General features: G+C 34.7%; 7 protein-coding genes and 3 long non-coding RNA genes across 10 annotated transcripts; 8 read left to right on the top strand and 2 right to left on the bottom strand.

Annotated features, from left to right (window-relative positions):
* The first annotated feature begins 1,616 nt into the window (after positions 1 to 1,616).
* Positions 1,617 to 4,021, top strand: LOC133876881 (receptor-like protein 6). Its single transcript, XM_062315118.1, has 2 exons — positions 1,617 to 3,869; positions 3,968 to 4,021. Exons 1-2 carry the CDS (start codon positions 1,617 to 1,619, stop codon positions 4,019 to 4,021), a joined length of 2,307 nt encoding a protein of 768 aa, XP_062171102.1.
* An 18,426-nt stretch (positions 4,022 to 22,447) lies between these two features.
* On the top strand, positions 22,448 to 25,109 carry LOC133876879 (receptor-like protein 9DC3). The gene is made up of 5 exons (XM_062315117.1): positions 22,448 to 22,916; positions 22,962 to 23,122; positions 23,359 to 23,502; positions 23,853 to 24,255; positions 24,481 to 25,109. The coding sequence occupies exons 1-5, from the start codon at positions 22,448 to 22,450 to the stop codon at positions 25,107 to 25,109; spliced, it is 1,806 nt and encodes a 601-aa protein (XP_062171101.1).
* A 39,994-nt stretch (positions 25,110 to 65,103) lies between these two features.
* Positions 65,104 to 68,012, top strand: LOC133876878 (receptor-like protein 6). The gene is made up of 2 exons (XM_062315116.1): positions 65,104 to 65,133; positions 65,190 to 68,012. The coding sequence occupies exons 1-2, from the start codon at positions 65,104 to 65,106 to the stop codon at positions 68,010 to 68,012; spliced, it is 2,853 nt and encodes a 950-aa protein (XP_062171100.1).
* Positions 68,013 to 78,404: 10,392 nt separating this feature from the next.
* LOC133878540 (receptor-like protein 6) lies at positions 78,405 to 82,038 on the top strand. The gene is made up of 2 exons (XM_062317100.1): positions 78,405 to 79,247; positions 79,410 to 82,038. Exons 1-2 carry the CDS (start codon positions 78,506 to 78,508, stop codon positions 81,653 to 81,655), a joined length of 2,988 nt encoding a protein of 995 aa, XP_062173084.1. The 5' UTR covers positions 78,405 to 78,505; the 3' UTR covers positions 81,656 to 82,038.
* Positions 82,039 to 95,638: 13,600 nt separating this feature from the next.
* Positions 95,639 to 97,282, top strand: LOC133876877 (receptor-like protein 50). Its single transcript, XM_062315115.1, has one exon. The coding sequence runs from the start codon at positions 95,639 to 95,641 to the stop codon at positions 97,280 to 97,282; it is 1,644 nt and encodes a 547-aa protein (XP_062171099.1).
* Positions 97,283 to 109,454: 12,172 nt separating this feature from the next.
* Positions 109,455 to 113,146, top strand: LOC133878506 (receptor-like protein 49). The gene is made up of 2 exons (XM_062317060.1): positions 109,455 to 112,515; positions 112,906 to 113,146. The coding sequence occupies exon 1, from the start codon at positions 109,768 to 109,770 to the stop codon at positions 112,483 to 112,485; it is 2,718 nt and encodes a 905-aa protein (XP_062173044.1). The 5' UTR covers positions 109,455 to 109,767; the 3' UTR covers positions 112,486 to 112,515; positions 112,906 to 113,146.
* A 1,510-nt stretch (positions 113,147 to 114,656) lies between these two features.
* LOC133877832 (uncharacterized) lies at positions 114,657 to 115,652 on the bottom strand. Its single transcript, XR_009901795.1, has 2 exons — positions 115,335 to 115,652; positions 114,657 to 115,261 (listed from the first exon to the last, which is right to left on the bottom strand). It is a non-coding gene; the product is annotated as an uncharacterized LOC133877832 (long non-coding RNA).
* A 4,089-nt stretch (positions 115,653 to 119,741) lies between these two features.
* LOC133877831 (uncharacterized) lies at positions 119,742 to 121,808 on the bottom strand. Its single transcript, XR_009901794.1, has 2 exons — positions 121,290 to 121,808; positions 119,742 to 120,691 (listed from the first exon to the last, which is right to left on the bottom strand). It is a non-coding gene; the product is annotated as an uncharacterized LOC133877831 (long non-coding RNA).
* A 7,763-nt stretch (positions 121,809 to 129,571) lies between these two features.
* LOC133878243 (uncharacterized) lies at positions 129,572 to 131,259 on the top strand. Its single transcript, XR_009901860.1, has 2 exons — positions 129,572 to 129,708; positions 130,984 to 131,259. It is a non-coding gene; the product is annotated as an uncharacterized LOC133878243 (long non-coding RNA).
* Positions 131,260 to 131,763: 504 nt separating this feature from the next.
* Positions 131,764 to 134,253, top strand: LOC133876876 (receptor-like protein 19). Its single transcript, XM_062315114.1, has 3 exons — positions 131,764 to 132,406; positions 132,449 to 133,090; positions 133,343 to 134,253. Exons 1-3 carry the CDS (start codon positions 131,764 to 131,766, stop codon positions 134,251 to 134,253), a joined length of 2,196 nt encoding a protein of 731 aa, XP_062171098.1.
* The last annotated feature ends 9,926 nt before the right edge of the window (positions 134,254 to 144,179 follow it).

Here is a 144,179-nt window from a genome sequence, read left to right as displayed (position 1 = left end):
ACCTTCCATGTAATAGTTTAAGTTCTGGAGTTTTTGAGATGTTGTGTGATCGATCACTAGAGGAAACAGAGCAGTTGTGGAAAGCACTTGGGAGTCTTGATCATTATCGTTGAGCAGAGTGCATATCATTTGCTGTAGTGGCATGCATGTTTATCTACTTGATCAGACACACCAACAGATATATTGGGTGATTCTAATAGGCCAAGTGCTCAACCACCTCTCCTTTGGGCATGACGATATTTTTTTATTTTGTTTTTATTTTTTATTTATTAAAGGACAATGACAAGCTAAAGCCCAACCACATCCAATCCATAAGATAGGCATTCCCAATAGGTCGGCCACTTGGGTCGTTGAGACCCCAAATGAAAAAAAAGGAAATCAAGAGGAAGGCGATCCTAAATATTAGCCCAGGAAAATTATAAGTACATTTTGTCTCTTCTTGTGTGGGAGTTTCGACACTTCCTAGCCTATGTATTCTCTCTCCGTAACAATTTTATATTTTGACCGTTCATTTCTACTTGCGTGAGAAATCTTGAGATTATAACAATATAATCAAATAAAAACTTAATTTATAATTTTACCTCCCATAAAATGAGAAGAATGATATTTATAGATTTGGAATAGCTCTTGATTGTATTCTGTTTTCTGTCTTTGTTTGTAATTCTTGCCTAGTTTATTAGAAACGGTACTTCAATTTCTAGAATGTCATTTTCTTATTATGAGTTTGTAAATGATTAAGTTTCGGAAATATTTGTTTACATTTCTTTGAGTATGAGTGATTTGGTAATTAATTAGCTATTAAAAACGTTAGCAGCAGCTTCCCTAAATTTCATTTTCGCATTCCCTACATGTAGGGAAAACTTTTTAAAAATCACTTGAATCAAATTCCTTGTTGTTCTATAAACTAATGAAACATCAAAGGAACTAAAAGTTATACCTTACATCTAGGGAAACAAAAGTGGTTCCTCCCTTAATTAGCATTATTTTAGTATAAAAAATCTTATATTTCATCTCTCATTCCTCTAATTTTTATTTAAAATAATATTTAAATAATTTATCTTTTATCTCTCTTTGTTTTAGCATTTAATTTAAACAAACGGAGCCATATTTTCTGAAATGTTAAATTCATGGTCCGTTTAATTAATCAGACAAAAAAGAGGTTGGGCAATAAATATTGCAGTGGCGATAAATAAAGGTTACGTACGTACCAATTGCTTTAATTTTTTTTTTTTTTTTTGATAAACCAATTGCTTTAATTTGATATATGGTGGTTGGCGTTTGAGGCCATTATTATATATATATATATGTCACATTAATTTCCTGACTTTTCTTCTTCTTCCAAACATATGACAGGAGCTAATTAATTAAGTAAAAGGTCTCTCTTCTCTTACTTCATCTTCTTCCTCTCGGTCGGCCCCGTACGACGACTCAGAGTCACTGGTCAAAAAAGTCGTGTTCGCGGAACTTTACTTGCCTGATCCCACCATTATATTTTCAGCTTATTTCGCGGCCACAACCACCAGCCATCTATATATTTAATCACACACAAAACAAATCAATACCATCCTGAATCCACCATATATTAAGTAATATCACCACCTCTTCCATTCGATGCAATGAGATCACTTGCGGTTTTTTCGTGGCTTTTCTTGATGCCCATTTACTCACTTTTCCTAATTAGCATTTGTGTCTTTGGCGTGTCTGGCCAATGTCTCGGCAATCAACAGTCGTTGTTGCTGCAATTGAAGAACAACCTTACATTCGATCCTGCTATGTCCAACAAACTTGTTAATTGGAATCAAAGTGTTGATTGCTGTTCATGGGAAGGCGTAACCTGCCATGAGGGATGTGTTATTGGTCTCGACCTGACCAATGAATTCATCTCGGGTGGACTAGACGATTCAAGTAGCCTCTTCAGACTTCAGCATCTTCAGAACTTGAGTTTGGCTTTTAACAAATTCAAATCTACTCAGATTCCATCACAGTTTGACAAGCTAACAGATTTGAGTTATTTGAATCTAGCAAATGCTGGCTTTGCGGGGCAGATTCCTATTGCAATTTCACGTTTGACAAGGTTGGTTACTCTTGATTTATCTATCAGTATTCCTGACTTCTTCGAAATTGCTCCTTTCCTGACACTTGAGAATCCAAATTTAAATATGCTCGTAAAGAACCTTTCGGAGCTTATCGAACTTAATCTTGATGGTGTAGTTATATCAGCGCAAGGTAAGGAGTGGTGTCACGCCTTATCATCTTCGTTGCCAAATCTGAGAGTGTTGAGCTTGTCATACTGCAACCTTTCAGGCCCTATTGATTCATCGTTACGGAACCTTAAGTCCCTCTCAATTATTAATTTGAATCGTAACAACTTTTCTTCTCCAGTTCCAAATTTTTTTGCGGATTTCAAAAATCTGTCATCTTTGGAAGTCTTCTCCTCTGGGTTGAATGGAAAATTTCCAAAAAAGATCTTTCAGGTTCCAACGCTACAAATGCTTCTTTTATCAAACAATGATTTGCGGGGCTCTTTGCCAGAATTTCCTCCAAATGGATCTCTTCGAACCATGGAGCTTAGCGGAACCAATTTTTCTGGGACATTGCCACATTCTATTGGCAATCTTAAAATGTTGTCAATAATAGATCTTTCAAATTGCAATTTCAGTGGATCAATTCCAAACTCATTGGCGAGCCTCACACAATTGGTCTTTTTGGACATGTCCTCGAACATGTTTAATGGATCAATTCCAATATTTAGCATGGCCAAGAATCTAACTAAACTTTACCTTTCTTCCAATAATCTTACTGGTCATATTACTTCCACTCAGTGGGAAGAACTTTTGAAATTGGAATCTCTTGTCTTGTATGGAAATTCACTGAATGGGAATATTCCAGTTTCTTTATTTTCCCTTCCATCATTGCGAGTGTTAAAACTCGAGTCCAACCAATTTTCTGGTCAACTCAAAGAATTTTCCAATGTTTCTTCTTGCATACTAGAACGTATTTATTTGGATAACAACCAGTTGGAAGGGCCAATACCCATGTCTATCTTTGAACTTCGAGGTCTTCTAGGCCTATCACTTGGTTCAAACAAATTTAACAACTCCTTGGACCTTCGTGTGATTCAGCTATTAAAAAATCTTTCATACCTTGATCTTTCTCACATCAACTTGTTGACTGAATATAATGATTTTAACCTTTCATTATCCTCAGTTCAGCTTGAAACAATAATTCTCGCTTCTTGCAAGTTGAAATTTTTTCCAGATTTCGTGAGAAACCAAGCTAATTTATTCATTCTAGACCTTTCAAACAACCAAATCTATGGAGAGCTGCCAACAAGCATCGGTCAATCCCTTGCCTTTACGAAACTTTTGTCTCTTTCAAGTAATAAATTCTATGGGACCATCCCCAAATCAATATGCAATGCTCCATATCTTGAACTTTTAGATTTGTCAAATAATTCCTTCAGTGGCAGAATTCCCCAATGCTTGATTGGGATGAGTGGTACAAAACTTGAGGTGCTGAATCTAAGGAAAAACAAACTCAACGACACAATTCCTGATGCATTTCCAGATAATTGTGGTTTACAAACTTTAGCTCTCAATAAAAACCAACTAGAAGGAGGGTTACCAAAATCTTTGGCCAATTGCTCTAGGTTGGAGTTCATGGACATTGGGAACAACCACATTGGGGGTACCTTCCCGTTTTACTTGAACAACACATCATTGAGGGTCCTTGTTTTGCGATCTAACAAATTCTATGGGCCCATTTCTCATCCAAAGCTTAATGCCCCCTGGCCGATGCTTCAAATTGTTGACGTTGCTTCAAATAATTTTACTGGTAACCTTCCAATAATGCTTCTTTCGCCTTGCCTGGCAATGATGGATCGTGCACATGAGGCGCACTCAAGGCTCAGTTACCTCCAGATTAGTCTTCATAGTTTTTACTATCAAGATCCGTTGACAATTACTAGCAAGGGTTTACAGATGGAGCTGGTGAAGATCCCAACTATGTTTACGAACCTTGACTTCTCTTGCAACAACTTTGACGGTCCTATACCGGAAGAAATCGGAGAACTCACACTCTTGTATACTCTTAACCTGTCGCACAATGCTTTAATGGGCCAAATCCCAGCATCTCTGGGAAATTTGAGTCAACTTGAGTCTCTGGACCTGTCAAATAACAAGCTTACTGGTAAGATTCCTGAACAAGTCGCCAATGGTCTTATTTTCCTGTCGGTCCTAAACCTTTCATTCAACGAATTGGCGGGACAAATTCCATTAATCAAGCAATTCACTACATTTTCGGAAAATTCCTTCAAAGGAAACGAAAGATTATGTGGTATGCCTTTGAAGTCACTGTGCTCACATGAGAAGCCACGATTGCCATCTCCAACATATGAAGAAAGTCATGGGAGTATGATTGAATGGAATTACATAAGTGCTGAACTGGGATTTGTTTTTGCGTTTGGATTTGTAATTGGGCCCCTTATGTTCTGGAAGAGATGGAGGATATGGTATTACAAACATGTTGATGACATTCTTTTCAAGATCTTCCCTCAACTGTATCTTGGAAAAGAACATCGTCGAAGACAACCATTCAGAAATCAATGGTTGAGGCACTAGTTATAGTTATGATCAGACGCAACACTTCCAGGTTTGTCACGATAAACTCTTCCTTTTCTAGTTCCAATTCCTTCTATGTATGTGTTTCTACTTTCGAAGAGTGTTTTTTGAAATTCATTTTGCTTAAAAATTCACAAAAATTATAAAAGCAATAGCTGTATTTAATTTTTACGCATTATAAACATTATTCTAATCCCCATAAGATCAGTTGTTCTTCTCCCTGTGCAATTATATTGGAATATGCGACCTTTTGATTATTGTGATAGACCTTTTAGGAACGTAGCCTTTGTCAGATTGATTAGGTGAATATATATATATATAGTCTTAATTAGTAGCGCAAATCTTTCATGCATGTGTTTGTTGGAGTAGAGGTTCTGTTTTCGTGTGCCATTATATAATTTTTGTAGCGGTGCATAATTTTATTAAGGGTAAAGTCTATATATCTTCTTCAAATTACCATTCAATTGTTAATGTTCCTCCAATGATGAAAATACCCTTAATAAAATAATAATAATAATAATTTTTTTTTTTAAAAAAAAACATAAAAACCAAGGGTGATCAAATTTAAAAATGAAAGGAAAAATTAAAAAAAGTTTTGTTTTTTTCTTTAAAAAATAAAAAATATTTTTTTTGGAATTTATACTAGTATTTTTATTTTATTAAAAAAATTGTAAGGTCATTTTTGTCTTTTTGTAGCCTTTGGGGGGAGGGTACATTAACAATGTTTTGGTAGTTTTTTATTTTTTATTTTTTCTTTTGGAGGGGGTGATATTGTCCCAAATAAAAGTTTGGGGGAGACATTGTCAATTGGGTGGTAGTTTGAGAGGGGTATGTGGATTTTTCCCTAATTAGTATTGCCCCAGTCTCGTGTTAGAGTCCAATAAGGGATTTGATTCCTATTCTTCTTAGTATAGTTAGAGTCCTAGTCTAGAGTTAATTAAGTCAGTCTTAATCCTAGTCGGTCAATTGATAATACATTTTACTGTGTTTCTAAAGATCACGGTTCTCTTAAAGTAGCCATTAGAAGTTACAACACCCTTCAACGAGCCCATTTATCATTTCATGTGTTTTGTACTAGTTAGTGTGCATCAAGTTCATTGTGCAATTATTAAATTAGATCGTGTAAAAAAACTTTTAGTTGATACTGACTTACATCAATATTGTACGTCTGATCACTTGCAGAGATATGTTGCTCCAAGTTTACTCTAGAGGAAGTTTGCAGAAGTCTGTAAGGCCTCTCCAGTGGCAGTTATGCTCAGTTACTGATGTACACATTTATGTGTAATAATTTGCACTACTTTTGTCATGTTGTCTAAATTCTAATTATTTTCTCAGTTTTTTATTGCTATGTTTTAGTGTTGCTTGTGCTTGAAAAGCATGTGGACTGAATCCTACTCAATAAATAATTAATCAAGAATATCTCTTCTAACTCTAATGAAGCACCAACAACAGCATACAGATATAAATATTTGATATGATATCTACAACTCTTCTCTTTGACTGATTGAATAAAAATTGTTTCTGGCTCCACTAATCTTTTGGTCTTTATTTAGTTCAAATCAGACCATTGTGTGATGACCCTTTTTTTTATTTTTTATATAAAACGTAAAACGAGTCATCGCAGTGGCACAACTACGTGTCGCTCAGCCAACATAGGCACATGCTCATAACATGCACCTGAGCAGTCATGTATCCATGTACTTTCAAGTTTAATGTATGAAATCTTAACACATGCGACCATCCGATAGAAATATACATAAGCACTTTCCATTTAAGACACTTATGCATATCAACACGTCTAATAAAAGCTACTAATAATATAAAAACATCACTCATAAAACAATGCTATACATGATATGCATGAACTGGGGATACTGATACTGCTGATACTGATATGCTGCTGACACTGATATACTGATACGGATATACTGACACCGATATGCTGCTGATACTACTGGTATGTATGCTCTATACTACATGCTCTATGTTCTGTGCTTGACCAGTATATATGTCACTACTGTATCATGCTATAAAATCATGTAGTTACTAAATTACGTTCTCTTAAAACTAAACAATTCCAACATTTTATCAAATACTTCGAAATCATTCGAACCATAGTTTCTTCATAAAATCTAAACAGTTTCAACATGATATATTCTAAAACAATTTTGCATAATTTAAATCACAACCGCAACACACTCAAACACTTTAAATCAATTTAACACATTTCACTCATGCATCATTTCTTAAACATCATTGATATAATTGAACATATTCGAAACTAATCAATTATCTCAAAACATATATATTTTATCATACGGTCGGTTCAAATTCATAAACAATATATATATATATTTTTATCAATCTATTACATATGAAAACATATTTTCTCAGTGAGTAGAATACTCACCTCAGGTCGCTTGTAGGGACGGAGCCAGAAGTTTTTATGGGCAGGGGCCGATGGCCAAAAAATTTTTTTTGGTAGGGGCCAAATAAGCTAAATTTTGATTTTTACCTAATATTTTTTTAATTTTTTAGAGTTTTTTTTTTTTTTTTTTTTTTTTTTTTTTTTTTTTTTTTCTATCTAAGAAATTTTTTTTTTTTTTAAGGAAATTGTGGGGAGGGGGGGCCATGGCCCCTGCCAGCCCCCCCCTCCCTCCGTCCCTGCTTGTACTCCCAAATATCCAAACGACTCTAAGCTCAACCGTAAAGTGCCGCTAAAAATACAATACATTGCATTAGTTAATTTTAACTAATAATCACATTAGGTAGCTTTTTGAATCGCTCACAAAGCCACATTGCTAATTTACTCATAAAACCTTAAAAATCCTAAATATTTATCCAAAATTTCTAATCACTTAATTAAACCCACTATTGCAAACCGATAAGCATTACTTATGGTTAATCACAATAATATAGCATTTTAACAAAATACCAAAAAACTAATGTCTATGGAAAACTTAACAAAAATTCACCAAGCAAAGACCAAATGCCCGGGAAGCTCCTAGCAACCCCAAACCACACCGAACCTAGAGAAAATGCCAAGTTAAACTCATTTTTACAAAATTTATTGAAAATCTCCAAAAATGCGAGTTTAACGATTTACCTCAAAACATTCGGTCAAAACGTAGATTAGGCTTCGATGATTACGTTATCGAAGTTGGATCTAAGATTAGACGGCTGGATTTCAAGATATCACCGTTTTTAGGTGAAAAACTGTAGAAAATAGGGAGGAAAATTGAGCTACCGAGAAGAAAAAGGGCGTTCTGTCCTCTTTGATTCGGACCCCGTCCGGACGGGCATCACAAACCGTCCGGACGCACGCCATTTAAGCACACCATCCAGATGGGTACTAACCACCGTCCGGATGCGCAACATTTAAGTAGGCGTGCGCCACTCGTTGCAAGCCGTCCGGACGCACTAAGCCAGGCGTCTGGACACGTGTGAAATGAGGCGTCCGCCTCGTACAGATGAAGTACCGTTCAGAAGAGCCTTTTGAGTCGTCCGGACGCGCCACATTAATTTTATTTATTTAATCAAATTTTCGCATTTATTCTATTTCTCATTCATTCTCTCATATTTTCTCCTTGTATAACTTATTCCTTTGGTCCATAAAATATTTTCTGCCCGACCCATTGTATTTTTCACTCGTTTAATTAATTTTTGTTGTTTATCCCATTAAGTTTTATTCTTTAAAATGACAAATAATATTCGGGACATCACATATTGGATTGGGAAAGTATTGCATCTGGGGCTTTTCACCTCCTCAGGTAGTCTTGTTTCCTGTCTATTCTAGTTTGGCAGCCTTAAATTAAATTAGAAATGCGGCGCCTATTCCTATAATCTCAAACATTGTCAATTCATTTCTCTCTATGCTTCAAAAATTTTCCCTGCTATTTTTTCTAAGCAGTTTCTTGCTCAAAAGTGTTTCTATGTCTTTCTACTGCCCCTCGATCTTGTCTCACACCATCAATTTGGTTGCAGAGAGGTAGGGACAGAACTAAAAATTTAAGAAGGTGTAAAAAAATAAATAAATAAATAAATAAAAATAAAAATAAAATTTAGGGATAAAAATTAATTTTGGGAGGTCAATTTCATAAAAATACTAATTTTTTTTTTAAAAAAAATAATAAAAGAAAATCAAAATTTTGTGACATTTTTTCTATTTCAAAGGGGCCTGAAACCTTCCAAAGCTAGGGGTAGTCCGTAGTTCCACCTCTTATTGTAATTGTGTTTTTTTAGAACCTATAAGCCTATATATAACATTGCTTCCTTGTTTTGGTCTGAGTACTAGTAGAATGTTGAAACCATTTTGGGTGAAAAGTTAATTTTGATAAGGCCATGCTATAGAAAACAGTACTTTTATAGAGATTATATAAAGGAAAAAATATATATTAGCCCCCCAAACTACCATCATTTCTCCGGATGGCACTCCGAACTACCAACACTTGCACTCTGACCCCCCAAACTACCACTTTCTGATTTTTTGGCCCCATCCGTCTATTTATACCGTTAATTCTAACAGAAATTGGCCAAAAACCCGAAAATACCCTTCCTTTAACCATGAGAATTTCAAAGTGTAGGAGGGGTATTTTCGGAATTTTGTTTAAAATTAACGGCATAAATGGACGGATGGGGCCAAAAAATCAGAAAGTGGTAGTTTGGGGGGCCAGAATCTAAGCATTGGTAGTTTGGGGGGCCATCCGGAGAAAGGGTGGTAGTTTGGGGGGCTAATATATATTTTTCCCTTATATAAAAAGAAAAGAAAAAAAAAGTGGGTTGCCAAAGACCCCCAACAATCTACCTAGGTCTGCCCCTTAGTTTTTCTTCCATATCTTTTTTTGTTTAATTTTTAAATAATTTTGTATCAAACAGCCTTAGAGAATCTCTAGCAAGCTAGTAAAATGCTTCAAACTAATCAGATTTGACTATTATCGAGTTATTTATTTATTTATTTTTCAATCTAGCAGATGAGGCAAAGTAGCTATTTTCTTCATAGAATGAATTGTGAATAGGTTGTAGAGCCTATTCACTATTCATTCTATAACTAATAAAATATTGAGAAAAATTGAAACTAAAACAATATGATATTCATGTATCCCACTATTTCTCCCACTCACTTTTCATTATAAAAGCGTGCATAACAATACATAACATGATTATTGAAGATGAACGAAATACTGATGATGCTAGTGACATTGAATATGAACAAATCGATAAAATTCTATACGTACAAATTTCTCACGAGCATACCTCTAGATTTCTGGAGTTCATTGAAAGGCAAGTAAATATTAGAGACTGTTAAACTCATTTTCAGCTGCAATCTGACCTTATCAGGCACATATGACAATCGCTTGATCAATCTTAAGAATTATTAGTCTTATTGTATGTTCTAGTTGAATTGTTTTCCTTTTTGCATAATTGTTTTATGTTGCTTTTTTTTTAATGATCAATTACTTTTTTTTTGGTTGTTTTGCTTTAATAAATTGTCTAATTTTACTAGAATATTAAATTGGTGCAACACAACACTTGTACGGTGTAGAATTCTGCCTTTTGAATTTATTCCGCCACCTCCACTTGTCTTCCACATCCCTCCTTTCATTTTAGAATTCTGCTTTCGGCGACCCAACGTTCTAATTTTTGACCACGTCAACTCCACTTATGGATTCAATATAAGAATCTTCCTACAGAAAGAATGTCTAATATCCTTTAGCACTGGGGAATGTTAAGTTTATTTGCTTTCTACATATATTAATTCTCTTTAAAGTAATATTATATATATATATAAAGAAAGGAAGATCGAGAACAAAACATAAAGAAGATCTATAGCAGAACAGACAAATGATCTATAATAGTCAAATTTAATTATTATGAGCTAATTTTTGTGTCCAGCGAAGTAAACTCTTCTGTTCATTTCTGTAAGGAATAAACAATTGAGGGAAAATGTCACTATTCATTTGTTTATTGGTTTCTCTTTCTTCTTACCCATATCTCTCTCCATTCATTGATCACAAGTATGCTTGATGAAGATTGGAAAAAACAGAATCATTTCAATGTCAAGTGAATATTTCAACGAATTTTCACTGTATGGTGCAGCAAAAAAAATGATAAATCCAATGTAGGTGACTCCGCCAATGTGGAAATTCAATACTTTCCTTTTGAGTGTCGACAAGAATATAATAAAAAAGTAATGAGAAATAATTTTTAAAAGCAAGTAGAGAAGATAATAGAAAATCTGTTGAAAATGGTTTAAAAAAAGAAGAAGTAATATATAAAGTACTATACAATTATTCCTTTTTAATAGCTATTTTGCCAATTTTTGTGGGAGATACTCTAGAGGGTGAAGGATGAGAGAAGAAAGTTTGAAGTTATGTTCTAAAGAAGAAAAGTACTTGATAATTCTAATCATGCGAACATTATCCATTAATTTGAGTAATATACGCTCATGGCAAAAAGAATCTTTTTTTTTTTTTGACATATCCACACAGGAGGGAAGAGGGGAGATTCGAACTACACCTTGGGGACACAAAAAGAATCCTATTGATATAGTGTTGAGGGAAAAAAGAGTCGTAAATATGTGTATTTTTAGAAATTAATTATAAATCTTGCTAATAGCGGAAAGAAAGAAAGGCGTTCCATAAATTTAGGAGAAATTATACTTAATCCTACATATGGCCCTAAACCCCTAAACATTTAATGGTAATTTTGAAAAGTGAGAGAATGAGAGAAGAATAAAAAAAGAATGTATAACACGTTTCTTTGGTTAATGTGCCATACCAATTTACTAAAAGCTTTAAAAAAAATTCCAAAATACCCTATCGTTAGGATTTTTTATCATTACTCTATGAAATGATAGATTAAGTATAGTTTCCCCTAAATTTTAAAATTGATGCCCATAATTCAATTGTTTCAGTTTTCGCAAGGAATAGTACGTAGTGGCAACTTCCTTTTATGCTCTGTATGTTTCGGTGTAAAATGGTTTTCGTCGTAAAATATTTTCAGGGAAGTCTTTTTTTAGAAAAATATTTTTCATCGAAATCATTTTTCGGTATTTGGCACGTACGAAAAATTACAAATATTTTTTATATTTTAATTTAATCATATTAATTAAAAAAATTGAATTTTATTCACAAAATAAAAACTGTTAATATAAAATAATATAAAAAAATATATATTTTTTTATATTTTACGCGTTCAAATTCTGGCACAAAACAGCCGAATTCTGGCCAATTGACCGGAAGCCAGCCGTCCTAGCCAGATTCCAACCAGGTGGCCAGGATCCTGCTGTTCTGGCCAGATCCAGGCCGGATTCGGCCAGTATCCCGACCGGACTGGCCTGAGATTCGGCCAGAACGACTGGATTTGTCCAAGATCCCAGCTAGATGACCGGGGATCCGGCCAGTATCCCAGCCGGATAGCTGGAGATCCGGCCGCTCCGGCCAGTTTGGCCAGAATCTGGCACGGTACCGCCGGAATCCGGCAATGGTTGTCGGATGTCGCCGGATTCCGGCACCGACAGATGTCTGGATCTAGCTTGTCGAAATCCGGCGATAATCAACTGCTTGAACGTAAAGGTCAACTGCGTTGTTTAAAAGAGAGTCAATTGCGTTTGTGATGTCCCGAATATTATTTATCATTTTAAGAATAAAACTTAATGGGATAAACAACTAAAATTAATTAGACGATTGGAAAATACAAAGGGACGAGCAGAGAATATTTTATGGACCAAAGAAATAAATTATACAAGAGGAAAATATGATAGATCGAATGGGAAATGGAATAAATGTAAAAAATGAATTAAATAAGTGAAATTAATGTGGCACGTCCGGACGACTCAAAAGGCTCGTCTGGACGGTACTTTATCAACACGAGGCGGACGCCTGACTTAATTCGTCTGGACGGCTTGCAACGGGTGGCACACGCCTATTTAAACGACGCGCGTCCGGACGATGGTTAGTGCCTGTCCAGACGGCCTGCTTAAATGGCGCTCGTCCGGACGGCTTGTGATACTCGTCCGGACGGGGTCCGAATTAAAGAGGGCCGGACGCCCTTTTCTTGTAAGCAGCTCCGTTTTCTTCTTATTTTCTCTTGGTTTTCCACCTAAAAACCATGATATCTTGAAATCTAGCCATCCAATCTTAGATCCTACTTCGGTAATGTAATCCTCAAAGCCCGATGTACGTTTTGACCGAACGTTTTGAGGTATTTTCGTTAAATTCATGTTTTGGAGATTTTGGTTAAATCTTGCAAATGTGAGTTTAATTTAGTGCTTTCTTTAGGTAATGGGTTACTTGGAACTTGCTGGAGGCTACCCAAACCACGGGTTTTGATTTGGTAAATTTTTGGTGAGTTTCCTCAAACCCTAACTTTTAAGTATTTCGTTTTAATTGAGTTTTTATGTGATTAACCCTTAGCAAATGCTATTGGGTTAATGGTATTGTGTTTGGGGTAGTGATTAAAAGTAGATCGTTAAATCGTGTTAATAAGTTAGCAATTATTTTAAAAAGATTAGTGAACATAATTTTAGGGTTGATGTTATTTTGAATACGGTAGTAAATTATGCGATTAGGTTAATGAAAATAATTTATGGGTTAGTGGAAATAATTTGGAATTAGTAATATTTGAGTTTAAGTTAGTATCAAGGATTTATGGGTAGACGTTTGGAAACCCATAAAAATATTATGGGTTTTCTAACGGTTAGCATTGAGTGATTCAAGTGCTAATTTGAGTGTCAAATTATTTAGAGTGCTATATGATGAAATGTGTTATTCCACAGTGACGCATTGCATGGTGATGTCTAAGAAACCTAGTGCATAACATCCGCGCAGCCAAGTGAGTATTCTACTCACTGAGAAAATATATTTTTTATGTATTATGGATTTGTAAAATATATATTGTTTTATGAATTCGAAGTGACCATATGATGAATTATATGTTTTGAGATAATTTGATTAGTTTTGATTATGTTTAAACAATATCAATGATGTTTAAGAATGGTGCAAGAGTGAAATGTGTTGAATTGATTTAAAGTGTTCGAGTATGTTCTGCGGTTAGGATTTAAATTATGCCAATTGTTTGAGAACATGTCATGTTGAAACTGTTTAAGTTTTATGAAGAAACTATGTTTTGAATGATTTCAAAGTATTTGATGGATTGTTGGACTTGTTTAGTTCTAATGGAACTTGATTTAGTAACAACATGATTTTTAGCATGATACAGTAGTGAAACATATACTGGTCAGGCACAGAGCATAGAGCTTGTAGTATAGAGCATACATACCCTAGCAGTATCAGCAGTATCAGTTTCAGCAATATCAGTATCAGCAGTATCAGAATATCAGTATTAGCAGTATCAGTAGCCCCAGTTCATGCATATCATGTATATCATTGTTTTATGAGTGATGTTTTTTATGTTATGAGTAGTTTTTACAAGACGGGTTGGTATGCATAAGTGTCTTAAATGAAAAGCGTTTATATATATTTCTATCGGATGGTTGCATGATTTAAATGTTATTACTTGAAAGTACATGAATTCATGACTGCCCAGGTGCGAGTGATGGCTTGTCTATGAGTAAGAAGGTTGACTGTTATTGTTCTTCAGGAAAGACATGTTAGCATAATTGAGTTTAACTCTAGTGCTCTCATGATCTACTAACGTTCAAGGCATGAAACTAAAATACGATTAGAGATGATATTGCGAGTGTTTTGTTGAAGGATGTTATCCTAGTATGGAAGAGTAAGATGTCATGTTTTATTGCTTAAGACTTATGTGTAGACGTGATATCTGTGATGGAGTGATTGTGTGCACATATGTCTGAGCCACTGTTGAAAAGTATTATTATAGAGGGGTCTATATGTAGAAACTTCCAAGCGGTAGATTGGAACTTCTACATATGTTCACAGCTATATAGTATGTTTTAGATGTTTTCTGAATAGTCAGTGTTTGCTGCATTAGCTATTGGTAAATTGTGGATACAGTGCTCGTATGACTAAAAATAAAAGAAATGTTGATTCTTTGTGAAACTTAGCTAGTTTTATATCACTGAGGTGTTAGTATGTTTTATACTAAGGTGGTGAACACATTATTTCACCTATGAGGATGTGGATACCACCACAACGGTGTAGGATAAGGTTTCTTGGTTGCAGGTACCGCGGATTTAGATGATGACCATTTTGCTTAGCGTATGGGATGCTATGATTGGAGCATATCGCGACAGTCATATGCCGAACTCATGGGTAGTCCTCATTTTTTGGTATATTGTTATGGCTCGTGTCCTATGGGGCATGTATTTGCAGAGCGTGTATTTTGGGTATTTAATTATAGTAATATATTTTATAAGCTTTAATTAGTTAGGTATGCAATTAGCTCTTGTTGTAATTGACTGTTATGTATTAGATGTATTTCCACTTATGATATGTGTTCCGCTGCATATTGATTATTATATTCCGCTATTAGATGTAACTCTGATGATCTGGGCAAGTGCCATATGTTGGCTGAGCAACATGTAGTTGTGACACTACGACGACTAGTTTTACATTTTGTATATAAAAAAAAAAAAAAAAATGGTCGTCACTATTAGACCACAAAGGGTGCAAACCCAAGTGTAGGTTTTCGCAAGTAATAAATTCTCGGTAAGTACGAAGTCGATCCACAGGGAATGGTAGATACTAAGTAAAATTCATATTATTGTGCAAAAAAGTAAATTGAATGGATTTTTCCACTAAAAAGTGGAGCAATGGATAGATGATAAACTAAAATAAAATTAACTAAGCTAAATTAATAAAAAGAAAAAATTAAAAGAAAATGCTAAGACTTTAGGGATCCACCTAGCAATTTATTACATATTCTTGAGACACAATATAAAATAGATCAAACATGGGTTGATTGAGAATTTGATTTCATAAACATGACACAATAAATTCTCATTCAATAAATTTTCGAATCATATCAAATCAAACAAAGTAATCATTTGATATAAACAAAAATCATAATGAATCAAAATAAACTTGTTTCATTAAATTACTATCAAATAAAAATCATCCCCAAATTTAATCATTAATCTATGAAGAAAAAATAACATAGTCTAAAGAATACATAATAAAAATACTAGGCTTCACCCCTAGCCTTAGCTAGAGATTTAACCACTTATGTTTATAAAAAAATAACAAAACCAGTTGAGAGCCTTCATAACTGCCCCCTTCTCTGTTTCTCCTCTGGCTCCTCTCGCTTCTCTTCGGCTTCTCCCCTTTTAACACAAGCAAAGCATGATATATATAGACTAATTTGCTATGTCTTTCGATGCCATACGCATGCTTTCTTGATTCTTTCATTGTTTAAGAATTATTGCAAGTTTGGCTCTTCATGGAAAATAAATCATGTATCTTGACAATTAATGCAGCGCATGACTTTTCCATGTCTCTATACATGTGTTGGTGAGTTATGCATGGAAAGAGCTGATTAGGTGCTGATCCTTTCATGGTAGGAAATATGTGTGAGTTAGGTTCCCATAAATCTGCCAGATAATGAAAGAAAATCAATTGCCTTGTTATGGAAAGATATACTTTTCTTATTTTTCATGTTTTGTTTTCTTCTACGTGGACCCCACGAATTTATTCTTTATTTCCTTGGTCCTCCACGCGTCTTTCTCCTTTTAGTCTTCTACAAAATAACAATTTATTGCATTAATACCAATTTAAGCTCAACTTTAATAATTAAACAATATTCCCCAATTAAATATAAAATGCAAGAATTATGATAAAACATAGTATGATAATGCTTATTTAATAGAGAAAATATGCACTTTTAAGCTATTATCACACCCCCCCAACCGGCTTATTGCTAGTCCCTTAGCAATGAAAAACAAAATAAAAAATAACAAGATAAATCTTTCTTTCGTGGGATGTACGATTGCATTTAGCGTATGCAACAAGCCTTTTAAACTACTAGGACTCCCTAGTGGACGAGTGAAGTCTCGTGAGAGTTTGTCAGGAATGATACCCACAAACATTTTAAATCACTATGTTGTTGACAAACAAAGACTTCCATACAAACTCATGGTTTAGACATCATGAGTAAGTTTAACAAGGTGAACATCACAATCACATCATCAGGTCATCAAAAATCATTCAACTCATAGTTGAAAAATTGAGACAACACATGCTCTACTAAGTGCAAAGTGAAATTAACAAAGACTCATGAGGTTTCAATTTTTCTCAGAGTTTGTGTATCCCAAAATTTCTAGGAATTCTATCTGATAAAAACAACCAAGGCTTAAATCATTTTTTTTTATTTTTTTATTTTGTAGGCTGTGCAATGTTTAATCCTCTTAAGCTTTCTAATTGACCTATATAACGAGTATTGGGCCAGTGACTCCCAAACTAGATGGTTTTAGGGCACTAGATGTAGAAGCATCCCTAAGGGCTTAATTACTCAAGGCAAAAAGACTACGAAGTCAAACTAGACATACAATCAATCAACTTGAATTTCTCATCTTTTTACGCGAACACTCAATGCTTAGTGAGGCAAGAGGTCCGGTTACTCAATGAGACTCAAACTGATGATATTCTTATTCTTTTTTTATTTTCTTTTTTCTTTTTTATTTTTTTGAATTTAAGCCAAGGTTTCATTAACAATTCATCCTACAAATTTTAAGATACACATTCCTCAATTCAAATCTTATACCTCACAGAACAAATGCTAATGTACTTGTGATAAATAATTCAAACAAGTAAAGTCTTTCTAATCCAACAAGTGAGTAAAAAGATTCAGATTTTTAATGACACGCAGTGTTCAAGATGTTAAACAAGCCAATGACATACAAACCACAGTTGTGATGTAGTCAGGCTCAATCAACAACTTAACACAATTTTTTTTACTAAACAAAATTGAGACAAAAAATAAATAAATAAAAATAAAATAAAATAAAATAAAACACACAAGACACCAAAAAAAAACACAAAACTCTCATTTTTTTTTTTTTCCTTTTTTTTTTAAAAAAATATATATAATAAACAAAACAACAAAAACAAAGACAAACATCAAGCATCAAGCTCCTCCCTCCAACCTAAAACTTACATTGTCCCAAATGTAACAAAATAAAGCACAGAAGTATAGATTAAGAAGAGTACCTTGAAGTGATGAAAACAAACTAAACTTATACCTGCAAAAAATTAGAAAAACAAAACAAAAACAAAGAAAACCCAAACTACGACGCAAACATAAATTTAAAAAAACATGATTCTTTATTTCATTTTTTTCTTATCAGCAATGTTCCAACCCATCATGCTTTTATAATCATACAAAACATCAAATGACTTACCTCCTTGCAAAGCATCAAGTTTGGATGAACTTACCAGGGGAAAGTCATCCTTGAATTTTAAGTGCGCATACTTGCGTGCTACTGGCAAGGATTTTGAGTTATCCTTTTGCACAATATCATTTGATGGCAATGGGTTGAGTTCATGAGGTGGCAGTTCAAATGGTTTCCAGGTGTTCACCTCCAATCCAAGTGTACAATCTTCACAAAAATTCAAATCACAAGAGTTAGTCAAGCAAGATTCTAAAGGTTCATAAAGACAAGATATATCAAAGCGATTTTGCTCAAGCGTTTCAACCAACTTCAGTTCGTGGACATCTGCATCTTCCTCAACATTACCAAACATATCATCATCGTCCACTTGAGGATTTTCAATTTCATTGTCCTTATATTGAGTCATTGAGTCATAAAAATTTTCATTCTCAATCTCATTCTTCAAATAGGACTCAATTCTATTGAGTGAGTTTTTCACTTCTTGGTTGATTTGGGCTTGCTCTTTCATGAAGGCTTGTAATGTTTCCTCCAAGGTATTGGTTTGCAATGCATCATCCTTGATATTGGTTTGAAGGATTTGGTTGCTGACTTGAAGAAAGTTTTGGAATGTATCCTCCAATGTATTTTGATGTGGTGGCACAAAAGGATGATGAGAATAAAATCCTTGGGGCTCATTGAAAAGTGAATGATTCTTCCAATTGAAATTTGGGTGATTTTGCCAATTGTGATTATACGAGTATGGATTGCCAAAGGATCTTGGGTACACACCTGAAAAAGGATTGCTCCACCAATCTTGCATTTCAAAACTAAAAGAAAATAAAAAATAAAAAATAATAACATAAATTAAACTTAGTTTCTTAAACACATTCCTTGGTAACGGCGCCAAAAACTTGTTAGACCACAAAGGGTGCAAACCCAAGTGTAGGTTTTCGCAAGTAATAAATTTTCGGTAAGTACGAGGTCGATCCATAGGGAATCGTAGATACTAAGTAAAATTCCTATTATTGTGCAAAAAAGTAAATTGAATGGATTTTTCCACTAAAAAGTGGAGCAATGGATAGATAATAAAGTAAAATAAAATTAACTAAGCTAAATTAATAAAAAGAAAAAATTAAAAGAAAACACTAAGGCTTCAGGGATCCACTTAGCAATTTATTACATATTCTTGAGACACAATATAAAATAGATCAAACATGGGTTGATTGAGAATTTGATTTCATAAATATGACATAATAAATTAAGCATTCAATATATTTTCGAATCATATCAAATCAAACAAAGTAATCATTTGATATAAACAAAAATCATAATGAATCAAAATAAACTTGTTTCATTAAATTACTATCAAATAAAAATCATCCCCAAATTTAATCATTAATCTATGAAGAAAAAATAACATAATCTCAAGAATACATAATAAAAATACTAGGCTTCACCCTAACCTTAGCTAGAGATTTAACCACTTATGTTTATAAAAAAATAACAAAACCGGTTGAGAACCTCCATAACTGCCTCCTTCTCTGTTTCTCCTCTGGCTCCTCTCGCTTCTCTTCAGCTTCTCCCCTTTTAACACAAGCAAAGCATGATATATATAGACTAATTTGCTATGTCTTTCGATGCCACACACATGCTTTCTTGATTCTTTCCTTGTTTAAGAATTATTGCAAGTTTGGCTCTTCATGAAAAAAAAATCACGTATCTCGACAATTAATGCAGCGCATGACTTTTTCATGTCTCCATACATGTGTTGGTGAGTAATGCATGGAAAGAGCTAATTAGGTGCTGATCCTTTCATGGTAGGAAATATGTGTGAGTTAGGTCCCTATAAATCTGTCAGATAATGAAAGAAAATCAATTGCCTTGTTATGGAAAGATATGCTTTTCTTGTTTTCCATATTTTGTTTTCTTCTACATGGACCCCACGAATTTATTCTTTATTTCTTTTGTCCTCCACGCGTCTTTCTCCTTTTAGTCTTCTACAAAATAACAATTCATTGCATTAATACCAATTTAAGCCCACTGATGAGTACCAAATATTGTGTATTTGGACCCCTTAATTTACATTAGTTAAACCTTTAGCTTTGTTATTTTCTAATGCTTTGGTTAGTTTTAGTGTTTTTATATTTTGTAGGACAATAAGAGAGAAATGATACAATTCAAGCAAAATACAAGGAAATTCGGATGCAGCAGACCACTACATTTAGACTGATCATAACAGGACCAAAAGATATCCGTTTTGGGAGTTTCTTAGGTCTAAATTGAAGTTCAAGATGTCAGCTTTCCAACGCAACAAGTTTCAACCAATTTAGAGATGCGTGAAAAAAGATATGGCTGTTTGAATTTCAGTCGTCGGACCATCCCGAAAATCCGGAACCATCTCTCTTATTATTTTTCTTTTGCTTCATCCCTTGTCTCCCCAAAGCTAGAGCCAATACACGTTTTTCTCCACATTCTCAGCCACTTAATCATTTTTTTTTCCACTCAACATCATTCCATAAAACACTCATCACTCATCTCTCCACTCAACATAAAATACCATCATTCCATAAAACACTCATCACTCATCTCTTCACTCATACATAAAATAACATCCACTCACCCATTCCACACAAACCACTTGGCTATAAAAGGAGACCAAGGCTGAAAATCAAATGGGGGAGAAGAGGCATGAGCCTCTTTGTACATAACTTCTTGCTTCTCTTCTTCTTGTAGCTTATTTCTTTCCTTTTGCAACTCTTTGATTTTTATGCTTTTAATTTAATGTTTTAAGTTGTAGTTATTTTATCATGTGTAGCTAATATTTTCGTTTGGGGTTGAGGATGAAACCTCACCATTGAAGAGAAACCGAGTTTCTTGCTTGTTCATGCTATTTGAGTTTATGGGTTTAATTTCTCATTGTTCTACTTCGATTTTTATGAGATGATGTTTTGATATCTCTTGTGGTTTCCGGATACAAGTGATGATGTGGAATAAGTCTCATTAAAATTGATTGCTTGGTGTTTGATCTATCAAAACATTGGATATTCATTGTGCGTCGTTCGACTAATACATTGTTTTATCGGTTTGAATGATGATATCCATTGTGATTGAATGATACATTGGATGTTTTGATTTCAATTGGTCCTCTTTGTGATTTGTGCTATGAACGGAATCATTGAATGTTTCAAATGATTTTTGAAGCAATGTAGAGCATACCTAAGATTTGTATGTGACAACCTCAAAATATGTGTGATGAGCATGAGATTAGGTTATTGTGATTTGGTGAGTGTGGATTCCGAAACCCTAGACCCCTTTATTTTCATTATTCTTGTTTATGTTTTCTTTTATCAAAAAAAAAACCCCTAAATTTGGAACTAGGTTAAAGTAGGATTAGTTTGAATAGAGATTAATTTTCGCAACACAATTCCCTGTGGGATCGACCTCGCACTTGCATAACACTATATTGCAAAATGATTCGTGCACTTGCGAGTACTATTTTAAAACACATCACCCACTTTAATAATTAAACAATATTCCCCAATTAAATATAAAATGCAAGAATTATGATAAAACATAGTATGATAATGCTTATTTTAATAGAGAAAATATGCACTTTTAAGCTATTATCAGTCACAGTGTCTACCGTCTACTGAAAAATGATTTACGCTTTTAAAAAGTGTAAATCATTTTTCGAAATTTATTAAGCATTTTTGGTCAAACGGAAATCATTTCCTGGTTGACCATTATTTTCGCCTCTACCAAACACCGGAAAATACCAAAATCATTTTCCAGAAATCATTTTACGCCGAAACAAACGGAGCATTAGTCTTTGAATCAAAACCACAACTTTCTTATATTTAGTCTTGTAATATTGGAAGACCAATGATTCAAAACGTATGGCCAAGAGCTAAGTAAACCTCACAATGAAGTCGAAAAAGAGAATTAGAAATTTGAAAGAATCTCAAACATAGAAGATAAAATAGTAAGGTCTGTCTTCTCTCTTACTTCATCTTCTTCTTCTCGGTCAAAAAGTCGTGTTAGTGGAACTTTCCTCACCTCATCCTCCACCATTATATTTTCATCTATATATTTAATAACACGCAAAACAAATTAATAAAATCCTGAATCCACCATTAATATCACCACCTCTTCCATTCCAATGAGACTTCCAGTCTTTTCGTGGCTTTTCTCGATGCCCATTTACCCACTTTTCCTTAGCATTAGTGTCTTTGGGGCGTCTGGCCAATGTATTCATAACCAACAGTGCTTGTTGCTGTAATTGAAGAACAACCTTACATTCGATCCTGCTATGTCCAAAAAACTTGTTAAGTGGAATCAAAGTTTTGATTGATGTTCTTGAGAAGGCATAACCTGCAATGACGGACGTGTTATTGGTCTCGACCTGGCTAGCAAATCCATCTCGGGTGGACTTGACCATTTAAGCAGCCTTTTTAGTCTTCAGCATCTCCAGAGCTTGAGTTTGGCTTATAACAACTTCAACAATTCTGACATTCCATCAAAGTTTCACAGGCAGACAAATATGAGGTATTTGAATCAATCAAATGTTGGTTTTACAGGGCAGATTCCTATTGCCATTTCGCATTTGACAAGCTTGGTTACTCTTGATTTATCTATCAATTTTGACTTCTTCGAAACTGGTCCTTCCCTAACATTTGAGAGTCCAAATTTAAATATGCTCCTTCAGAACCTTTCAGAGCTTATCGAACTTTATCTTGATGGTGTAGTTATATCAGCGCAAGGTAAGGAGTGGTGTCACGTCTTATCAACTTCGATGCCAAATTTGAGAGTGTTTAGCTTGTCAAACTACAATCTTTCAGGCCCTATTGATTCCTTGTTACAGAATCTTAAGTCCTTCTCAGTTATTTGGTTGAATGGTAACAACTTTTCTTCTCCAGTTCCAATTTCTTTTTGCAGATTTCAAGAATCTGACATCTCTGGAAGTCTCCTCTTCTGGGTTGAATGGAAAGTTTCCAAAAAAGATTTTCCAGGTTCCAACACTACTAACGATTGACTTATCAAACAATGAACTGCAGGTTCTTTGCCAGAATTTTCTCCAAATGTATCTCTTCGAACCATAGTTCTCAACTATACAGGATTTTCAGGGTCATTGCCACATTCTATTGGCAATCTTAAAATGTTGTCAACAATAGATCTTTCGAATTGCAATTTTAGAGGATCAATTCCAAACTCAATGGTGAGCCTCATACAATTGGTCTATTTGGACATGTCATTGAACATGTTTTGTGGATCAATTCCAGTATTTAGCATGGCCAAGAATCTAACCAACGTAGACCTTTCTTCCAATAATCTTACTGGTCAGATTACTTCAACTCAGTGGGAAGAACTTCTGCATCTAGATATTCTTGATTTAAGTTACAATTCACTGAACGGGAATATTCCAGTTTTATGTTTCCCCTCCCATCATTGTAGACATTACGACTTTCCAATAACCAATTTTCTGGGCAACTCAAGGAATTTTCCACCATTTCTTCTAACAAACTAGAAGAGCTTGATTTGAGCAATAACGAGTTGGAAGGGCCAATACCCATATCTATATTTGAACTTCGAGGTCTTGTAATCCTCCTTCTTTCTTCAAACAACTTTGATGGCTCCAATTTGTTGGTTGAATATAGTGGTTTTAACCTTTCGTCTTCCCACGTTCCCCAAATTGCTTGGTTAGGCTTGGCTTCTAGCAAGTTGAAAAAACTTCCCGATTTCTGTAGAAACCAATCCATGTTATACTATTTAGACCTTTCAAGGAACCAGATAAATGGAGAGATGCCTAATTGGATCTATCTCCAATCTCTCTTTTATTGCGAGATCTCTAGACTTTTGATCCAACCAGTTCCAAGGCCAACTCCCAGTTGTCCCACTTGTCAGCTACTTGGATTTCTCCATGAATGATTTTCTTTCTGCCTTACCAGCTAGCATCGGTCAGTCCCTTGAATCCGCACAATTCTTTTTCTATTTCAAGTAATAAATTATATGGGAGTATCCTTGGATCAATATGCAATTATACAAATCTTCGAAATCTCAATCTGCCTGATAATTACTTCAATGGCACAATTCTCCAATGCTTGATTGAGATGAGTGGGGCTCTTCTTCAAGTGTTGAGTCTAAGGAGAAACAATCTCAACGGTATAATTCCTGATACTTTTCCAGAGTCTTGTTATTTACAAACTTCAGCTATCAATAAAAACCATCTAGAGGGAAAGTTGCCGAAATCTCTGAAGAATTGCCATTTATTGGAGGTCTTGGACATTGGGAACAACCACATGCATCGAGGACACCTTCCCATTTTACTTGAATGGATTAGCCATATTGAAGGTTCTTATTTTGTGATCTAATAAATTTTATGGGCCCATTGGTCATCCAGAGCTTGCCCCTTGGCCGATGCTTCAAATCATAGATGTAGCTTCAAACAATTTTACCGGTAACCTTCCAATAGTACTCCTTTCTACTTGGATGGTAGTGATGGATCGCACACATGAGGCCAAATCTGAACTCGATCATGTCCAAGTTCAATTGGTACTTTTTACTATCAAGATACAGTAACAGTTTCTAGCAAGGGTTCAGAGGTGGAGCTGGTGAGGATCCTAACTATCTTCATCACCATTGATTTTTCTAGCAACAACTTTGATGGTCCTATACTTGAAGAAATTGGAGAATTGACATTGTTATATATTCTCAACTTGTCACATAATGCTTTCACGGGCCAAATCCCAGCATCTTTAGGGAAATTGAGTAATCTTGAGTCACTAGACTTGTCAAGTAAGAAGCTTACTGGAGAAATTCCTAAGCAACTCGCCAATGGTCTTATTTTCCTTTCGGTCCTCAACCTTTCGTTCAACCAATTGGTGGGACATATTCCATTTATCAAGCAATTCTCTACATTTTTGGAAAATTCCTTCAAAGGAAACGAAAGATTATGTGGTTTGCCTTTGAAATCACAGTGCTCACATGAGGAGCCACGATTCTCACCTCCAACGTATGAAGAATCTCATAGGAGTATGATCGAGTGGAATTACATAAATGCTGAAATGGGATTTGTTGTTTGGTTTGGAATTGTAATGGGGCCCCTTATGTTTTGGAAAAGGTGGAGGTTATGGTATTACAAACATGTTGATGACATTCTTTTCAAGATCTTCCCTAAAGTGTATCTTGGAAATGAATATTGTTAAAGACCATCACTCAACAATCAACAGCCGAAGCACTAGTTGTAGTTATGATCAGAGGCGACACCTCCAGATTTGTCATGAAAATCTCTTGCTTTTTTACTTTCAATATAAATCAAAATGAAAATTTATCCACATAATTGGATGCCAGCGTTTTCTTAAGGCATGATTCTAATAGCAAATGTAAGTTCACCTAGCAACCCAAATGAAGAATGCCCACATTTCCAAGCATCTTATTTGCAGAAATACATGTGGGCTTCCATAGGAATCGATGTTGCCTTGAATCAAATGGCCTCTTATAACCATTTCTTCACAATTCATTTTGTATCTTTAATTAGAAATTAGTTGCAGTGACTCTGATGCAGCTAGGGGGAATGTTCTTGAATTTGAGCAGTTGAAAGTGACTTTTGACATGAAAGTACTAACTAACTCTAAACTTAATTACTTTCACTTGCAGAGATACGTTGCTCCAAGTTTACTTCGGAGGGAGTTTGCTGAAGTCTGTAAGGTTTCTTTGATGGGGCTAAATAATTTACAGTAATTTTGTGATGCTGTTAATCAAGATAATTATGAGTGTACCTCTTTGAATTCTAATTATATTTCATGTTTAATGCTTTATTTTAGTGTTGCTTGTGCTTGAAAAGCATGTCAGACTGACATGGCGACGTAACACTTGTTAATAAAAAAAAAACAGAGGTGAAAATAAAATTTTGAAGTTTGTTGATTGTTAAAATATTGATTAAATGATTAAATTTATCTATTTCTATTAGCTTATGCTTTTAAGACATGTGGCGATTTAACATGGTATCAGTTCGAACTCTGTCTCTTTCATTTTCCTTCAATTTTTCAATTAAATATTCAATGAGTTGGCCTTTTGGGTCCCATCTATTAAAATGAAGTTTGAGCACACATATGAAAAAGAGTGTTAAAGTATTGATTAAATGATTAAATTTACATCTTCTTATCAGTTTAAACATTTGAAATTGGTGGTGATTTAACAAGAGGATGTTGCATGAGTTTGTGGAGGCATTTTAGTGAAAATAGTAATAATTCTAGCATTTTTCAATAAACAAATACAACAGACGACTCATCTTGCACACGAAAATAAAATTTAAATAACTCGACAAAATCTAAACCGTAGATGGAGAAGAATGAAAGGAGAGTTAACCCTATGTGAATGGTTCCCTTTTTGTGTAAAGCTTGATTCTTTAGGGTTTTTCGTGATCGATGACATGGTCATCATTTATGAAATTAAATTTAAAATTTGTCTGCTTTTATTTTACATAAATTTGTGCGTATACAAAATAAAGAGAGATTGAGAGACAATGTATCATGTATCCACTATCTATGAATGAGGATAGAATGAGAAATTTAACTTTAGGGACCAGATTAAATCATTTTTCTTTTTCTCAAGGGCCAAAATAAGAGGAAAAAAAAAAGACCTAAACTATTTTTTATTTTTTTATAATAAATTTAACGATCAAAAACCTCTTTTCAACAATTTTTTTTTTTTTTTAGGAGGGACCCCCTACAGCCCTCCCTTATGTTTGTCTCTCTACTTAGATAAGTTAGTCCACTCACATAAAAAAATCTTGAGAAAAATACATATACTTTCTCAAACTACTACTTGATTGTCAATGCCCCATCCGAAAACTACTGATTGGATCAATGTCCACTTATGTTCCGTTTGTTTCGACGTAAAATGTTTTATGTCGTAAAATACTTTCAACGAAATCATTTTGCAGAAAAAAAAAATGATTTTCCCAAAAATATTTTCCGGCGTTTGGTTCGTACGAAAAAAAATACCAACTGCGTAAAACGGAATCCGGTGACATCCGACAGCCGTCGCCAGATTCCGACAAACCACATTCGGGCCAAACTGGCCGGAATTTGACTAGTACGGTCAGAATCCTGCCAGTTTGGCTAGATTCCTGCCAATTTGCCGAAATTTGGCCTACATTGGAATGAATATGGCAGAAATTTCCAAATTCCGACCAATTTGGCCGAATTACGACTATACTGGTTAGATTCCGATAGAAATTTTTAGATTCTGGCCAAACTGGCCGGAATCTGGTTCCGGCATACCATATTTCAGTCGGAAATTCAGGGATCTTTGGTGGTAGATCCCGACAATGACAGATTTCCACAAATGTGCATGCAAAAATGATGAGTTTAAATCTAGAAAACGACTTTCAAAAATTAAAGAGGTATTTCGAGTCAAACTGAAAATGATTTCCATTGACCTTTATTTTCGCCCCCACCAAATGCCGAAAACATTTTTCAGAAAACATTTTATGTCGAAAAAAATAGAGCATTAAACTATAGAAGAAAATTTGTCAATTTACCCATTTTGTGCCGAAAAAGATTGACCTTAACAATTTTTTAAAAACACAAAAATACTCTTATAAATTTGAAAAAAAAAATGGTGAAGGCCCACTGCCTAGGTCACCATTTTTCAATTTTTCAAATTTTCATTAATGCTCCTTTTATTTCGACGCCAAATAATTTCAGCATTTTACGGTGTTTGGTAGGGGCGAAAATAATGGTCAACGGAAATTATTTTCAGTTTAACCGTAAAAGCTTCTTTAATTAAACTGTTCGTACTTCCACGCACATTTGATATCCGAATGCTAGAATCCGGCAATAGTCGGTCGTTGGAATCCAGCCGGTGCTGGAATCCAACAACATCAGGCCACCGAAATCTTGCTGGTGACGGAATTCGGTGACATCCAGACACCGTCGCAGGAGCCGGTGGACCATATTCCAACCAGAATCCAGCCATGGTTAGAAGCCACCCTGATCTAACCGGTTCCTACCATTTATTTGGCCGGATCTGGCCAACATGACCAAGATCCGGACGGATCTGGCCTGCTCTGGCCAAAATGGCCGAGATCCGGCCGAATCTGATTGGATCCGGATGAGTCCAACCGGAATCCGGTAATTATGGCCGAATCCGGCCCAACCTGCTCGTCGAAATCCGGCAACGGCGACTAGACGTTGTCAGATTTTGGCGCCAATTGCCGGACTTTGATTTTTCGCTTTTCGTAATTTTTTCGCGTGAGCCAAAGACCGGAAAATATTTTCGAGAAAATTATTTTCCTGAAAATGATTTTCCTGAAAATATTTTATGATGAAATTCATTTTATGTCGAAACAAACGGAGTACAAATGTATTTTTGTTTTTGAGGGACATTGATTATTTGTATTAGTTTGGGAAGATATTGACGCAAATTGGATATAAGATATGTTAGCTGCACAACAATTGCATAACAATGCTGATGTGTCCGACATTTCTTATTTTTTTTTTATTTTTTTGTCAAAATGTTGGACACATCAGCATTGTTGTGTAAGAGTTGTGCAAAAAACTTATCTCTTTGGTATACATTAACAATCGAGAAATTGTTTGAGAGGAGTATATATATTTTTTTTTATAAAAAATAAAAAATCTTAACATAGAGTATTAACATGGGATCCTTTCCTTAGGTTTTGAACACACTTTGATGATCTTTGGCAGAAAACAACACAAAGAAAGCACGTATGGTGTGTCTTCCATGTAGACTGAGTCACTGAGGTAACACGTTTTCTTGTTGTGGGAAAGTCTTCATCACAAGTTGCTTTTTAAAGGGCATGAAAAGCAACTTCTCTTTTACTCTCGAATAAGGGAGCGGGGACACAAATTGAAATGATTTTTTTTTTTTTTTTTGGTTGCACTAAGCAAGTAGAGGCAAATAAGGATCCTCTATAATTATTTGTCCAAATTTAAGAGAATTCAGACAAGTGATTATGAGAAATTACTTATGAGATCCACCTGACTGGATATGTAACGACCCGCTTTTTACAAAGAAGCGTAAGTAATAATTATCTAATTAACCTTAAAATAGTACAAACATTAATAAGTACAAAGCACTAAAATCTAACTATAATAGCTTTAAATCTCTTAAGCTAGCAGTTAATCCAATCCATAATCTTCAGAACCTGCGCAAACATCTATGAGACGGTGGTTACAACCACAACCCCATAGTTTCATAAGTGAGCTAATTGTCAATCAATAACGTCATGATTAATGTGTTATTTAATTAAGGAACATAATGCTGACATGACAGTTTTCTATGCAAAGTTTAACAGTTCAATATAGTCATTGCACTCCACTCGTTTAGAGCCGATACTCGATAAACGCCTTTCTCGAAGCTGTTCCGTCTACATTACACTTTGATTAGCTTATTTTCGCACTAGCAAAGAACGTTCCACATCACTCTACTAGCACTTTGAGAGCCGTTCCAATCAATATGAATTATTGGATTTTCGGTTTCAGACACTATTGCCATCCTGAACCTTTGGGAGACGTTGCACCCAATATTAATAGATTGATTATTAACTGTATGCAATAATCATTCACATGCATCCAATTAAAGTAAAACATAAACACAACACTATTGAAATCCAGTGCTACCCTCAGTAAATAATTTATACTTACAGCCCTGTTGTGCAATCACAGTTCATCATCTGCATCAAATACATTTACATGTGCATAGAAGGTTAATAACATTTCTTTTATAAAATTCATGCCTAAACATGAATCTTAATCGCACATAGATATATATACATAGGAACAATCATCTATATTAATTATTACTTAACATAACATGGTTAAGTTCCAATATTATTTTTCAACCATAACACTTAACACTTCTAACAAAACCTAGTCATTTTTAGGGAACATCAATCCAAGCACCAAATCAATTCTAACAACTATTTCAACCAACCTATATTAGAAATCATAGCAAAACAACATACTCAATTTCCATAATTAATTTCATATCAAACCATATAACTCAACAACAATACTCATATATTTTCCTTTTAAAACATCGATATCAATTAATTAACATCTTTAGGATAAAAATACCACATAAATAATATTTGACAAATCACATAACTCATAATATTCAATTTCCAAGACAATACATTACATGATTAAACTCATAAAATCATTCTTTAATTCTAGAGCTTTACAACTAATCCCGGACATCAATTACTTAAATCATTAGAGCATAAACACATAATATATCACCATAGCTCCAAGGATTTATACACACCCGATCAAAGTGCTACAACTCAACTCAATCAATACTAGTAATTTATAGAATGTTTATATTCAGTCAACACCCAAAATTATAGCTCAACCGATCAAGAATCTAAGACACCCATTTGAACTTAGAAACTTTATAGGGAAATAACACCTAAAATCGTCATATCACAATATCTAATATTAGCCATATGAATCCAATACGCCCAATACCAACACACAATCTATTGATCACCATCTATACACACTATAGTCAATAACAGAGACAATTTCAATATAGACCTAAAATCTCCATAGCGCACACACTCAATCAGGACAGTATTCGGCCAAGTCACAATCAAAATAGGGAATTTCTTCAAAACAGGGTATATTACTATCCACAGAACCGATCAACAACAAAACCCCTAATCCACAATTTATCAACTAAAATCATTTGGCCAAATAGAGAACCGGATTACAAGGAATAACCAAATTTGATCAAAATACCCATTTCAGCCGACACGCGCACACTGCCGACATCAACTCAAACATAGCCAACATCCAACTAAGATCCAGTGGCTATAAAACATTACTCAAATCAGAGAAATATATATTCTAGCTTCATAACCAAATTACCCACTCAAAGCCGAAACAGGGAACACCATACAAAACATGAGTATTCCAACAAAATCATCAGCTCCTAAATACCCAAAGCTAACAACAGTGAACCCAAAACAAGATCAACAATAACAATTGAACACCCAAACAGGGGATATAAACACAGTGGCCGAAATAGTATACTACCAATGACACCCACACAACCGGCCAATTTCACAACCTTCAAAATCACTCCACCATAAAACCATAATCACAGAACTCCAAATCATTCGGCCAAAATAGGAACCAAATCTAGAAAACACAAGCATCACACACGGCCGAACAAAACCCCCAAAATCGTAAAACCCTAATTCAACAATAATCAAATAATTCCCTAAAATAAATCATCATAGGTTATAAGAAATTACTCCAAGGATTTTCATAGCAAATCCACCGGAATTCATCACTGATTCCGCCGGAAAACGTACATGGAAAACCGGGTCTCCTCTCGGGTTCAGCGGGTCACGGGTTCAAGGGGTTTTGGGTTACGGGTCTTCGTGGTTCGGCCAGAAATCCACTAGAACCGCCGGAAATCATGTCGCCGGCGTCGATTCATGGAGGATCGGCCTCCATCAATCTCTCGGCATCTCTCTCCCGATCTTATCTCTCTCTCGATCTCACTCTCTGCTCTCAACTCTCTCTCTCTGATCTCATCTCTCACTCTCGCATCTCTCTCTCACTAGATCTCTTTCATTCTCTCTATGTCGCTGTCTCTGTCTCTCCGTGTGTTCGTCGAGAAGCATAAGAACAGGAGAAGAAATGAAGAAGAAAGAAGAAGTAACCAGGTATCAAAAATACTGAAGAGAGAGAGAGAGTGTGGTTGATTTTACAATAGACTTGGGATATTATTAATTTTTTTTTTCGTAAGAGTTAAATAGAAACTTGCTCAATGTGGTTTGCAAACTTTATTTTTTGCCCTTTAAGTTTTATTTTTTTATCATAGGTGGTACTTGTGGTATGTGAAACGATGGAAATGGTACCTCCGTCCATTTTTTCATCCGAAACTAACGTCTGACAATGTCAGTGAACACATGTTAATTGGACGGTGCGACACCTGTCACCACGCCACCTCAGATAAATCCTACGTATTTATGTAATGCCACCTATTATTAATGCAAATCCAGATAATCACATAATATTTCAAGAATTGAAATTAAACCACTAAAAACGTCGTCTTCCTCCGAAAACCATAGAACCCTAACCCTACTGACAGCTCCGGTTCAACAAATCTCCTTAAACCAATCTTAGCAACTCAATCAAATAAGGACAATAGATTTCAGTGGCGTCCCACAGCTCCGGCACGACTGTTTCTCACAGTATGTATCTCACAATCGGACAAATGTCATCATCAAGTCTCGTACAAGATTTAGCAGGGAAAGAAGTTTCCCGTTCTTCAGAGAAGGTGTGTTCTTAATCTATTGTTTTGTTATTGAGTTATGAGTGGAATTTTTTTTAAAAAAAAAAAAAAAAAAAAATCAAGCGATTAAAATATTTTGTTTTTGTTTTTTTTTTTGTTTTTTTGACATTTGAATCAAACGAAGTTATCATCTGGATCTTCCTCTGTGGGGCTTGCTGAGAAGTCCTACCTATGTTTTTGCGGTTTACCAGAACCTATAAAGACCTCCTGGACTGAGGACAATCCTGGGAGAAGATTTTGGGGTTGCGCCTCCTACAGCTCGAGAGTAAGCAGTTTTATGGTTGAATCACTTCCACTTGATAATTTGAATGATTTCTTACTGACTGCCTATACTTCAAAATACAGACAAAATCTGATGCCTGCAAATTTTTCACATGGGTGGACAAACCAAACTGTTCAACATCTGTGGAGGTCTTAAAACAAATTATGAAGCAAGCTAATGAACTAGAGAACTAGAGGATGAAAATGATACCTTGATGTCAAGGGTGAAAGACTTAAAGAATGAAAAGGAAAGTTACATGGAAAGGGTTAAGCAATTGGAGAAGAAGAATGAGAAACACATGGAAATCATCAAGTGTCTGGAGAAGGAAAATGACATCAATAGGGCTAGGGAAAAAAAATTTATGTATGTTTTGTTGTTGTCATGGTTCACAATGTTGTTGGTTGCCTGTGTTGCACTTGGTTAAGTGAGTTTGTAGTTTGACACATGTATGTCAAAATTGTAAGCTTGCAGTAATGTATGTGAATAATTAATTTAAAATTTTGTCCACTGTGGTTGTGATGTAGTGAACAAAAAATTTCCAAATGTATGTCTCTAACCCACATTTGTTTTCATTATATGCCAAATGTGGTTATGATGCAATAATGTATGTGAATTATTTATTTGACATTTTGATGTTGTGTCATTTGTGATGTAGCAACTAGGGGTGTATAAGGCTACAAGTGGTGCGGTTAATAACCGCAAATAACCGATAACCAGCAATAACCGCTAACCGGGAAACCAGAAATAACTGCAACCGGATAACCGGGTACCCGGTTGCGGTTACCGGTTATTACTCTTTAAAATACCGGTTAATAATCGGGTAACCGCAACCGGTTTTTATTTTATATATAATTATTATTTTATTCTGAAATATATATATATATATATATATATATATATATAGGGAACCCGGTTGCGGTAGCGGTTATGAGCAAATAACCGCTACCGCAACTTCTTGTACACCCTTAGTAGCAACCCAAAATAACCAAAAAATGCCCAAATGTGTCTCTAACACCAATGGTACTTTGGTTTTGTAAATATATTACAAATGGTACCTTGGTTTTGTAAACATATCATAGGTAGTACCTTGGTTTTGTCAATGTAACATAAAAGGTACCTCTTTACCAATAAGATTTTTTGGAACACAATATAAAAAATCTGACTGGCCAAATGTATTACTATAAAACTACACCTAAAAAATGTCCAAATATAATACTATCGAATTACAAGTAAAAATATGACGAAATATTTTTTCATTATGTGTCCCCTGTGGTTTATAAATGTATCACCAATGGTACTTTAGTTTTGTAAGTGTACCATAACTAGTACCTTGGTTTTGTAAATGTGTCCTAAATGATACCTGTTTGAATCAATCTTGTTTCAAAAATTGACCACATAAAATGACCAAAACCAAAACAATTTGTCCAAACCAAAAAATCAACCCTGTTTCAAAAAATGAACACAATCAATCCTGTTTCAAATTGACAATGTACAAATTATCCATCCAAAAAATACTTTACATCATAAATACACCACTACATGTCCACTAAAACCAAAACCATTTGTCAATGTACAAATCCACCATAAAATAACATAACACTTCCCATCCTATTTCAAAAAATGACCAACTGTCAATGTACAAATTATCCATCCATTATAACATAACATAATCAATCATGTTTTAAAAAATGACCAATTGTCAATGTGTCAAATTTTTCAATTTGGCTGTGATCCTCTTTTCCTGAGCTGCATCGTGTTTGATGTCTCCCCCTGAAGCTGCAAGGTAATAGGTAACAAATTAACTTAAGGCATTAGAGGAAAATCCACAATTCCCACAATAAAATATTACTAAAAGTTATGAGAAACTCACATGTTCCATCCTCCTATATAAGTCGAAGACACGTCTTTGTCTATGCCTGAGAGGTTCAGTTGTACTTTGGGGGTTGAGGCTTGTCTTGAGAAGGGTTGTCCCCTGATTGTTGACCAACATTGACTGTTGTTCCCGAGGGTGATCCCTGTCACGCAAACACGTCAATGACATACAAGATAACATTAAATTATAATAATGTTATTGAAAAAAAAAAAGCCAACTCACATCTGTTGGCTTCGGCTTCCTCCTATCCCTTTTGAGATACTTCTTTCTGTTTGGATTTTCAGGTTGTTTGCAACTTCTGGCATTATGGCCTTTTTTACCACAATTCTCACAACATACATCATACCCCTTTCGAGTGACCCGTGTACTTTCATCTGGAACTGTCTCATCATCTCCTCTTCTTCTGAGCTTTTTTGGCCTACTGCGTTGTGTCTTTGGAATCGGTGGCTATATAGGGTCTACATCACGGTCAATGGGCCAGTCATTGGGTCCAGGCATTGGATTAATATTAGGAGCATATGACAGCCTCTATGTATCCATTAAGTATCATTTGCTGATGTCATCTTCAGGGAGACATCTATTTCTATACATTGCACAAATTGCATGAGGGCAGGGAATACTGTTCAGTTGCCACCTGCCACATCCACAAGTTCTTGTCTCAAGATTAACAACTCTCCTAAGCTCATGGCTATGATCAACCTCATACTGGAGTCCATTACTCCAGTGACATATGTAAGCATTAGCCTCTTTCTTGTTTCGATCAAGCTTCTTTACAATCTTAGGGCAAATCAAATTGGTTGAAGTTGCTGCTCCAACCCTCTTCTTATCAAACCGGTTCATCAACTGTCTCCTTATAGTCTCCATACAAAATAGAATCGGTTGATCCCTAGCCTCCAACACCCATGCATTAAAGCTCTCCGCAATGTTGTTTAGTAAAATGTCACTGCAGCTTGTAGTGGAGAATGCATGGCGGGACCACATCTTAGGGTTTATCTTCTCGAGGTAGTTGTATGCTCTTTGGTCCATACCCTTAATCACCTCGAGGTAATACTTGAATTGTATTTCATTGGAAGCCCTTGCTTTAGAGCATCTTTGAACTCTTTCCCTTTAAAGCCTTTCCTCTTGATATTGGCATGCAGATGTTTAACACAGTACCTGTGCTCGGCGCCAGACATCAAATCTTCTAAAGCATTAACCAACCCCTGTTTGATATTGTTAAAAGCAAACATGTAAAAATATGTTTGATAATAAAAGTTTAAGAACACATGTCAATGTACATTAAATATTACCTTTTGACGGTCGGACATGAACGACCACATATGCTCCTGATCATATCCAATATCATCCAAAAGTATTTTCATGAACCAGGTCCATGTGTCTCTAGTTTCAGCTTCGCATATAGCATATGCTATCGGGTAAATGTCATCTTTTGCATCCCGAGCAACTGCTGCATGCAGTTGACCACTCCACTTCCCCTTCATAAAACATGCATCTACGCATATCATTGGCCTACAGGCAGCCAAGAAACCTTCCTTGCAGGCCGCCAACGAAACATACATCCTTTGAAAGAACACTCCATCCCGCTGAATGAACGTTAAGGAACCCAGATTCCATTGCACTAATGCATTGGCATACTCCCTGGTGTGCTTATACTGCTCACCATCTATACCATCCAGTATCTCCAATGCCATTCTTTTTGTACGGCGGTAGCTCAACATTTTGAACTCAACATGTAGTCCCTCCGGATCATCTCCCTCAAAGCTGTCGGTTTGAGGTTTCTTTGGTCTCGAAAGCTGTCTATATATCTATTAGCAGCCCACCTAATTGTTGCCCGCTTGTTATCGTGGTGGCTGCCACAATTATGAACTGGTTGAAAAGTTTTGATATGGAAAAATTTTCTACAGTTCGACCAACTTGCATGTATTCTCCAGCCACATTTTCTCTTGCACTCCGTAGAGACCCGCGTCTTCTCATTGTGCTTGTACATATAGTCAAAGGAATTTTGCACTGCAAACACTTTCAACGTTTCCTTGAACTCAATAGGGTTGCTAAACTTCAACCCTACTGTCAATGTAATTATGTCTTTCAGGTCCCGCTTGGGCCTCCATTCTGGATACCTCCTCACTCGTCTACGAGGACCCTCACCTTCATTTTCCTCCTCCTCACTATCCATACTGTGAAATGTTTCACTGTCATCAGACTCTGCATCGGGGTCATTTATTGGATCACTTCCATCCTTTGATGTAAATGCCTTGTCCCACGTCCAAAACCATTTGTTTGTTTCTTCTCTTGCTTCGCGTACAACATTATCTCATTTTTCAGTAAAAATGTCTTCTTCTTCGCTGTCTGTGAACTCAAAGTCACTCATCTCAAGGTATTCCTCATCAGCCTCCTCATAATCATCCTGAGGCTACTGTTCTGGCTATTGCGGAGGTTGTCGAACTGATTGCTTCCGAGGTTGCTGGGCAGTTTGCCGTCGAGGCTGCCGAGCTGACTTTCGAACAGCCTGTTGTGGTGGCTGCACAACAGCTTGCTCTACTGGCTCATCAGATCGTGGCTCATCTATTGAAGGTTGTGATGTGTGTTGTGGCAAATCCTCTTTGGAATACTGAATCTCCACCTCTGATGGAGTCTGAGAAAGAAGCAGCATTGGGGCTACCACTTCAATTGGGACCGGTTCAGCTAGTTCCTCCTCTTCATGGTCAACAAACACATGTAACTTCATCTTGCCATCTTTTATGATCCCGTTGATCATTTTCAAGAAATCTTGGTTTGAATTAAGACTGTTTATATTTTCGTTGCTTTCATCGTCATACTTATAATACATTGACGGAATTTCATGGTATCTGTACCCCATGTACGACTCTAGGATATTTGTAAGGTCCCAAAAACAGAACTTGTCTGCATCAAGTACTTTCATACGATCTCCTCCTATGTACTCCATCCTATGTCCGGACAGGGACCCATGGTGGCAAATGACTAGATCAAATATTGCGTCCATCTCTACACAATTATGACAAAAATCAAACTCACATACATAACTAAACAAAGCACACACTTTATAAGGCTACTTCTTTCAATACACATAAATCATATCACATAAGCCTACTTAATAAGCCTAGATTGTCGCATATCTGTATTAGGCTGGAGTGTCAATGTGCACATATCTAATAATATGTTGTAGAATGTGTGCACATTGTGAGATGTGACAAATTCACTTCTGAGCATAGTCAAGACACAATGGACACATCACATCTTATATTATGTATACAGCCTACATCATGCCACTTTGAACATATTATTCATATAGCATAACAATTTTTGAAATAATATTACAACAAATAATAACAGAAATCATGACTACTACCTATAACTTCCACGTTATTTGTACAAGTTTCCCAAATTTATGCTACATAATTCCATAATAACGGTATCATTATTTAACAAGTCTTACTTAGTACTGAATGTGTGGATGGGCATATGTACAAATTGGAAACTCACTTGTCGAAATTGGACTAATTAGATGTTTTATAATTGCACTTACACTGTGGAACCTCAGTTAAGTACACCCACATTATCAGAATAAGCACCAAAGAGTGGGGACCAATGACATGCGAATACCTAAAAATTACTACTCACCCAACTCAAACCCAAAACTAAATAATGCAGTAATTCCAACAACCAACCGTCAACAACATGTCAGAAGATGCCAAAAGCTACAACCGACAAAAACATACAAAACACAGTGCATTGGGGACCCTACATAAAGTTGGGGGCTTTATGCTTTGCCCACTAAACCAAACTCATATAATATTACTTTGCCCAACCCTAAGACAAAAGATGTATATAAAGCTTCTTGGGTCAAGTCCTTCCACAGCTCACAAAGAGACGTCACACAAAGTATCATGAAAAACAACTTTCAGGTCTTAGAAATACCTGCTGTTCTTTCGTTGCTACTTCGTCAAAGGATGGACGAGTGGGTTCCGGGAAGGATGGCCGAGTGGGTTTCGGGAAATATAACCGGAAATTTGCTTCTAAGCCTCCGATCTAATAGATCCGGCCTAAATGTTGAAACTTTAGCTTGGGGAGGCCGAAATGGACGGGGTGTTGCAACGGACGGAAGAGATTAGGGGGGAGGTCGACGAGCTTTGAGAAATTAGGGCTGGGAATAATCGTGAAGTTGGGAAGAAAAAGGGATCGGAAACAATTCGAAATAGTTAACTGCACTTCTCTTAATTTTTTTTTGAAAAATTTCGGAGAAACTAATTTCCCTCTTAAATGACGTGACAATGGAGTGAGTTATGTGGCTTGATGTGTTTTAAAATAGTACTCGCAAGTGCACGAATCATTTTGCAATATAGTGTTATGCAAGTGCGAGGTCGATCCCACAGGGAATTGTGTTGCGAAAATTAATCTCTATTCAAACTAATCCTACTTTAACCTAGTTCCAAATTTAGGGTTTTTTTGATAAAAGAAAACATGAACAAAAATAATGAAGATAAAGGGGTCTAGGGTTTCGGAATCCACACTCACCAAATCACAATAACATAATCTCATGCTCATCACACATATTTTGAGGTTGTCACATTCAAATCTTAGGTATGCTCTACATTGCTTCAAAAATCATTTGAAACATTCAATGATTCCGTTCATAGCACAAATCACAAAGAGTACCAATTGAAATCAAAACATCCAATGTATCATTCAATCACAATGGATATCATCATTCAAACAGATAAAACAGTGTATTAGTCGAACGACGCACAATGAATATTCAATGTTTTGATAGATCAAACACCAAGCAATCAATTTTAATGAGACTTATTCCACATCATCACTTGTATCCGGAAACCACAAGAGATATCAAAACATCATCTCATAAAAATCGAAGTAGAACAATGAGAAATCAAACCCATAAACTCAAATAGCATGAACAAGCAAGAAACTCGGTTTCTCTTCAATGGTGAGGTTTCATCCTCAACCCCAAACGAAAATATTAGCTACACATGATAAAATAACTACAACTTAAAACATTAAATTAAAAGCATAAAAATTAAAGAGTTGCAAAAGGAATGAAATAAGCTACAAGAAGAAGAGAAACAAGAAGTTATGTACAAAGAGGCTCATGCCTCTCCTCCCCCTTTGATTTTCAGCCTTGGTCTCCTTTTATAGCCAAGTGGTTTGTGTGGAATGGGTGAGTGGATGTTATTTTATGTATGAGTGGAGAGATGAGTGATGAGTGTTTTATGGAATGATGTTGAGTGGAAAAAAAAAAGGTGATTAAGTGGCTGAGAATGTGGAGAAAAACGTGTATTGGCTCTAGCTTTGGGGAGACAAGGGATGAAGCAAAAGAAAAATAATAAGAGAGATGGTTCCGGATTTTCGGGATGATCCGACGACTGAAATTCAAACAGCCATATCTTTTTCCACGCATCTCCAAATTAGCTGAAACTTGTTGCGTTGGAAAGCTGACATCTTGAACTTCAATTTAGACCTAAGAAACTCCCAAAACGGATATCTTTTGGTCCTGTTATGATCAGTCTAAATGTAGTGGTCTGCTGCATCCGAATTTCCTTGTATTTTGCTTGAATTGTATCATTTCTCTCTTATTGTCCTACAAAATATAAAAACACTAAAACTAACCAAAGCATTAGAAAATAATAAAGCTAAAGGTTTAACTAATGTAAATTAAGGGGTCCAAATATACACTTTTTGGCACTCATCATGGCTCATGTTTCATATGTGGCGTGGTGACAGGTGTCGCACCGTCCAATTAACACGTGTTCACTAACATTGTCAGACGTTAGTTTCGGATGGAAAAATGGACAAAGGTACTATTTCCATCTTTTTACATACCACAGGTACCACTTATGATAAAAAGTAAAACTCAAGGGGCAAAAAATAAAGTTTGCAAACCATAGGGGGCAAGTTTCTATTTAACCCTTTTCGTAATCATTAACTTTCGTAAAATATCATAATACATTTTGTACATAACTTAATAGTTAAATTTTCATAAAATATCTCTCATTAAAATATCTCAAAGTACTTTATTCGTAGATATTTTACATTGGGTCTTTATCATTATGTATAACTCATTAAAATTATAATCTAAGTCCGTTTCGAGTCTAGTTTATTTCATCGTTAATATTATCACACCATAAATATATACCAAAAATTATATATTAATACACAATAATATTACACACAGTAAATATTATGGAGGTAAAGAGATCTCCGTATCCGCATCTGTTACTCGTACGTCGTACCCACTACGTAGTGCCTGTTGTTTGGTGTGGAAGGGGGGGATGAATGTAAAATATATTCTAACAGGATAAATTGATTTGTTTATTAATGTTTAGTTTTGTTTCTTGAAAACTTTTGACTGACCTCAGTGTCGGTGACAACCCATTTTACCGAGATTTTCTGGGATTCAATTCCCTCAATATTGTTTCTTTTAGTTTAGGTTATCTTTTCATGTTATTCGATCGTGATAATTAAGTATATATACTCCCTATATATATCATTGGTTAAGATTGGAGTTCCTTTATTGTAAAGATCAAGAAAAATTAAGAGGAATTTTGCATTTAATAAATTGTATTTATTCAAATGATGGGACTAATAATTATATTTTAGGTGATAGTGTTGATGTGAAAAAAATAAAATAAGTCTAAAATGAAATAGTAAAATTAGTGAAATAATTATTATAGCAGGCCTTAATGAAATAAATAATTAATTAAATGGGTAGTGAGAAATTAAAATAAATGTGGGGTCATGTGTTAATTATTAAAAGACAGGATTTTAACATATTTAGGCCCTACTGTAATTTATACAAGTTGTGGATTTTAAATAAATGGGATAATTCCCTTTGCCATGTGGCTTTACCTTGTTGGTTGGAAAAGATTTCATTATCTCCTCCCAACCACTCAAAAGGCACCACGTGTTCCTTATCCTTTTCTTCCTTCCTTTCTCTTCCTCTTTCCCTTGGACCGCATGCCCATCTCCCTCTTTCCTTTTCCTCTCCCCATCTCAAACGACCCTTTCCATTTCTCCTTCTCTTTTCTTCTTCATGCCCCAGCCGCCCCTCTCCCTTCTTCTCTTCTACTTTTCTTTCTTCCTTTTCTCTTCTTTCTCGCACGCACAGCCCACCCAAATCCCAGCAACCCGACGCCTCTTCCTTCTTTCTCTCTTTCCTTCTTCTCCCTTCGATCGCCCAAGCCAGCAGCCCCTCTCCCTTGTTTCACGCATCCCCTCTTCCTCTCTTCCATTTTCGTTCTCTTCTCCATACACCCACACACCGAGACACAGAGAGATTGATTGTGAGAGAGAGGCGATGAGATCCAACACGAGTGGGAGATCGTGACCCGTGAGACCGAGTGGCCAGCCGAGGTCTGTTTTCTGGTGGGTGTTGCCGGTGACCCTAGAGACACAATTTTTGGCCTTGATTCGGTGAGTCCTCTTCCCTTGGCTTTGACTTTTGCTTGGATTTCCATTTGATTTCTTGGTAAAACTGAACGGGTTCTTGCTTTGGGTTTTGTTTTACTGATTATGGTTAGTGTTGTGTGTGGATGTTTCGGCCAAGCTCAGTTTCGGGTGGAAATTTTGAGTTGATTCTCGATATTTTTTCATGTTATTTGAGGAGAGAAAATGCCATGGCAGTGTTGATGTTTGATTTGGATTTTTGGTTTGGTTTCTTTGGGGTTGGCCGAATGGGTCTCTTTGTGTGGATTTTCTGTAGGAAATATACTAGCTGCACGAGTGTTTAGTTAGAAAATCCCTTGGTTTAATTTTGATAGTTGATGCTTGTGAAGGGCCGTATGAAATTGGGAGTTGGATTTGTGGGTTGTTGATGGGCTTAAAATTATTATCACTTGGCTGGACAGTAAGGGTTGTTAGTATACATGAAGTTAGAGTTTTGTGTGGTTTGTGATTCTAGTTGTGTTTGGATTAACTTTATGTGTTGCATTTATTAATGCCTGCTGATTTGGGAAATAAATTGGACAGGATATTCGTTGATTTTCATTGAATGTTAGTGAATTGGTAATGAACATTGGTGAAGATTGGGGTTTTGATTTTGTAGCTGCTAGCCCATGTATTGTACTCTAAAATAGATTGTTAGATTGTTAGTTGGTTGGAAAAGTAATATTTTTATAAAGTTTCAGATCTGGTTTGTGTTCCTAGATTAGGGTTAATTGTGTTAATTGATGGTTAATGCTCCATTATGTAGATGGTCTAATGTTTGGTTGAATTGAGTTGAGTTTTGGAGAAGGTATGCGCTAGTTCTGATGAGTACTTTGATGGGATTCAAATCTGATTTTTGGATTTATAAATAGTGGTTTATTGATGAAGGTTGTAATTGACTTTTAAGTTGTTTATTTAAGAGATTAGCCCTACGTGTTGAACGTATTGATATATTTTGAGTTGAGACTTTATCGTGATAATAGAGAATGTAATCGTTAGTTATTGATGATAAATGTTGGGGAATTTTGGTGGCTTTTAGTAGTTTGACTTAATGGATGGAATTTTGAGTGTTTATCTCTCTTTGATGATGTTTCTTGAGTTTAGTGGATATGGTTCAGTTTTTGGGAGGAAAGTTTGTGGATTGTGGTGTTGATTTAAAGAGATGTTAATTATTGGTTTGAGAAAAGTTTAAGCGAGATGAAGTTGTTTGAATGTTAGGAGGATGTTTTGAGGCTCTAATTTAGTGAAGGACTTGTTTATAGGTTTGTGTTGATTTGTGAATGTGACTATGAGGTTTAAAGTGTTAAACGTTAGGCTTTATAAGTTAATTATGGGAATATCTACCTAACTAGACATAAATTAAGGAAATAAGTAAACAGAGTAGATGTAAGAGTACAGTAAATAAATGAAATTATACTCAGCCCGGTTTAATTAATAACCAATTGATTCATTAAGGTAAAGTACTTAAGTATATTACCGAACTAAGCTAAGAACCGGATTAACATTGTATATGTATATGTATACATGAATATATGCATATTGGTTAATATATATGTTAACTTAGTAAATGAATAACAAGTTAAAAAAAAATGATTAACAATGATAATGTAACTTAATAATAGTAAGTAGGCAAATGAAATATTTAACCTAACTTAAGGATACTTAGAAGAATAAAAATATGAACATAGACCCAAATGTTAACCTAATAATAGTTTAGGTACCTAACTAGTTTTGGAAGTGGATAAAACGACGTGTGAACGGGCGGGTAGTTTAGGCATCATAGTGTATAGAGTTAATAGCGTAGCCTAACGACACTAATGTTTGCAGGATAGTGTCCAGATTGGAGACTTCATGGGGTTCTCCAATGTTGAGTTCGAGTCAAGAGTCCAATGCAGTCAAGGTGATATTTTACTCACTGAGAAACTGTTATTTTTATATATTATAGAATGACAAAATATATATGTTTTATAAATATGAACCAACTGTATGTTGAATATATCTGTTTTGCTTGGTTTGAGTACTTTAGAGTATGTTCAAATATATCAATGATAGTTTCAGAGTATAGTATAGTATGTTGTATGTTTTGAGATGAAATAGTAAAATGCTTAGCAAAGTATGATTTACCAGCATGATACAGAAAGACAATAGTTACTAGTCAAGCAAAGAGCATAGATCATGTAGCATAGAGCATGAAGCATACACTAACTCAGCAGTAACCCAGCAGCAGCCCAGTAACAGTTCAATTCAGCAGTTTATCAGCAGCACACCAGCATGCATAGCATACATAGCATGATTTAAATTACATGGTGTTTTCATGATATAGAATACTGTAGTTTGATGCTAGACGTTTTAGTATGCCTAAGAGTTGCAAAAGAGCTTATGTATATTGCATCGTCTAGTTGCATAATTTTAAAACATTGAGCTTGGACGAACAAGAATATTGTCATGGTTCGGTATGAGTAATACAGCGTCCTAGGAGTAGGTAGATGAATTGTCGTGGCACATCAGTAAGAAGTGCTTGGATACCCGAGTTTTACTCTAGTAACCGCATGGACAACTATGTGCTCGACATGAAGTTGTAATGCTCTAGGATTCCGTGTTAACCATGTTCGGAAAATGATAGTAAGTTTGTACTAAAGAGTGAGATGGCATGTTTTAAGCTTAGTGTGCTTGGTTTTGACGCTATTAGTTGCAATATCAGTGTGGCTTGGGAGTAAGTAGATGGATTGTCGTTGCACATCAGTAAGAAATGTTTGGATATCAGAGTCTTACTCTAGTAACCGCATGGACAACTATGTGCTTTGACATGAAGTTGTAATGCCCTTAGGCACAGTGTTATCACAGTTAATAACGTTAGACCTATATGCTTTTGAGCTACCAACATAAAAGTATTATTGTAGGTGGGTTTATACGTGGTTGCCTCCAAGCCAATGGAACTTTTACGTATGGGTCCAACTACATAGTATGCTTTAAATGTTTTTTGATAGTCGGTGTTCGCTATATCAGCTATGGGGGCTTTCAAACAAAATGTTATAAATTGGTAGTTTAATATCACTGAGGTGGTGAACTCATCATTTCACCTATACGGATGTGGCAAACCCCCACAACCGTATAGATGATATCATTTTGGCTGCAGGTACTCGGGTCGTAGTTGATGGGGGTCGTAGACGTGCATTTGGGATATTATGACCGAAGCTTGCCGTGATGGTCGTAATTGTAGGACCATGGGCGTCCTCAATTTTATAAGTTTTGTTGTGGCTTGTGACCACTACAAAAATTTAAGTAATTAGTGACCAATGTTTAGTGGCCTTTCAGGCACCCTGAAAGGCCACTAAACATTAGTGACATAGGGTTAGTGACCTTTTTAGAAGGTCACAAATGAGTCAGTCAGTATTTCTGACTTAGTGGCGTGTCAGCCAATGACACGCCACAAATTAGTGGCGTGTCAGAGGGACACGCCACTATAATATTTAGTGGCGTGTGCCTCTGACACGCCACTATAATATTTAGTGGCGTGTGCCTCTGACACGCCACTAATTTGTGGCGTGTCCCTATGACACGCCACTAATTGTGGTATTTTTTTTAAAAAAAAACCTAAAATCCTGCAATCCAAAAAACCTAAAATCCTGTAATCCGAAATTTGGTATTGGCTTACAACAATTTTATCAATCCATAATCAACACAATTGCAACAATTTGAATTTTTATCAACAATTACAACTAAAAAAAAAATTATTCCAAAAGTTTCACTAAACATATATACATAACATAGATTCATAATACTCAAACTAAAACTTACAACAAACAAAATATACAATATTATCAATCTTAGTCCTAAATTAATCCCAAAAAGTCATTCCAAAAGTTTCAATAAAAATATGTCATAAATTCATAACAATCAAAACAAAGGTTTCAATAAACAAAATATATAATCAATCTTTGTCATAGATTGATAACAAAACCGGAACAAAAAAAAGGCAAGTACATATTTGCCAACTAAAATAAACTTAAATGTTACCCAATATCAATCGTTGGCAAGATTTTCATGATCGGGTAACTGCATAGCATTTTCCGTAGGATCTGTGAATGATAAAACAAATATAGTATGTTAGCAAACAATATAATCAAATTATATAAAGTCCTAAGCATTTAACAAAGTGTGAATTTAAATAGACGTAATCATACCACGAAAAAAAAAACCCATTAATTATTACCTAATCTGCTATCAACAGATGATACATTCATATGATGTGTAGAATTTTTGTCTGGCACTATATTATCATGAGAGACTCCAGGCACGGATACTGATTGGCGCCACAATGACTCCATTTGGCTAAAACGGGACATAATCTGAGATTGTGCTGCCAACACCTCATCCATTTGTAACTTGTGTCGTGCCCGCTCACCCTCAAGTACTCTCTCGATCTCAGAAGCTTGTCTTGTCCGCTCAGCCTCGAGTGCTCTCTCCATCTCAGAACTGTGTCGTGCCCTCTCAACCTCGAGTGCTCTCTCCATCTCAGAAACAAACATTTCTTGCGAAAAGACGGCGTGCCCTTGATTTTGTGAATGCGGCTGTGATGGTGTATGGTAAGAGCGTATGGACCCTCGCATAGGCCAAATATTTGGTCCAACCTGCCTAACTCTGCCGGCGTACTCCGGCTTGTTGCCAAGCGCCTGGGCATACGCATCGTCATGTCTCCAACGTACCGTTCCTTGTGTTACGCTTGACGATTCGGCAGAGTCGGTTGGCATTAGCATCGCCATCCTTTCCTGCATGTAGTATTAAATGTTGGTGCGTCAAACTAATGTGCATCGTAAATAAATAATTACACATATAAGTAAAACAATATATGAAAGATGAATAACATACACATCTCTCTTTTACTATATCATTTGGATAGCTTCCATCCTTCTTCGTGTGAGTTTTTATGTACGCTTGTGCTCTCGTAGGAGGAGTGCCATCATTGACAGTCTGCTAAAAGAATAAATCATTATAACACATGTTTATATATATAAAATGTTTACATTTATATGTATGGAATAAATTGGTGCACATACTTCTTCGTGTGACAACCTCGCATAGCTTTTGGTCCCCGTGCAATGAGGAGTATTTTGCAATGCTCGTAATTGCTTCATATGGTCAGCATACTCCTACACAATTAACATTCTTATTATGTAAACACTAACACAACTAAATGAAATTAATGAAACTACACCAAATAGTAATATAATTCATGACTAACCTGATACTCTTCGTCACACCATTTATTCAATAACGCATCCACGTCCTCAGGGCGGTAGTTGGAGAGTCTTCTTGCCCCTACTCTTGCTCGTACCATCTCAGGAGTATCGCCCCGTTGAATGCCTAATTTAACTTTTGTGCTGTGTCTCCAATTCTTGAGCTTTACACCCATATCCCGAAACGCATCTCGTTTTACTTTTTGTAAATCATAATTTGGTGGGATGTAAAAGTCCACCTACACAAGTTGGAAGATGATAAATAAATTTTTTTTAAAAAAAAAGTTTGACAGTACGTAAAAGTCTACTTACCATCAGGGCTTCCCATATATCCTCCTTTATACGAGCCGATACATGCGCCCAATCGTCCCGTAAATGCAAATAGTTTCCGCTCCTTATTAGCTTCCCGGTTTGCCGTCTAAATTTATTGGCGCTAAATCCTACGGGTTGCCAGCCTGGATTATAATCCATCACGACCCTCTTTCCCGCGGGGATCTCCCATGCCTTGTGCGGGTCCATAATGGTCATAACTTCAAAACAAGTGCTGCCATCCGGATTAGTACCTATAACATTAATAGATATTGATGTTAATTATTTCGAAACGAATATAAAATGCAAAACAATAAATACGTATATATCCTTTAAATTTATAAAAATATGTACTTACTTATCGTCCGGATCTGATTCATGTTCAGCACTTGTGTAGCAAGCTCATCCTCAGGCTGTGCATCATGTAGACCCTCCGCGGACTGTGCATCATGTAGGCCCTCCGGAGCTTGTGTCTCATTATAGTCTGAAAGATGTGTCTCAATATCATGAGAACCCGACATGCTGTAGTCGAACAACCGCGCCACGTGACCAGGGGAACACGCCTCTAATTGTCTCACTGTCTGCTGCATTTGAGGTAGATGACCAAATGTATTATCTTCGATGTTGTATTGGTATCCTGAGTGATCATCTGCGAATACTGGTCTATACCCTGCCTCTGTATGCGTAGGGTCGCTCTCTGTGTGCGTAGGCTCGCTAGATCTCGATCCTTGGCCCTTATTCCGCTTCATAACATGTGGGATTCTATAACTCATTGTACTCTGGAAAATAAATCACGTATTTATACAAATATATATCAACTATATGCACCACAGTATTTAAATGAGTCACATATTTAACAATCAATCAATGTAGAAATAAATATTTTAAAATATCAAATAGATTTTTTTTTTTTTACACATACACTAGGACCGGATCTAAGTCAGGTCGGATGTGATCGAAGTTATCTCGTAGATCATGATCATTATTACTGGTCAATAGGAGGGGCTCGCACTCGTGGTAGTTAGCACATGCATCATCATGCCCTTCATCACCAACATCGTATACGTTCCTAGGTTTAGTTCTTACAGCGCAAGCCCAACCTGGGTCCCGTTCATCTCAACATAGAAAACTTGGTCAACTTGTGTGGTTAGCACGTACGGCTCATCGGTGATCAACTTTCCCGTGTGTACAAGTTTTTTGAAATTGACAAGCACTAGCCCATACTCATTCACCTTGTACCCTATGTCCCTCGTGGTGTCTGCCCAATCACATTTGAACAAAACGTACTTGGTCCTATTGTAGTACTCGACCTCAATTATTTCTGTTAACTTCCCGTAGTACATTTCGCCATCAACGGTCGGCACACACACACCGCTATTCTGAGTCCTCTTTCCCGCATCATGTGCTCGAGTGCGAAACAGTTTGCCATTTACAACATATCTATTATATCTTATAGCTGTCTCTTTCGGCCCTCTACAATGCATCACCAATTTGTCACCTATTTCCTTCCTACCTCGATCGTCCAATCGATCGACCTACGAGTATATTACGTACAATGTAAAACGCATAAAGTTAGTTTGGTTAGTTTATATGATGTATAAGTTCAACATTTAATAATTAAACATGATGATAATTCATACATATTCACGGTACCAATCGCAAAACTGTTCATGATGTTGAGCTTCTAATTGATCATCCGTAGTTCGCCCCCTATTATGTGATCGCCTAAGCGTATCCATGTGCATCCTACAATTGGAAATTAGTCGCATTATTATTCACCCTAAGGCTATAACATAATTAAACATACATATTGATGTAACACAACTTATGCTCGAAGCTGAAGGAACTCGTCAGAGTTCTTCGTAATATATCGATGAATCTGTGTCAATGTGATACGGTCGAGGATGACTCGTGTTCCCGCCCCCTTTGAACCATCAGGATTTCTTTGGATTTTGTTGTGAAATGTTGGTACGTTATCTAGATACCTCGAGCAAAACGTCATCAACTCGGTCGCTATATAGCCTTCCGCAATGCAGCCCTCAGGAGCTGCTTTATTGCGTACACTAGATTTAAACCCCCCAAGGCTCCTACATAGGAACACCATTCAAGTAGTGCTAGTTAGTAATTGTATTCTAATATCGTAAAAATTAAAATAATTATTAAGCATGCACAAATATTACCTCTCTGCTGGATACATCCACCTATACTGTACAGGTCCCCCAAGTCGACATTCACGGACAAGATGCACGACCACGTGAACCATGCTAGTAAAAAAACCGGGGGGGAATATCTGTTCCAGCTTGCACAAAGTGACACAGACGTCACCCTCTAGTCGGTCCATATCCTCTTGTGTTAAGTTTGTAGAGCATATCCCCCTGAAGAATGCAGACATCTCAACAAGAGGTCTAACTACGTTATTTGGCAGTGATCCGCGCAATGCAATAGGGAGAAGTTGTTGCATCAATATATGCCTGTCATGACTCTTTAAGCCCGATATTGTACATTCTTTAAGTTTTACACAACGAGAAACGTTAGAAGCATATCCGTCGGGCACCCTCACATTTCGAATCACTTTCAAAAAATGAGTTTTATCATCTCTGGACATCGTGTGGCATGCTGTGGGCATATAGGTTCTACCATTATCGGCCGTGAACGGATGAAGTTTATGTCTCAAACCCATTTCCATCAAGTCTGTGCGGGCTGCGAGGTCATCCTTTGTCTTACCTGGGATGTCAAGAATTGTGCCAAGTATATTGTCCATCACATTTTTCTCTATGTGCATAACATCAAGGTTGTGCCGCAATAAATTATCTTTCCAGTATGGCAACCTAAAAAAAATACTTTTCTTCTTCCAAATTACATTTTCAGTCGATGTTTCTCCCTTCTTCCGCTTATTCCTTTTTTTCTTTTTATCCTTGTTTGCCATGCCCGCGCTCTCATCCCCAAATACCATACCCTCTAATTGTCCCAGAATTTCTTCTCCACTTTGCACATGGGGGGCACATTCTAATTCTTGGGTTCCGTCAAATATTTTTTTGTTTCGCCTCCACGGATGATCCATGGGCAAGTATCGTCTATGTCCCATGTAACAATGTTTTTTACCGTGTTTTAACCGTTTAGACCGTATTGAATGCAAACAGCAAGGACATGCATACTCACCCTTGTTAGGCCATCCGGATAAATCTGCGTACGCCGGGAAGTCATTTATTGTCCACATCAACTGCGCTCGCATCACAAAATTATTTTTCTTCGAGACATCAAATGTGCGTACCCCTACATTCCAGAGTTCTTGTAACTCCTCAATCAATGGCTGAAGGTAGACATCTATATCCATTCCAGGTGAACTTGGGCCCGGGATAATCAGAGATAATATGAATGATGTTTGTTTCATGCACATCCAAGGAGGCAAGTTGTATGGAACAAGCAGTACTGGCCAAGTGCTATGGGAAGTGCTCATGTTCCCAAATGGATTAAATCCATCTGAGGTTAGACCAAGTCTGATGTTCCTGCTGTCGGCCGAAAATTCTGGATGTAAGAGATCGAATGATTTCCATGCTTCACCGTCAGCCGGATGCCTCAGAACGCCATCTTTAGTGCGGCCTTCTACATGCCATCTCATGTGGGGCGCTGTATGTTCCGACATAAAAAGCCGCTGTAGCCGGGGGATGAGTGGAAACCACTGCAATACTTTCACCGGACGTTTCTTTCTCGACGATATGGGTTGACCATCCTCGTCCAAATGAATTTTATCCTTCCACTTAGATTCTCCACAAACGATGCATGATTCTAATTCTTGATTGTTCTTCCAGAATAACATACAATCATTACGACATGCAGGAATCTTCTCATAACCAAGCCCTATGTCACTAAGAAATTTTTTCGCCTCATATGTATTAGCTGGCAAAGTGTCATCACATGCAGGCAGCAACTGGATGATGAACTCAAGGAAATTTGAGAAAATCTTGTTGCTAAGTCCACCAACGCATTTCAAGTTGTACAAATGTACAGTAGCACTCAGCTTGCTATGTTTAGTACCCCCATGAAGTGGTTTCTCCGACTTTTTGAGCATGTCGTAGTACTTCGGAGCGTTTCCTTCAGCTGATTCTCCATTCCACCTAATTTCTTCACCTCCCTGAGCCACGACCTCAAGCTCACAATTTTCTTCTCTAACTTCGTGCATGCCGAATGCATCACGCAACATTGAGTGCATGTCGCCACCCTGTTCTGTGCTTCCACTAGCCACATCTGCGGCTGAGCGATTCAAGTAAGAACCTGCAACAGGACCCCGAACATGCTTCTCACCGTGCCAAAACCATGTAGTGTATGTAGTCATTATTCCCTTACCCCCTGTCAAGTGGGCAAGTACGACATCGGGCTGGTGACACTGGTTATTTCGACACGACTTACAAGGGCAGTGTATATTTCCACTGGGGATTCTACAGTTACTAACTGCGAAGTTAACAAACAATCTACACCCATCTCTATATTCCCTCGTACCCCTAGACTTTGTCATCCAAGTCTTGTCCATCTTCTTCTCTACGTACAATACAAAATAGTAACAAAATAAAGTAAACAACATATAAATTTTCAAATGGTAATTTTGAAGATTATAATTAACTTTTCTAAAATTTTACATATAAATTTTGATAAAAATAAAAATTTCAACAAAAAAGCTATTTAATATTTTAAAATATTTATAGAAGTTATTAAAATATTTAATAAAATAAAAATAAGTTGTATGGACACCATGCGCATGGGTGTTATTCTAAAGGTTTGATTCTTTATTGAGTTGGTAGGCAATAGGCATATGCATGCGGCTTTACAATCTCACTAGCTATTTCCTATTTTGAATTATGGTTCTCTTGTTTAAATTAAACCAATAATGGTGTAATAAACAACAAAATAGACCTATTTTACTTCCAACTATGGTGTCCTAGGTGTAAATAAAAAAAGAAGTTTCTCTATAAGAGTTTTACTTATTTCATGGTTGCAATTCGTGTTTGCATGTCGATGCACAAGTCTAAAATTATATAAGTCAATATTAACCTGATTCATTTAATTATACAAGTAAAATTCTCTAATCCTAACCCGCTAATTTCGTGTTGGGTATGCAGGTCGTGTCAAAAATTTTTAGTCTTAAATGTCACATGCTAATGCATGGACATAAGACTATATAAGTCAACCATTACTCGACCCAAATAATTAAATCGGTTAGACTATCAACCCTAACCGGCTAATTTCATGTTAAATTTGTGTCAAATTCGCAAATCATGCATGTAAAATATTGCTAGCCGTATAGCTACTTACAAACAAAGTTTTCTTTCGAATTATGTTGGAAAATTTTTCTCTAGTCCAATCCATTAAATTGTTACGTATCTAATATGCATATCAGAACTTAATTGGCTTTATGCTAGGGTTTAATTATAAAACCCCATAATACCAAATTCCAAACTAAAATCCTAAGTTGGTAGTTTCCAATCGGTGAGACTCTTGAGAAACACCATAAAAGAACATGGGATACTTTCTCCTATTGGATAAATTATTTGTTAAAACAATGTAAGAGAAGAATCAAACAATTGGGACATTTCCCCAGTAAAACAAATAAATTTTGACAAAAAGATAAAAAGAAAAAAAGAAAAAATTAGGAAAATCATTTACCTTACACGGCTTCGGAGGTCGGGGGCGGCTGCGGCTGGGTTGCTGGTGGCCGGCGTCTAAGCTGGCCGGAGAGCTACAGATGAGAGAGAGAGCTTGAGAGAGAGCTAGAGAGAGAGAGAGAGCTAGAGAGAGAGAGAGAGCAAAAGAGAGAGAGAGAGAAGGAGATACATACCGGTCGGAGCTGAAGTGGCCGGCGTCCGGCGATAGAGAGACGGAGACACAGAGAGAGAGAGAGTAGAGTGAGAGAGGGACACAGGAGAGAGAGAGAGTACAGTGAGAGAGGGAAGAAACAAAAGGAAAGGGGAAGAACCGCGCGGGACTGCGCGGTTCTAGGAAACTTAGTGGCGTGTCTGACCGACACGCCAGTAAATTACTGGCGTGTCTGACTGACACGCCACAATTTTAGTGGCGTGCTAAATCAAACACGCCACTAATAATTTTAGTGAGGTGTTTTAATTCAACACGCCACTAATTAGTGAGGTGTCAAAAAATAATTTACTGCAGACACGCCATTAAATATCCTATTTTTTGTAGTGGACGCATGTGTCACTCGTTATTGTATAAAGCCATTTCTGTTGTGTATTTATATTGAGATGTTAAATGGCTCTTCTTATTATTAATTTATGATAGTTGTTTAAGATGTGATTTCCGCTATTAGATTTATGTTTTCCGCTGCATAGTTAGATAGTTGTCATACTCTGATTTACTAGGTACATATTATGGGATATGTATCACATATTGGCTTTGCAACAAATCGTCGTGCCACTGTGAAGATCCATTTGTATTTTAAAAGATTAATGTTTATGAAATGTTTTGTATATAAAAAAAAATATATATATATATATATATATGGGTCGTCACATTTACTGATTTAATACTTAGTGGAGTGACAGTTCAATTATATAAGGTTTAATTGTTTGTTAACACCCAAAAATGTACATACAGAGTTTTTTTTTTTTTTTTTTCTCATAATTTAAAATATATATATATGTTGAACTTTTTCTTTTTCATTTTTTTTTTTTTTGTTGGAAGGGAAAAATTTATAATGATATACGTGTTTTTCACTCTTATGTTAATGCACTTTCTAGCTATGAAATAATCATATTTTGAGGCTAGATATTATCCACTTGATTTTATGGTTTTTCTGTCTCTGTCGTTGAACAAGTAATTAGTAGTTAAGAAACTTGAAGGAAGGGGCATCTGGGCATGAACGAATTTAGGTAAAGTGATTTTATAATAATGAGATATGAAATCCACGAAATGATCAAGTATTGTTGCCACTTGGCAGCTTGTTATATGAACCAAGACGTAATAAACCAACCAACCCTTCATTTTCTATGCGAAGTTATCGATCGGCACTGCATATATACATTCTTCTAGACACAGTTAATGAGAGAGAGAATTCAATGTTATTTCATAAGCAAATGGCTGATTCTGAGTGTTTTCCTAGGGCTTTGTTAAGTTAACTTTGATTTCATGTATCCTCTGGGATGATTATTTTGATCAGTTTTCAGGTTGCATTGCAGCTGACTAACTTTCCCCTTAATTATACATAATCTAAATGTTGAAGTCTAGCTAATTAATGACTATAAGTTGACGGACATTGACGGTTGATGTTGGGTTTATACTGCTGGATACTTGGCAAAGTATCAGAGATTTTGCGTTGATGTCAGTTTTTTTCTCCTTCAGCCAAATATTTTCATATAGTAATTAGATGGTGTAATGCTTTTTCTCTGAGGGCATACATATATAGATTGGATATTTCTTTGCCTTTGCAGGAATTGAACTTACAAGATATATGCTACTGTGTTAAAAAATTTTGATTTGTTGTTGGAGACAGCATACTGAGTCTATGGATGGCTTTTGTTGTTAATCTACACATTTGGACTCTTGTGCTTAAATAATTGAGAGTAGGAGGAACACTTCTATTTGTACTTTACTAGGTTTAGACATTCATGGATTGTGAAGCTGGTTTTGGCTTTTTAGACAGAATATTGACAATAGTTTTATATGTTTTTCGCTTCCAAGGATCTTGTCAAAACTAGAATATTGGATTAATAACCTTGTTTGTGTGAGAGTTCACATTGTCTATAGTGTGTTACTGTGTACCAATGAGATCAGAACACAGATTCTGTGGCGTGCTTCAATAAACGATTTAGACATGTCCAAGAAGTAATTAATTAAGTACTCCAGTTCAATTCCGTGCGTGTTGGGATCGAGGGAGGGACAGAGAAATTTGTGTTTGAAAGACAAAAATCTCAAATGGCTTGGATCATGTTGTTTTGTACAAGTTGGGATCATCTTCTTGTTTCAATTGTAGCTAGATATTGGCCCCTCATGATTACGAACAATCTACCAAAGTTACCAGTACTATAAATCACAAATTGTGCAAATCCAAGAAGGAATAGCATAAGGCATATATAGATATCTGTATTTATATTGTGAACTCGATGATTAGTACAAACCAATTGATAGGTTCACCAAAGTTACCAGTACTATAAATCACAAATTGTGCAAATCCAAGAAGAAATAGCATAAGGCATATATAGATATCTGTATTTATGTTGTGACCTTGATCATGATTAGTACAAACCAATTGATATGTTCCATGAAACCTCTATCTAGCTATCTCAAACTTAATGTAGTGTGACTAGACCAATCACCTGTTATATATATAACTGCAGAAGCGATACATATGTGAAGAACCATAATAACTATATATATAACTATGCTAGAGAGGAGATCAGAAGGCCTTCTGATAGAGGCATCAAAACCAAAATGTTCCTTAGAACACAGAGACAAAAAAGGCTTACAATGATTGTATGAGATAAATATATTGTCCATATATGTTAAGTTTGATGTGCGATCCTAGTTGTAATGTTTTGACTACTATTACTAATTTATTTGAATACTATATGGATGACCCTAACATTTTGTTCCACTTATTGTAGGATTTAGAGCAGCTGTTGAATTTCATTGGTGCAGAACAAGGCTGATATATATACAACGGATGTCAAGCAGAACTTGCAATATGATGTTTTGGTCTTTTTTTTTTTTTTTTTTTTTTTGAAGTTTTTTGTAATTAAGGAATTTAAGTAATGGTACTATGATTACATTGCTTTTAGTTGTTTGCTTATTTTGAAACAATGGTGCAATATATATATGACTACATTGTTGGCAATCTAATGATATATAGTATTTTGTCCATATGATTTTGTTTTCGATTAAGTTATTTTGCAGATGTTTTATGAGGTAAAAACAAATTTAAAAAATGAGAAAATTTCATACGATAACAAATTTGTTTTTATTTTTTTAAAATCAATTAGTTTGTAGAATGTTTATGACGTTTACTGAGTAAACGACATAATTTTGTGACACTTATACAAAAAATGTCATAAAATTTAAACATCTTATACACGTTAGGCGTCAACAAATAATGGTGTTTCATACATAAGCGTCATAAAATTTTTACGTCATTTATACCATTGCCGTCACAAAATAATGACGTTCGCTATGTAAGTGTCACCAAAAAAACACGTCCTTTACATAAAAACGACATTATTTGTAATTTATGACGCTTACGGAAGAAGCGTCGTTAAAAATTTATTTATGAAGTTTACGGAAGAAGCGTCATAAATTTACGATGCTTACTAAAGAAGGGTTGTTAAAAAATATTCCAGACCTACGCCCACATGACACTTAGCAAGCATTGCCAAATAAATGACACCAACGTATTAGCTACATTTTTTTTTTTTTTTTTTTGTGAATAGTGACGTTTAAAAAACGTCACAAAATGCCAGTTTTTTTGTAATGTTATTTCATCCTGCTATGTCAAACAAACTTGTTAAGTGAAATCAAAGTGTTGATTGTTGTTTTTGGGAAGGTGTAACCTGCCATGACGGACGTGTTATTAGTCTCAACTAGACCAGTGAATCCATCTCTGGTGGACTTGACGATTCGAGCAGCCTCTTCAGACTTCGACATCTCAAGAGCCTGAGTTTGGCTTACAACGGCTTCAACTCTTCTCACATTCCATCAAAGTTTGACAAGCTAACGAATTTAAGTTATTTGAATCTATCAAAGGCTGGCTTTGCAGGGTAGAGTCCTATTGCAATTTCACGTTTGACAAGGTTGGTTACTCTTGATTTATCTCTCAATTACGGCCTTTACCTAGAGAACCCAAATTTAAATATGCTCCTTCAAAACCTTTCGAAGCTTAATTATGGAACTTTATCTCGATGATGTAGCTATATTAGTGCAAAGTGAGGAGTGGTGTCAGGTTTTATCATAATCTTCGCTGCCAAATATGAGAGTTTTGAGCTTGTCAAACTGCAATCTTTCAGGCCTTATTGATTCATCGTTACGGAACCTTAAGTCCTTCACAATTATTCGTTTGAATGGTAACGACTATACTTTTCTAGTTCCAAATTATTTTGCAGATTTCAAAAATCTGTCATCTTTGTAAGTCTCCTCTTCTAGGTTGAATGGGAAATTTCCAAAAAAGATCTTTTAGGTTCCAACGCTACAAACAATTGACTTATCATACAATGATGACCTGCAAGGTTCTTTGCCAGATTTTCCTCCAAATGGATCTCTTCGAACCATGCTTCTCAACTATATAGGATTTTCAGGGTCATTGCCGCATTCTATTGGCAATCTTAAAATGTTGTCAACAATAATAGATCTTTCAAATTGCAATTTGAGTAGACCAATTCCAAACTCATTGGCGAGCCTCACACAATTGGTCTATTTCGACGTGTCATTTAACATGTTTAGTGGATCATTTCCAATATTTAGCATGGCCAAGAATCTGATCAACCTATACCTTTCTTCCAATAATCTTACTGGTCAAATTACTTCCACTCAATGGAAAGAACTTTTGAAATTAATTGAAATCTCTTTACTTGGATGGAAATTCACTAAATGAGAATATTCCAGTTTCTCTGTTTTCCCGTCTATCATTGCAAGTGTTAGTACTCCGGTCCAACCAATTTTCTGGTCAACTCAAAGAATTTTTCAATGTTTCTTCTTACATATTAAAATGTATTTATTTGGATAACAACCGGTTAGAAGGGCCAATACCCATGTCTATCTTTGAACTCCGAGGTCTTGAAGCCCTATCACTTGGTTCAAACAAATTTAACAACTCCTTGGACCTTAGTGTGATTCAACCGTTAAAAAATCTTTCATACCTTGATCTTTCTCACATCAAGTTGTTGACTGAGGGTTCGTTTGGGTTTGCGATTTCAAAAAGTGCGATTTAAAAATAGCGATTTTAAAATATGCGATTTTAAAAAGTGATTTTTAAAAACGCAGTTAAGCATTTGGCAAAATCACAGTTTGGCCTTTAAAATCGCAGATTAGCCTTTTAAAATACAGCGTTTTCAAAAAAGCATCATATTGCATGCGATTTGAATAAGCAGTTTTCTGCATTTTTAAATCGCAATTTTTTAAAAACACAGTTTCCAAACAGTTTATTTTCTGCGATTTGGTTTAAAATCGCACTTCTTCTCTACAAAATCGCAATCCTAAACGCACCCTGTATATAATGATTTTAACCTTTCATTATCCGCAGTTCAGCTTGATGTATTAATTCTTGCTTCTTGCAAGTTGAAAAAATTTCCTGATTTCTTGATAAACCAATCTAATTTATTCTTTCTAGACCTTTCAAACAACCAAATCTATGGAGAGCTACCAACAACCATTGGTCAATCCCTTGCCTTTACTAGATTTTTGTCTCTTTCAAGTAATAAATTCTATGGGAGCATCCCTAGATCAATATGCAGTGCTACAGATCTTCAACTTATAGATCTGTCTAATAATTCCTTCAGTGGCACAACTCTCCAATGCTTGATTGAGATGAGTGGTAAACTTAGGGTGCTGAATCTAAAGAAAAACAAACTCAACGGCACAATTCTTGATGCATTTCCAGATAATTGTGGTTTACAAACTTAAGCTCTCAATAAAAACCAACTAGAAGGAGAGTTACCAAAATCTTTGGCCAATTGCTCTAGGTTGGAGGTCTTGGACATTGGGAACAACCACATCGAGGGTATCTTCCCATTTTACTTGAACAACACATCCTTGAGGGTCCTTGTTTTGCGATCTAACAAATTTTATGGGCCTATTTTTCATCCAAAGCTTAATGCCCCTGGCCAATGCTTCAAATTATTGACGTAGCTTCAAATAATTTTATTGGTAACCTTCTAATAATGCTTCTTTCGTCTTGCATGACAATGATGGATCGTGCACATGAGGCGCACACAAGGCTCAACTACCTCCAGATTAGTCTTGATGGTTTTTACTTATATGAAGATACGGTAACAGATACTAGCAAGGGTTTAGAGGTAGAGGTGGAGCTGGTGAAGATCCTAAGTATCTTCACCATCATTTACTTTTCTTGTAACAACTTTGATGGTCCTATACTTGAAGAAATTGGAGAAAACGCACTGTTATATATTCTTAACCTATCGCAAAATGCTTTAACATGCCAAATCCGAGCATCTCTAAGAAAATTGAGTAATCTTGTGTCACTTGACCTATCAAACAATGAGCTTACCGGTAAGATTTATGTGCAACTTGCCAATGGTCTTATTTTGCTGTCGGTCCTAAACCTTTCATTCAACCAATTAGTGGGACAAATTCCATTCATCAAGCAATTTGCTACATTTTCCGAAGCTTCCTTCAAAGGAAATAGCAGATTATGTGGTTGTCTTTGAAATCACAGTGCTCACATGAGGAGGACCGATTGCCACCTCCAACATATGAAGAAAGTCATAGGAGTATGATTGAGTGGAATTACATATGTGCTGAACTGGGATTTGTTTTTGTCTTTGGAATTGTAATTGGGCCCCTTGTGTTTTGGAGGAGGTGGAGGATATTGTATTACAAACATGTTGATAACATTATTTTAAGAATCTTCCCTCAACTGTGTCTTAGAAAAGAACATCGTCAAAGAAAAGCATTCGGAAATCGAGAGCCGAGGCACTAGGTATAGTAATTATGATCAGGGCAACACCTTCTGGTTTGTCATGATAACCTCTTCCTTTTATAGTTTCAATACAAATCAAAATGAAAAAATGGATATAATTGCATGCCATCGTTTTCCTAAGGTATGACTCCAATGGCAACCCAAATGACGAATGCCCACATTTCCAAGCATCTTATTTCTGGAAATGCATGTGGGCTGCCGTAGGAAGAACACACGATACCTTGAATCAAATGGCCTCATATGACCATTAATTGTTTTCAACTCTATAGGTCTCGAGGCCATTCACAATTCATTATGTATCAATCTTCCAATTCCTTCTATGTATATGTTTCTACTTTTGAAGAGTGTCTTTTGAACTTCGATCTATTTTGCTTAAAATTTCACAAAAATTATAAAAGCAATAGCTGTATTTAATTTTTACGCATTATACACATTATTCTAATCCCCATAAGATCAGTTATTCTTCTCCCTGTACAATTATATTGGAATATGCGACCTTTTGATTATTGTGATAGACCTTTTAGGAACGTAGCCTTTGTAGGATTTATTAGGCAAATCTTTCGTGTGTTTGTTGGAGTAGAGGTTCTGTTTTCGTGTGCCATTAATTTTTGTAGCAGTGCATAATTAATTTTATTAATATGAGAGATAGATGCGTTGAAATTTGAAGTACTGTAATCTATGAAATAGGTTGATTTGTTATTGAGAAACAGTGTCAGTACTGTTCACATTTTTGAATTTGAGCAGTTGACATTGACTTGCACCAATGTACGCCTCACTTGCATAGATATGTTGCTCCAAGCTAGTTTATTCTGGATGGAATTTGCTGAAGTTCATAAGGTCTCTCCCATGGCGCTTAATAATTGACACTACTTTTGTCATTCTGTCGATCAAGATGATCACCAGTGTACCTCTTTGGATTCTAATTATTTTAGTGTTGCTTGTGCTTGAAAAGCACGTGGGACTGAATTCTATTTATTTCTAAGCAGTTTCCTGCTCAAAAGTGTTTCTGTGTCTTTCTATTGTCGACTTGTTCATCCCTCAACGCCTTGAGGCTATTCTTAAATGGTCCGTCTTCTCTCACACCATCAATTCGGCTGCAGAGAAGCAGGGGTCGAACTAAAATTTCAGGAGGGGGACATAACTAAAAAAATCATTTTTAGGGATAAAAATGAATTTTGGAGGATTCATTTCGTAAAAATACCTAAAATTTAGAGAAAGAAATAACGTGAAAAATATACATAGCCCCCTTAAACTACTATCAAATTGTCAATGTCCTCCTTAAACTATTAATTATGTTGATGTCATCTTAAACTATTAAAAAATGTCAATGTTCCCCAAAGACCAAGGCAAAAATGGCTCAAATTTTTTTTCATTAAAACAAATTAAAAATTGTTAAAGTAATTTCAAAATTAATATGTATATATATTTATTTTGTGTTTTGTGAATGTTTTAAAATAAAAGTATTAAATTAGAGCATTAAATGAAAGATAGTCTCACATGGAAAAGGACCAGGATCCTCTCCAGTTGAAAATCAACTAGAGAGGAGCCAGTCCTTTATACTCAGGAGTATTTTTGTAATTTCAAATGGTATAAAATTACAAAAATATCCCTAAGTATAAAGGACCAGCTCCTATTTCAGTTAAAAATCAACCGGATAGGATCCTATTGCCATGAAAAAAAAAGAGAAAGTGTAGTTGACATTTATAAGGCACAACGCACTTTAAGCATTTAAAGTAATGCTTGGGTATATGTACTTATGTATATACTTTAGTACGGTGCGAAAAAAAAATAAACCGAAAATATACACAAAAATTATTAAAAAATGGGAAAAGAAAAAAAGAAAAACCGGTTTTTTTAATTTTTTTAGTTTTTAGTTTTTTTATAATTATAAGAATTTTTATGATTTTATGAAGGGTATTTTTGTCATTTGAGGAACATTGACATTTTTTGATACTTTTGAGAGAGATATTGACACAATTGATAGTTTTTGAGATGAGTGAGGCATTGACAATGACGTGATAGTTTGAGGGGAGCAATGCATATTATTCCCCAAAAACAAAAAACTCAAAATTTTGTGACATTTTTTATATTTTGAAGGTGGTGGAAACCCTTCAAAGCTAGGGTAGTTCCACCTCTAATTGAAATTGTGTTTTTTGAAAGCTATACGCTTATATATAACATTGCTTCCTTGTTTTGGTCCGAGTACTAGTAGAAAGCTGAAACCATTTGGTGGTGAAAAATTAATATTCACGAGGCTGTGCTATAGAAAATAGTATTTTTATAGAGATTAAAAAAAAAAAAGGGGGTTGCCAAAGACTCCCCCACAATCCAGCTAGGTCCGCCCCCGATTTTTCTTCTGTATCTTTTTATTGTTTAATTTTTAAATAATTTTGTGTCAAACAGCCTTATGCATTTAAAAAGAGAAAGAGAAAGATATTTTGAAAAGAATAAAATATTTCCTACAAGATACCTAGAGTAAACTATACATGAAAATCTTATGTTGTCGAAAATCCTAACAAATTCCTAAATATTTTCAAACATGAAAGACATTTTTGAAAAATCATATGATATTATGACTAGAGCATTTCTAGCTAGCAGTTTTCACTATTTTAGTTTCTCAAAATACATATTTTTTTTTATTTTAACTACTATTTTTTAATACAAATTCTATCAGATTATTTATTCGACCCTCTATTTTTTTTTTAAATATTATTTTTATTGTTTGTTAAAACTACCTTTGGTTTTAAAACTCAAACCACTAGAATTTCTAACAACAATAATCCAAGAATATAAACCCCCGAAATTCAGTTAACGCAAACCACGAAAGATAGCAATTTTTTTTTTTTTTAGAATTGGCTACTTTGCTAAAAAGAAAAAAGAAAAAAGAAAAATAAATTCTGCTAATCAATCAAAAAGTCACTGCTTTCCCTCTGTCAAATTTGGCTCCCCATAAAGTTGCGGTGCCAGAACCGGTGGGAATTCCCCCACCTCCACTTGTCTTCCTCATTTCTCCTTTCATTGTAGAATTCTGCTTTCTATGACCCAACGTTTTAATTTTTTACCGCGTCAACTCCACTTATGATTCAAATAATTCTCTTTAAAGTAATTATATAGAAAGAAAGCACGAGAACAAAACATAAAGAGCATCTAGCAGAACTACTGGTAAATGTCTTATAATAATTAAATTTAACTATTATGAACTAATTTTTGTGTCGAGTAAAGTAGCTATTTTAACATTTTTATTTTTATTTTATTTTTTACAGAATGAATAATGAACATGCTCTTCTGTTCATTCTATAAGGAATAAACAATTGAAGAAAAATGTTACCATTTATTTGTTTATTTGGTTTCTCTTTCTCCTCACCCATATTCATCTGCATTCATTCGTTGATCACACCTATGCTTAATGATGCTTGAGCAGCTTGAGAATATAACTGAATAATTTCAATGAATTTCTACTGTATGGTACATCGAAAAGAATGAGGAATCCAATGTACGTAGGTAACTCCGTCAATGTGAAAATCTAATATTTTACTTTTGATTGAGTGTTGGTAAGAATATAATAAAAGAAATGAGAAATAATATTTAAAAGCAAGTAGAAAATAAAATAGAAAATATATTAAAAATGGTATAAAAAAAAGTAGTAGCTAATAAAGTAGACAATTGTAACCTTTTAGTAGCTATTTTGCCTATTACGGAGATGCTCTAAAGGGTGAAGGATGGGGGAAGAAAGTTTGAAGTTATGTTCTAAAGAAGAAGAAGAAAGTACTTGATAATTCTAATCATGCAAACATTATCCATTAATTTGAGTAATATACGCTCATGGCAAAAGGAATCCCACTGATCTTTTTTTTTTTGAAGACGAATCCCACTGATCTAATCATCTAACGTTGAGGGAAAAAAGAAGAACGTAAATATGTGTGTAAATCTTGCTAATAGTGGAAAGAAAGAAAGCCGTTCCATAAATTTAGGAGAAATTATACTTAATCCCACATATAGCCCTAAAAATTTAATGATAATTTTGAAAAGTAAGAGAATGAAAAAAGAACCGAAAGAAAATACATAATACGTCTCTTTGATTAATGTGTCATACCAATTTACTAAAAGTACTAAAAAAATTCAAAAATACCCTATTGTTACGAATTTTTTTTTTCTTCAAATTTTTAGGAGTATTTTTGTCTTTTTAGGATAAAAGAAGGACATTGCAACTCCAATTGTAGATTGATATGGTACATTAATTAAACCAGCTGAAAAATTGAGGGGATGGATATGGCAGGGATGGGGGATGATACAAAAATGCCCATTACACATCAATTACAAACTCTTCTCTAATATGGGGTGGGACCACCATCACATGGATCCCACCCCATGTGAGTGGAGGTGTGTAATGTGGATATTTTTTTTTATCAATACTCTATGAAATGATAGATCAAGTATAGTCGCCCCTAAATTTTAAAATTGATGACTATAATTCAATTGTTTCAGTTTTCGCAGGGAATAGCACGTACGTAGTGGCAACTTCATTTTAGTCTTTGAATCAAAACCACAACTTTCTTATATTTAGTCTTGTAATATTGGAAGACCAATGATTCAAAACGTTTGGCCAGGAGCTAAGTAAACCTCGCAAAGAAGTCGAAAAAGAGAAGAAATTTGAAAGGTCTCTCTTCTCTGTTACTTCATCTTCTTCTTCTTGGTCGGCCACGTACCACTCAGAGTCACAGGTCAAAAAGTCGTGCTAGTGGAACTTTCCTCGCCTCATCCTCCACCATTATATTTTCATCTATATATTTAATCACACGCAAAACAAATTAATACAATCCTGAATCCACCATTAATATCACCACCTCTTCCATTCCAATGAGACTTTCAGTCTTTTCGTGGCTTTTCTCGATGCCCATTTACTCACTTTTCCTTAGCATTTGTGTCTTTGGGGCGTCTGGCCAATGTATTCGCAACCAGCAGTCCTTGTTGCTACAATTGAAGAACAACCTTACATTCGATCCTGCTATGTCCAAAAAACTTGTTAAGTGGAATCAAAGTGTTGATTGTTGTTCTTGGGAAGGCGTAACTTGAAATGACGGGCGTGTTATTGGTCTTGACCTGGGTAACAAATCCATCTCGGGTGGACTTGACCATTCAAGCAGCCTTTTCTGTCTTCAGCATCTCCAGAGCTTGAGTTTGGCTTATAACAACTTCAACAGTTATCCCATTCCATCAAAGTTTCAGAAGCTGTCGAATTTGAGGTATTTGAATCTATCAAATGCTGGTTTTGCAGGGCAGATTCCTATTGCTATTTCGCATTTGACAAAGTTGGTTACTCTTGATTTATCTATCAATTCTGACTTCTTCGAAACTGTTCCTTCCCTGACACTTGAGAATCCAAATTTAAATATTCTCGTTCAGAACCTTTCGGAGCTTATCGAACTTTATCTTGATGGTATAGCTATATCAACGCAAGGTAAGGAGTGGTGTCGTGTCTTATCAACTTCGATGCCAAATTTGAGAGTGTTGAGCTTGTCAAACTGCAATCTTTCAGGCCCTATTGATTCCTCGTTACAGAATCTTAAGTCCCTCTCAGTTATTCGGTTGAATGGTAACGACTTTTCTTCTCCAGTTCCAAATTTTTTTGCAGATTTCAAAAATCTGACATCTTTGGAAGTCTCCTCTTCTGGTTTGAATGGAAAGTTTCCAAAAAAGATTTTCCAAGTTCCAACACTACAAACGATCGACTTATCATACAATGACCTGCGAGGTTCTTTGCCAGAATTTTCTCCAAATGTATCTCTTCGAACCATGGTTCTCAACTATACAGGATTTTCAGGGTCATTGCCACACTCTATTGGCAATCTTAAAATGTTGTCAACAATAGATCTTTCGAATTGCAATTTCAGAGGATCAATTCCAGACTCAATGGCGAGCCTCACACAATTGATCTATTTGGACATGTCATTGAACATGTTTAGTGGATCAATTCCGATATTTAGCATGGCCAAGAATTTGACCAACCTAGACCTTTCTTTCAATAATCTTATTGGTCAGATTACTTCAACTCACTGGGAAGAACTTCTGCATCTAGAGATTCTTGATTTAAGTTACAATTCATTAAACGGGGATATTCCAGTTTCATTGTTTCCCCTCCCATCATTGCAGGCATTACGATTATCCAATAACCAATTTTCTGGGCAACTCAAGGAATTTTCCAACATTTCTCCTAACAAACTAGAAGAGCTTGATTTGAGCAATAACGAGTTGGAAGGGCCAATACCCACATCTATCTTTCAACTTCGAGGTCTTGTAATCCTCCTTCTTTCTTCAAACAACTTTGATGGCTCCAATTTGTTCGTTGAATATAGTGGATTTAACCTTTCATCTTCCCACGTTCCCCAAATTGCTTGGTTAGGCTTGGCTTCTAGCAAGTTGAAAAAAATTCCTAATTTCTGTAGAAACCAATCCATGTTATACTCTTTAGACCTTTCGAGGAACCAGATATATGGAGAGATGCCTAATTGGATCTGGAAACTTCCCCAACTTAGATTTCTAAATCTCTCTTATAACTACTTGGTCACTCTCGAAGGACCTATTTCCAATCTCTCTTTTATTGCGAGATCTCTAGACTTTCGATCCAACCAGTTCCAAGGCCAACTCCCAGTTGTCCCACCTGTCAGCTACTTGGATTTCTCCATGAATGATTTTCATTCTGCCTTACCAGCTAGCATCGGTCAGTCCCTTGAATCCACACAATTCTTTTCTATTTCAAGTAATAAATTATATGGGAGTATCCCTGGATTCATATGCAACGCTACATATCTTCGATTTCTCGATCTGTCTGATAATTACTTCAGTGGCACAATTCCCCAATGCTTGATTGAGATGAGTGGGTCTCTTCTTCAGGTATTGAGTCTAAGGAGAAACAATCTCAATGGTACAATTCCTAATACTTTTCCACAGTCTTGTTATTTACAAACTTTAGCTATCAATAAAAACCATCTAGAGGGAAAGTTACCGAAATCTCTGAAGAATTGCCATTCATTGGAGGTCTTGGACATTGGGAACAACCACATCAAGGACACCTTCCCATTTTACTTGAATGGATTAGCCCTATTGAAGGTTCTTATTTTGCGATCTAACAAATTTTATGGGCCCATTGATCATCCAGAGCTTGCCCCTTGGCCGATGCTTCAAATCATAGATGTAGCTTCAAACAATTTTACCGGTAACCTTCCAATAGTACTCCTTTCTACTTGGGTGGCAGTGATGGATCATGCACATGAGGCCAAAACTAAACTCAATCACATCCATGTTCAAATTGGTACTTTTTACTATCAAGATAAAGTAACAGTTATTAGCAAGGGTTTAGAGGTGGAGCTAGTGAAGATCCTAACTATTTTCACCACCATTGATTTTTCTTGCAACAACTTTGATGGTCCTATACCTGAAGAAATTGGAGAATTCACATTGTTATATATTCTTAACTTGTCGCATAATGCTCTCATGGGCCAAATCCCATCATCTTTGGGGAAATTGAGTAATCTTGAGTCACTAGACTTGTCAAGCAACATGCTTACTGGAGAGATTCCTATGCAACTCGCCAATGGTCTTATTTTCCTTTCGGTCCTCAACCTTTCGTTTAACCAATTGGTGGGACATATTCCATTTATCAAGCAATTCTCTACATTTTCAGAAAATTCCTTCAAAGGAAACGAAAGATTATGTGGTTTGCCTTTGAAATCACAGTGCTCACATGAGGAGCCACGATTGTCACCTCCAACGCATGAAGAATCTAATAGGAGTATGATCAAGTGGAATTACATAAGTGCTGAACTGGGATTTGTTTTTGGGTTTGGAATTGTAATGGGGCCCCTTATGTTTTGGAAGAGGTGGAGGATATGGTATTACAAACATGTTGATGACATTCTTTTCAAGATCTTCCCTAAACTGTATCTTGGAAATGAATATCGTCGAAGACCAGCACTCAACAATTAGCAGCCGAGACACTAGTTGTAGTTATGATCAGAGGCAACACCTCCAGGTTTGTCATGAAAATCTCTTGCTTTTTTACTTTCAATATAAATCAAAATGAAAATTTATCCACATAATTGGATGCCAGCATTTTCTTAAGGCATGATTCCTATGGCAAATGTAACTTCACACAGCAACCCAAATGAAGAATGCCAACATTTCCAAGCATCTTATTTGCAGAAATACATGTGGGCTTCCATAGGAATCGAAGATGCCTTGAATCAAATGGCCTCTTATGACCGGTTCTTCCCAATTCATTATGTATCTTTTATTAGTAATTAGTTGCAGTGACTCTGATGCAGCTAGGGGGGAATGCTCTTGAATTTGAGCAGTTGAAAGTGACTTTTGATTGAAAGGACTAACTAACTCCATACTTAATTACTTTCACTCGCAGAGATATGTTGCTCCAAGTTTACTTCGGAGGGAGTTTGTTGAAGTCTATAAGGTTTCTTTGATGGCGCTAAATAATTCACAGTAATTTTGTGATGTTGTTAATCAAAATGATTATGAGTGTACCTCTTTGAATTCTAATTATATTTCATGTTTAATGCTTTATTTTAGTGTTGCTTGTGCTTGAAAAGCATGTCAGACTGACATGGGGATGTAACACTTGTTAATAAAAAAAAAATGAGGTGAAAATAAAATTTTGAAGTTGTTGATTGTTAAAATATTGATTAAATGATTAAATTTATCTATTTCTATTAGCTTATACTTTTGGGACAAGTGACGATTTGACATGGTATCAATTCGAACTCTGTTTCTTTCATGTACCTTCAATTTTTCAATTAAATATTCGTCGAGTTGGCCTTTTAGGTCTCATCTATTAAAATAAAGTTTGAGCCTACACGTGAGAGAGTGTTAAAGTATTGATTAAATAATTAAATTTACCTCTTCTTATGAGTTTAAGCATTTGGAATTGGTGGTGATTTAACAAGAGGATGCCGCATGAGTTTGTGGAGGCATTTTAGTGAAAATAGTAATAATTCTAGCATTTTTCAATAAACAAATACAACAGAAGACTCATCTTGTACATGAAATAAAATTTAAATAACTTGACAAAATCTAAATCGTAGATGGAGAAGAATGATAGGAGAGTCAACCATAGGTGAATGGTTCCCTTTTTGTGTAAAGTTTAATTCTTTAGGGTTTTTCATGATCGATTAAATGGTCATCATTTATAAAATTAAATTTAAAATTTGTCTACTTTTATTTTACATAACCTTGTGCTTATACAAAATAAAGAGAGATTATATGTATTGATTAAAGAGAGATTGAGTGACTATGTAAGATGTATCTACTATCTATGAATAAGGATAGAATTAGATATTTAACTTTAGGGACCAGATTATATCATTTTCTTTTTTTCAAGGGCCAAAATAAGAGGAAAAAAAAAAGAAAAAAAAAAAGACCTAAATTATATATATTTTTTTTAATAAATTTAACAATCAAAAACCTCTTTTTAACATTTTTTTTTTCTTTTTTAGGAGGGACCTCTACAGCTGTCCCTTAAGTTTGTCTCTCTACTTAGATAGGTTAGTCCCTCACATAAAAAAAAAAATATTGAGAACAATACATACAGATAATTGCACTATTGATCTCTGGGTTGGCTTAAATTACGAATCACTCCATGTGGTACAAAAAGTTCATGGAGAATTCTTGAAACTATAGTTATGAATCACTCCCTAAACTCCTTTTTCGTCCATCAAGTTAACAAAATCCGTTAGTTTGTCACGTCATATAAATGGTGAGACAACCTCTAAATATCGTTTGTATTATAATCTACTAACGGACTTTATTTACTTCGTGGACGGAAAATTGGTTCAGGGAATGATTTGTAATTATATTACCACATGGAGCGATTCGTAATTTAGGCCAACCCCAGTGACCAGTAATGCAATTATCCAAAATACATATATTTTCTCAAACTACTACTCAATTATTAATGCCTCATCCCAAAGCTACTAATTGCATCAATATCCACTTATGCTCTGTTTGTTTCAACGTAAAATGTTTTTCGTCGTAAAATATTTTCAACAAAATCATTTTTTAGATTAAAAAAAATGATTTTCCTGAAAATATTTTTCGACTTTTGGTTCGTACGAAAAATCACTAATTGCGTAAAACGGAATCCAACGACGTCTGGCAGCCGTCGCTGGATTCCAACAAACCACATTCGAGTCAAACTAGCCAGAATTTGACCAGTACGTCCAGAATCTGGCTAGTTTGGCAAAATTCCAGCCTGTTTCGTTGGAATTTGGCCTACTTTGGTTGAAATATGGTAGAAATTTTTAGATTTCGACCAATCTGGCCGGATTCCGGTTGTACTGGTCAAATTCCTGGTAGAAATTTCCAGATTCTGGCCAAACTAGGTTCTGGCACACCAGATTTCAATCGGATACCAAAATTCAGAGATCTTTGGTGATAGAGCCAAGCTATCAGTAAATTCCAATGCCCGGCGTTGACGGATTCCCACAAACATCCTCCATCTTTCGCCTACTATCATAATCCACCACTTCCAAAACGTTACTGTCTAATGATATGCAGTGTCATATAGTAATTTTGAGGAGCGAGAGAATATTTAAACTTAATTTTGTGGGGTAACTTCACAAAAGGGTATCGAATTACGTCGTTTTGAGATAAGGGTGTTGAACTAGCAAATGTCTCAAATTGGGGCATTCATGTTTCCAAATGTCTCACTTAAGGGTACTCTGTTAGAATTTGCTGTTAAAAAATAAAAAATTATAAAAATTTTCAAAGATTCAGGCATGAGTATTTTTACAAATTTCGTTATTTTTTTTTTTTCAATTTTTTAAATTTTAAAAAAAACAGTAGTTAAAGTAGAAAGTTATACTTTTTTAATAGCTACTTTGTCTATTATTACTGAGATAGTTACTTTTGTGTTATGTTAAATAATTGCTAATCTAGAAATTATCAGATACTTAATTCTGACCATCAAATCAGATAACTATCACTAATTATTATAAAATAATCATTAGATTGTTATTATTTAATTTCAATCGTTAGATCAAAGGTGATTTGATCTTACAGTTTATTTTAATGATAGTCCAGTAAATCCAATCACTGAATCTACGCAAGAAGCATCTTATGGTCTAAGATCAAACTATCGATCATATCGAATGAGCACGGTCATTCAAAATTGAATGGTCATATGCTTAGATCGCTCCGAGTACGCCTTCAAGGCGCCCACTGCCACACACCCGCGCATCCAGTGCTTCGCACCACACTAGAGTATACACATAAGTGCATGCATTCAAGCACTACTTTAAATGCTTAAAGTGTATTGAGCATTATAAATGCAAACTATACTTTTTTTCTTTTTCATACGAGACTATCTTCATTTAATGCTCTTTAATATCTTCCCTTTAAAACATTTTCAAAACAAAAAATAAATATATATATATACATAATAATTTTGAAAATGCTTTAACATTGAACTCATGTATAATTTGCATATGTAATTATACTGTACGTGATTGTGCTATTATTTCGGTAGTCCGATTTGCCAATGGCCTGGGATATATGGTAGACTTTAGAATTTTCTGAGCTTATAATTTGGCTGCTTTTAACAACCAAAAAGTGCATTTGTCTGGTCCAGACAATTTCAGCGATGAACACCTTCATATTGGAACAGTGCATTCGATACTGATACTGAGCCAAAACTTGTAACCTAAATAGGGCATAGAGGGACAAAAAGAACAAAAGAATTTTCAATATCAGCAACAAGATTCGAGATGACTTCATTTTTATGATGCACAGTGCCTCGAGGTTTATCATGATTAACTCTTCTCATTTTGGTTTCACTATTAAGCAAAATTTTTTTTAAAAAAAAAAAAGAAAAAAAAGAAAAGAATGGATCCATGTTGCATTCAAGGTTTGTAATGATTAACTCTTCTCATCATCCATCAATGTTGTTGCTTTTTGGTGTTTTGATGTGTTTCTGTTAATTGTATTGTTTTTCGGTATTCAGTCTTGTATTATATATTGATTTTGTGGGTTTTAGTCTCCCTCTAACTTTGTAGTTTGATCTTGTTGCGGAGAGTTGTATAATCAGAATTCGTTCCTCTTCTTCAATGGCTCCTTATTGGAATGCTAATGCCTCTTTTGCAAAGCTTCTTTTTTGTGGTTTGCTATTTTTAAGTGGGAGTACAGGAAGAGTTGAGAGATTTTTCGAAGTCAGTGCCACTTCTTATGCCTCTTTTGCTTTCGTTACCGTTTTATGCGGCCCTTACAAGAGGACCGGGTATTTTTTGGCCTATTATATTTCATACTATTTAGTTGTATTTTCGTTTTGAGTGTTTGTTGTTAGAAAGCTCGCCTTTTTTTTTTTTTTTTTTTTTCGGTATTTTGGTTCCCAATTTGCTTGGAAAAAAGAGAAGTTAAAAATTCAATCCATCCGAAGATTCTGAACATGTTGTATTGGTATATGGTGCCCCCTTCGTAGAAAGCCTGAGTAGTAATACTTTATTGATGCTGAGAAATAGAGAAATGACATTTTGAGTACCAACTCTTGACTGACTCAGAATAAATCCAAAGACGATAGACTGAGAAATATCGTGTGAATAACCACATTCCTAAAAATCCAAATTACTCAACATCAAATTTCTCCAAGCGTGTGAATAAAGTTGCCGTGCCTGAACCGGCCGGGAGGAATTTTGCTTTTTTTGTAGGAACATTCAAATAAGAATCTTCCTACAGAAAGTTAATTGGACCAATAATATAATGCATGGGTTTAATCCCATGGCTGAAGCAATGACCTCCAATAATTAATAATCGTTGTGAAAAGAAGCATGTATTAGAGTTATTAATTTGTTAAGTTGACTTTCATAAAATACAAAAATGCCAAGTTACAAGATTTCTGATATATTAAAGCAATATTAGTTAGACAAAAGATCTCATTAGCTAGCATGGAATTGGAAAGAGAAATAACACAAACGAAGGTGCAGATTGGTAGCGCGCTCACTACTTAGATAGGTTAGTCCCTCATATAAAAAAATCTTGAGAAAAATACACACTTTCTCAAACTAGTACTCGAGTGTCAATGCCCCATCCCAAAATTACTGATTGCATCAAAGTTCACTTATATATGCTTCGTTTGTTCCAATGTAAAATATTTTTCGTCATAAAATATTTTCAACAAAATCATCTTTAAAAAAAAAATGATTTTCCTGAAAATATTTTCTGGCGTTTGGTTCATATGAAAAAATCACCAACTGCTTAAAACAGAATTCGACAATGTCCAGTAGCCGTCGCTGGATTCTGACAAACCAAATTCGGGCCTAATTGGCCAGATTCCAGCCAATTTTGTTGGAATCTGGCCTAGTTTGGCCGGAATCTGGTTACGGAATACTAGATTCCGGTTGGATACCAAAATTAAAGGATCTTTGACGATAGAGTCAGGCTACCAACAAACTCCAATGCCTGGCGGTGCTGGATTTTCACAAACGTGCGTACAAAAAAGAAAAGTTTAAACCTAAAACCGTAAATCGTTTTTCAAAGACGCTTTTACAGTCAAATCAAAAATGATTTCCGTTGACCATTATTTTCGCCCTCACCATACACCGAAAAATGTCGAAAATATTTTCTAGAAAATATTTTACACCGAAACAAACAGAGCATTAAACTACAAAAGAAAAATTGTCAATGTACCCATTTTGTCCTGAAAAAGACAAAATTGAGCTTAACAATTTTTTTAAAAACTCAAAAATACTCTTATAAATTTGAAAAAAGAAAATGGTGAAGGCCCACTGCCTGGGTCACCGTTTTTCAATTTTTTAAATTTTCATTAAATGTATTTTTGTTATTGAGGGACATTGATTATTTTTATTAGTTTGGGAAGATATCGACACAATTTGGACAAGATATGTTAGCTGCATAACAATTGTACAACAATGCTGATGTGTCTAATATTTTTCATTTTTTATTTTTTTAGAAAAAATTGGATACATCAGCATTGTTGTGCCATTATTGTATAAGAGTTGTGTAAATAATAAATCTCTTTAATATACATTAACAATCTAGAAATTGTTTGAGAGGAGTATATATATTTTTTTTTTATCAAAAAAAAAAAAAAAATCTTAACATAGAGTATTAACATGGGATCCTTTCCTTTGGTTTTGATCACACTTCGATGATCTTTGGCAGAAAATGACACAAAGAAAGCACGTATGGTGTGTATTCAATGTAGACTGAGTCACTGAGGCAACGCGTTTTCTTGTCGTGGGAAAGCCTTCGTCACAAGTTGCTTTTTAAGGACGTGAAAAACAACTTCTCTTTTACTCTCGGATAAGGGGGAGAGTGGACACAAATTGAAATGAATTTTTTATTTATTGACTTTTTTATTTTTTGTGGGTGCTAAACAAGTAAAGGAGATAACGATCCTTTATAATTATTTGTTTGAATTTAAATGAATTCGGACAGATGATTGTGAGAAACTATTTATGAGACCCACTTGACTGAATAAGTTATTGGGCAACCTAATTCTTATTTGGTCAAGAAAATTTGATAAGTGGTCTCTAAAAACCATCTATCTAAATGTTTCTCTATTTCAACTAAATATTAATTTTTTATTAGTTTTAAACAAACATTCCTAATAAATGAAGAGAGAGGAAAAGTGAAAAGTGAAGTGAAATGAGAGAGAAATGATAAAATATTCAATAGCTCATAAAATTTGTAAGCTAAATTTGGATTGAAATTCTGACAAGAGCTAAAATAGAAAAATCATAGAGAATTTATTGAAGTTGATTTTTTTTGAGTTTTTCACCAAATTTCGGTGAAAATTTTGAAATGGAGAGCTCATTAGGAATGTTCTAGAGCCACATTACTTTTGGGAGGACATGGGAGTGACATGTAGCATTACTCGTTGGAGTAGAGGTTCTATTTTTGTGTGCCATTAATTTTGTAGCAGTGCATAATTTTATTAAAGGTAAAGTTCATATACCTCACTCAAACTACCATCCAATTGACAATGTATCATCAAACTTTCAATTTGGACAATATCTCCCCAAACTAGTAAAAATTGTCAATATTCCCCCGATGACGAAAACACCTTTAATAAAATAAGAAAATAATAATAATTAAAAAAAACTAAAACTAAAAAAAAATACATAAAAACCAAGGGCGGCCAAATTTAAAAATTAAAAGAAAAATTAAAAAGTTTTCGTTTTTTTTTTAAATAAAAAATAATTTATTATTATTATTATTATTATTATTATTATTGGCTTTTGGGAATACATTGACAATGTTTTGATAGTTTTTTTGTGTGTGGGAAGGGGGGGAGGGGGGCATTGTCCCAAATAAAAGTTTGGAAGGAATATTATCAATTGGATGATAGTTTGAGAGGGATATGTGAACTTTTTCCTAATAATTTAGTATTGCCCTAGTCTCATGTTAGAGTCCAATAAGAAATAAATCTCCAATAAGGGGTTTGATTCCGATTTTTCTTAGTATAGATATAGTCTTAGTATAGAGTTAATAGAGTCAGTCTTAATCTTAGTCGGTCAATTGATAATACATTTTACTGTGTTTCTAAAAATCACGGTTCTATCGAAATAGCCATATATTAGAGGTCACAACATCCTTCAATGAGCCCATTTATCATTTTCATGTTTTTTGTAATAGTTAGTGTGCATCAAGTTCATTGTGCAATTATTCAATTAGATCGTGTAAAAGAACTTTTGGTTGATATTGACTTATACCAATATTATACGCCTCACTTGTAGAGATATATGTTGCTCCAAGTCTTCTTAAAATATTTCAAAATTGACAATATACCCTCTGAAGTTTCTACATTGTCAATATTTGTTTGTACTATTTATGAGTTGAGATTCAGAGCTTGCATAGATGTGTTGCTCCAAGTTTTCTATGGAGAAAGTTTGCTGAAGTCTGTAAGGTCTCTCCAGTGACAAATATGCTCAGTTGTTGGTATATATACACATTTATGTGTAATAATTTGCACTACTTTTTTCATGTTGTCAATCAAATAATTAGTGTACCGGTACCTCTCCATAGGCATGTACCTCTTTGAATTCTAATCATTTTTCCTATTTTTTTGCTATGTTTTAGTGTTGCTTGTGCTTGAAAAGCATGTGGACTGAACCCTACTGATCAATAAATAATTAATGAAGAATATCTCTTCTAACTCTATTGAAGCACCAACAACAACAGAATACAGATATAAATATTTGATCTGAGATCGACAACCCTTCTCTTTGACAAATGGAATGAAAATTGTTTCTGGCTCCACTAATCTCGTTCTCTCTATTTAGTTCGAATCAGACCATTGGATTGGGAAAGTATTGCATCTGGGGCTTTTCAGTTTTAGACTATTGGATTGGGAAAGAAATTTCAAACACCTAATATATGCACTGCCCTCCTTAGGGAGTCTTGTTTCCTGTCTATTCTAGTTTGGCTGTCTTAAATTAAATTAAAAACGCAGCTTCTATTCCTATAATCTCAAACATTGTCCAAGGAATTCATTTTTCTGTATCCATAAAAAATTTCCACCGCTATTTTTTCTAAGCAGTTTCTTGCTCAAAAGTGTTTCTATGTCTTTCAACTGTCCCTCTTGTCTCACACCATCAATTTGGTTGTAGAGAAGCAGGGGTGGAACTAAAATTTTAGGAGGGGGACAAAACTAAAAAAATATCATTTTTAGGGATAAAAATTAATTTTGGAAGGTCCATTTCATAAAAATACATAATTTTTTTTTTTTAAAAAAAAAAAAATCAAAATTTTGTGACATTTTTTATATTTCGAAGGGGCTCGTAACCTTTCAAGGCTAGGGGTAGTCCGTAGTTCCACCTCTTATTATAATTGTGTTTTTTAAAACCTATAAGCCTATATATAACTCTCCTTATTTTGGTCCGAGCACTAGTAGAAAGCTGAAACCATTTGAGGGTGAAAAGTTAATATTGACGGGGCCATGCTATAGATTTCATAGAGATTAAAAAATATATATATATAAAATAAATAATAATAATAATAATAATAATATTTGGTTGCCAAAGACCCCCCAATAGTCCAACTGGTACCTAGGTCTGCCCCTAATTTTTTTCTTCCGTAACTTGGCATTTAAAAAGAGAAACATAAAGATATTCTGAAAAGAATAAATATTTCCTACAAGATACGTAGAAGTAAATTATACATGAAAATCTTATATTCTCGAAAATTCTAATAAATTCCTTTATTTTAAAACATGAAAATAATGGTGATGGAAAATTCAAATGACTAAGCATCAAATTTCTAAAAAATGTAAACAAAAACAAAAAAAAAAAAAAAAAAAAAAAAAAAAAAAAAAAATTGAATTCCGCTAACCAAACCAAAAGTTACTGCTTTCCTCTATAAAATTTGGCTCCCCATAAAGTTGGCGTGCCAGAACCGGTAGGAATTCCCCCACCTCCACTTGTTTTCCACATTCCTCTTTTCATTCTAGAATTCTGCTTTCTATGGCCCAACGTTCTAATTTTTTTTTCCACATTCTTTGTATTGTTGAGAGACTTTTCGAAATCCGTGCCATTTCCTATGCCTCTCTTGCTCTGGTTACCATTTTATACGGTCTTACAGTAGGCTTGGCAATTCGGGTTGTCGTGTCAACCTGTCGGGTTAGCGTGTCAATCCGTTTAACTAATTTGGTAAAAAATGTGTCATTAACGCATCATAATTATGTCATAAACGGGTTGGTGGGTCATAAACGTGTTATAAACAGGTTGACGGGTTATAAAAGAGTCATTAACGGATCATAAACGTACATGTCATAAATGGATTGACGGATTATAAACGGGTTAAAGCATAAACTCAAACCCTATATATTCATGTCGTGTTCACGTCGGATTCGCGGGTCGTGTCAAAATTACCAAGCCTACCTTACAGGGAGGATCAAGTAATTTTTTGACCTATTTCTTACTATTTAGTTATATATTCTGTAATATTTTAATTTTGAGTTTGTTATTGAGAAGCTCGTCCAATTTTTCGGTTGTTTGATTCTCTATAGCCTTTTTCCCAATTTGCTTAGAAAAAAGAGAAGTTAAAATTCCCTGTACTCAAAAAGGACTCGCTCTTTGACCGACTCAGATCGAATAAATCCTAGAAGTCCAAATTACGCAACATCAAATTTCTCCAAACGCGTGAATAAAGTTGCCGTGCCAGAACCGGGTGGAATTTTGCTTTTGCACGTCATCTCCACTTGTGATTCAAATAAGAATAAATCTTCCTACAGAAAGTTAATTGGACCAATAATATAATGCATGGGTTTAATCCCGTGGCTGAAGCAATCATGACCTCCAATAATTAATAATCACAGGTCAAAATGTTGTGTTACTGGAACTTTACTCGCCTCATCCTCCATTATATTTTCATTTATTATTTAATCACACACAAAACAAATTAATACCATCCCTAATCCACCATTAATTAATATCACCTCTCTTCCATTCCATGCAATGAGACTTGCAGTCTTTTTGTGGCTTTTCTTGATGCCCATTTACTCACTTTTCCTAATTAGCATTCCTGTCTTTGGCGTGTCTGGCCAATGTTTCGGCAATCAGCAGTCCTTGTTACTGCAATTGAAGAACAATGACCTTACATTCAATCCTGCTATGTCCAACAAACTTGTTAAGTGGAATCAAAGTGTTGATTGCTGTTTTTGGGAAGGTGTAACTTGCCATGAGGGACGTGTTATTGGTCTCGACTTGACCAATGAATCCATCTCGGGTAGACTTTACAATTCAAGCAGCCTCTTCAGTCTTCAGTATCTCCAGAGCCTGAGTTTGGCTTACAACGACTTCAACTTTTCTCACATTCCATCAAAGTTTGACAAGCTGGCGAATTTGAGTTATTTAAATCTATCATACACCAGCTTTGCAGGGCAAATTCCTATTGCGATTTCACGTTTGACAAGGTTGGTTACTCTTGATTTATCTGGCAATTATCACACCTACGAAACTGGTTATTCCCTGACACTTGAGAATCCAAATTTAAATATGCTCGTTCAGAACCTTTCGGAGCTTATGGAACTTCATCTTGATGATGTAGTTATATCAACGCAAGGTAAGGAGTGGTGTCATGTCTTATCATCTTCGTTGCCAAATCTAAGAGTGTTGAGCTTGTCAAACTGCTATCTTTCAGGCCCTATTGATTCCTCATTACGGAATCTTAAGTCCCTCTCAGTTATTCGTTTGAATGGTAACTACCTTTCTTCTCCAATTCCAAATTTTTTTGCAGATTTCAAAAATCTGACATCTTTGGAAGTCTCCTTTTCTAGGTTGATTGGAAAATTTCCAAAAAAGATATTCCAGGTTCCAACGTTACAAACGATTGACTTATCATACAATGGTGACTTGCAAGGTTCTTTGCCAGAATTTCCTCCGAATGGATCTCTTCGAACCATGGTGCTTAGGAGCACAAATTTTTCTGGGACATTGCCACATTCTATTGGCAATTTTAAAATGTTGTCAACAATAGATCTTTCGAATTGCAATTTCAGAGGATCAATTCCAGACTCAATGGCGAGCCTCACACAATTGGTCTATTTGGACATGTCATTAAACATGTTTAGTGGATCAATTCCAGTATTTAGCATGGCCAAGAATCTGACCAACCTAGACCTTTCTTCCATTAATCTCACTGGTCAAATTACTTCAACTCAGTGGGAAGAACTTCAACATCTAGAGATTCTTGATTTAAGTTACAATTCACTGAATGGGGATATTCCAATTTCATTGTTTTCCCTCCCATCATTGCAGACATTACAACTTTCCAATAACCAATTTTCTGGGCAACTCAAGGAATTTTCCAACATTTCTTCTTACAAACTAGAAGAGCTTGATTTGAGCAAAAACGAGTTGGAAGGGACAATACCCATATCTATCTTTCAACTTCGAGGTCTTGTAATCCTCCTCCTTTCTTCAAACAACTTTGATGGCTCCAATTTGTTGGTTGAATATAGTGGTTTTAACCTTTCGTCTTCCCATGTTCCCCAAATTGCTTGGTTAGGCTTGGCTTCTAGCAAGTTGAAAAAAATTCCTGATTTCTGTAGAAACCAATCCATGTTATACTCTTTAGACCTTTCAAGGAACCAGATATATGGAGAGATGCCTAATTGGATCTGGAAACTTCCCCAACTTAGATTTCTAAATCTCTCTTATAACTACTTGGTCACTCTCAAAGGACCTATCTCCAATCTCTCTTTTATTGCGAGATCTCTAGACTTTCGATCCAACCAGTTCCAAGGCCAACTCCCAGTTGTCCCACCTATCAGCTACTTGGATTTCTCCATGAATGATTTTCATTCTGCCTTACCAGCTAGCATCGGTCAGTCCCTTGAATCCGCACAATTCTTTTCTATTTCAAGTAATAAATTATATGGGAGTATCCCTGGATCAATATGCAATTATACAAATCTTCGATTTCTTGATCTGTCTGATAATTACTTCGGTGGCATAATTCCCCAATGCTTGATTGAGATGAGTGGGGCTTTTCTTCAGGTGTTGAGTCTAAGGAGAAACAATCTCAATGGTACAATTCCTAATACTTTTCCAGAGTCTTGTTATTTGCAAACTTTAGCTATCAATAAAAACCATCTAGAGGGAAAGTTGCCGAAATCTCTAAAGAATTGCCATTTATTGGAGGTCTTGGACATTGGGAACAACCACATCAAGGACACCTTCCCATTTCACTTGAATGGATTAACCCTATTGAAGGTTCTTATTTTGCAATCTAACAAATTTTATGGGCCCATTGGTCATCCAGAGCTTGCCCCTTGGCCGATGCTTCAAATCATAGATGTAGCTTCAAACAATTTTACCGGTAACCTTCCAATAGTACTCCTTTCTACTTGGATGGCAATGATGGATCATGCACATGAGGCCAAATCTAAACTCAATCACATCCAAGTTCAAATTGGTACTTTTTACTATCAAGATAAAGTAACAGTTATTAGCAAGGGTTTAGAGGTGGAGCTGGTGAAGATCCTAACTATCTTCACCACCATTGATTTTTCTTGCAACAACTTTGATGGTCCTATACCTGAAGAAATTGGAGAATTCACATTGTTATATATTCTCAACTTGTCGCATAATGCTTTTACGGGCCAAATCCCAGCATCTCTAGGGAAATTGAGTAATCTTGAGTCATTAGACTTGTCAAGCAACAAGCTTACTGGAGAGATTCCTATACAACTCGCCAATGGTCTTATTTTCCTTTCGGTCCTCAACCTTTCCTTCAACCAATTGGTGGGACATATTCCATTTATTAAGCAATTCTCTACATTTTCTGAAAATTCCTTCAAAGGAAACGAAAGATTATGTGGTTTGCCTTTGAAATCACAGTGCTCACATGAGGAGCCACGATTGTCACCTTCAACGTATAAAGAATCTCATAGGAGTATGATTGAGTGGAATTACATAAGTGCTGAACTGGGATTTGTTTTTGGGTTTGGAATTGTAATGGGGCCCCTTATGTTTTGGAAGAGGTGGAGGATATGGTATTACAAACATGTTGATGACATTCTTTTCAAGATCTTCCCTAAGCTGTATCTTGGAAATGAATATCATCGAAGACCAGCACTCAACAATCAGCAGCCGAGGCACTAGTTGTAGTTATGATTAGAGGCAACACCTCCAGGTTTGTCAAGAAAATCTCTTGCTTTTTACTTTCAATATAAATCAAAATGAAAATTTATCCACATAATTGGATGCCAGCGTTTTCTTAAGGCATGATTCCAATGGCAAATGTAACTTCACATAGCAACCCAAATGAAGAATGCCACATTTCCAAGCATCTTATTTGCAGAAATACATGTGGGCTTCCATAGGAATCGAAGATGCCTTGAATCAAATGGCCTCTTATGACCAGTTCTTCACAATTCATTATGTATCTTTAATTAGTAATTAGTTGTAGTGACTCTGATGCAGCTAGGGGGGAATGTTCTTGAATTTGAGCAGTAGAAAGTGACTTTTGATTGAAAGGACTAACTAACTCCATACTTAATTACTTTCACTTGCAGAGATTTGTTGCTCCAAGTTTACTCCGGATGGAGTTTGTTGAAGTCTATAAGGTTTCTTTGACGGCGCTAAATAATTCACAATAATTTTGTGATGTTGTTAATCAAGATGATTACGAGTGTACCTCTTTGATTTCTAATTATATTTCATGTTTAATGCTTTATTTTAGTGTTGCTTGTAATTGAAAAGCATGTCAGACTGACATGACGATGTAACACTTGTTAATAAAAAAAAAATGAGGTGAAAATAAAATTTCGAAGTTGCTGATTGTTAAAGTATTGATTAAATGATTAAATTTATCTATTTCTATCTGCTTATGCTTTTGGAACAAGTGGCAATTTAACATGGTATCAGTTCGAACTCTGTTTCTTTCATGTACTTTCAATTTTTCAGTTAAATATTCAACGAGTTGGCCTTTTGGGTCTCATCTATTAAAATGAAGTTTGAGCCCACACGTGAGAGAGAGTATTAATGTATTGATTAAATGATTAAATTTACATCTTCTTAGGATTTTAAGCATTTGAAATTGGTGGTGTTTTAACAAGAGGATGCTGCATGACCTTGCAGAGGCATTTTAGTAAAAATAGAGATAATTCTAGCATTTTTCAATAAACAAATACAACAGAATACCCATCTTGCACATGAAAATAAAATTTAAATAACTTGACAATATCTAAATCGTAGATGGAGAAGAATGAAAGGAGAGTCAACCATAGGTGAATGGTTCCCTCTTTGTGTAAAGTTTAATTCTTTAGGGTTTTTCATGATCGATTAAACGGTCATCATTTATAAAATAAAATTTAAAATTTGTTGCTTTTATTTTACATAACCTTGTGCTTATACAAAATAAAGAGAGATTATATGTATTGATTAAAGAGAGATTGAGAGACTATGTATGATGTATCTACTATCTATGAATAAGGATAAAATTAGAAATTTAACTTTAGGGACCAGATTATATCATTTTCTTTTTTTCAAGGGCCAAAAAAAGAGGAAAAAAAAAGACCTAAACCATTTTTTTTTTAATAAATTTAACGACCAAAAACCTCTTTTTAACATTTTCTTTTTCTTTTTTAGGAGGTACCCCCTACAACCTTCCCTTAAGTTTGTCTCTCTACTTAGATAGGTTAGCCCCTCACATAAAAAAATCTTGAGAAAAATACATAGGGATAATTGCATCACTGATCCCTGGGGTTGGCTTAAATTACGAATTACTCCATGTGGTACAAAAAGTTCATGGAGAATTCTTGAAACTATAATTACGAATTACTCCCTAAACTCGTTTTTCATCCACCGAGTTAACAAAATTTGTTAGTTTGTCATGTCATATAAATAGTGAAATAACCTCTAAATATCATTTGTATTGTAATCTACTAATGGATTTTGTTTACTTGGTGGACGAAAAACCGGTTCAGAGAGTGATTTGTAATTATAGTACCACATGGGGTGATTTGTAATTTAGGCCAACTCCAGGGACAGTGGTGCAATTATCCAAAATACATATACTTTCTCAAACTACTACTCAATTGTTAATGCCCCATTCCAAAACTATTGATTGCATCAATGTCCACTTATGCTCCGTTTGTTTTGATGTAAAATGTTTTCTGTCGTAAAATATTTTCAACAAAATCATTTTTCAAATTAAAAAAAAAAATGATTTTCCTGAAAATATTTTTCGGCTTTTGGTTCGTACGAAAAAATCACTAACTGCGTAAAACGGAATCCGGCGACGTCCGGCAGCCGTCGCCGGATTCTGACAAACCACATTTAGGCAATTATCCAATCCCAGGGACCAGCAGTACAATTATCCCAAATACATATACTTTCTCAAACTACTACTCAATTTTTAATGCCCCATCCCAAAACTATTGATTGCATTAATGTCCACTTATACTCTGTTTGTTTTGACGTAAAATGTTTTCCGTCATAAAATATTTTTAACAAAATCATTTTTCAGATAAAAAAAAAATGATTTTCCTGAAAATATTTTTCGGCTTTTGGTTTGTACGAAAAAATCACCAACTGCGTAAAACGGAATCGGGCGACGTCCGGCAGCCGTCGCCGGATTCCGACAAACCACATTCGGGCCAAATTGGCCAAAATTTGACCAGTACGGCCAGAATCTGGCCAGCTTGGCAAGATTATAGCCTGTTTCGTCGGAATTTGACCTACTTTGGTCGGAATATGGCAGAAATTTCTAGATTCTGGCCAATCTGGTCGGATTCCGGCTGCATTGGTCAGATTTCGGTAGAAATTTCCAGAGTCTGGCCAAACAGGCCAGAATTTGGTTCCGGCATACCAGATTTCATTCGGATATCAAAATTCAGGGATTTTTGGTGATAGAGCCAGGCTACCAATAAATTCTAATGTCCAGCGGTGACGGATTCTCATAAACGTACGTGCAAAAATGAAGAGTTTAAAAACCGTAAATCTTTTTCCAAAAATTAAAGAGGCTTTTACGGTCAAACTGAAAATGATTTCTGTTGACCTTTATTTTCGCTTCCACCAAATACCGAAAAATGTCGAAAATATTTTCTAGAAAACATTTTACGCTAAAACAAATAGAGCATTAAACTACAAAAGAAAAATTGTCAATGTACCCATTTTGTCCCGAAAAAGACAAAATTGACCTTAACAATTTTTTAAAAGCACAAAAATACTCTTATAAATTTGAAAAAAGAAAAAATGGTGAAGATCCACTGCGTGGGTCACCATTTTTCAATAATGAACCCCACTCCATTGTGCCTTGATGTTGTGCCATTATTGTGTAGTGTGAGTGTTTTAATCATTTCTCGATTATTTTTATTAGTTTGGGAAGATATTGACGCAATTTGGATATAAGATATGTTAGCTGCACAACAATACTGATGTGTACAGCATTTTTCATTTTTTATTTTTTAGAAAAAATTTATGCCTTTGTTGTGTAAAATTTGTGCAAATAACATATCTCTTTGGATATACATTAACACAAATTGTTTGAGAGGAGTATATATATATTTTTTATTAAAAAAAATTATAATATTAACATAGAGTATTGACATGGGATCCTTTCCTTTGGTTTTGACTTTTGAACACTTTGATGATCTTTGGCAGAAAACGAGACAAAGAAAGCACTGAGCACATATGGTGTGTATTCCATGTAAATTGAGTCATTGAGGCAAACGCGTTTTCTTGTCGTGGACTAATTTTGTATTTATCCTCAAAATGAAATACAGGACAAGGAGCTCAGGGAGCCTAGTTTGAGGGGAGAAGAGAGGTGATAATGCTCTCAAAATGTTGGTACTGGAGCTAGGCTTTATTAACAAACTATAGCTTAAAATTGACTAGAAACTTTAAAATAATGTTCGTTAATGTTTATATATATATATATATTTTGGTTGAAAAATTGTTCTAATATGATAGAATTGTAAGAACAGTTTTTGTACTTTTAAGAGTAATTTGTATTGGAGTTGTTTGTTAACTTTTTTTTCTTTTTTTTAGACGAGAAATCAAAAAACAGAAAACAAGAATTTTAACAAACAGATTTCCCAATCTGCTAAACTATCTTAATTTTAGATGAATTGTGTTAAAGCAAATTTTATGAGAGCCGAACCCACAATAAAGCTTTCGCAAAATAGAGAGAAAGTAGTCTTTGGAATTCATTGGTCCCGTGGGGACCGACGATATTTTAGTAATTAAGTGAGTATAATGTTTGAGGATGAGAACAATAGAATGGAGAGAGAAAGAGGGACGTAATACATATGTGCCTATTTAGAGAGAGAGAGAGAGAGAGCAATCAGTGACGGAGCTGGGGTGGCCAGTAGGGGCCATGCCCCCCCCCCCCCAACTCCTTTGATTTTTATTTTTTTATTTTTTTTTTATTTTTTGGGTAGGGGCAGCTTGAAGCTTCTAGTCTATGCTTTAGATTCCAGTTGCAAAAAACAAAATAGAAAGCAAAGAAATATAGCGAGAGAAACATCAAGAAGAAAGTAGGGGCGGTTGGAGTGATCAAAATGAGGGCCTCCATGAAACCCCATATGCAGGAAAAACACCAGAGAGTGAGAGAGAGAGATTGTGGAAGATAGAACTTATAGTAGGAATCCCTGCATTGACACGTTATTCTTTATGCTTTGAGGGATATTCCGGATTTTTTTTCCATTATTATAAAAATATAATATTCAAATATAATATATTTTTCATTTATAATTTGATTTCCCTATTTTAATATAATGATAAAAAAAAAAAAAAAAAAAAAAAAAAAAAAAAAAATTGGCCCCTCCCCATACCAATGGCTGGCTCCGTCCCTGAGAGCAATGGCATGAACACTTGTGTTTAAGGTACTCTGACCTTAGCAAGGGATATGGCAAGAAGGGAGAGAAAATGGAATCAGGCGCATCTCATGGGAGTTGCAATCATAGACTTTGCTTCGCGCGTGCACCTGAACAGAAATTAAGGCAAGACAGAGACACAAATGAGTGGGCTTTGCTCTGTCTCCAACCCCTGACCAAGAACAAGTACACAATTAGCATCTACCAAATGAGAGAACACCCATAAACTCAAAATTGAGAAAAACTAGAAGATGCTCTTAACTGTCTTCTGGCTTCTTTCTACCTTTTTATTTATTTATTTATTTAATGTTGGCATTAGGAATACTCATTATTCTAAAATTTAAGTACACACGAACGAGTCGATTTAATTATTTAATTAATATTTTAATATATTTTTTTTAAGTGTTGGCTTAAACTCTTTTTCGGTGAGGTCTAATACGTAAAATATTTAACTGAAATGTAAAGTGAAATTTTTGAGTATAAGTGAAGCTCAAAATGCAAAACATTTATTTGAAATGTGAGGTTAATGCTCACATATCATGTTAAATAATCAATTATTTCAAAATTTTTATTTAAAAAAATAATAAATTTAATTATTTAATTAAAATTCTAATACAGTTTTTGTTATAGAGCATGAAACGATTAAATAATTTTTTTTTTTTTTAAGTAAATACATGGACTAGTTACAAGTACATTTTTCTCTCAAGAAAAACATATATTCAATGGTGATTTTAAAAATCACATCAATTTTCAGAGTACATAAGGAAGACATGGGTCTTCCTTCTAGCATTACTCATTTATTTCGATGTTTACAAGCAGGGTAATACTAGAAGGAAGACTCATGTCACCCTTGTATCTTCTCAAAATTGATGTGCCTTTTAAAATTACTATTATATTAAAATTTAATAGTGGTTTATCACAAATTCAATTGTGATTTTAAGTATCGTATTAATTTTAGAATAACACCAAAAAGACATAAATCTTCCTTTTTGCATTATTGTTACAAGCATTGTATTGCCGAGGCGGAGCTACATGGCGAAGCCCTCCCAAGCCAACATGTGTTTTCCAAATTATTTTTAAAAATACCCTTTTATTATCTTGTTAAAATTAAAATTTTACCCCTTAATTTTTATTTTTATTTTTTTTAAGAGAAAAGTACATATAACCCCCTCAAACTACCACCTCATTGTCAATGTACCCCCCAAACTACCAATTGTGTCAATGTTTCCCTTAAACTACCAAAAAATGTCAATGTCCCCCTAATGACAAAAATGTCCTTCATAAAATTATTAAAATAAAATAAAAACTAAAAAAAATAGATTAAAAAAATAGAAAATAACAAAATTTTATTCCAAAAAAATAATAAAAAAAAAAATTAAAACTGTTATTTATTTTTTTATTTTTTTTAAAAAAAAATAATTTTCAGTTTTTTTTTTGTTTTTTTTTTTTTTTTTTTAAAAAAAAAAAATTCTTTTTCGTTTTTTTAATTTAATAAAAACTGTTTTTTTTTCATTTGTTTTTTTTTTTTTTTTAATTTTAAAAATTTCAGTTATTTTTTTGTTTTTTCGTTTTTTTTTTTCTTAAAAAAAAATAGATCTTTTTTGTTTTTTAATTTAATAAAAACTGGTTTTTCTTTTTCTTTTTTTCATTTGTTTTATTTTTTTTAAAAAAAAAATAATAAATTTCTGTTATTTTTTGTTTGCTTTTTTTTAAAGAGTAAAAAATTTGTTCTTTTTTTATTATTTTTTTTTTCGTTTTTTATTTATTTATTTTTAGTTTTTTATTGTAAGTTTTTTAGTTTTAGTTTTAATATTTTGAATTTAAGAGGGCATTTTTGTCTTATTCAAAAAAAATTAGGGTCATTTTTGTCTTTTTGTTGGTCTTAGGGGGGACATTGACATTTTTTGGTAGTTTAGGGGGGGACATTAACACAATTGGTAGTTTAGAGGGTACATTGACAATTGAGTGGTAGTTTGAGGAAATTATGTGTACTTTTCCCTTTTTCTAATTTTACCCTAAATTCTAAATGCTAATTCCGCTCCCGTTATTGCATTGGCTTGACACTAGACAAAAACTTTGATAAGGCGTATAGATGCAATGTCCCTTCAATGAACTAAAAGATAAAAGAAAATTAAATTTTTTTTTAAAAAAAATGTTATTTTCAATAAATCTTCCTTCATCTTCCGCCTGCTATCATAATCCACTGTTTCAAAACGTTAATGTCTAATGATATACAGTGTCGTATAATAAATGTGAGGAGTGAGAGAAGATTTGAACTTAATTTTGCCTTAACTCGTAAGTCGTTATCTTAAATGACTTAAAAGATTATGAACGACCGCTCGTTGTCTGTTCACACATATACATCAACATTTATTTATAGAGAAATTAAATAGAGAAAGGATTTTTTAAGTACCCACCCTTGACTGACTGAGAGTAAATCCAAAGACGATAGACTATGAGATATAAATTTTATCATAGAAAGCCTGAGTCGTAATACTTTATTGATGTTGAGAAATAGAGAAAGGAGTACTTTTTGAGTACCCACTCTTGACTGACTCAGAATAAATCCAAAGAGTATAGTCTGAGAAATAAATTTTTTCATGTAAATTGTCTGTACATGAAGTTATTAATTAATCCTTACACAGATTTCACAAAATCAAATTAGGCGTCAATAGTGACAATAACGAGTGAATAAAGTTGCCGTGCCAGAACCGGGAGGAATTTTGCTTTTCTACGTCAACTCCCCGCTTGTGATTCAAATAAGAATCTTCCTAGAGAAAGTTAATAAGAATGTTTAAGAGAAGTGCTATACATTTAATTTATTTATTTATTTTTTAAATTTAGATCTTAAATGATGCATCACAATTTCATATGATTTATTATTTTGAAAAATGTATCATCATCCCATAAAATAATGACAAATCATTTGAGAATTACTTTTAGAGATAAAAATTTGAGAAGTAGAACTTTTTTTAGTGTGGTATAATAAATGTGAAGAGTGAGAAGATTTGAACTTAATTTTGCTTCACTCGTAAGTAGTTATCCTTTTTTTTTCTTGTTCTTTTTTACATGTCCATGCCAAAAAAGAGTAAAAAGATTTGAACTAGTAACTTTCAATTCATAAGATGTAATCCTCAACTAATTGAACTACCTTTAAAAAAAAAAAAAAAAAAAAAAAATTGTTATCTTAAAAGATTATGAACGACAGCTCATTGTCTGTTCACACATATACATCAACATTTATTTATTTTCTGAAATATTAAACTCATGTGTCCATTTAATCAGACAAAAAAAAGAAGTTGGGCAATAAATATAGCAGTGGCAATAAATAAAGGCTACGTACGTACCAATTGATTTAATTTGATATATGGTGGTTGGCGTTTGAGGCAATTATTAATTATGTCACATTAATTTCCTGACTTTTCTTCTTCTTCCAAAATTTATGACAGGAGCTAATTAAGTAAAAGGTCTCTCTTCTCTTTTTTTTTTTCATTTTTTCCCTCTCGAATCAGCGGAACTTTACTTTGCCTGATTCGTGGCGACAACCCCCGGCCATCTATATATTTAATCACAAACAAAACAAATTAATTAATATCTCATTACTACCTGAATTATACATATTTTTAAATTTAGTATTTCAATTTTATTTTGTATCATAGGTGGTAATTAAATTAAGGATAAAAATCAATTTAGTACCTCTGTTAAATTTTTCGTTCAAATTTTAACGGCTTGCCAAGTATCAATTGTTGAGGTTAACATATAGCACTATATAAAAAACGTGAAAAATAAAAATCTTTAAAAAATAATTAAAAATAATATTATTTTAAAAAAAATAAAAAAAAAATGAAAAAAAATAAGAGGTAGCTGAGCTACCTCTTTGGCCGGTCTGGGATGGCCGCGTTGGTGGTTCGGCCACCCATGACAAAAAAAAAAAAAAATGATGGGATTTGGCTCTTGGGAGTGACCGAACCACCCCCATAGGCCATGGGGGTGGATTGACAACCCTCAAGGGCAAACCCTCAAATTTTTTTTGATGGGTGGCCAGCTTGGGGGTGGCCGAACCACCCCCATGGGCCACGGGGGTTGTTCGGCCACGCTCAAGGGCCAAAACCCATAATTTTTTTTTTGGCCGGCCACCCCATGGTGGCCAAGGGGGTGGCTCAGCCTTCTTTTTTTAAATTTTATTATTTTTAATTATTTTTTAAAGATTTTTAATTAATTAATTATTTATTTTTATATAAATAATTAAATAAATTTGTTGTATAGAATCACAAGTGATGTTCTAAAATGATAGGATTAGTGCCGAAAATTTGGATGCTAGTACAAATTTCATACAAGGCTATAAACCCTTACTACAACATCGAACCGGTAAGAACAAATGCCGGTGAAGACAATAAAATTGGAAATGGGCTAAAAGCCGCTAAATGCTTCCCCCTCCTTTCTTTCTCTATCTAACGTTTATTTGTTACGATTTCTCTGATCTTATTGTAGTTCCATTTGAGTTGTTGGTAAGTGTAAGGTCACCGATCTCATATAACATAAGTTCTAGTGGTGAATATAATAGAAGGAGAAGTCACTAGTTTGAATCTCTTCTCCCCCTTCTCCTTAGTGCCAAATACTTATCAATATACATATATAACCGAAGGGGAAGAAAGTGGTGTACTAGAAAACTTAAATACCACAAGAGATGTGGTTAGAATTGGCACAAATCATAGAGGGTTTAACCGAATTCATTGTTTTATTGGCAAAAGGAAATATACATTTTTCTTAAAGCATCTATATATAGTCCCCATACATCTTTAGCATATGGAAATATACATTTTTCAAACAATTTGTAGGCGCCTTTTTCTTTTCTTTTTTTTTTGGTAGTGGACATACGTATCTTATTTGCGTTTCATGTCGTTTCCCTTGCGTTTTGTATTTACTTCCTCTGTCCTTGCATTTTACGTTGAGCATCTTTGCGTTTTGTATGCATTTTATCAGCCTGTGTTTTATATGGTCTTTTATGCATTTTGGGGGTGGATAGGAACTGCTGCAAATTCTTTGAGTATTCTAACAAAATGGGGTCTGTACTTATGGGCTCCAACGGGTAGATAAAGTTAAGAATCAGAATAGCAACATTTTTGACTTGCGACAATGTTTGCTTTTTAAAAAAATAAATAATATTTTATTTTTTTCTAAACAAATTATATTTTATTTAATTTTTTCAGTATATTGAACGCAGTATTTTGTATTCATCATCTTTTTCCTTTACATTCCACATCAATCCATTTTATTTTTTTTTTCTGAACGTCATAAAATATATAAATCAAACAATAAACCCTTTACAGTGAGGGTGACTGAAATTCTTGCTTAATTTTCAATTAATAGAAATGGCCTTGAGGTCAATCCTATACCCATATTCCATTTGAACTCATATATAAATTTGCATATGTAATTCTACTGTACAGTAGAATTAATAGAATCACATACATGTACGTGATGGTGCTGTTATTTTGGTACTCCGATTTGCCAAAGGCCTAGGATATATGGTAGACTCTAGAATTTGGTTGCTTTTATATAACATCCTAAAAGTGCATTGGTCGATCCAGACAATTTCAGCGATGAACACTTTCATTTTTAACAAATATAACTTGATTTCATACTCCTACAATAATAGGAAATTCCAAAAGAAAAACATCGAGGTGAATTAAAATTGTGGATATATGGCTGATATAGCAAAGAAAAGAAAGACCGAAAGCGGAGAATTTTCAATATCAGCTAGGAGAGCAGTTTTGCACTCACACCAGTCTTTTTTTTTCTTCTTAAATATAAAAAATAAAATTACTTCCTGCTTTCTATTCAAAATCGCTCTAAAATAACCTTCTTTATTTTTTCATATACCATTAAAATATTATTTTCTTTACCTTACATATTTTACAAAATCTCAACAAAGGAGACGAGGGATAAATATTTTGTGTTAAATCAATGGAGAGTGTAGCATTATATCATTTCCAATGTTTAATTTAGTGAAGCAATAAAAAAGTTGAACGTTGCATATAACTTTTTGTGATATTTATGAGATATTTCCTGTATTTAGAGAATGAAAGATTTTATAATAGCATTCCCATCAGTTTTTCAACTATTTTTCTTAAATATAGGGAACAAAACTACTTTTTATTTTCGTATAAAAAAAACACCCCACACCTTCCCTTCACTTTTCCCTATATTATTAAAATATTATTCTTTTACTTTTACTTTAATTAAAAGTAAGAAAAAAAAAAAAGAAAAGATAAACTAGAAGAGAGATAATATATTTTTTACCTTTACTTTAATTAAAAGTAAGAAAAAAAATAAAGTAGGGGAGATAATAAATTTTGTAAATAAACAATTGAATGGGAAGTGAGTAGCGTTCACTTCCCAGTGAGACAAAAATTTTAGGAATGCTGCTGTGGAGGGTTTTTGTAACTTTCTTAAATTTTTTTAAAAAAAAAATTTAAGAAACAAATTCCTTTTAAGAAAATTGTTGTGAATACTCTAAAGAAGCTCCTCGAGTACTTCTTCGTTCCAAGTTTTTCCGGTCGATCCCTTTGGTATACGTAGCGTTGATGCCATGAATGTTTATGGAAGGAAATAAGATTTTTTGGTCGCGTTGATGAGATAATGATCGACAACCCTGAAGGCTGATGCTTGCACCTATCTACCAAGCTTTTCTCTCGTCAATGCTGAATGCTCCCAGCCGCCAACATTCACTCTTTTTCCCATACTTAAACAAACGGAGCCAAATTTTCTGAAATGTTAAACTCATGTGTCCATTTTATTTTATTTTTGTAAGTAACTCATGTGTCCATTTAATCAGACAAAAAAAGAAGTTGGGCAATAAATATAGCAGTGGCGATAAATAAAGGCTACGTACGTACCAATTGATTTAATTTGATGGTGGTCGGCGTTTGAGGCAATTATTATATATCTCACATTAATTTCCTGACTTTTCTTCTTCTTCCAAAACGTTGACAGGAGCCAATTAAGTAAAGAAAAATGTTACACTCACACCCAACTCCCCACACCCAAATCCCCACACACTTCGATGTGAAATTTTCACATCAATTTTTTTTTTTTTTTGAGAAAACTTCAATTTACCCCCATAAAGTTGTCACTGATTTGCAATTCTACTACTAATGTTTCAATTTTGTTAATTGCACCCCATTAAGTTTCAGAAATTTTCAATTTAGGGATTCCGTCCAAATCATCCGTCTGACTTAACGAATTTCGCCTCACGTGCCGTTCATGTGCCAGTTAGTGATGAAAACTGACAAAAATACCCTTTACAAAACGGTGCCGTTTTGTGAAACACCAAAACCAAAATCTCCCTCTACAAAACGACACTGTTTTGATACAAAATGTCATCGCCCTAAAACAACGATCGGGGAAGACAGCCTCGTCGGGGGGCGGCGAGCGAGTCATCCTTGAAGGAGATGGGCTGTGCGGCGGATGCCAACGCGGAGGCCTCCTGGCGTCAACAGAAATTGACGGTACTTTGTTTCGTCGATTTCGGTTGAGTTGTTCAACATCACAGCCTTGTCACTGGACGTTGACAAAACAAATACCGGCAATTTCTGTCGGCCGAAATCGACGAACCAATTACCGGCAGTTCCTCTCGGCCGAAATAGAAGTGGGTCTGGAAGATGATCAAGGTCGTCTTCCCCGATGAGGCCGAAGGATGTTTTAGGGCTTGTCTTCAAAACGGTGCCGTTTTGAAGCTTGGAGAAGACTTACAAAACGGCACCATCTTAAAGAGGGCAATTTTGTCAAAAAGGGCACATGCGCGGCACATGAGGCAAAATTCGTTAAGTTAGACAATTGATTTGGACGGATTCCCTAAATTGAAAATTTCTAAAATTTAATAAGGTGCAATTAACAAAATTGAAACATTGGTGGTAGAATTGCAAATCGGTGACAACTTCATGGGGGTAAATTCAAGTTTTCCTTTTCTTTTTTTTCTTTTTTTTTTTTTTTTCTTTTTTTTTTTTTTTAAAAAAAAAAAAAAAAATGGAAACTCTCTCTCTCTCATTCTTCTTCTTCTTCTCCTCTCTTTCGGTCAGCAAATGAAAACGAAGACAGATCCGGCTTGCTGGCCGGGATCTGGTCGTTCCTCGGCTAGAACAGCTGGGGATTCGGCCCTTTCCCTACTAGAACTGCCCCCTTTCCTGGCTAGAGTGGCCGGATCCTGGCCGGCTGTCCAGGATCTTGCCCTTTCCCGGCCAAAACGGCTGGATCCTGGCCGTCAAGCCGGGATCCGACCCTTTCTCGGCCAGAACGGCCGGATCCTGGGCGACTGACCGGGATCAGGTTCTTCCCATGCTGGAACGGCCGGAATTCGGCCGTTCTGGCCGGGGAAGGGCCAAAATGTGTGGTCGGTTGGAGGTTGGAGGGAGAGGGAAGATGGAGGGAGGAGGCAGAGAGAGGAGATAAGGAGGGGGAAAAAAATGATGTGGAATGCCAGATTAGGGTGTGGGGAGTTGAGTGTGAGTGTAGCAGCTCTCTTAAGTCAAAGGTCTCTCTTCTTCCTCTTGGTCGGCCACGTAAGACGACTCAGAGTCACAGGTCAAAAAGTCATGTTCGCAGAACTTTACTTTCCCGATTCGTGGCCACAACCCCCGGCTATATATTTACTCACACACAAAACAAATCAATACCATCCTCAATCCACCATTAATTAATATCACCACCTCTTCCATTCCCTGCAATGAGATCACTTGCGGTTTTTTCGTGGACTTTCTTGATGCCCATTTACTCACTTTTCCTAATTAGAATTTGTGTCATTGGGTGCCTGGGAAATGTATCAGCAACCAACAGTCCTTGTTGCTGCAATTGAAGGACAACCTTACATTCTATCCTGCTAGGTCCAGCAAACTCGTTAAGTGGAATCAAAGTGTTGATTGCTGTTCTTGGGAAGGCGTAACCTGCCATGAAGGACGTGTTATTGGTCTCGACTTGACCAATGAATTCATCTCGAGTGGACTTGAAGATTCGAGCAGCCTCTTCAATCTTCAGCATCTCCAAAGCCTGAATTTTAGTTTACAACTACTTCAACGCTTCTCACATTCCATCACAGCTTGACAAGTTGGCGAATTTGAGTTATTTAAATCTATCAAATGTTGGCTTTGTAAGGCAGATTCTTATTGCTATTTCTCGTTTGACAAGGTTGGTTACTCTTGATTTATCTCGCAATTATGACCCCTACAAAACTGCACAATCCCTGACACTTGAGAATTCAAATTTAAATATGCTCGTTCATAACCTTTCGGAGCTTATCGAACTTTATCTTGTTGGTATAGCTATATCAACGCAAGGTAAGGAGTGGTGTCACACCTTATCATCTTCATTGCCAAATTTGAGAGGGTTGAGCTTGTTATACTGCAATCTTTCAGGCCCTATTGATTCATCGTTACGGAATCTTAAGTCCCTTTCAATTATTCATTTAAATGGTAACAACTTTTCTTCTCCAGTTCCAATTTTTTTTGCAGATTTCAAAAATCTGACATTTTTGAAAGTCTCCTCTTCTAGGTTGAATGGAACATTTCCAAAAAAGATCTTCCAGGTTCCAACGCTACAAGCAATTGACTTATTAAAAAATTATGACCTGCGAGATTCTTTGCCAGAATTTCCTCCAAATGTATATCTTCAAACCATGCTTCTTAACTATACAGGATTTTTAGGGTCATTGCCACATTCTATTGGCAATCTTAAAATGTTGTCAACAATAGATCTTTCGAATTGCAATTTTAATGGATCAATTCCAAACTCATGGGTGAGCCTCATACAATTGGTCTATTTGGACATGTCATTTAACATGTTTAGTGGATCAATTCCAGTATTTAGCATGGCCAAGAATCTGACCAACCTAGACCTTTCTTTCAATAATCTTACTGGTCAGATTACTACCACTCAGTGGGAAGAACTTTTGAAATTGGAATCTCTTTCCTTGGATAGAAATTCATTGAATGAGAATATTTCAGTTTCTCTATTTTCCCTTTCATCATTGCAAGTGTTAGGACTCTCGTCCAACCAATTTTCTGGTCAACTTAAAGAATTTCCCAATGCTTCTTCTTACATACTAGAAAGTGTTTATCTGGATAACAACCAATTAGAAGGGCCAATACCCATGTCTATCTTTGAACTTCGAGGTCTTGAAGGCCTATCACTTGGTTCAAACAAATTTAACAACTCCCTGGACCATAGTGTGATTCAATCGTTAAAAAATCTTTCATACCTTGATCTTTCTCACATCAACTTGTTGACTGAATATAATGGTTTTAACCTTTCGTTATCCTCGGTTCCCCTTTTAACATTAATTCTCGCTTCTTGCAAGTTGAAAAGATTTCCTGATTTCTTGAGAAACCAATCCAGTTTATCCTATCTAGACATTTCAAAGAACCGAATCGATGAAGAGTTACCCAACTTGATCTGGAAACTTCCTGATCTTCAATCTCTAAATCTTTCTTATAACTACTTGAAGACTCTTGAAGGACCAATCTCCAATCTTTCTATTGATGTTCCAAGATATCTAGACTTTCCCTCCAACCAATTCCAAGGCCAACTCCCAGTTCTCCCACCTGTCAGCTACTTGGATTTCTCCATGAATAATTTTCATTCTGCCTTACCAGCTATCATCGGCCAGTCCCTTGAATCCGCAGAATTCTTTTCAATTTCAAGTAATAAATTATATGGGAGTATCCCTGGATTCATATGCAATGCTACATATCTTCGATTTGTTGATCTGTCTGATAATTACTTCAATGGCACAATTCCCCAACGCTTGATTGAGATGAGTGGGGCTTTTATTCAGGTGTTGAGTCTAAGGGGAAAAACAATATCAATGGTACAATTCCTGATACATTTCCAGAGTCTTGTTATTTACAAACTTTAGATATCAATAAAAACCATCTAGAGGGAAAGTTATCGAAATCTATGAAGAATTGACATTTATTGGAGGTCTCGGACATTGGGAATAATCACATCAAAGACACCTTCCCATTTTACTTGAAAGGATTAACCATATTGAATGTTCTTATTTTGCGACCTAACAAATTATATGGGCCCATTGGTCATCCAGGGCTTGATGCCCCATGGCCGATGCTTCAAATCATAGATGTAACACCTAAGGAATTTATTAGATTAACCAAGATTATTTTAATATAAATATTAGTTTTAAGTTGGATTAAATACATTTGAAAAATATATTTTGTCTAATTTTATATCCTCAATTTGAACTGAGAAGTGGACAGTTTGAACTATACTCTAATTTATATTATGAATGATTTAAAACTCAAGATTTAATTAATTTAACTTAAAGGAAAAGTGAATTAGTTAAATAGAAAATAGTAGGTTCCAGATTTTGAATATGCTAGAGAAGCTTGGTGGTACTCCATGTCTAAGGGATGCTAGAGGATTTGCTTTGTGCCTATAGGACTCATGTACACGTACGTACAGTAGAATATGCTAGGTTCTTCACATTTTCATTTCAGCTTGTAAGTACTAAAAAAAAAAAAAAAAAAAAAAAAAAAAAAAAAAAAAACATAAGACGTTCTCTCTTGGGTGGAGGTCCGAATGAATGGGTTGAAAAGTCAAGATTTTTATTTCACTACCTATTGGCTATTGTTGTGTACAACTAGACGTGAACTCTAGAAATTCCTCAAAAACATAACTGAAGCCGAATCCAAAGGATTCTGGAGGATTCACGCTTACTGCAGAACAATACAAACAACATGTATACTTGACACCTTTTTTTTTTTTTTGAAAAGAATGGAATCTTCATTATTGAGTAATCTCATCTCGCTCCACGAGTACAATACTTTGGATAATGCCGGGGCATTCCCCTATCCAAACTCTATCTAAAAATTGAGACAGCACTTCTAGCCAATACATGGGTTGCTATATTAGATTTTCTAGTAACATGATGAACCTGGACAGAGGAAAAAGAGCTAAAGCTTGACCGGATGTCTTCAAGGAGTTGGCCATTTGCTTGGTCATTTACATCCACTTTCTCTAGTGCCGAAGTCACCAGCAACGAGTCCCCCTCCAGAATCACCTTGTCTCCCCCCATCTCCTTGCCAAAAGAAATAGCGTGCCAAGCTGCTACAGTTTCAGCCAGTAGAGGATCCACGATGAATGGGATTTGTTTTGCTCGTGCAGCTATAATCCTACCACCTGCATCTCTGATAACAACCCCCACTCCCATCTTCCTTACCCCTTTGTCTACCGCAGCATCCATATTAATTTTCCACATATCGTCCGGAGGCTTAGTCCATCTTGGAGGGGTCATGGGGGTATCATTTTTGGTGCAACTACCATCATTATGCGCTGTAGAATATTCTTCCATAGCCATTCTAGATCGTTCTACCACCTGGAGAGGTGGCAGAAATTCCCCTGCAAACACAAAAGAATTCCTCCGCAACCAGATTGCCCTTGCCACTGTACAGGCTTCCAGAACCTCCTCACTTGATAACTTCTCGAAGAAAATTTTCACCAGCTCTTATCCGTCATTGGCCACCAAGGCCAGCTTCTGGAGACGTCTACTGCATTCCTGCCACACAGCCATTGCAGCTGGACAACCCATAAACAATGAACCACCGTCTCCGAATCCCTGAGGCAAATAGGACATTCCGAGCTAGGAACAATTTCTTCAAAGCCAAATTACTCTTAGTAGGCAGTAGGTTATTACAGACTTTCCAACAAAAGTGTCTAACCACTGGTGGGGCTTGTAAACTCCAAATGGAATGCCAGACCATATCATCACATACCTCTTTTGAACTCCCTCCTTTTTCTTGAGTAACTCTGGTCATAGTCAAGTAATAGGCACTTTTCACTGAAAAAACTCCTGAAGCATTCCCCCTCCACACAATTCGATCCGGAGTACAAAGAGGACTGATCCCAATACTACATATCCGATTCACATCCCCCGGATCAAACAATCTTTGTATAAGCTCAAAATTCCACCATCCTGTGTCATTATCAATAAGGGCAGCCACTTTAAATTATGTTGATATAATGACAAAATTGCTCGGAAAAATGTGATTGAATATCTCAGGGAAGGATATTATATTCAATCATTCTTTTAAATATTATAAATACGTTGTTGTGCTACATAAATATTATTAGGTATTTTATAATAGCGTCGTTGTAATGCCCAAGTAATATTAGAAATTTTAGATAAATATTATAGTAGTGTCGTAGTAATATCCGTGTAAAAATACGTGGTAAAGCTACATAGCCATTATGATGTCCGAATGACATTATGACATTTTAGATATATGTCGTTATGCTGTCCGTTTTTAGACAAAACATAAGGGAAATAATCAATGGTTTGGATATTAGCTTTTTAAAATTAATATTAGACTAATATACTGTCGAGCGTGGGTGCAATAAATTGCCATGAGTTATTTAGGACAAGAGAAGATCTTAGACAGTCTGCAAAGTTGTAAGTATAACTACTTACTGAGAAATGATACTATTTTACTTATTGAAGCATTTGATAAAGTGTTGAGATATGATTATTTAAATTACATGAGCCTGAGTATTTTATGAATAACATGATTATATGTTTTAATTATTTTTACATGTATTGAAATAATTTTGTGAAATGAAAAAGGATGATTATGAGAACAAAAGAATCACTCTAGCTAAGAGAGACATGTTTTTGTATATCTTTGATTAATGAGAATAAAAGATAAATAAGAAACTAAAAGGTTTCCTATGTTAATTATGGAAGCCGAAGGGGCCTTCCAGGTTAAATAAGAAACTATGATGTTTTCCTATGTTAACTGTGAAAGCTGAATGGGCTTTCTAGGTTAAATAATAAGCTAGAAATTTGAGGGTGTTCTTAAGTTAATTGTGGAAGCCGAAGGGGCCTTCCACATTAAATTAGAAACTGGAAAGTTTTCATGAATAATGTTTAAACGAAGAGCTGAAAGTGCCTCATATAGACATTAACCGTAGAGCCAAAGGTTCCTCCTGATAACCGTAAACGAAAGGTTAAAGTCCTTTAGAAAGCCAGATGAGCTAGAAGAGTTTCTTAGAGAAAAATGAGGGAAGATTGCATTTTTATAAAATGAATAATGTGATTTATATGTTTTGAGATTATTGAATTGTTTCATTAATTTATATTTATATACATATGCATTTTATGATATGCAAGTACCATGTATATTGATATATGTATAAAGCCATACGTATTAAAGAAATGTCACTAAAAAGATAAGTGAATTTTATTATGTCTTATTAAACATCTCTACAGTGCTTATCTTACCAGCTATGAATTACATAAAATGATTCTTTTTGGTAAACTTAATGTAGCTGTTATTATAATCACTATGTTGGAGTCATTTTCTAAAAAGATGGCTCATATTTGAAAATGCTCAGTAATTTCTTATACTTATTGAGACCCATGGACTCTTTAATCCGCCTATATAATTGTGGATAACAATTGCATAGTTATTGTGGTAGAACTTGCAGGTATGGAAGATTGTAGGAAATCTCATAGCAATGCTTAGATGTATTTTCTTGAGGTACTCAGAGACCCCAGACTCATGAAGTTCTGAGTTAAGTTAAATTGATATTTACAAAATTTGTTTTAATGTCACGTGTGGTATATTGTAGTGTTGATATATAAAGAGTAAGATTTTAGTTTATAATGACTTTACAATATGTAATAGAAGCTTTGGTATGTCTTATTGATGAGTTTATAAGATCAATTGAAAGGCAAAGCTTTATTACTGATAATTTTCGTTGTGAGATGTATGAACTCTAACGATATTGAAGTTGAGTTAGTAGTGCTTGGTGGAAATTTGATATTTTTACTTTTATCTTTCATTAAGTAAAGGCGGGGTGCTACAATAAATATTGCTTCAAACAATTTTACCGGTAACCTTCCAATAGTACTCCTTTCTACTTGGATGGCAGTGATGGATCGTTCACATGAGGCCAACTTTAAACTCAATCACCTCCAAGTTAATATTGGTAGGTTTACTTATCAAGATACAGTAACAGTTACTAGCAAGGGTTTAGAGATGGAGCTAGTGAAGATTTTGACTATCTTCACCACCATTGATTTTTCTTGCAACAACTTTGATGGTTCTATACCTGAAAAAATTGGAGAATTCACATTGTTGTATATTCTCAACTTGTCGCATAATGCTTTCACGGGCCAAATTCCAGCATCTCTGAGGAAATTGAGTAATCTTGAGTTACTAGACTTGGCAAGCAACAAGCTTACTAGAGAGATTCCTATGCAGCTCGCTAATGATCTTATTTTCCTTTCGGTCCTCAACCTTTCGTTCAACCAATTAGTGGGACATATTCCATTTATCAAGCAATTCTCTTCATTTTCAGAAAATTCCTTCAAAGAAAACGAAAGATTATGTGGTTTGCCTTTGAAATCACAATGCTCACATGAGGAGCCACAATTGTCACCTCCAATGTATGAAGAATCTCATAGGAGTATGATTGAGTGGAATTACATAAGTGCTGAAACGAGATTTGTTTTTGGGTTTGGAATTGTAATGGGGACCCTTATGTTTTGGAAGAGGTGGAGGATATGGTATTAACCGTATTATAAACATGTTGATGACATTCTTTTCAAAAAAGTCCCTAAACTATATCTTGGAAATGAATATTGTCAAAGACCAGCACTCAACAATCAGTAGCCATGGCACTAGTTGTAGTTATGATCAGATGCAACACCTCCAGGTTTGTCATGAAAATCTCATGCTTTTTTACTTTCAATATAAATGTTGACAACTTAAGTGTGCGAATCCAAGTGCAGGTTGTCGCGAAGTAGTAATTCTCGGAAGTCCGAGTGTAGAATCACTGAGATTTGGGAAATAAAGAACACTAAAAAAATAAAATTAAGAAAAATCTATGACAGATGATTTAGTTGAATGATGCAAATAAAATATATAACGGAAATAACAATTAAAAGAATTGCTAAGGCATTGGGGTTTTACTTTTAATAAAATTATAATATCTATTTCGCAACTCATGTGATAATCGAAAAATAGATCAGTGAATACCAAAAGAAAATATCATCAAAAGATTAATCTTAAAATTGATTGATTTTATTATGCAAAATTGGTTATTTGATTCTCAGGGAATTCAAGCATTCACTGTATCTGTAGTTAACAATGAATCAAGGAATTTTGCAGAACAAAAACAGTTTTTCTAAGAATAAATCATGCAATCAATTAAAAATATCATACATTAAAAATCATAAAAAAGTTGAAAAATAAATACTACAATCTTATTAAAAGTTTCACCCCTAGCCTCAGCTTGAGATTTAGGTAGATATGATTACGTAAATAAATTTCATCGTTAAAATCCTAAACCTCGTGCTAGCAAAATAAAATAACTAAGAAGAAAATAAAAACAAATCTTGAACCGTCGCCGTTGTCTTCTTTGATCTAGAGTTGAATGTCTTCTTCTCTTTTTCTGCAATTTTTCGCCTCTCTTGTTTGTTGCCGTGTTGCTTCTCTTATAGAGATAAGAGTCATTCTTCTTTTGGAATTCGTACAACTATAAGAATCACAGTTTTCTATTTGTTCTATGTTTCTCTCTTACACTTGAAATAAAACTCTGCTTCTTCTTTTTATAAGAGCCAATGACACATTTTTCTTCTTGGTTTTGTCATGCAGTAATATTAGAATATTTTTTCAATTATTGGGTCCAGCAGTTTGGTTTCACCTCTTTTTGTATTACACATTGGACTCTATCTTGGGCATAGGATAGACTTCTTCTTTTGACCCACCTCTTAGCCTTCACTCTTTGATTTTTTTTTTGTAATTCCTACATAACACAATTTCTTGCATTAATATATCATTTAATCTTAATATTAGTATTTGAACAATATTCCACAATTAAATATAAAAAAAAAAAAACAAGAATTATATCATAATAAAGTATGATAATACTTATTTTAATAGAAAAAATAAGCACTTTTAAGCTATTATCAATAAATCAAAAAGAAAAATTGATCCACATAATTGGATGCCAGCGTTTTCTCAAGGCATGACTCTAATGGCAAATGTAATGCCCACATTTCCAAGCATCTTATTTGCAGAAATGCATGTTGGCTTCCATAGGATCATGGAATCGTAGATGCCTTGAATCAAATGGCCTCTTATGAACATTTCTTCACAATACTTTGTGTACGTATCTTTAATTTGTAATTAGTTGCAGTGACTCTATTCAACTAGGGGGAAATGTTCTTGAATTTGAGCAGTTGATAGTTCTTGGTTTTTTTTTTTTTTTTTTTTTTTTTTTTTTTTTTTTTTTTTTTTTTTTTTTTTTATGTTTCATTGTGACTATTCTCTTGTCCAAATGATTTGGTAGTGATTCATGTTAGAAATGTTTGTGTGAAATTTGTGCAAACACTTGTAATAGAAGAGTAGATTCAGAGAGGCGTAGGTGAAATTGTGAAAATGACTTTTTGACTGAAAGGCCTAACTAACTCCTTACTTAATTACTTTAACTTGCAGAGATATGTTGCTCCAAGTTTATTTCGGAGGGAGTTTGCTGAAGTCTGTGAGGTCTCTTTGATGGCACTAAATAATTCACAGTAATTTTGTGATATTGCCAATCAAGATGATTATGAGTATGCCTCTTTGAATTCTGATTTTATTTCCTGTTTTGTGCTTTATTTTAGTGTTGCTTATGCTTGAAAAGTATGTCAGACTGACATGACGATGTAACATTTGTTAATAAAAAAAACTATGGTAAAAATTAAAATTTTTAAGTTGTTAATTATCGAAATATTGATTAAATGATTAAATTTATCTATTTCTATCAGCTTAAGCTTTTGAGACAAGTGACGATTTAACATGGTATCAGTTCAAACCATATCTGTTTCATTTACCTTTTATTTTTCAATGACATATTCAACATGTTAAATCTCACTTATTAAAAGAAAGTTTGAATTTACACGTGAGGAGAAATGTTAAAATATTAATTAAATGAATAATGTTATCTCTTACTATCAGCTGACTTTTGAAACAAGTGGAGATTTGGCTTGAGAATGCTGCATGAGTTTGTAAAGGCTTTTTAGTGAAAATAGTAATAATTCTAGCATTTTTCAATAAATAAATACAACAGATGACTCATCTTGTACACGAATATAAAATTTAAATAGAAATTCTTTTTATTTATTATTGATTTTTACGAGTTTGTATTGACCTTTTCCTTTTCATTGAAGTCAACCTCTATGGGTGGAGCGTTTAGACTTTAGGGCCAAATTAAAAAAAGAAAAAAAATTAGGGGGGCCAAAAAAAAAAAAAGCGAAATTTATTTATTTTTCTTTTTAGATTTTTTTTTTTTTTTTTTTTGAGAAAAACTTTTGACTTGAGGAGGCAGAGGGGTAGCTCCGCCCCTATCAACCTCGTTGGCTGGGTCAATATTATACTTGTCTTATGAGTCTTTCTTCTTCTTCTTTCTTTTTTCTTCTTCTTCTTCTTCTCTTTTCTTTTTTTTTTTTTTTTTTTTGAAATATTATTATTATTATTTACAAGACAAATGAAGGGATAATTATAAAATCATTACATGTAATTAGGTTAAATTATAAATTGCTCCTTATCATATCAAAGTGAATTTAACGGTTAATGTGATATACCAAAAAAAAAAATTCAGCCACTGGAGTCAAGTTGTGTTAAACATATGATAGATTTTGTTAGGTGATACGTCAACGCAAATAAAATGACGACACGTTTCACTCTTAATAAAAAAGTATTAATATATTACAAATATAAATATATAAAACTAAAAAATTAATTAATTAATCATTATTTTTTTTTAAAAAAAAAAAAGAAAGGGGTGGCTGCCTAGCAAAAAAAATAATTTTTTAATTTTATATATTAATACTTTTTATTAATTAAGAGTGACACGCGTCGTCATTTTACTGGCGCTAACGTAGCACGTAACGGAATTTTTGACAAATATTTTAACAAAATTTGATCCTAGAGACTAAATTGTTTATTTTGGTATATTATATGAACCTCTGAATTCACTTTGATATGATAATAAACAATTTGTAATTTAGCCCAATCATATGGATTGATTTTGTATTTATCTCCAAAATGAAATACAAACAACAAGCACATATATAGAGCCTAGTTTGAGGGGAGAAGAGAGGTGATAAGGCTCTCAAAATGTTGGTGGAGCTAAACTTTCTTAACAAACTATAGCTTAAAATAGACTGGAAACTTTAAAATTATGTTTGTTAATGTTTATATTTTTTAGTTTTGGGTTGAAAAATTGTTCTAATATAACATAAATGTGAAAACTATTTTTGTGCTTTTAAGAGTAATTTATATTGGAGTTCTTTGTAAACTTTTTTTTTTTTTTTTTTTTTTTTTTTTTTTTTTTTTTTTTAAGAAGAGAAATCAAAAGATAGAGAACAAGAAGTTTAACAAACAGATTTTCGAATCTGCTAAACTACTTTAATTTTAGATGAATTGTGTTAGAGCAAATTTTTTGAGGGCCGAACCTGCAATAGAGCTTTTGCAAAATAAAGAGAAAGTAGTCGTTGGAATTCATTGATCCTGAGGGGACCAATGACATTTTAATAATTAATTCAATATAGTGTTTGAGAGGGAGAACAATGGAATGGAGAGAGAAAAAGGAACGTAATACCTATGTGCCTATTAAGAATATTTTTAGTAGCTTCACCAAATTTTTCTAACCAAAATAACTAAATCCACTTTTCTCTATTCAAGTGAGTTACTTTTTTTAAATATCCTCATCAGTTTCACTATTTTAACTATTAACAATCACTATTCTATTTAAATAGTACTTTTTTCAGATTTCTTTATTCTTTCTCTATTTAATCTTTTTTGAATGTTTGTCTTTTCTTAACGGTCATATTTATGAATATTTGTTTTGATGGAAGAGAAGGTGAGTCGGTGACGACGGGGCCTCGTTGGACGGTGATAGTGTGGTCGACGGCATCGTGGCGATGAGCACAAGGACGTTGTGTGTGAGAGTTGGGAGAAGAAAATGAAAGAAAGAAAGGACAAAGTGGTGCTATGGTTGTGTGAGAAAGAAATGAAAAAAAAAAATATGACAATTTTTATAGTTTTTTAATAATTTGATAAGAGAATAATACTTATCAAAATTGGTGAGTGCTGTTTATTTACTAAATATTTTTGGTTAAAGTGGTGAGGCTGTTGAAAGTGTTTTTGAATGTTTTCACTAAATTGACTAACTAAAATAGTTAAAAAAATTATTTTAATAAAGTACTAAAAATGCTCCAGAGAGAGCAATGACATGAATACTTGTGTTTAAGGTACTCTGACCTTAGCAAGGGATATGGCAAAAAGAGAGAGAAAATGGAATCAGGCGCATCTCATGGGAGTTTCAAATTCAATCATAGACTTTGCTTCACGCGTGCACCTGAACAGAAATTAAGGCAAGAAAGAGACACAAATGAGTGGGCTTTTGCTCTCTCATCCAACCCCATACCAAGAACAAGTACAATTAGCATTAGGTCTGTACAAACTTTAGCGAATATAATTCCCGTGACTGCTAATCGCTAATCGTTTAATTGTTTTTAAAGATTGTACTATAAATGACCAGTAATTGCATAGAGAAGAGTGATTAGCAGTTTTAGGAGTAATAATAACCCGTTAATAACTGCTAACCGTCTACCATTTTATATAAATAATATAAATTTTTTATTATATATTTAATATAAAAAAATAAATTCGATGCACAAAGTGATGCATTTAATTTTATAAATTTTTCATCCGCTCTAAAATTTTTGTTCTCTTTGATAACAAACAAATATTATACTTGAGATCACAATTTATTATCAATATCTTAAAATCTACAAAAAGTTCAAATCACTACCTTTGAACCTTTAAATCTAAAGATTCTGGTGCCTTATTAAATTTACCCCAAGGTTCTACAGTTCATCTTAAAGGTAACAAATTTTGGGGGTTTGATGGAAATCTCATCAACAAAATAGCTATTTGAATTGGTAAGCTTGTTATGCAACTTATACCGTTCTCTTTTTTCAAGTTCATTTATGTATATGGATATATAATTCTTTATACTTTTCTTGGTATATATTGTTTAATTTAATAGGGAATGGAGGAATACAATACCTTTGTCAATGGATATGATATGGACTATTTCGATTACTTATTTGATAAGTCCTTATTTATTTATTTAAAAAAATAATTAAAATAAGCCCAAAAACCGGCCCAAAATTCCACATATAAAAAGCGATTATCAACCACTAGTTATAGGTTTTAATAACCCCCGGTTATAAAATAACTGATAACCGCCTAAGTGGAGTAATTGTTAAAATTCAATAACTATTTTAGGCGGTTACGGTTAGCGGTTATAGCCAATAACCGCTAACAGCAACCGCATATACATCCCTAATTAGCATCTCCCAAATAGGAGTACACCCAAAAATAAACTCAAAATTGAGAAAAACAAGAAGAAGCTTTTAACCATCTTTTGTCTTTATCTTTTTTTGATAATGATAGTATTAAGAATTCTCGTTATTTTAATTACACGAGAAACAATCGATTTAATCATTTAATTAATATTTTAATATTTTTCTTTAAGTATTGGCTTAAAATCTTTTTAAGTGAGGCCCGATATATAAAATATTTAATTAAAATGTGGAGTAAAACTTCTGAGTAAGTGAGGTCCAAAACGCAAAACATTTATTTCAAATGTAAGGTTAATGCTTTGATATCATGTTAAATAATTAATTATTTCAAAATTTTCAATTATAAATTTTTAATTATTTAATTAAAATTCTAATATAGTCCTTTGTTATAGAGCATAAGACGATTAAATTTAATTATTTAATTACGTGTCATATTAATTTTGAAATGACACAAAAAATACTAGATCTTCCCTCTAGCATTGTTACAAGCATGGTATTGCCAAGGGCGGATCAGAGGCTCGCTACATAGTGAAGCCCTCTCAAGCAACATGTTTTTTCCAAATTATTTTTAAAAATATCATTTTAGTATCTTTTTAAAATTAAAACTTTTCCCTTAAATTTTTTATTTTTAAATTTACCCTAAATTCTAAATGCTAATTCGGCCCCTTTTATTGCATTGGCTTGACACTAGACAAAATACTTTGATAAGGCATTATCTCTGGATGCAATTAATGTCCCTTCAATGAACTAAAAGATAAAACAAAAATAAAAGAAAAATAAAAGAAAAAAAAAAAAAAAAAAAAAAAAATGTTATTTTTTATAAATTTTCAAATAGACAAATACCTAGCTATCTTCCTTCATCTTCCGATCCGCCTGCTATCATAATCCACCGTTTCCAAAACGTTACCAGCCGTCTGATGATATACAGTGTGGTATAATAAATGTGAGGAGGGAGACAAGATTTGAAACTTAATTTTGATTTAACCGTAAGTTGTTATCTTAAAAGATTAAGAACGACAGCTATTTGTCTGTTCACGTCACATATATATCAACCTTACATTTTTTACAAAATTTCAACAAAAGAAATGAGAGATAAATATTATGTGTTAAATCAATAGAGAGGATAGCAGTACTGTATCATTTCCGATGTTTAGAAAAGCAATGAAAAAACTGTTGCATATAACTTTTTGTGATATTTAGAGAATGAAAGATTTTATAAGAAAGCTCCGGCGCGTGAGAGCTTCTTCCTTCCAAGTTTTTCTGGTCATTCCCTTTGGTACGTAGCGTTGATGCCATGAATGTTTATGGAAGGAAATAGGATTCTTTGGCAGCACTAGCGTTGATGAGATAATGACGACCCTGATGCTTGCACCTATCTACCAAGCTTTTTCTGATCTCGTCATTAATGCTGAATGGCCAGCAACATTGACTCTTTTTCCCATACTTCAACAAAAGGAGCCATATTTGCAGCTTACTTTCAGTTTTTGAAATGTTAAACTCATTTGTCCATTTAATCAGACAAAAAAGAAGTTGGGCAATAAATATAGCAGTGGCAATAAATAAAGGCTACGTACAAATTGAATTAGTTTGATGGTGGTTGGCGTTTAAGGCAATTATGTCACATTTCCTGACTTTTCTTCTTCTTCCAAAACGTATGACAGGAGCTAAGTCTACCTCATATATATGCATATATACATGCATGATTCCTTACCATGCAGGGGCTATCAGACATGGAGTCACTCACCATCTCATTATCTTTCGACACCTCTCTCTTTTCCTGACTTTGCTTCTTCTTCTTCCTCCACCTCCTATTCCACAGTACTTTCGGTTACCATCGCCGTTCAAACTCGGGTGGTTTTCGTCAGCAACGACTCAGAGCCACCGGCCAAAAGCCTCGGATTCGCCGGACGTTACCCTCTTGAACCCACCGTACCGTTAATTTCATTACCTCTTCAATTATTTCCGGTATGAAAATTCCCATCTTTTCATGGCTCTTCTTGGTGCCCATGTCCATACTTTTCCTCAACTTCTCTGTCTTTGTGGTGGCCGGCCAATGTATGGGCAATCAGCAATACTTGTTGCTTGAATTGAAGAACAACCTTACATTCAATCCTGCAAAGTCCAAAAAACTTGTTAACTGGAATCAAAGTGTTGATTGTTGTTCTTGGGAAGGCGTAACTTGCAATGAGGGACGTGTTATTGGTCTCGACCTAACCAGCGAATCCATCTCGGGTGAACTTACCAATTTAAGCAGCCTCTTCGGTCTTCAAGATCTCCAAAATCTGAGTTTGGCTGATAACTACTTCAACTCTTCTCGGATTCCATCAGAGTTTGGAAGGCTAGCGAATTTGAGTTATTTGAATCTTCAGCTATGCAATCTCATTGGATCAATTCCGGACTCAATTGTGAGCCTCACACAATTAGTCTCTTTGGACATGTCATACAACGATCTCAATGGATCAATTCCAAGCTCAATATCAGGCCTCACACAATTGGTCTATTTGGACATGTCTTGGAACAGTTTCAGTGGATCAATTCCAAGTTCAATGGGGGGTCTCACGCAATTGATCCATTTGGACTTGTCATTAAACAATTTCAGTGGACCAATTCCAATTTTCAGCAAGTGCAAGAATCTGACTGAAGTAAGTCTTTTTTATAATAAATATCTGTCAAGTGAAATTACTTCCACTAAGTGGGAAGAACTTCTAAATCTGGAGATTCTTTCGTTGAGTTATAATTCCCTGAATGGGAATATTCCAGTTTCTCTATTTTCCCATCCATCATTGCAAATTTTAGATCTTTCTAACAACCAGTTTTCTGGTCAACTCAAAGATTTTTCCAAAGTTTCTTCTCACGTACTAAAAGAACTTTATTTGGATAACAACCAGTTGGAAGGGCCAGTACCCATGTCTATCTTTGAATTTCAAGGTCTTGAAGGACTCTCACTTTCTTCAAACAAATTTAACGGCTCCCTGGACCTTATAAGTGTGATTCAAAAGTTCAAAAGTCTTTCACAGCTTTATCTTTCGTACAACAACTTGACCGTTGAATATAATGATTTTAACCTTTCGTTACCCTCCTTTCCCCTATTTTCCAAATTAGAGTTGGCTTCTTGCAAGTTGAAAAAAATACCTGATTTCTTGAGAAACCAATCTAATTTATTCTTTCTAGACCTTTCACACAACCAGATATATGGAGAGATACCCAACTGGATCTGGAAACATGATCATCTTCGATTCTTAAATCTCTCTTATAACTATTTTTTGACTCTGGAAGGACCTGTCCTCAATGTTTCTCTTGAGGCCTTAGACCTTCGCTCCAATCAGCTCCAAGGGCAGCTCCCGATTATCTCATCTTCATACTTGGATTTCTCGAGGAATAACTTTCATTCTGTCCTACCAGCAAGCTTCGGTCAATCCCTTGCTTCCACCAGATTCTTGTCTCTTTCGAGTAATAAATTCTATGGGAGCATTCCTAGAGCAATATGCAATGCTACAAAACTTGAATTTTTAGATCTGTCTAATAATTCATTCAGTGGCACAATTCCCCAATGCTTGATTGAGATTGGTACACTTGAAGTTCTGAGTCTAAGGCAAAACAACCTCAATGGCACAATTCCTGATGCATTTCCGGATATTTGTTTTTTACAAACTTTAGCTCTCAATAAAAACCAACTAGAAGGAGTGTTACCAAAATCTTTAGGGAAATGTGCACTATTTGAGGTCTTGGACATTGGAAATAACTACATCGAGGATACCTTCCCATTTTACTTGAAGAATGCACTTTTATTGAAGGTTCTTGTTTTGCGATCTAACAAATTTTACGGGCCCATTGCTCATCTAGAGCTTAATGCCTCATGGCCGTTGCTTCAAATTCTAGATGTAGCTTCAAATAATTTTACTGGTAATCTTCCAATAATACATCTTTCATTATGGATGGAAATGGGAGATCCTGCACATGAGGCGCACTCAGAGCTCAGTTTCCTCCAACTTTATATTCAAGGCTTTTATTATCGAGATACAATAACAGTTACTAGCAAAGGTTCGGAGGTGGAACTGGTAAAGATCCTAACTATCTTCAACACCCTTGACTTCTCTTGCAACAACTTTTATGGTTCTATACCCGGAGAAATTGGAGAAATCGCACTGTTATATATTCTTAACCTGTCGCACAATGCTTTAACGGGCCAAATCCCAACATCTCTGGGAAAATTGAGTAATCTTGAGTCTTTGGACCTGTCAAACAATGAGCTTACTGGTAAGATTCCTATGCAACTCGCTAACGGTCTTATTTTCTTGTCGGTCCTAAACCTTTCATTCAACCAATTGGTGGGACAAATTCCATTCATCAAGCAATTTGCTACATTTTCAGAAGCTTCCTTCAAAGGAAATAGAAGATTATGTGGTTTGCCTTTGAAATCACAGTGCTCACATGAGCAGCCATTACCACCTCCAACATATGAAGAAAGTCATAAGAGTATGATTGAGTGGAATTACATAAGTGCTGAACTAGGATTTGTTTTTGGGTTTGGAATTGTAATTGGGCCAATTATGTTTTGGAAGAGATGGAGGATATGGTATTACAAAAATGTTGATGACATTCTTTTCAAGATCTTCCCTCAGCTGTATCTCGAAAAAGAACATCGTCGAAGACAACCATTCAAGAATCAAGGGCTGAGACACTAGTTATAGTTATGATCAGGGCACCGCCTCCAGGTTTGTCATGATAATCACTTCCTTTTTTATTTTCAATATAAATCAAAATGAAAAATGGTTATATTGGCATGATTAGGAATGTAGACTTTGTAGGATTGATTAGGTTAATATAGTATTACTAGCACAAATCCTTCATGTGTTTGTTGGAGTAGTGGTTCTATTTTCGTGTGCCATTAATTTTTGTAGCAGCACATAACTTTATTAATGTGAGAGATAGATATGTTGGAAGTTTAATTAATGTAAGCGAAAAATACACTAAATCCCCCAAAATTGAACCCTTTTTTTGATTGTATTCTTAAAATATTTAAAAATTGACAATATACCCTCCGAAATTTCTACATTGTCAATATTTGTTTGTACTATTTATGAGTTGAGATTCACTGCCTGCAGAGATATGTTGCTTCAAGTTTACTCTGGAGAAAGTTTGCTGAAGTCTGGAAGGCCTCTCCAATGGCAGATATGCTAAGTTGTTGATATACACATTTATATGTGTAATAATTTGCACTACTTTTGTCATGTTGTCTGAATTCTAATTATTTTCCCTATTTATTGCTATGTTTTAGTGTTGCTTGTGCTTGAAAAGCCTGTGGACTGAATCCTACTCGATAAATAATTAATGGAGAATATCTCTTCTAACTCTAATGAAGCACCAACAACAACATACAGATATAAATATTTGATCTGATATCTACAACTCTTCCCTTTGTCAGATTGAATGAAAATTGTTTCTGGCTCCACTAATCTTGTTCTCTCTATTTAGTTCGAATCAGACCATTGGATTGGGAAAGTATTGCATCTGGGCCTTTTTAGTTTTAGACCATTGGATTAGGAAAGAAATGTCAAACACCTAAATATGCACTGACCTCCCCAGGGAGTCTTGTTTCCTGTCTATTCTCTTTGTTTCATACCATCAATTTGGTTGCAGACAAGCAGGGGTGAAACTAAAATTTTAGGAGAGGGACAAAACTAAATAAATCATTTCTAGGGATAATAATTAATTTTGGGAGCTCCATTTCATAAAAATACCTAAAATTAAAAAAGAAAAAAAAAAGAAAAAAAAAAAGGAAAAAAGAAGAAAGATTCAAAATTTTGCGACATTTTTTTAGGGGCCCGAAACCTTTCACGGTTAGGGGTAGTCCGTAGTTCCACCTCTGATTGTAATTGTGTTTTTTAGAACCTATAAGCCTATATATATATAACACTGCTTCCTTGTTTTGGTCCCCAGTACTAGTAGAAAGCTGAAACCATTAGGGGTGAAAAGTTAATTTTGATGAGGCCATGCTATAGAAAATAGTACTTTTATAGAGATTAAAAAAAAAAAAGAAAAAAAAAAAAAAAAAGGGAGGGTGGGGGGGGGGGGTTGCCAAAGACCCCCAACAATCCACCAAGGTCTGCCACTTAGTTTTTCTTCCATATCTTTTTTTGTTTAACTTTTAAATAATTTTGTATCAAACAACCTTAGACATCTCTAGTATACTAGACTAGTAAAATGCCTCAAAATAATCAAATTTGACTACTATCAATTTTTTTTATTTTTTATTTTATTTTCAATCCAAACATCCAGCAGACGAGGCAAAGTAGCTATTTTCTTTATAAGAGAATATGAGGCAAAGTAGAGCCTATTTACTATTCATCCTATAACTAATAAAATATTAAAAATAAATTAAAACTAAAACAATATGATTTTCACGTATTCCACTCTTTCTCCCACTCATTTTTCATTATAAAAGTATGTATAATAATGCATAACATGATTATTGAAGATAAACGAAATACTGATGATGCTAATGATATTGAATATGAACAAATCGATAAAACTCTATACGTACAAATTTCTCACAAGTAATGAGCATACTTCTGGATTTTTGGAGTTCATTGAAAGACACGTAAACATTAAAGACGATCAAACTCATTTTCAGCTGCAAAGCCTGCAATCCGACCTTATCAAGTACATATGACAATTGCATGATCAATCTTAAGAATTATTAGTCTTATTGTATGTTTCTAATTACTTTTTTTTCCTTTTTGCATAATTGTTTTTAGTTTTTTTTTTTTTAATGATCAATTACTTTGTTTTTGGTTGCTTTCTTTTCATAAATTGTGTAATTTTACTAAAATATTAAATTGGTAAAACACAACACTTGTACGGTGTAGAATTCTGCCTTTTGAATTTATTCCCCCACCTCCACTTTTTTAGATGAATAAAAACCCTTCATAAGCTCAAAACTCAACATCCTTACGCTCCAGTTAAAACTAGATACAAATCCTGCATAGGACAATCCCCAAGCAAGGAACACAACTTGAACAGAAAAAGAACCTGCTAAACCACTACCACATGCAACAAACAATAACCTAATACACACACAACCCCCTCCCACAGAAAACCAGACCTGCATAGCAGCAAACACCAACAAACAGAAAAGAAATCTGCAGAAAACACCATCAACAGGCCATCATCTACGGTTACAAGGAAATTTCGAAAGGAATTTATAAACCATTCTAGTCTTCACCTTCCATCTAATCTTGGAGATAATCCTCTCTTCGGTCAAAGGAGTCTTGCCGTGAAGAAGAAGATTCTTCTGTCTCCATAGGTGGTAAACAGCAGCCCCAAAATATAGTTTCCTGAAACTAGCATAGAAACTATTCCCCTTCATTACCGAACCACACCAATCTGCAATATCGTCCCACTCAACAGGGGGGGCAAGGTATTGAACAGTCCCTCATGATAGTATACCAGATACGCCTACTGAAACCACAAGAGAAGAAGAGATTATCTCTACTTTCTAAACAAGCATGACAGAACAAGCAAGAAATATTACCATTAAAACCCCAGCTGCACTTTTTTTCCTTTGTGATCAAAGCACCATGAAAAGCAAGCCAAAGCACAAAAGAATGTCTAATATCCTTTAGCACTGGCGAATGTTAAGTTTATTTTGCTTTCTTCATATTTTAATTCTCTTTAAAGTAATTAAGGGAAAATTGCACCGTTGGTCCCTGTGGTATTCCATAATTATTTTTTACTCCCTATGGTTTAAAAAATTACTGGGAGATCCTCGTGGTATGCAATAATTACAAATCGATCCCTGGCGTCAAATTCTGTTAAATTTTTTAACAGATTCCGTCAAATGCCAAGTCAGCGACACGTGTCCATCTTAATAAAAAAATATAAATTTATTAAAAAATAAATAAAAATACATATATATATAAAAAAAAAAAAAAAAAAAAAAAAAAAAAAAAAAAAACTGAACCGGTGGCTTGGCCACCCATTTGGGGGTGGCCTGGCCGCCCCCAGCCACTGGGGGTGGCCGCGCGCCACCCCCAGACAACTCCGGGGTGGCGCGCGGCCACCCCCAGGCCATTGGGGTGGCTGCGTGCCACCCCCGGATCTTCCAGGGGTGGCCCGAAGGCCACCCCCAGCCACTGGGGGTGGCCGCGCGCCACCCCCTGCGGCCTCTGGAGGTGGCGCGCGGCCACCCCCAGTGGCTGGGGGCGGCCAGGCCACCCCCAAATGGGTGGCCAGGCCACCCGTTCAGTTTTTTTTTTTTTTTTTTTTTTTAAAAAAAAAAAAAAAAAAAAAAAGTATTTTTATTTATTTTTTAATAAATTTATATTTTTTTATTAAGATGGACACGTGTCGCCATAAGATGGCGACACGTGTCGCTGACGTGGCATTTAACAGAATCTGTTAAAAAATTTAAAAGAATTTGACGCCAGGGATCGATTTGTAATTATTGTATACCACGAGGACCTCACAGTAATTTTTTAAACCATAGGGAGTAAAAAATAATTATGGCATACCACAGGGACTAACGGTGCAATTTTCACTATTTATTTGTTTATTGGTTTTTCTTTCTTCTCATCCATATCTCTCTCCGTTCATTGATCACATGCACATGTGCTTAATGAAGATTGAAAATAACTGAATCATTTCAATGTCAAGTGAATAATTTCAATGAATTTTCACTGTATGGTGCAGTGAAAAGAATGATAAATCCAATGTAGATGACTTTGCCGATGTGAAAATTCAATATTTTCCTTTTGATCGAGTGTTGGCAAGAATATAATAAAAAAGTAATGAGAAATAATTTTTAAAAGCAAGTAGAGAAGATAATAGAGAATATGTAGAAAATAGTATAAGAAAAGTAATATATATAGTATTATACAGTTGTACCTTTTTAATAGCTATTTTACCTATTACTGTTAGAGATACTCTAAAGGATAAAGGATGGAGGAAGAAAGTTTGAAGTTATGTTCTAAAGAACAAAAGTACTTGATAATTCTAATCATGCAAACATTGTCCATTAATTTGAGTAGTATACGCTCATGGCAAAAAGAATCCTATTGATCTAACGTCGAGGGAAAAAAAGAAGAACGTAAATATGGGTATTTTTAGAAATTAATTGTAAGTCTTGGAAATAGCAGAAAGAAAGAAAGGCATTCCATAAATTTATGAGAAATTATACTTAATCCCACATATGGCCCTAAAGATTTAAAGGTAATTTTGAGAAGTGAGAGAATGAGAGAAGAATCGAAAGAGAATGTATAACATGTCTCTATGGTTAATGTGCCATACCAATTTACTAAAAGCATTAAAAAAAAAAAATCCAAAATACCCTATTGTTAGGATTTTTTTTCTTCAAATTTTTAGGAGTATTTTTGTCTTTTTAGGACAAAAGAGGGACATTGCAACGACTCCAATTGTAGATTGATAGGGTACATTAAACAAATTTTAAAATTGATGACCATAATTCAATTGTAGTGGCAACTTCCTTTTAGTCTCTGAACCAAAACCAAGACTTTCTTATATTTAGTCTGGGTAATATTGGAAGACCAATGATTCAAAACGTGTGAATAAAGTTGCGGTGCCAGAACCGGGAGGAATTTTGCTTTTCTACGTCAACTCCACTTGTGATTTAAGTAAGAATTAATCTTCCTACAGAAAGTTAATTGGACCAATAATGCATGGGTTTAATCCCATGTCTGAAGCAATGTATTAGAATTATTAGTGGAAGACCAGTAATTAAGTCAAAAAAGAGAAGAAATTTGAAAGAAACGATCAGACATAGATGATAAAATATTAAGGTCTCTCTTCTCTCTTACTTCATCTTCTTCTTCTTGGTCGGCCACGGCCACGGCCACGTACGACTCAGAGTCACAGGTCAAAAAAGTCGTGTTACTGGAACTTTACTTGCCTCATCCTCCACCATTATATTTTCATCTATATATTTACTCACACACAAAACAAATTAATACCATCCTGAATCCACCATTAATTAATATCACCACCTTTTCCATTCCATGCAATGAGACTTGTGGTCTTCTCGTGGCTTTTCTTGATGCCCATTTACTCACTTTTCCTAATTAGCATTTGTGTCTTTGGCGTGTCTGGGCAATGTTTCAGCAATCAGCAGTCCTTCTTGCTGCAATTGAAGAACAACCTTACATTCCATCTTGCTCTGTCCAACAAACTTGTTAAGTGAATCGAATCAAAATGTTGATTGCTGTTCTTGGGAAGGCGTAACCATGCTTCTCAACTATATAGGATTTTCAGGGTCATTGCCACATTCTATTGGCAATCTTAAAATGTTGTTAACAATAGATCTTTTGAATTGCAATTTCAGTAGATCAATTCCAAACTCATTGGCGAGCCTCGCACAATTGGTCTATTTCGACGTGTCATTTAACATGTTTAGTGGATCATTTCCAGTATTTAGCATGACCAAGAATCTGATTAACCTATACCTTTTTTCCAATAATCTTACTGGTCAGATTACTTCTACTCAATGGAAAGAACTTTTGAAATTGAAATCTCTTTACTTGGATGGAAATTCACTGAATGAGAATATTCCAGTTTCTCTGTTTTCCCTTCCATCATTGCAAGTTTTAGTACTCCGGTCCAACCAATTTTCTAGTCAACTCAAAGAATTTTCAATGTTTCTTCTTACATACTAAAATGTCCTTATTTGGATAACAACCAGTTGGAAGGGCCAATACCCATGTCTATCTTTGAACTCCAAGTATTTGAAGCCCTATTACTTGGTTCAAACAAATTTAACAACTCCCTGGACCTTAGTGTGATTCAACCGTTAAAAAAACTTCCATACCTTGAACTTTCTCACGTCAACTTGTTGACTGAATATAATGATTTTAACCTTTCATTATCGGCGGTTCAGCTTGATGTATTAATTCTCGCTTCTTGCAAGTTGAAAAAATTTCTTGATTTCTTGATAAACCAATCTAATTTATTCTTTCTAGACCTTTCAAAACAACCAAATCTATGGAGAGCTACCAACAACCATTGGTCAATCCCTTGCCTTTACTAGATTTTTGTCTCTTTCAAGAAATAAATTCTATGGGAGCATCCCTATCAATATGCAATGGTATAGATCTTAAACTTATAGATCTGTCTAATAATTCCTTCAGTGGCAGAATTCCCCTATGCTTGATTGAGATGAGTGGTAAACTTAGGGTGCTAAATCTAAGCAAAAACAAACTAAATGGTACAATTCCTAATGCATTTCCAGATAATTGTGGTTTACAAACTTTAGCTCTCAATAAAAACCAAAAAGAAGGAGTTACCAAAATCTTTGGCCAATTGCTCTAGGTTGGAGGTCTTGGACATTGGGAACAACCACATCGAGGACATCTTCCCATTTTACTTTAACAACACATCCTTGAGGGTCCTTGTTTTGCGATCTAACAAATTTTATGGACCCATTTCTCATCCAAAGCTTAATGCCCCTCGGCCAATGCTTCAAATTATTGATGTAACTTCAAATAATTTTACTGGTAACCTTCCAATAATGCTTCTTTTGTCTTGCTTGGCAATGATGGATCGTGCACATGAGGCGCACGCAAGGCTCAGTTACCTCCAGATTAGTCTTGATGATTTTTACTTATATGAAGATACGATAACAGTACTAGCAAGGGTTCAGAGGTGGAGCTGGTGAAGATCCTAAGTATCTTTACCATCATTGACTTTTCTGGCAATAACTTTGATGGTCCTATACCTGAAGAAATTGGAGAAATTGCACTATTATATTTTCTTAACCTGTTGCACAATGCTTTAACAGGCCAAATCCCAGCATCTCTGGGAAAATTGAGTAATTTTGAGTATCTGGACCTGTCAAAAAATGAGCATACTGGTAAGCTTCTTGTGCAACTCACCAATGGTCTTATTTTCCTGTCTGTTCTAAACCTTTCATTCGACCAATTGGAGGGACAAATTTCATTCAACAAGCAATTTGCTACATTTCCAGAAGCTTCAGTCAAAGGAAACAGAAGATTATGTGATTTGCCTTTGAAATCACAGTGCTCACATGAGGAGGCACGATTGCCACCTCCAACATATGAAGAAAGTCATAGGAGTATGATTGAGTGAAATTACATATGTGCTGAATTGGGATTTGTTTTTGGCTTTGGAATTGTAATTGGGCCGCTTGTGTTTTGGAGGAGGTGGAGGATATGGTATTACAAACATGTTGATGACATTATTTTAAGAATCTTCTTAGAGAGAGAGCTCACCGGACCCTTTCATTTTCAAATTTTTTGGATTTCGAGTTATGTCACATTAGAGAGAGAAAGTCTCGAGAGCCTTCGTAGAGAGAGAGCCCCTCGTAATGTTTTGGTCGCCGGGGGGGGAGGCTTCACGCCTCCCCCTCCCGGTGTTTGGTCTCCCCCTAGTCTTGAAAGGGCTAGGGTGGTTTTTTTTGTTCTCTCCCAGGCTTGTTTCCAGGGGGTTTAGTTTTTCACTTCCAGCCCTTAAGGTTGTGGAGATTTTTATTCCTCCCAGTCTGACCCGGTGGGGGCTGTTTTTCTCCTAGCTTCTAGCTATGGAGCTTGGTTGTTTTATTTCTTTAGTTGTTTCTTTGTTTTTCTTTTCCAGCAGAAGGAGTTTCAAGCTACTGGTTTTGTGGTTTTGGTGCTTGTGGTGTGTCTCCTACGAGGCGTTTCTGACTGTGCTTTATCAGTGTGATTTTTTCTTTGGTGCTAGATCTATGCGTTTTGGCTCGAATTCATGCGACACACGCCTCCCTGTGGTGGTCGTCGGCCTCCTTCGGTCCAGTAGTCACACGCCGTGGCCGTGTGGTTCTCCCTTGTTAGGCGGGTGGCCAACACGCGCCGAGGAGCTTTCTCCCTGGTCCTGCACGTGAGGGTCATGAACCACTTCTCTGATCTAACATTAACAACATACAATAAAGCATTAATCATAAGCTAATATAATCATCAATTTACCATCCCAAAACTATTTTTGAATTTCACCAAAACCCATTACAAATGCATAATCAACATATCCATACAAGTAAGGAATCCAACCTAAGTCACAACTCATACACATATGCCCTAAATCAAACCCTAAATTCGGATTTCCATCAAAATAATATTACAAATCCTCCATTAATAACCAATTGTCCATAGCCAACAAAAGCCACCAAAATCAACATCACCAATGCAAATCAACCAACTAAAGCTACCAAAACCGAAATCCATACCCTGCCATACCACCATCAAAGCCAACAAGAAATCTAACACAATCAAACCCCTAAACCCCAAATATCCATTCTGTATAACACCAATAACCATTCGGTTATTCCAAAAATATAGACAAATCACAATAAAACCCTAGGTTTCTCAACAAATCCCAAATCAATTTCTATTTTCGTTTATCATTACCCTAAAATTATAACCACAAACAATAACCCATAAAAACCCTAAAATTCCATTTTATAAATCCAAAACGCTTAAAATCATTCAAGAATTCACTTGAAAATTACCTAAAAAAATGGAGCTCAAGAACCACCGGAAATCCCTCACTGGGCCGCCGGAAAATTCGCCGGAAATCCACCGGGAGTCGCCGGATTTTGCTCCAAAATCCCCCGGAAATCACTCCTTTGGCCCCACCGATGTCCCCTGCTCTGACCCACACTGAAACACCGGGAAAAATCGGGCTTTCAGGAGGATCGGGTTTCACCCTTCGGTTCTCCACAGGTCACGGGTCACCGACGTCGACGGGCTCGGCTCGAGTCTGCTACGGGTCTCTGGGTTTCTCTTCTTCTCCGGTTCGCACTCCCTCTCCGACAGCTTCACTCTCTCTCTCGGACTCACTCTCTCAAACTCCCCTTTCTCTCTTTCTCAATCTCCGTCTCTCGAGTCTCCCTCTCTCTGTTTCACTCTCTGTGGGTCACTCGAGCAGAAGAACAAAGCAGAAGAAATGGAGAAGAAAGAAGAAAGGGAGAAGAAGAAAATGAAATGGGCGTGCAAGTTGCAACAGGGGCTGTGCGGGTGAGGGAAAAAAAAAAAAAAAAGAATTGGATAAGATGAAGGACACTTGGCAAGCTGTGGGTGGTTAAGACGAGATGAAGAAATCTCCCACAATCAAATTGGGCTATGACACGTGGCAAGGATGAGATCCCCCTTCATTTAAAGCCCCCAACTATTATAAATTATACTTGGACCCCCAAATCTATTAATCCTATCATTTAACATTTAATATCTAACCCCACATTTAATTTTATCGACATATTGGTTAATGTGATTAATTATTTATTCAACTGAGACCTACTATAATTCATTCATCTTAACACCATGGTATTTTATTTCCATAATATAAATATTGATCACATCTATTTAATAAATGTAATCTTATTATTATTATTATTATTATTATTATTTCCTAAAGATCTATTAGTAATATTTTATTATTCTAGTTCCATTATTTTATCTAATATTAATTTTATTTTGATAATATAAATACTATCACTTAGAACCTAAACATTAGTTTCATCAAATTAATAAATGAAATTTATTAATTGCTAAACTCCCTATTTAATTTCTTGGTCTTTACAACGCGTGCTCAACACGTGCTGGCTCCAGCATCGACGTTCCCGGAGCTGGTGATTGTAGTATTTTCTGCTTTGTATATTCCCTTGTGTCTACTGTTGCTCACAGTGTGTCTACTTGTAATGCATAAATGTTTCATGGACTTATTTGTTATTTGTGATAGACTAGACTAGCCCTCTGATCTTGTTTAGTATGGGCTTAATTGTATAGAGTGGCTCCAATTGGTGTCCTTGTAATATTTGTGTATTGTGTTTAGGCATCTGCTTTAAGTTAGGCTTTGGTTTTTGACTTAAGGTTTAAAGGGGTCTTGTACCTCTATCCTTGTATTCACCTTCGAGCGCTTTCAGAAATATATGGTAGCACATACTATCTTGTTCAAAAAAAAAAAATCTTCCCTCAACTGTGTCTTAGAAAATAGCGTCATCGAAGAAAAGTATTCAGATATCGAGAGCCGAGGCACTAGTTATAGTTATGATCAAGGCATCACCTTCAAGTTTGTCATGATAACCTCTTCATTTTCTAGTTTCAACACAAATCAAAATGAAAAAATGCATATAATTGCATGCCATTGTTTTCTTAAGGTATGACTCCAATGGCAACCCAAACGAGGAATGCCCACATTTCCAAGCATCTTATTTGTGGAAATGCATGTGGGCTTCCATAAGAAGAACCCATGATACCTTGAATCCAATAGCGCCTCATATGACCATTAATTGTTTTCAACTCTATGGGTCTCGAGGCCATTCACAATTCAATATGTATCAATCTTCCAATTCCTTCTATGTATGTGTTTCTACTTTCGAAGAGTGTTTTTTGAACTTTGATCTCTTTTGCATAAAATTTCACAAAAATTATAAAAGCAATAGCTGTATTTAATTTTTATGCATTATAAGCATTATTCTGGTTCCCATAAGATCAGTTGTTCTTCTCCTTGGCCTGTGCAATTATATTGGAATATGCGACCTTTTGATTATTGTGATAGACCTTTTAGGAACGTAGCCTTTGTAGGATTTATTAGGCAAATCTTTCACGTGTTTGTTGGAGTAAAGGTTCTATTTTCGTGTGCCATTAATTTTTGTAGCAATGCATAATTAATTTTATAAATATGAGAGATAGATACGTTAAAATTTTAATTACTGTAATCTATGAAATAGGTTGATTTGTTACTGAGAAACGATGTCAGTACTGTTCCTCATTTTTGAATTTGAGCAGTTGACATTGACTTGCACCAATGTACGCCTCACTTGCAGAGATATGTTACTCCAAGCTAGTTTATTCTGGATGGAGTTTGCTGAAGTTCATAAGGTCTCTCCCATGGCGCTTAATAATTCACACTACTTTTGTCATTCTGTCGATCAAGATGATCACCAGTGTACCTCTTTGGATTCTAATTATTTTAGTGTTGCTTGTGCTTGAAAAGCACGTGGGACTGAATTCTATTTATTTCTAAGCAGTTTCCTACTCAAAAGTGTTTCTGTGTCTTTCTATTGTCCACTTGTTCATCCCTCAACGCCTTGAGGTTATTCTTAAATGGTCCGTCTTCTCTCACATCATCAATTCGGCTGCAGAGAAGCAGGGGTCAAACTAAAATTTCAGGAGCGGGACATAACTAAAAAAATCATTTTTAGGGATAAAAATGAATTTTGGAGGATTCATTTCGTAAAAATACCTAAAATTTAGAAAAAGAAATAACGAGAAAAATATACATAACTCCCTTAAACTACTATCAAATTGTCAATGTCCTCCTCAAACTATTAATTATGTTGATGTCTCCTTAAACTATTAAAAAATGTCAATGTCCCCCAAAGAAGGCAAAAATGGTTCAAAATTTTTTTCATTAAAACAAAAATTGTTAAAGTAATTTCAAAATTAATATGTATATATATTTATTTTGTTTTTTGTGAATGTTTTAAAAGGAAAGTATTAAATTAGAGCATTAAATGAAAGATAGTCTCACATGGAAAAGGACCAGGATCCTCTCCAGTTGAAAATCAACTGGAGAGGAGCTGGTCATTTATACTCAAGAGTATTTTTGTAATTTCAAATGGTATAAAATTACAAAAATACCCCTAGGTATAAATGACCGGTTTCTATTCAGTTGAAAATCAACAGGAGAGGATCCTATTGCCATGAAAAAAGAAAAAGTGTAGTTGGCATTTATAAGACACAGCGCACTTTAAGCATTTAAAGTAATGCTTGGGTGTATGCACTTATGTATATACTTTAGTACAGTGTGAAGAAAAAAAAACAAAAACAAAAACAAAAATGTACACAAAAATTATTAAAAAATTGAAAAGAAAAAAGAAAAACCGGTTTTTTTAATTTTTTTTTTTTATATAATTATTGGAATTTTTATGATTTTAAGAAGGGTATTTTTGTTATTCAAGGAACATTAACATTTTTTGATACTTTAGGGAGGGACATTGACACAATTGATAGTTTTGGAGGTGAGGGAGGCATTGACAATGAGGTGATACTTTGAGTGTGGTAATGCATATTTTTCCCCCAAAAAAAACTCAAAAATTTTGTGACATTTTGTATATTTTGAAGGCACCCGAAACCCTTCCAAGCTAGGAGTAGTTCCACCTCTAATTGAAATTGGGTTTTTTGAAAGCTATAAGCTTATATATAACATTGCTTCCTTGTTTTGGTCCGAGTACCAGTAGAAAGCTGAAACCATTTGGGGGTGAAAAGTTAATATTGACGAGGCCATGCCATAGAAAATCGTACCTTTATAGAAGAAAAAAAAATCCGCTAATCAATCGAAAAGTTACTGCTTTCCTCTGTCAAATTTGGCTGCCCATAAAGTTGCGGTGCCAGAACCGGTGGGAATTCCCCCACCTCCACTTGTGACTTGTCTTCCACATTCCTCCTTTCATTCTAGAATTCTGATTTCTATGACCCAACGTTCTATTTTTTTACAACGTCAACTGCACTTATGATTCAAATAATTCTCTTTAAAGTAATTATATAGAAGGAAAGCAAGAGAACAAAACATAAAGAGCATCTAGCAGAACTATTGGTAAATGGCTTATAATAGTTAAATTTAATTATTATAAGTTAATTTTTGTGTCTGAGTAAAGTAGCTAGCTACTTTAACATTTTTTCTTACAGAATGAATAATGGACAAGCTCTTCTGTTCATTCTATAAGGAATAAACAATTGAAAAAAAATGTTACTATTTATTTGTTTGTTGGTTTCTCTTTCTCCTCACCCATATTCGATCATCTTCCTTCATTGATCACACCTGTGCTTAATGATGCTTGAGAATATAAGTGAATAATTTCAATACCAAGTGAATAATTTCAATGAATTTCCACTGTATGGTACATCGAAAAGAATGAGAAATCCATTGTAGGTGACTCCGTCAATGTGAAAATCTAATATTTTTCTTTTGATTGAGTGTTGGTAAGAATATAATAAAAGAAATGAGAAATAATATTTAAAAACAAGTAGAGAATTAATATAGTACTAGAAAATCTGTTAAAAAAGGTATAGAAAAAGTAGTAACTAATAAAGTAGAAAGTTGTAATTTTTTAGTAGCTATTTTGCCTATTACCATTGTCTTGATCCATTAATTTGAAGGGTGAAGGATGGGAGAAGAAAGTTTGAAGTTATGTTCTAAAGAAGAAAAGTACTTGATAATTCTAATCATGCAAACATTATCCATTAATTTGAGTAATATACGCTCATGGCAAAAAGAATCCCACTGATCTAATCATCTAACGTTGAGGGAAAAAAGAAGAACGTAAATATGTGTATTTTTAAAAATTAATTGTAAATCTTGCTAATAGTGGAAAGAAAGAAAGCCGTTCCATAAATTTAGGAGAAATTATATTTAATCCCACATATGGCCCTAAAAATTTAATGATAATTTTGAAAAGTAAGAGAATGAGAGAAGAACCGAAAGAAAATATATAACACGTCTCTTTAACTAATGTGCCATACCAATTTACTAAAGGCATTAAAAAAAAATTCAAAAATACCCTATCGTTAGGATTTTTTTTTCTTCAAATTTTTAGGAGTATTTTTGTCTTTTTAAGACAAAATAGAGACATTGCAACTCCAATTGTAAATTGATATGGTACATTAATTAAACCAATTGAAAAATTGAGGGGATAGATATGGCGGGGATGGGGGATGATATAAAAATACCCATTACACATTAATTACAAACTCTTCTCTAACATGGGGTGGGACCCACCATCACATGGACCCTACCCCATGTGAGTGGGAATTAAGATCCCCTAAATTTTAAAATTGATTCCCATAAATCAATTGTTTCAGTTTTCGCAAGGAATAGTACGTAGTGGCAACTTCCTTTTAGTCTCTGAATCAAAACCACAACTTTCTTATATTTAGTCTTGTAATATTGGAAGACCAATGATTCAAAACGGATGGCCACGAGCTAAGTAAACCTCACAAAGAAGTCGAAAAAGAGAAGAAATTTGAAAGGTCTCTCTTCTCTCTTACTTCATCTTCTTCTTCTTGGTCGGCCACGTACCACTCAGAGTCACAGGTCAAAAAGTCGTGCCAGTGGAACTTTCCTGGCCTCATCCTCCACCATTATATTTTCATCTATATATTTAATCACACGCAAAGCAAATTAATACAATCCTGAATCCACTATTAATATCACCACCTCTTCCATTCCAATGAGACTTCCAGTCTTTTCATGGCTTTCTCGATGCCCATTTACTCACTTTTCCTTGGCATTTGTGTCTTTGGGGCGTCTGGCCGATGTATTCGCAACCAAGCAGTCCTTGTTGCTGCAATTGAAGAACAACCTTACATTCGATCCTGCTATGTCCAAAAAAACTTGTTAAGTGGAATCAAAGTGTTGATTGCTGTTCTTGGGAAGGCGTAACTTGCAATGACGGGCGTGTAATGTCCAAGAAATTATTTGATGAGTTTATTATGAATTAAATTAATGTAAGCCCACTTAGTGTGGTAAAATCACACTTGTGGATTTAATTTAGATAAGTGAAGAGAAAATGGTAGAATATTATTAATGGGTTTTTAGGATTTAATAAAAATAAGTTTATTTAGTGTAGTAAAATGAAACCAAGTGTTTTATTTTATCCTATGGACTTTTAAAGAATAGCCCAAGAAAAGAGAATAAGAATGATGTTTTTGAGGCCCAAATCAGGAATTTTTACTAATACCCTCAAAAATTACTTAAAGTGGGGGGCATTTTCGGAATTTATGCATAACCCTTATCCTCTCTATGTGGCTCACGACACTCTCTCTCTCACAATCAGATTTTCACTACTCTTCTCCCTAAAAACGCAGCAGCACTCGGTCTCTCTTCCTCTCCACCAACCCGTGCGCTCCTCTCCCTCTCAACTCTCATCTCTTCTTCACACAAGCTCGGATTAGCATGAGAATGGGCTAAGCTCGTGTGAAGGACAAAGAGCAACGGTTTCATGGGCTGAAAACAGTAGGTAATTTCTCAAATCCTCTTGCTCATCATTCTCTTTCACATGGGTTAAGGTTTGAGCAATGAATTACACACCTTAAATTAGCTAAAGCAGTACGTATGAGTGATTATAGAGGCTGATTTGGTAGATTTAAATTCTGAAATTTCTCACTTTTCTTTCCCTATTCACGTGAAGCTTGAGCTTGGATCTTGGGTCTTGCTTCCAAGTGAAAGTTCCATCATCTACAAGACTAAAGTAGTGATTATCAACTTCAAAGGGGTTTAATATACCGATTATTCTAAGATAATTCGTAATCCCTAATTTGTCTAAGTTAAGTCAATTTTTGGGTGTTAGACTAAATCCCTAAAATTAGCTTGGGGTTTTTATATATAATGAATTCCTATACATAATTTTAGCCATGGGTTGTTGAATTAAAGGATTAAGACCCCAATTTTGTTAATGGTTGAAGTATGGGCATTAACCCTAAATTTGTTAAAATTGTTGAAATCTTAGAGTTTAATTTTGTCTATGTTTTTGGATTGAATCCGAAAATGGGTATGGATTTTATGGGATTTGATTTAGATGAAAATTTAGGGTTTATGGTGATTTTTGGAAGTGATGGCCTAATGGTGTTTTTATTATGGGGTTTTGTTTCTTGTAGCTTTCATGGTTGATTATGTTAGTTGATTTTGGTTGTGGATTTTGAATTAGGAATTTTGGAGATATGATTTTGAGTTTACTCATGTTGCTAACCAAATTAGAAATGGTTTTTAAAGGTGGGATTTCCTATCTTGGTCATGCGATGTTTTAAGTATTTATATTTAGTATGTGTAATAGTGATAGAGATGATTTTGATGGGTATTTTGATGAAAACCCTAAATCTGGTTTGTATTTGTAAATGAGATAATTATGTTAGTTTATGACTATTTGTTAGGGATTAAGTTTATTTATGTTCTAGGGTTGATGTTAGCTTAATTGGAGATGAACTTTGAGGGTTTGGTGTGGAGATACCGAATTGGTATTCTTGGAAGTTTGGTTTTAGGCTTTTGATAATTGTTAATGTCTTGGCCATTGATTGAGGTTGGTTTTAGAACTCATGCATATGGTGACCTTATATGTGAGTTGAAATGAGAGGTGTGTGGTGTTGTATTGATGGACTTAGTGTGGTGGAGGAGTCTCGGAGAAGTTGATTTTGGTTATGTGACGGAGTTTTGAATTATGCCCTAAAAGGAGTTGAGTTAGTTATTATGTTGTAAGTGGTTAAATGAACAAGATAATAACTAATATAAATTAAGGAGTAAAGGCAACATAGAGTAAGTGAGCAAATAAAATATATTAACATAAAGAATGAATAAATCCATGAGTAGGTAAAGTAATTATATAAATGGATTATGGATTTAGGCTAATATAATTGAAGACATTAAGATAATCTTTAAGTATAAGTCACTAAAGTTCTAGGTTGGAAAGACTTAATGGATTAGCCTAAAGTGTTGTATGTGTATATGTATATATGTATACATGTACATGTATATGACTAAAATATATATATATATATATATTGTTAACTTAGTGAAGGAATTACAAACTATAGAAAATGGTTAACAATAATAGGGTGATACAACAATAATATGTAAACCAACAAAAATAGTAAACACACATTTGTGCTTAATAAGCAAAATATAATAAGAACCTATAACCAATGACTAATCTAATAATAGCTTAAGATATCTAGATAGCTTTCGAAGCGAGTGACGTGACGTGTGAGCATGCGGGTAGCTTTTGTGTCATAAAGTATAGAGTTCAATCGCATAGTCTAATGTTACCAATGTTTGCAAGATCATGTTCGGATTGGAGACTTTAATTGGTTCTCCAATGTAGAGTCCAAGTGACTAGAGTCCAAGGAGTGTTCGAGTTGGAGTCCAATGCAGCCAAGGTGGGTATTCCACTCACTGAGAAAATATATATTTTTATATGTATTGGATTGATAAAAATATATATATTGTTTATGAAACTGAACCAACCATATGATGAAATGTATATGCTTTGAGATGATTTGTTTAGTTTCGATTATGTTTAAATTATATCAATGATGTTAAAGAGATAGTGTATGAGTGAAAAGTATTGAATAGATTTAAAGTGTTAAGTTCTGCGGTTGAGATTTAAATTATGCAAATTGTTTGAGAACATGTCATGTTGAAACTGCGTAGATTTGATAAAGAAACTAAGTTTTGAATGATTTCAAAGTGTTGGATTAAATGCTGGATTTGTTTAGTTTTGAGAGGATGTGATTTAACAACTGCATGATTTCAACATGATACAGTAGTGAAATATATACTGGTCAAGCACGGAACATTGAGCATGTAGTATAGAGCATACATATCAGAGTAACAGTATCAGCAGAGTAACAGTATCAGCACATTGAGGCAGTATCAGCAACACATTGAGGCATGCATAGCATATATAACATTGTTTTGTGAGAGATGTTTTTATGCTATGAGTAGTTTTGCTAGACGTATTGGTATGCATAAGAGTCTTCATGAAAAGATCTTATGTATATTTCTATCGGATAGTCATGTGTTAATATCATACATTGAACTTGAAAGTACATGGATACATGACTACCCAGGTGCGAGTAATGGCATATCTATGAGTAGGAAGGTTGACTGTTCTTGTTCTTCAGGAAAGACGTGTTAGCATGATTGAGTTTAACTCTAGTGCTCTCATGATCTATTGACGTCAAGGCACGAAGCTGGAATACGATTAGAGATGGTGTTGCGAGTGTTTTGTTGAAGGATGTTATCCTAGTACGGTAAAGTAAGATGCCATGTTCTTTGCTTAAGACCTATGTGTATACATGATATCTGTGATGGAGTGATCGTGTGCACATATGTCCAAGCGACCGGTGAAAAGTATTATTATAGAGGGGTCTATATGTAGAAACTTCCAAGGAGGGATGTCTGGAACTTCTACATGTTTTCACAGCTATATAGTATGTTTTAAATGATTTCTGAATAGTCGGTGTTTGTTACATTAGCTATTGGTAAATTGTAGCTAATATAGTGCTCGCACGACTAAAAATAAAATAATGGTTGGTTCTTTGTGAAAACTCAGTTAGTCTTATACCACTGAGGTCTTAGTATGAGGTAGACTAAGGCGGTGAACTCATTCTTTCACCTATGCGGATGTGGATACCACCACAACCGTGTAGATGATGTTTCTTTGGCTACAGGTACTTCGGTATAGTCGATGGGTCGTTAGCAGTGTGCTTGGGATATTATGACTGAAGCTCACCGCGACGGTTGTAATTGTCGGACCACGGGTTGTCCACTATTTTATAGGTTTGGTATGGCTTGTGACGTTTGTGTCACTTATTCTTTGTTAAGCCATTATTGTTATAGTGTTAATAAGACTCAAACAGATAGATGTTAAATGGCTCTTTGTTGTAATTAATTTGTGATAGATGTATAAGTTGTAATTTCCGCTATTCAGATTTATGTTTTCCGCTGCATAGATAGATGTATGTTATACTCTGATTACAGGTACATGTTATGGGGCATGTGTCATATGTTGGCTTTGCGACATATCGTCGTGCCACTGCGATGACTCGTTTTTACGTTTTATATATATATATATATATATAAAAAAAAAAATAAAAAAAAAAAAAAGGGTCGTCACAGGGCGTGTTATTGGTCTTGACCTGGCTAACAAATCCATCTCGGGTGGACTTGACCATTCAAGCAGCCTTTTTTATCTTCAGCATCTTCGGAGCTTGAGTTTGGCTTATAACAACTTCAATAGTTATCCCATTCCATCAAAGTTTCAGAAGTTGTCGAATTTGAGGTATTTGAATCTATCAAATGCTGGTTTTGTAGGGCAGATTCCTATTGTTATTTCGCATTTGACAAAGTTGGTTACTCTTGATTTATCTATCAATTCTGACTTCTTCGAAACTGTTCCTTCCTTGACACTTGAGAATCCAAATTTAAATATGCTCGTTCAGAACCTTTCTGAGCTTGTCGAACTTTATCTTGATGGTATAGCTATATCATCGCAAGGTAAAGAGTGGTGTCACGTCTTATCAACTTCGATGCCAAATTTGAGAGTGTTGAGCTTGTCAAAATGCAATCTTTCAGGCCCTATTGATTTCTCGTTACAGAATCTTAAGTCCCTCTCAGTTATTCAGTTGAATGGTAACGACTTTTCTTCTCCAATTCCAATTTTTTTTGCAGATTTTAAAAATCTGACATCTTTGGAAGTCTCCTCTTCTAGTTTGAATGGAAAGTTTCCAAAAAAGATTTTCCAAGTTCCAACACTACAAACGATTGACTTATCACACGATGACCTGCGAGGTTCTTTGCCAGAATTTTCTCCAAATGTATCTCTTCGAACCATGGTTCTCAACTATAAAGGATTTTCAAGGTCATTGCCACATTCTATTGGCAATCTTAAAATATGGTCAACAATAGATATTTCGAATTGCAATTTCAGAGGATCAATTCCAAACTCAATGGCAGGCCTCACACAATTGGTCTATTTGGACATGTCACTGAACATGGTTAGTGGATCAATTCCAGTATTTAGCATGACCAAGAATTTGACCAACCTAGACCTTTCTTCCAATAATCTTACTGGTTAGATTACTTCAACTCACTGGGAAAAACTTCTGCATCTAGAGATTCTTGATTTAAGTTACAATTCATTAAACAGGGATATTCCAGTTTCATTGTTTCCCCTCCCGTCATTGCAGGCATTACGACTATCCAATAACCAATTTTCTGGGCAACTCAAGGAATTTTCCAACATTTCTTCTAACAAACTAGAAGAGCTTGATTTGAGCAATAACGAGTTGGAAGGGCCAATACCCATATCCATCTTTCAACTTCGAGGTCTTGTAATCCTCCTTCTTTCTTCAAACAACTTTGATGGCTCCAATTTGTTGGTTGAATATAGTGGATTTAACCTTTCATCTTCCCACATTCCCCAAATTGCTTGGTTAGGCTTGGCTTCTAGCAAGTTGAAAAAAATTCCTGATTTCTGTAGAAACCAATCCATGTTATACTCTTTAGACCTTTCGAGGAACCAGATATATGGAGAGATGCCTAATTGGATCTGGAAACTTCCCCAACTTAGATTTCTAAATCTCACTTATAACTACTTGGTCACTCTCGAAGGACCTATCTCCAATCTCTCTTTTATTGCGAGATCTCTAGACTTTCGATCCAACCAGTTCCAAGGCCAACTCCCAGTTGTCCCACTTGTCAGCTACTTGGATTTCTCCATGAATGATTTTCATTCTGCCTTACCAGCTAGCATCGGTCAGTCCCTTGAATCCACACAATTCTTTTCTATTTCAAGTAATAAATTATATGGGAGTATCCATGGATTCATATGTAATGCTACATATCTTTGATTTCTCGATCTGTCTAATAATTACATCAGTGGCACAATTCCCCAATGCTTGATTGAGATGAGTGGGGCTCTTCTTCATGTATTGAGTCTAAGGAGAAACAATCTCAATGGTACAATTCCTGATACTTTTCCAGAGTCTTGTTATTTACAAACTTTAGCTATCAATAAAAACCATCTAGAGGGAAAGTTACCGAAATCTCTGAAGAATTGCCATTCATTGGAGGTCTTGGACATTGGTAACAACCACATCAAGGAAACCTTCCCATTTTACTTGAATGGATTAGCCCTATTGAAGGTTCTTATTTTGCGATCGAACAAATTTTATGGGCCCATTGGTCATCCAAAGCTTGCCCCTTGGCCGATGCTTCAAATCATAGATGTAGCTTCAAACAATTTTACCGGTAACCTGCCAATAGTTCTCCTTTCTACTTTGATGGCAGTGATGAATCATGCACATGAGGCCAAATCTGAACTCAATCACATCCAAGTTCAAATTGGTACTTTTTACTATCAAGATAAACTAACAGTTAGTAGCAAGGGTTTAGAGGTGCAGCTGGTGAAGATCCTAACTATCTTCACCACCATTGATTTTTCTTGCAACAACTTTGATGGTCCTATACTTGAAGAAATTGGAGAATTCACATTGTTATATATTCTCAACTTGTCGCATAATGCTTTCATGGGCCAAATTCCAGTATCTCTGGGGAAATTGAGTAATCTTGAGTCACTAGACTTGTCAAGTAACAAGCTTACTAGAGAGATTCATATGCAACTCACCAATGGTCTTATTTTCCTTTCGGTCCTCAACCTTTCGTTCAACCAATTGGTGGGACATATTCCATTTATCAAGCAATTCTCTACATTTTCAGAAAATTCCTTCAAAGAAAACAAAAGATTATGTGGTTTGCCTTTGAAATCACAGTACTCACATGAGGAGTCACGATTGTCACCTCCAACGTATGAAGAATCTCATAGGAATATGATTGAGTGGAATTACATAAGTGCTAAATTGGGATTTGTTTTTGGGTTTGGAATTGTAATGGGGCCCCTTATGTTTTGGAAGAGGTAGAGGATATGGTATTACAAACATGTTGATGACATTCTTTTCAACATCTTCCCTAAATCTTCCCTAAACTGTATCTTGGAAATATCGTCGAAGACCAGCATTCAACAATCAGCAGCTGAGGCACTAGTTGTAGTTATGATCAGAGGCAACACCTCCAGGTTTGTCATGAAAATCTCTTGCTTTTTTACTTTCAATATAAATCAAAATGAAAATTTATCCACATAATTGGATGCCAGCGTTTTCTTAAGGCATGATTCCAATGGCAAATGTAACTTCACACGGCAACCCAAATGAAGAATGCCCACATTTCCAAGCATCTTATTTGCAAAAATACATGTGGGCTTCCATAGGAATTGAAGATGCCTTGAATCAAATGGCTTCTTGTGACCATTTCTTCACAATTCATTATGTATCTTTAATTAGTAATTAGTTGCAATGACTCTGATGCAGCTAGGGGGGAATGTTCTTGAATTTGAGCAGTTGAAAGTGACTTTTGATTTAAAGGACTAACTCCATACTTAATTACTTTCACTTGTAGAGATATGTTGCTCCAAGTTTACTCCGGAGGGAGTTTGTTGAAGTCTATAAGTTTTCTTTGATGGCACTAAATAATTCACAGTAATTTTGTGAGGTTGTTAATCAAGATGATTATGATTGTAACTCTTTGAATTCTAATTATATTTCATGTTTAATGCTTTATTTTAGTGTTGCTTGTGCTTGGAAAGCATGTCAGACTGACATGGCGATGTAACTTGTTAATAAAAAAAAATGAGGTGAAAATAAAATTTTGAAGTTGCTGATTGTTAAAATATTGATTAAATGATTAAATTTATCTATTTTTATCATCTTATGCTTTTGTGACAAGTGGCGATTTAACATGGTATCAGTTCGAACTCTGTTTCTTTCATGTACCTTCAATTTTTCAGTTAAATATTCAACGAGTTGGCCTTTTAGGTCTCATCTATTAAAATGAAGTTTGAGCCCATACATGAGAGAGAGTGTTAAAGTATTGATTAAATGATTAAATTTACCTCTTCTTATGAGTTTAAGCATTTGAATTTGGTGGTGATTTAACAAGAGGATGCTGCATGAGTTTGTGGAGGCATTTTAGTGAAAATAGTAATAATTCTAGCATTTTTCAATAAACAAATACAACAGAAGACTCATCTTGCACATAAAATAAAATTTAAATAACTTGGCAAAATCTAAATCGTAGATGGAGAAGAATGAAAGGAGAGTCCACCATAGGTGAATGGTTCCCTTTTTGTGTAAAGTTTAATTCTTTAGGGTTTTTCATGATCGATTAAATGGTCATCATTTATAAAATTAAATTAAAAATTTGTCTGCTTTTATTTTACATAACCTTGTGCTTATACAAAATAAAGAGAGATTATATGTATTGATTAAAGAGAGCTTGAGAGACTATGTATGATGTATCTACTATCGATGAATAAGGATAGAATTAGAAATTTAACTTTAGGGACCAGATTATATCATTTTCTTTTTTTCAAGGGCCAAAATAAGAGGAAAGAAAAAAAGACCTAAACTATTTTTTTTTTAATAAATTTAACGATCAAAAACCTCTTTTTAATATTTTTTTTTCTTTTTTAGGAGGGACCCCCTACAGCCGTCCCTTAAGTTTGTCTCTCTACCTAGATAGGTTAGTCCCTCACATTAAAAAATAAAATAAAAAAATCTTAAGAAAAATACGTAGGGATAATCGCACTACTGATCCCTGGGGTTGGCTTAAATTACGAATCACTCTCTAAACTTGTTTTTTCGTCCACCAAGTTAACAGAATCCATTAATTTGCCACGTCATATAAATAGTGAGACAACTTCTAAATATCATTTGTATTGTAATCTACTAACGGAATTTGTTTACTTGATGGACGAAAACCCGGTTCAGAGAGTGATTTGTAATTATAGTAACACATGAAGTGATTCGTAATTTAGGCCAACCCTAGGGACCAGTGATGCAATTATCTAAAATACATATATTTTCTCAAACTACTACTCAATTGTTAATGCCCCATCCCAAAACTACTGATTGCATCAATGTCCACTTATGCTCTGTTTGTTTCGACGTAAAATGTTTTCCGTTGTAAAATATTTTCAACAAAATCATTTTTCAAATAAAAAAAAAATGATTTTCCGACAACGTCCGGCAGACGTCACCAGATTCCGACAAACCACATTCGGGCCAAACTGGCTAGAATTTGACCAATACGGCCAGAATTTGGACGGAATATGGCAGAAATTTCTAGATTCCGCCCAATCTGGCCAGATTCTGGTAGAAATTTTTAGATTCTGGCCAAACAGGCCAGAATCCGGTTCCGGCATACCAGATTTCAGTCGGATATCAAAATTCAGGGATCTTTGGTGATAGAGTCGGGCTACCAATAAATTTCAATGTCCGGCGGTGACGGATTCCTACAAACGTACCTGCAAAAATGAAGAATTTAAAAACCGTAAATCATTTTTCAAAAATTAAAGAGGCTTTTACGGTCAAACTGAAAATAATTTCTGTTGACCATTATTTTTGCCTTCACCAAACACCGAAAAATGCCAAAAACATTTTACGCTAAAACAAATAAAGCGTTAAACTACAAAAGAAAAATTGTCCATGTACCCATTTTGTCCCAAAAAAGACAAAATTGACCTTAACAATTTTTTAAAAGCACAAAAATACTCTTATAAATTTGAAAAAAAAAATGGTGAAGACCCACTGCGTGGGTCTCCATTTTTCAATTTTTTAAATTTTCATTAAGTGTATTTTTGTTATTGAGTGACATTGATTATTTTTATTAGTTTGGAAAGATATTGACGCAATTTGAATATAAGATATGTTAGCTGCACAACAATTGCACAATAATATTGATGTGTCCAACATTTTTCATTTTGGGATGTGTTACTCATACATCACATTATCCTACATCAAACTTACACCAAGACACATTAGGTGTGAGCCCCATGTATATGGGACCCACATATATAGGACCCACATGCATGGGTTCCACACTCAATGTGTCTTGGTGTAGGATTGATGTAGGGTAATGTGATGTAAAAAAACCATTTCCCTTTCATTTTTTGTTTTTTAGAAAAAGTTTATGCCTTTGTTGTGTAAAAATTGTGTAAATAATATATCTCTTTTGATATACATTAACAGAAATTGTTTGAGAGGAGTATATATATATTTTTTATTTAAAAAATAATAATAATAATCTTATCATAGAGTATTAACATGGGATCCTTTCCTTTGGTTTTGACTTTGGAACACTTTGATGATCTTTGGCAGAAAACGACACAAAGAAAGCACTGAGCACATATGATGTGTATTCCATGTAGACTGAGTCACCGAGGCAACGCGTTTTCTTGTCGTGGGAAAGTCTTCGCCACAAGTTGCTTTTTAAAGGGCATGAAAAGCAACTAAGAGCACTAGTAGCAGTTACCCTATATTGGTTCCCTTCCCTATATTTAGAGAAAATTTCATGAAAAACATCAAAAAACCTTCCACAGCAGATGCCCTATATTTAGATGAGGGGGTTGGGAATGAATAGTGATTCCCTATGTATACATGTCTACTATTCATTCCCTATGTATTATTTTAATATAAAAGAAGTATAATTAATTGATATAGAGAAGATAGAAAAAGTAGGAAAGGGAGAAAAATAATAAAATAAGAGTAAAAAAATAATATTTAATTGATATAGAGAAAAGTAAGGGAATCTATTGTGGGGTATTTTTTTTATAGGGAAGCAAAAAGTAGTTTTATTCCCTAAATATAGGGAAAATGGTTGGGAATCTGCTGCTAGTGCTCTAAGGGAGCGCGGACACAAATTGAAATGATTTTTTTATTTTTTATTTTTTTTTTTATTTTGCGTTAAACAAGTAGAGACAAATAATTTTTTTTTTTTTTTTTTTTTTTTTTTTAATTATTTGTCCGAATTTAAGAGGATTTAGGTAGTTGATTGTGAGAAACTATTTATGAGATCCACCTGACTAAATAAGTGATTCGGCAACACAATTTTTATTTGGTCATAGGCACATAAGTTATCTCTTACAATCACTTACATAAATTTTCTTAAATTTAAACAAATAATTGTAAAAATCCCTAATTCAAAAGAGGCCGAGGCATCATCACTTACCTCTAAGACAAAGACCATAAAGTACGTTACGAACGTTGCTTGACCTTTTCCTTTTCATTGAGGTCAACCTCATTGGCTCGGTCAATATTATAATTGTCTTTGAGTTATTCTACTTTTATTTATTTATTTATTTATTTAACGAGACAAAATAAAGGGATAAATATAAAATATGGTGATACATCAATGTTAATAAAATGACGACTCATGTTATTTTTAATGAAAAATATTAATATATTAGAAATATAAATATATAAAACTAAAAAATTAGGGGTAATTACCTTTTCCCCCCATCAACTACCAGCCATTGTCAACATGCCCCCATGAACTGACACCTCGACCAAAAGAGAGCATTCAACTACCATCGTTACCCACTTTGCCCCCATCCGTCAGTCTAATTCACACAAAGACCAAAATGCCCTCTACAGTAATTAATAAAAAAATATTAAAATTAATATTTTAAAAAAAAAAAACTGAAAAAGGGCGCCACCCTTAGATTAATTTTTGTTTTTTTTTTTTTTTAAAACAAAAAAATATATTAATTTTAATATTTTTTTTATTAATTACTGTAGAGGGCATTTTGGTTTTTAAACAAAAATTAACGCCCAAAAATGGAATATTCCATCCAAGTTAACGGAATCTTCTGACGGATGGGGGCAAAGTGGGTAATGATGGTAGTTGGATGCTCTTTTTTGGTCGAGGTGTCAGTTCATGGGGGCATGTTGACAATGGCTGGTAGTTGATGGGGAGAAAAGGTAATTACCCCAAAAAATAATTAATTATTATTATTATTTTAAAAAAAGAGAAGAGGTGGCTGGCAAAAAAGAAATAGTTTATTAATTTTTATATTAATATTTTTTATTAAAAGTCACACGTGTTGTCATTTTATTAGCACTGATTTAGTACCTAACGAAATTCGTCAAATGTTTTAACAAAATTTTATTCTATGGACTGAATTGTTTATTTTGGCCCAACCACATAAGACTGTATTTATCCCCAAAATGAAATACAGACAAAGAGCTCAGGGAGCCTAGTTTGAGGGGAGAAGAGAGGTGATAATGCTCTCAAAATGTTGGTACTGGAGCTAAGCTTTATTAACAAACTATAGCTTAAAATAAACTAGAAACTTTAAAATAATGTTCGTTAATGTTTATATATATATTTTTTTGGGTTGAAAAATTGTTCTAATATGATATAAATGTAAAAACAGTTTGTGTGCTTTTAAGAGTAATTTGTATTGGAGTTGTTTGTTAACTTTTTTTTTAGAAGAGAAATCATAAAACAGAAAACAGGAATTTTAACAAACAGATTTCCCAATTTGCTAAACTATCTTAATTTTAGATGAATTGTGTTAAAGCAAATTTTATAAGGGCAGAGCCCACGATCGATAAAACTTTCGCAAAATAGAGAGAAAGTAGTATTCGGAATTCATTGCTCCCGAGGAGACTGACGATGTTTTAATAATTGAGTATAATGTTTGAGAATGAGAGCAATAGAATGGAGAGAGAAAGAGGGACGTAATACATATGTGCCTATTTAGAGAGAGAGAGAGAGAGAGAGAGAGAGAGAGCAATGGCATGAACACTTGTGTTTAAGGTACTGTGACCTTAGCAAGGGATATGGCAAAAAGGGAGAGAAAATGGATTCAGGCGCATCTCATGTCATGGGAGTTGCAATCATATAGTTAGACTTTGCTTCACGCGTGCACCTGAACGGAAATTAAGGCAAGAAAGAGACACAAATGAGTGGGCTTTTGCTCTCTCATCCAACCCCAGACCAAGAACAAGTACACAATTAGCATCTCCCAAACGAGAGAACACCCAAAAATAAACCCAAAATTGAGAAAAACAAGAAGATGCTCTTAACTGTATTCTGGCTTTTTTTATTTATTTATTTATTTAATGTTGGCATTAGGAATACTCGTTATTCTAAAATTTAAGTACATAAGAATGAGTCGATTTAATTATATAATTAATATTTTAGTATTTTTTTTTTTTTAAAGTGTTGGCTTAAACTTTTTTTCGGTGAGGTCTAATACCTAAAATATTTAACTAAAATGTAAAGTGAAATTTTTGAGTATAAGTGAAGCCCAAAATGCAAAACATTTATTTGAAATGTGAGGTTAATGCTCACATATCATGTTAAATAATTAATTATTTCAAAATTTTCAATTAAAAAAATAATAAATTTAATTATTCAATTAAAATTCTAATACAGTTCTTTGTTATAGAGCATAAAACGATTAAATGAACTCTTTTTTTTAAAGTAAATACATGGACTAATTACAATTACATTTTTCTCTCGAGAAAAATATATATTTAATGATAATTTTAAAAGTCACATCAATTTTTAGATTACACAAGGAAAACATGGGTCTTCCTTCTAGCATTACTCATTTATTTCGATGTTTACAAGCATGGTAATGTTAGAAGGAAGACTCATGTCACCCTTGTGTCTTCTTAAAATTGATGTGACTTTTAAAATTATCATTATATTAAAATTTAATAGTGGTCTATCATAAATTTAATGGTGATTTTAAGTGTCATATTAATTTTAGAATAACACCAAAAAGACATAAATCTTCCTTCTAGCATTATTGTTACAAGCATGGTATTGCCAAGGTGGAGCTACATGGTGAAGCCCTCCCAAGCCAACATTTGTTTTCCAAATTATTTTTAAAAATACCCTTTATTACCTTGTTAAAATTAAAATTTTACCCCTTAATTTTCTTTTTTAATTCCGCTCCTGTTATTGCATTGGCTTGACACTAGACAAAATACTTTGATAAGGCATTATCTCTGGATATATGGCCTATAGATGCAATCTCCCTTCAATGAACTAAAAGATAAAAGAAAATTAAAAATTTTAAAAAAAATGTTATTTTCAATAAATCTTCCTTCATCTTCCACCTGCTATCATAATCCACTGTTTCAAAACGTTACTGTCTAATGATATACAATGTCGTATAATAAATGTGAGGAGTGAGAGAAGATTTGAACTTAATTTTGCCTTTCTCGCAAGTCGTCATCTTAAATGAGTTAAAAGATCATGAACGACCGCTCGTTGTCTGTTCGCACATATACATCAACATTTATTTATTCCATCACAGTGATCACACCAACATGGTTCATAACTGTATACAATATTCAAATACAACATCTAAATCCCATTACTTTCAACTCACAAAAAGTTGATGCCGTTTAACATCAAGATGACTTGGTATTCGGACGCAATCATGACCAACACACCAATTTTGTAAGGAAAATGTTAGAAATAAAATTGTCATGCATAGCGAAATATAGCAGTACCTTATATGCATTGCGATCAAATATTGTTCTATGATTTTTCAATAAGCCTCTTTTTCTTGGCGTAGAAAACGGTAGAATACACTACCAAAAAGTAATGGAATAATATATATTCACAATATCCTTAGTCTAGATGCACAAGAAAGCTGAAAGTCTGTATTTTTCTCAGAAAACTTAACTCAACCCATTTAACATGAGACTATTTTTATAGAGAGCAGTTTGTGGCAGTTTGGAGCAATTATACTATAGGAAAAATAACTAAAAAATAATCAGTTATATTTTACAATAGTCAGACGTTGTATCGCCTGGCTTGAATGCTGAGGGGCGTGCCCATGTGGATGCCCCTTCATATTCAACAAAAAAAAAAAAAAAAAAATCAAATTTAGCCCATGGCTTTTCATGTAATTTTAATTTAGTCATTAAGTTTTTAATTTTAACAATTAACTTCTTAGATTTTTATTTGATTTTAAATAGATTTTTTTGTCAATTTAATGCCTCAATACTCTTGTTTGATACAACATAGGCTAATTATACGTGCTACATGACACATTTACTTTGAGTTATAAATAAATTTAACAAATCTTTAAAAAAGAAAGAGAGAGGACTGGCCAATTGTTCCACGAGGCACGTACTATTGACATATGACATGGCAAATTAGAGCCCCCTTGTATTAATTATTTGGGGTCATTCTATCTGTTAATTAATTAAAGGATAAGTTGATGAAAGAAATTATTTAAAATTAGAGAAAAAAAAAATCTAAGAACTTTCCAAAATTAAAAGTTTAATTTTCAATTAATAGAAATGGCCTTGAAATCAATCCTATACCCATATTCTCTTTGAACTCATAGATAGATAATTTGCATATGTAATTATACTGTACGTATATGTGATTGTGCTATTATTTTGGTAGTCCGATTTGCCAAAGGCCTAGGATACTCCAAAATTTTTTGAGCTTATAATTTGGCTGCTTTTATATAACAACCAAGAAGTGCATTTGGTCCAGACAATTTCAACACCTTCATATTTGAACAATGCATTCGATACTGATAATGAGCCAAAACTTGTAACCTAAACAGGGCATATAGGGACAAAAAGAACAAGAGAATTCTCAATATCAACTAGAAGATTCGAGATGACTTCATTTTTATGATGCGCAGTGCCTCGAGGTTTATCATGATTAACCCTTCTCGATCATATTGGTTTCACTATTAAGCAAAATATAAAATTAAAGAATGGATCCATGTAATTGTTAATTAGATAAAAGTAAAAGAAAGCACAAAAACGAAATGCTTATAAGGTGCGTTACAATGTCGTTTTCTTTAAGAAATTATTTGTCCCCACCGGCCAGAAAGGTATGCAAAGGGTTAAAACAAACATTTCTCAAGAATACAATAGAGCACGGCCAGAATTCTCTATTTGTTTAATTGCGTTTTGTATAATTAACCAAAATAGTCTTAGATTTTCTATTATAGCAAGAGATAGGGACTTGAAATTTAAAAATACAGAAAGTATTAGAAAAAAGAACTGAAAATAAAAGAAAAATTGTTATCTTTTATTAATAACTGGACAACAATTATTTTTGTATTATGTTAAAAAAATTGTTAATCCAACCGTCCATAACAGTCATAAACTATTATTTTAACATTCACTTAATTCTAACCATTAGATCAAATAACTATAAATGATTATTTAATAATCGTTATTAATTAAATCTCAACTGTTAGATCAAATGTGATTGGACTTTACAATTTACTTTGGTGATGGTCCAATACATCCAACTATTGGATTTACCTAAAAAGCATCCTATGGTCTAGATCAAACCGCCAGATCGAATGATCATGACAAGGTCGAAGTGTCAAGTGCGTCATCAAGGCGCCTACTGCCACAAGCCCGCGTCCAGTGCTTCGTACCATACTAGAGTATACACATAAGTACAACATCCAAACATTACTTTAAATGCTTAAAGTGTGTTATACCTTATAAATACCAACTACACTTTCTTTTTTTCTTATGTGGGACTATATCTTCATTCAATGCTCTTTAATACATTCCTTTTAAAACATTCCCAAAACACAAAATAAATATATATCCATATTAATTTTGAAAATGCTTTAACAATAAATGTATTCAAGGTTTATAATGATTAACTCTTCTCATCATCCACCAATGTTGTTGCTTTCTTCTTTTTCTTCTTCTTCATTTTTTTTTTTTTTTTTTTTTTTTTTTTGAGATAGTTGCTTTTTAGTGTTTTGTTGCGTTTCTATTCTTTGTATTGTTTTTCGATATTCACTGTTTTGTATTATTGGTTTTGTGGGTTTTAGTCTCCCTCTAACTTTGTAGTTTGATCTTGTTGTAGAGACTTGTATAGTTGGAGTTTGTTCCCCTTTTTCAACAGCTTCTTATTGGAATGCTAATGTCTCTCCCGCAACAGCTTTCTTTTGTTGTTGTTTCCAAGTGGAGATTCGGGAAGATCGTTGAAA

Source organism: Alnus glutinosa, chromosome 9 (genome assembly GCF_958979055.1).
Source record: "Alnus glutinosa chromosome 9, dhAlnGlut1.1, whole genome shotgun sequence".
Classification (NCBI taxonomy): domain Eukaryota; kingdom Viridiplantae; phylum Streptophyta; class Magnoliopsida; order Fagales; family Betulaceae; genus Alnus; species Alnus glutinosa.
This window is presented reverse-complemented; position numbering and strand designations above follow the sequence as displayed.

What these genes read in the sequence shown, in the direction of transcription:
- LOC133876878 (XM_062315116.1), top strand. Translation starts at nt 65,104, where the DNA reads ATGACGGGCGTGTTATTGGTCTTGACCTGG. An exon ending in TGTTATTGGTCTTGACCTGG is followed by an intron (nt 65,134 to 65,189) that starts GTAACAAATCCA and finishes TTCTGTCTTCAG; the next exon opens with CATCTCCAGAGCTTGAGTTT.
- LOC133876876 (XM_062315114.1), top strand. Translation starts at nt 131,764, where the DNA reads ATGCTCGTTCAGAACCTTTCTGAGCTTGTCGAACTTTATCTTGATGGT. An exon ending in TTCTTCCAATAATCTTACTG is followed by an intron (nt 132,407 to 132,448) that starts GTTAGATTACTT and finishes TTCTGCATCTAG; the next exon opens with AGATTCTTGATTTAAGTTAC. An exon ending in TGCCTTACCAGCTAGCATCG is followed by an intron (nt 133,091 to 133,342) that starts GTCAGTCCCTTG and finishes TACAAACTTTAG; the next exon opens with CTATCAATAAAAACCATCTA.
- LOC133878540 (XM_062317100.1), top strand. Translation starts at nt 78,506, where the DNA reads ATGAGACTTGCAGTCTTTTTGTGGCTTTTCTTGATGCCCATTTACTCA. An exon ending in CTCAGTTATTCGTTTGAATG is followed by an intron (nt 79,248 to 79,409) that starts GTAACTACCTTT and finishes GTGACTTGCAAG; the next exon opens with GTTCTTTGCCAGAATTTCCT.
- LOC133878506 (XM_062317060.1), top strand. Translation starts at nt 109,768, where the DNA reads ATGAAAATTCCCATCTTTTCATGGCTCTTCTTGGTGCCCATGTCCATA.
- LOC133876877 (XM_062315115.1), top strand. Translation starts at nt 95,639, where the DNA reads ATGCTCGTTCATAACCTTTCGGAGCTTATCGAACTTTATCTTGTTGGT.
- LOC133876879 (XM_062315117.1), top strand. Translation starts at nt 22,448, where the DNA reads ATGAGGTATTTGAATCAATCAAATGTTGGTTTTACAGGGCAGATTCCT. An exon ending in TATTTGAACTTCGAGGTCTT is followed by an intron (nt 23,503 to 23,852) that starts GTAATCCTCCTT and finishes CTGCCTTACCAG; the next exon opens with CTAGCATCGGTCAGTCCCTT. An exon ending in ATGGATTAGCCATATTGAAG is followed by an intron (nt 24,256 to 24,480) that starts GTTCTTATTTTG and finishes ATCAAGATACAG; the next exon opens with TAACAGTTTCTAGCAAGGGT.
- LOC133876881 (XM_062315118.1), top strand. Translation starts at nt 1,617, where the DNA reads ATGAGATCACTTGCGGTTTTTTCGTGGCTTTTCTTGATGCCCATTTAC. An exon ending in TGCTTCTTTCGCCTTGCCTG is followed by an intron (nt 3,870 to 3,967) that starts GCAATGATGGAT and finishes GACAATTACTAG; the next exon opens with CAAGGGTTTACAGATGGAGC.